The sequence below is a fragment of the Chelonia mydas genome, chromosome 8 (genome assembly GCF_015237465.2).
Source record: "Chelonia mydas isolate rCheMyd1 chromosome 8, rCheMyd1.pri.v2, whole genome shotgun sequence".
NCBI lineage: Eukaryota > Metazoa > Chordata > Testudines > Cheloniidae > Chelonia > Chelonia mydas.
Window position 1 is genome coordinate 13,043,181 of NC_057854.1, and position 144,179 is coordinate 13,187,359.

Sequence of the window (144,179 nt, forward strand, 5' to 3'; positions counted from 1 at the left end):
CCTCTGTCTGCCATGACCCCTTACCGCACAGCACACACCACCCGGTCAGGCCCGGCTCTGCAGCTGCACTGCTTGTAGCCCTGCTGTGCTGCCCGGAGCATTGCACCAGCAGTGCAGTGAGCTGTGGCAGCAGGGGAGGGGCCGGGGGGTGAGCCTCCTGGGCCAGGGGATCGGGGCTGGGCAGGAGGGTCCTGCAGGCTGGATGTGGCCCACGGGCCATAGTTTGCCCACCTCTGCTTTAGAGGGTTGCCAGTTAACACCTACAACACAGGGCTGCAGTATTATAAATTGTTTAGAAGAATGTTCAGATGAGACCTTTCAAGTTCATAGAATATCAGGGTTGGAAGGGGACCTCAGGAGGTCATCTAGTCCAACCCCCTGCTCAAAGCAGGACCAATCCCCAACTAAATCATCCCAGCCAGGGCTTTGTCAAGCCTAACCTTAAAAGCTTCTAAGGAAGGAGATTCCACCACCTCTCTGGGTAACACATTCCAGAGTTTCACCACCCTCCTAGTGAAAGTGTTTCCTAATATCCAACCTAAACCTCCCCCACTGCAACTTGAGACCATTTACTCCTTGTTCTGTCATCTGCTACCACTGAGAACAGTCTAGATCCATCCTCTTTGGAACCCCCTTTCAGGTAGCTGAAAGCCGCTATCAAATCCCCCCTCATTCTTTTCTTCCGCAGATTAAACAATCCCAGTTCCCTCAGCCTCTCCTCATAAGTCATGTGTTCCAGTCCCCTAATCATTTTTGTTGCCCTCTGCTGAACATTTTCCAATTTATCCACATCCTTCTTGTAGTGTGGGGCCCAAAACTGGACACAGTACTCCAGATGAGGCCTCAATGTCAAATAGAGGGGAACGATCACGTCCCTCGATCTGCTCGCTATGCCCCTACTTATACATCCCAAAATGCCGTTGGCCTTCTTGGCAACAACGGCACACTGACTCAATCCAGCTTCTCATCCACTGAAACCCCTAGGTCCTTTTCTGTAGAACTGCTGCCTAGCCACTCGGTCCCTAGTCTGTAGCGGTGCATGGGATTCTTCCATCCTACGTGCAGGACTCTGCCCTCGTCCTTGTTGAACCTCATCAGATTTCTTTTGGCCCAATCCTCCAATTTGTCTAGGGCCCTCTGTATCCTATCCCTACCCTCCAGCGTATCTACCTTTCCTCCCAGTTTAGTGTCCTCTGCAAACTTGCTGAGGGTGCAATCCACAGCATCCTCCAGATCATTTATGAAGATATTGAACAAAACCAGCCCCAGGACCGACCCTGGGGGCACTCCGCTTGATACTGGCTGCCAACTAGACATGGAGCCATTGATCACTACCCATTGAGCCTGACTATCTAGCCAACTTTCTATCCACCTTATAGTCCATTCATCCAGCCCATACTTCTTTAACTTGCTGGCAAGAATGCTGTGGGAGACAGTGTCAAAAGCTTTGCTAAAGTCGAGGAACAACACGTCCACTGCTTTCCCCTCATCCACAGAGCCAGTTATCTTGTCATAGAAGGCAATTAGATTAGTCAGGCATGACTTGCCCTTGGTGAATCCATGCTGATTATTCCTGATCACTTTCCTCTCAAGTGCTTCAGAATTGATTCCTTGAATTACCCTTCAATACTCAGCTCTTGGTGCATTGGTCCATAGTCTATCCTTTACTGTTTGAAGAAAGAGCCTATCTCATTTTATAGCTTGAGGGGTCGTGGCTGAATACATAAAGGGGGTTTTGAGAACAACAAGGCAGGTGAGGTAGTATCTTTTGTTGGACCAACTTCTGTTGGTGGAAGGGCCAAACTTTTGAGCTTCACAAAGCTTTTTCAGGACTGGGCAAAGAAACCAGACTGAGCTAAATACAAATTGGGACAGATTATTAAGCACAAGGAGTGCTGCAGGAGACAACCATTACTTGCCCACTTCATTTTAAGTTAACAGGCAGTAGGATGTGTTACAAATGCTAGTGCAAAACAGTGCTTACAACTCATTTTTAATCTTCCAGCCACTAGGAGATGTGACTGGTGCCAACTGATAAATACTTGAGCCCCAACCTATTCTATTGCACATTACAGCCTTTATTATGGAATCACTATATAAACTCAAATTACGTTCTGTGTCTTAGTATATGAATGTAATTTTATATTCTCTATATAAGAACAGAAACCTCTAGCCAAGGAAGTGACTACTGTAGACAGTACAGTTGGCATTTTAAAAACTCTAACTTAAAATGGATTGAAAACTTTTTTACACTGTAGAAATAGATGAGTCATCTGCCACTCTTTTAACAGACAAGGTGGATGAGGTAAGTATCTTTGATTGGCCCAACTTCTGTTCATGACAGATACAAAGATAATTATCTCACCCACCTTGTCTGTCTGTCTAATATCTTGGGACCGACCAGGGCTACAACTATGCATACAACTATTTTAGTCATGAAACATTCAAAATATTTGCTGCAAGCGAGTGACTGAACAGATGGACAAGGTAGCTAAATGCGACACTTACCTTTTTTTAATGTTTTTAGAAGAAAATGGAAAAACCAGAATAGAAAATTGTTTGCACTTGCTTTTCACAATGGTCTTTCAAAGTTCATTGAATCATGTACTAAATAATGGGCAATATTATCTGGCAGTTCTAGAATAACAGCACAAGATACCAAGTGGAGGTTGGGTAACAGTGGGGCCATAAGGCCATGGGTCCAGCCCTTTCCGCACTGGTCAGCGGAGCAGAGCTATGCAGGGGGGAAAACACGTGGTTCACAATTTCAAAGGGTGTGGCAGCCCTTGCTTTGTTATGCATGCTCCTGGAAGCATATCCAGCTGGCTGAGGTATGTCAAACTCCACTCATCAGTAGGGTCTGTATAATCTCATTCTTGCAAGTGGGTGGCAATTGTAAGGGGAAAGGAATAGTGTTTATATAAATTGCCTGGCCTACTGATGAGTGTTATCCTATGTGCAACAGAAAAGTTTGTATTTTAAGCCATGTCTATGGTGTCTACAGCATATGGATAGGAACTTTTATTTTCACATCTGAGTGTGTCAGAGTAAATAACCTTCATTTATTTACATTAATGATCACTTGTAAGGATCTGATTTTATTTAAAATGTGAAGTCAATGAGTTTTTCCCTGACTTCAGTGTGGCCATGGTTTTCATGCTTGGCATCTAATTCCTCTAAATCTGAATGGAAATGTCTCCATTGCATACATTACTTCAAATACTACAGCAATTGTGAACCTTACCAATTGTATAATCTATTATTTTTTTAATTAGTGCTGGGATAGTTACTGTACAGGAGGAATTCTTGAAATAAACCATTAAATATGGCAATAATGGAACGTGCACAATGAAATAGTTATCTAATTACTGACATGTCAAGTTTGTATCAACAATTTGTTTTGAAATAAAATATAATTAGATTCTTTAGCTCTAAATATTTCTCTCAGAGGAATAAATGTCAGACTGCAAATAATAGAACCAACAAAAGATACCTCCTGATAATTTAAAGAACATGTACATTGTGACTTGACTATTCTTGGCCTTAGTTCCTGGGCTCTATTATAAACAGTCAATGGCTGTGAAAATGAAGAATCTTGCCAATGGGGAAAAAAGATAAGGATAGTAACAGATGCTACATGCACCCAAATGCTTTATTGTTAGTTGTGGAGGGGATCTAAATTCTGAACTGAACAGTAATTGCTTTATTGGGTCATAGCTTTGGAAAGTAATGTAGCAAAAGAAACAGATGCATCTAATTTGGTATTCAAATCAAGAGTTCTGATAGATGCTTCCAAGAATGACAGCTCATTATTGCAATTTGTTGGTACAGAGCAAGGAATAGTCACATTAGTCAATGCACTAAATACCAATCAACGCTGAGTGGACACTTGGAGAACGTGTCTACTAACATGTAAGCTAAATCTGACTTGCCTCATTGTTTGAACATCTTTTTGGGCCAGTTTCCTGTTCGTTCTATTTGTTCATTTGAGGTTTACAGATGTCTTCGGGAGCAGGCCTTTATGCAGGCAAATACAGGTATCATGCATGGATGAGCAGCTTGATGTGCAGCCACTTCTGGTACAAGCACACAATCACACACTACCCCTATATCTCTGGCTTAGAGTATTTTGGAGCTGAGGGTCCTAGGGGGAGACTAGGAGATTGAGAAAGCTAGTGATTACTGTGACATTACACCCCCTATTCATAGAAATATTATAATATGCATATGGCATAACTAAGATGTGTTATGCAAGGTGGGTAATGAAGTATCATTGGAGAAGTTATGATTTACTGAATATATCCTATTTGTATGCATGATCATTTCTGTGTCTGAAGTTAGGAATATTGACTATGTAACCATTACAACCGTGTTTACGTTTGGGGAATGCCCACCAGTCAGTATGCAATCAGCTCGGATGAGCCATTAGGAAGGACACTAGGACTTTTGATGATGCTAATCTCCTGCCTTCCTGAGAAGCTTCCTGGGATGCTGCTTTGACACTGCAGGGTTAGGTGATCCTGTCACCTGGTACTGGACACTATTTTGGACTTCTAGTGTTTGACCCCACACCCTCTTAATGGAAAATCTGGGAAACAAAAGATTCCTGTCATAAACAAATCCTATTTGAGGATGGGAAATGAGTTGATCTTTGTTCTTCTCCACTGCCTCCCCACCCAAGAAGGAAGACTGCTGAAAACACCTTAAGAAACAAAGGAACTAAGCTGGGGGAGACGGACTGAGCCCAGGCGAGAGAGGTCTAATCTAGCCTGTGAAAGGAATACCTGGAGGTTTAAGCTGCAAGCAGTGCAGTTTACCTTCAAGAAACTCTGCACCCTGCATAAAATATTTAGGATGAGAATGTGCTACTATTAACCAGTTAATTTAGTGTATTAAGCTTAGTTTGCATGTTCTGTTTTATTTACTCAGTAATCTGCTTTGATCTGTTTGCTATCCCTTATAACTACAAAGAATACATTTTTAAGTGAATAAACTTGTTTTCTAAAACCCAGTTTGTGCCATTCATAACTGGTGGGGCAAAAGGCGTTGCATATCTTCCTCCACATTGAGGGATGGAGCGGATTTCATGAGTTTACGCTATAGTTTTCTGTGCAGTACCATTTTGGGTTTACCCTCCTAAGGGGGTGTGTACCTGAGTGCTGGGCAATTCCCTAGCTGCAAGCCTTGCCATGCAGCACTGATTTCAGTATTGGTGTCATTCTGCAGCTGGGTGTGTCCCTACCTGTGTGTGCAGCAGGACAGGGTGAGGGAGCCCAGGCTGGTGGAACAAATGGGCTCAGTGGAACCCCAGTTCATCAGGTGGCACTCCAAAGTGGGGGGGGGGCAGCAACCAGTCACAATTACAACACCAGCACTTAGGGTATGTCTGCCCTTCAAGCTGGGGATGTGATTCCCAACTGGTGGAGACATCCTTGTGCTAGCTCTGATGGAGTTAGTGTGCCCAAAAATATTACCATGGCAGCATGAGGGCTGGGTGGGGCTAACCCCCTCAAGTATGTACTCATTGTGGCTAGCCCCTCTGCTTGCACTACTGTGGCTACACTATTTTTTAGCTTGTGAGTGTCTCACCACATGCTGGGAATAGCACCCCCAGCTTGAAGTGTAGACATACCCTTAGTGATGACTGGCAGGAACAGCAATGAAAAGGAGACATGCTCTAGTAGCAGAAAGTCGGTCTTAGAGATACTTTTGTAGTAAGAAAAACACGCATGGGAAGGCTGGTAAGAGACTGAGCTTTGTTTTCTCAGTCTGTTGCATGACATTGGTCTGGGTTTAAAAAAAATTCTGTCTTCCCTGTAGAATTTTAAGGAATATGAGATAGAAAGCCTAAGGAAATGTGAAACCTTTCCAACCCTCTCCTGTTACAAGAACACTATATTTACCTGTGTACATTGACTTTGAGAATCACTTGACTCTATGTTAGAATAGAAAACCCTGGAAATGATTGGAGGAAGGAATGTCTGGCACATAATTCAAGTAAAGGTATCGAGAGAGCTATAAAACTAGGAGACAGGAAAGAAAAGAGGTAATGGTCAGCCAAAATTTATCTTCAGGATATGTTCTTCATAGCTTGCTAGTTACTCTGTCTCTTTAATAGGAAATTAGTGGCATATCTTTTTTTTAAAGGTTGCTTTTTTCTCTACCAGAAAGCAAATTTGAAAGCAATTATTGTTTTTGTGGTGGTTCTTTTACTTAGATTAGAAAACACATTCCAGCAGTTTAAAATATGAACATAGCCCACAATGTCATCTCTGGTGTACAGCAGTACATAATAAGTCAGAGCACACACTTTTATGACCATTTTATGTTTGGTGCACGTTCTTTATAAAGAGCTTTGAGTTTCAAATCTCTCCCTTGGCCCAAATCCATTCTTCATTTAACCCTATTGACTTCAGTAGACTTATACCAGGGATGAACCTGGCCCATTGCGTCTTTGGCAAAATGAGGTCTATCTTTTGCTAATCAAATAAAAATATGCATACACTTGGCCAGACAAATGCTAATGGTATCAACGTGGCAACAGAGAGCTTACAACCTCTCCCCCACTTTTTTACAATCTGCTTTCTTTAGCACCCATTAATTCTTATATTGATTTTGCTATAAACACAAACTGCATTTCTATCCCAGTCCAAGAAAAAAAGCACATTGATTATATTGGAACAAGGTATGTTGTAAAAATGAAATGCCTAAAACATTTAAATGTAGTAAGCTCTCTTAAAGTACATAAATCACATTGCTTAATGTTGTCAATGAGCAGTGCCTCCTTAAACACCGGAAAAATATGATGCCATAAAACAATTTTGACATGGAATAAAAATCTGTTCCTGCTATTTCAAAAGTGCTATCCATAATGGTTATGGTTGTTTGTAAGCAGAATGGGAAAGTGTTCTCAATATCTCCTTTTAAAAAGTTCCTTCAAAGTCACTTTGTAAAAATGATAACACTGGTGTTACCTAGCTATAAATAAATCCCGATTTTACTATTGTCACATTTGCTTTTATCGTTCACTCATCAAACTTTTTGCTGGGAAATTACTAATGATCCCTTTGATACAAATATACTGGTGGGTTTGACTATTACTGACAACTGGGGAAATTACAGCAACTTGTCAACACTGAGGGCCAAATTCTCTCTAGATGGAGCTGTCCATTTACATCACCTTACATGGGAATCTACTTGCTAACACCAGCTGAGAATTTGGCCCTAAGTATTGAAAACCTCTAGTGGCTCTAAATACATTCTCCTTTGAGGGCATGTCATGCTGATAAAGAAATAAAGTATAGAATTGCATGGTGTCTCTTTTTAAAAATGTTTTCATCACAAACATTAGAACTGCTTGCAGAATATTGATAGTAGATATATTTTAATCCTTAAATTAATCAGGGCAGGGACTACTTCATCTTCACCCAGTACAACACCATACTCACCAACGGTGGGGTATAAATAAATCTTCCCTTCCTCTGGCATTTTTTAAATGAGCTCAGGTGAGATTACCTGATCTTGCTTTATTTTGATCTTAAAGCTCTGAAACACTGAGGTATTGGCCTTGTCCTGATTACTAGAGGGGAATTAATACATTTCACTTTTAAAAACTAGGATGTTGTTAAAATCTATTTCTGGCACATGGGTATTTCTCTGTTGCTGTTACAGGTACTTGTTGCTTCTGACATCAGTGTACATACATTAATTTGAGTCTAATTCATAGTCTTCCTGAATAACAGTATTTAAGGCAGCATGACCTAGAGGAATAATCCAGGACTAGGAGTTAAGTTCTCTCTAAGTCTGACACCGACTCCGTGTAGTTATAGGCAAGTCATAACCTTTTTGGGTCAGTTTCCCTATCTGTAAAATGAAGATAATCCATACAAATTATGGACATATTGGGACAAAACTTTATTTTTTTCTCTGCTCTAATACATTGTTGCAAAATGCCCCCAAATTTAACTGGGTATAAAGGTGTCACTCTGGATTCACACCAGTGAACAGAATTTGGCCTATTAATTCTCAGAGTGAATAGGATCCAAGGAAGTTTGCTTGCTTTTTATTTCCAAAGAGTTTTATGAACTAAAAGCAATTCAGTAAAGCTACTACTGCTTTTCCAGCAGCTGGCCTCCATTCAGAATAATTTTGGCTGAAGCCAGTAAAAACTGGGCTAAGTAGCAGCCTTTTGGGCAGGTTGTGTGTGCCAGACAATCGCCAAAGGATTGCAGTGTATGCAGCATGCATGCTGTGTATTTATACTTCTGTAAATGTTCCCTTTGTTGGTGCCTTTTCCTCAAGTAGGTGAAGGATGTGAAAATTATCTCACCCTTGGGTAGTTTGAAGTCTGCAGCTGCAAATGGTTCATTACTTGGCACTTCCTTATTCTAATTTCCTAACATTAGCTTTTCCCATATGGCTATCAATCTGCCCCTTTAAACTTGCAAGTACTTGTCTAATGGGAGATGCCTATCATACCAATTTGGCCAGCACTGTAGTGTTTTTTTTTTTTTTTTCACACCTCGTGAAGCTGTACAATCAGAACAGCAGGCCTGTTATTTCTTGCCAGTTTGGTAGGATCAGCACCATTTCTTTTCCGCCCCCACCATCAGAGGCAGCTGCATAAAGCAATATCAGGAGGCTTGTCAGAAGATGAGGGGAGAGGGGGAAGAGGCTGAAATTTATAGAAAGCCATGGATGTTGCAAATCTTGTTTAAATGGATTTCTGCACTTGTAAAGTAGCGTTCTAAAAGGATGGTGCATGCTCAGGGAAGGGTGACAGCTCAACTTTTAAAGTCAATGGTGAAACTGTCTTCTCATCAATAAAAGTCTCTTTCTGCAGGATGCTCAAATCTTCATTTGCCAGTGTTGTGATCCTGCAAGGTCCTGAGCACTCTCATCCTGACATACAACACTGCCATGCTTTCATCTCAATGGGACTACTCATGTGCTTAATTATAACCTATTGTTCAATATGTTGCTGCCAGTGTAACATGGAAACAAGTGAATAATTGTACAGCTGCAGAGCCCAGTTCTGACACTGGTGCAGGTACCTATTTTAGGTAATAAGACCCCCATTACTGCAGCCGCGGAGACCTCACGATCTTTCATGTATTTATCCTCATAGCATCCCTTTGGAGTAGGGAGGTGCTAGTGTCCCCATTTTATAGGTAACCTCTCTGTGCTTCAGCTCCTACATGGCTTGCCCAAGGTCACACAGCAAGTCTGTGGTAGAGCAGAAGCTTGAACCTAGTTCTCCTACATTCTCAGCTGGTGTCCTAACACTGCACCATCCTCCCTCTGCTATCCATTAAAAGTAATGTTTCCAGATTTACACTGGTCTAACAGATGAAAATTTGGCTCTGCAACTGTATAGGCTATTTTTTTTGTTCTGAGACTCCATAAAGGTGTGAAGTGTATGATGGAAGATGTATATACAAAAAGAAAAGGAGGACTTGTGGCACCTTAGACTAACCAATTTATTTGAGCATAAGCTTTTGTGAGCTACAGCTCAAATAAATTGGTTAGTCTCTAAGGTGCCACAAGTACTCCTTTTCTTTTTGCAAATACAGACTAACACGGCTGCTACTCTGAAAGATGTATATACAGTGACTTCTCTTCCCATGCAGCAAACCCTAATTACAAACACTAAAGATTTACACTACTGGCACTGGAATGCTTCCCATTCATTGACACCTAATTTTACATCGGTGTGTTCTAGAAGACTTTTATAGCCACGCTTGTTTGGCTCTTCACCTACTTGATTTACCTCCTTGCTGAATTAGGGACTAGTCTTAAGTCTTTGCCCAGGTGAAATGCAGCAGGTGTTTTGTCCTTAAGGATTTCAGGAACAGGGCCTGAAGATCCCTACTGGATTAGACACATAGCAATATGAAGCTCAGATTATGTCCATGATGAAAGATAGTGACATGGGAGCATCTAATGGATTAGATTCTCACTATGAGCAAAGGCCTTGATTCACACTGCATTACTCCAGTTTTATGCCAATATAAAACCATTGATATTGGTGTAAAATTGGCACAGCAGAGTAGAGAATCTGGCCCAAAGTACAGATGGTGCAAGCAGCAGGATTGGTTTAAAGCTCCCCTTTGCTCTCCCATGATGCTAGTGCAGCATCTTGGTCCTTCTGAGGACCACTCTAATTTAAGACGGCTGCAAATGGCGCTATGGGTCAGTGCAACTGGCGGGGACTTAGATCAGCGTTCACGTTGAACTCTGTCAGTACCCGGCCTGAGCCGGGGAGGCTAATGATCCAACCAGTGGACCACATTTAGTGAGGAGTCCTGGTCATGTGCCACCCGAGGCACATTGCGCATACACAAGTGCAACAAGTACCCAAAAAAGGTACCCAATCTATGGTGGCAACAGCAAAGCAGCCACAGTGCAATGGCAAATCTGTCCCAATAAAATCAACTGCGAGAGTCAGTTTAATAATGTCAGATGAGACACATAAAAGGGCTTAACCCTCAAAAATAACTTTCCTTTAACTGCCTTATTTCCTGTGTGTGCAGCAGATCTAAGTGCTGTTATGATGGATAGAAGAGAAAGCTATTGTCCATTTAGAGCCCCTTCACTGAACATGATTAAAATTGCAAGATTTCTTAAAGCACAGCAAGTGTGAAGAATTCGAATATCTGGGAACTGCAGGACTTGACTGGGCTTTCCTAGCTGGTGCTAACAAGGTGAACACACCTGTTCATACAGTGGTGTGGTTCTCTTCTTCCCCCCCCGCCCCTCTTTAGGCCTCTGTATATTAGACCCTATGTACTGTGTGACAAGCTGGGCCTAAATTCTGTGGCAAAATGGAGATTCTAGCAGAGATGGTCAAGCAGCAGCCAGAGAAGAGTGAGTTAGGAGAATCACTTCAACCCTCTTTCAGTTTCATGGAGGATTTTGGACAAGAGGCTCCTGAAATTCCTGGTCCCTCTCAAAGCTCCCTCAGCATATCACTGGGAGAATACCTGGGGTCCCATGAGGGACATTCTTCCTTTTTCTCTTTAACCTGGATAAAACTTGCTCCCCTTTAAACCCAAAGGACTTTCAAGCCTGACTTCAGTATTTATCTGGGAGGATGATGCACCTCAAAAAAAGCTGACCTAAATACATACAGTGCTGCATACTCTGTACTCAGTTGAGTTGCTATGGTCTGTCCAGACAGCACAAAGCAGTCAGAAACCTGCCATAGAGGGGCAACTGGAAAATTCCCTGATGTAGGAGTGGTGAAAAGCTGCCATAGCAGTGTCTATGCCACCTGCTTTGCCAGACCCACATGGTGAGGATTCTAGCTCTGGGCTGAGGTGGAAGCATGTGGACGCTCTGGCAGTCCCCAGCCAGCAAAATGCTGCCTAGAATCACTTTTGCTGGCATAATTTATATCAGCCCTTAGGTTGCTTTTAAGTTATGTTTGGGTCCAGTCAGCCCTAGGATTGGGGGAAGAATGGCATAGAGATACTTCTCCTGCCAAACTGCCCTTCTGGAGTAAATGCAGCTTGGCTGGCCCATGGCGTTTAGTCAGTATAGTACAGATTCAAAAGTTGTCTCATTAGGCTGAAATAGTGAACATGTGTAAAATAATAAGCACCAGGGCCTATTATGTAGTGGTAATTACCCAGAAGACTGGCAGTGCTGTAGGGTTTGAGTCAGTTTTTAAGTAGACATGAGAACATCTCCACCATATTTTTTTAAAAAATGGAAGGGAAAATAAACTTGTTTTATGTAAATAATGCTGAGGTGAGGACACAGTGACAGACGGCAGGACATATGAGGTGAAGCCTGACACTCTGTTCTGTTCACTCGCTCTATCGTGCCCATGACTTCTACGCTGTTTTTTGTACCTTATGTGCCAACTGTGAAGGACAGCATCAACCCTCATGTTGCTTGCTGTAGGTGAGGGTCACAGCCTTAATGTTAAATAGCTTCTATTTAATAGCTGCTGAGGAGCAGATGAAGTCAGTTTTGATTTTTGACAGATGTTAGATGACTGGGGGGGTGAGGGGGGGAACATAATACTGTATCTTATAGAAATCTTTTTGTGATTGCCTGACTTAGAATTCTGAGGGGATGCATGGTCCGCTTTGTAATTATCTGTTTTAGATTAGGGTAATTTGTTATAAAAATTCTTGCCTTGTATTTAATATTTACAAAAATAATTTTTTGCAGGTCTCTTTGTCACTACAGGAAAAGAGATGCAAATTAACTGTAAAGGATGTAACATAATGAAATAGGACACACACTCTAAAGATCTAATGAATAAAGTGGCTCGAAGGCACAATGATTCCCTTCAAAAACAAACATGCAGATAAATGAGAAATAATTTTGAAGCATTAAACTGATAAAAGGAAAGAAATACCACCTTGTAGGATAAATTATTTAGTGTCAAAGTAGTAATTGCAGTCTCTTTTCTTAACAAAGAAATGAAGTTTTTCCCTAAAAGTTAACCAAGTGTGTAATTATTGTATGGTACATTTCCTCCAAACTTTCATAACAGTGCATCAAAATGTTTTGACCATCCTCATCAGGTTGTTAGCAAATGTACTGAACTAAAACAAACCACGTTGTACAGTATTTATCTCATGTGCCTTCTGTTTTCTGAAGCCAGGAAAGGATTCTACTAGTAATTAAAGTTCTTTGCAAACTGATAGGCCCTGACTCAGCAAAACCCTTTAGTACATGCTTAAGTCCAACTGAGGTACCATGGCCTGGGTTACACAGGAGGTCACACTTGATGATCTAATGACCCTTCTGGCTCCAGAATCTATGGAAATGTTCAGATGGCTTTCAGGTGTTTGTTTTTTTAAATTCTGTTCAGCATTTTCTACACTACTGCAAATTTTATTTTTCATACAAATCTCTAGCCCCTTGCTAATTGCAGAATCCATTGTGACTATTCATTTCTTTTCTGATGTTTTTTCCTCCTGAAGCTGCCCCCTTTCAGTGGGACACTGTAATTAGTGATTTCCCGCAAAAGAAAAAAAAAAGGACAAAAGGCCAGATATCCAAAGGTATTTAGGTACCTAAAGATGCCAAAAAGCACCTAGTGAGATTTTCAAGAGTGCTAGGTGCCTATTTTGTAGGCACCTAAATACCTTTGAAAATCTGGCCCAAATTGCTATTTCCATTCTTTACTTCAGAAAAAATGGCTGACCTATTTTGAAGACTTGAGAACTTTTCTAGGTCAAGACCCATTTGAGGCTACTGTATGCGTAAAGTTTGCGTATGTTTGAGTCAGGGCATCAAAGACCTGCTGATGGCTCATGTTTGAAACCTGTCCATATTCTATGCTGCTGCAATTCTGCTTTTATTGAGATTCTTTTCTTGTTTCTGGTTACAAGGGGCAATGTCACGAAAACAGGACCACTTGTTTTCAAGAGAATTTGTTGCTTGTTCTCAATCTGAAGTCAGAATAATTGTGTGCATTCATCATCATAGATCCAGATGTGGTAATGGCAAACAAAGGGCTTCACCTTGAGAGCAAACAGCAGGTTTGATTTTTTTAAATTAATCAATTCCCTTTAAAATGAAAAAAGTGAATAAAAGCAAAACAGGAAACTACCTTTCCTGTGCTCCTAATGCACTGCACACTCCCATTGATTTCAGTGGGAGCTGTTTCTCAATATAGTGGCTTTCAACCTGCAGTGGAAGCATCTTAAGCTCTTTAAAAGTCATGTTTTATGAGTAAATTTAATTCTGTATCCTGTCAGTTCTTCATGGCCCAGGCTTGCACCAGGATCTGCTCATGCATCCCAGCGAGGGATTGGAGCTATGATAAGTTACATCAGCTGGGAATCTGCCCTTGATTATGTGAAGAGCCCCTAAAGTTGCACCTATTTAAGGTCTCTTTACAGTACTGTGGTGTTGTAAAGGGCCTTGTAAATGAGAATCTGGCCCAATACATTTAATGCATACTGTTTGTACTTGAGAGGAGCCTGAATAATTTCACTTTTTCCCATGCACACGTTCAAGTTGAAAGGATTATATTTGCAAATGTTCATAATTAAGAATTTCACTTGATTCACCTGAAAACTGGGTGGAATGGCTTTTTATTTCTGCTAAAAGGAAAAAGTACTTCTAGGTAATTTGTATTACACAGTGTCACCAACCCCAAATGTTCAAAAATCATTATTATGTAAAAATAATAGGTTTGGTATCTTTAATTTGCCTCCTGCTTTTTGAGCCTTTAGGGTGCACTAGATCACATTTTAAAGCTGTCTCTGCAGCCAGGAGTGCTAGAAACTTTTTCTTTAAGAACAAAGGCTGAAATCATCACATTCACTCCAGGAGTTCAGGCTTTAACAAAAACAATCATGAGACTCATGACAAAATCATGGGTTGGCAATGCTGGTCACATTGAAAGGTGATAGCTTATAAAAAGAAAAATACAGGTTTATGCAAATGTGGATTTATTAAAGTCTATGTATTTTGTGTGTAGGTGTGTTTTATTTTATTTGGGCTCTTTTCAGCAGCAGGGGTAGGGTAGTTCACTTGATTTCATTTCGAGAGTGACCTTTATTTAACAGAGCCACTTTCAGCTAACCATATACAAGAAGAGCATTCTGCTTATTGAAACAAGGCCTAGTTGACTGCAAATCTGTCCTCATCCTTCAGAAACAACATAATTGTCTTATTTTATGGTGTCACCAGCCTTGAAAATATAATTTACTCAAACAGGTCAAGTAATTTCTGTGAATAGAGGGGAACTTAACAGTTATGGATATATTTGGGGACCAAACCTGTAGAAATACATGGCATTAATGCAGAAATATGACTGAGATTTTACATATAAAGAAGCCAGGACGTTGGAATTTAGGATCTCGGAAACTGTTGCAGAGGCTTACGTTGCATTCTGTATTATATTGTGTAAACTTTCATGCCATCTAATATTTACATCAAACTTCCCCAAAATCTACCTTAGGAAGACCTCACATGTAGACATATCACTCTGAAATGTGGAATTTTCTGAAAGTTCTGAGTGACTAGAATAGAGTTGTAACTAAAATGGTTCTGCATCTTTAACTCTAAAGGAAGTGGAAAGCTTCCCTTGAGCGTAGGTTTAGATGGCAATCTATATTGGTAGATTTCAGAGTAGCAGCCTTGTTAATCTGTATTTGCAAAAAGAAAAGGACTTGTGGCACCTTAGAGACTAACCAATTTATTTGAGCATAAGCTTTCGTGAGCTACAGCTCACTTCAGCAGATGCATCCGATGAAGTGAACTGTAGCTCACGAAAGCTTGTGCTCAAATAAATTGGTTAGTCTCTAAGGTGCCACAAGTCCTCCTTTTCTTTATATTGGTAGAGTTGGTGCTATTATGGTCTCAGGCCTGGTCTACTTCATGGGGTTAGGTCGATTTTAAAAATGACTGCGTCCACACAACCACCCCTGTTCCGTCAACTTAAAGGGCTCTTAAAATCGACTTCTGTATTCCTCCCCGACAAGGGGAGTAGCGCTAAAATCAACCTTCCTGGTTGACTTGGGATAGTGTGGATGCAAATCAATGGTATTGGCCTCCAGGAACAATCCTAGAGTGCTCTATTGTGACCGCTCTGTACAGCACTTTGAACTCAGACGCACTAGCCAGGTACACAGGAACTTTTGAATTTCATTTCCTGTTTGGTCAGCATGGCGAACTCAGCAGCACAGGTGACCATGCAGTCCCCCCCTATCATCTCTGCCCCTGAGGTTAGTGCAGAGGAGAAGGCAAATAAAATGCACTCATATGTTTTCCAAGCTCATGTAGTCCTCCCACACTGATAGGGGACAGCCTAATGCATGGAGGCATTCAGTGGCAGAGGCTAGGAAAGAATTGAGTGAGTGCCAAGAGTGGAGGCAGGACATGATGCTGAGGCTAATGGGGGAGCGAACGGACATGCTGTAGCATCTGCTGGAGCTGCAGGAAAGCCAACAAGAGCACAGACCCCTGCTGCATCCACTGTATAACCGCTTACCCTCCTCCCCATGTTCCATAGCCTCCTCACCCAGACATCCAAGAATGTGGTGGTGATGGGGGGTGGTGTGGAGGCTCTGGGCACCTAGCCACTCCACTCTAGAGGATGGCCCAAGCAACAGAAGGCTGTCATTAAAAATCAAACTATTTGAGTGTGGCTACAATAAGCAATGTCGCCTTGTCCTTCCCTCCTCCCCCACCCCACCTGGTCTACCTTGTCAGTTCTCACATTTTTAATTTTTTAAATAAAGAATGCTTGGTTTCAAAACAATAGTTATTTTGAAGTGGGGAGGGTGGTTGTCTTATAGGGAATTAAAAGCAACAAAGGGGATGGGTTTGCATCAAGGAGGAAAAACACACAACTGTCACACCAAAGCCTGGCCCGTCATGAAACTGGTTTTCAAAGCCTCTCTGATGTGCAGTGCACCTTGCTGTTCTCATCTAATTGCCCTGGTGTCTGGCTGCTCAAAATTGGACACCAGGCGATTTGCCTCAACCTCCCACCCCGCCATAAATGTCTCCCCCTTACTCTCACAGATATTATGGAGCACACAGCAAGCGGCAATAACAATGGGAATGGTGGTTGCGCTGAGGTCTGACCTAGTCAGCAAACAGCACCAACAAGCTTTTAAATGTGCAAAGGCACATTCTACCACCATTCTACTATAGTTGAACTGCTCCTTACTACTGTCCAGGCTTCATGAGCCATGGGAGGAAGGGGTAGGCTGGGGTAGGTGTGACCGTGCAGTGCTGCCAGCTGGGAGAGCACCCTGTGGCAGAAGCCTCCAGTTCGCATGATATTCCAGGCAGGACTGAATCTCCATGAGACAAAACTTTTAAAGAAGAGAATGACCTGGAGTCTCTGGCTCCCATTTGGTGCTCTAAGAGGAGGATACCCATGTCTAGGTCCAGGTGTCCCTGATCGACCTCACAGAGGTCTGCCAACAGCACCCAGGAGACGTATGGTGAGCTGAGCGGGCTCCATGCTTGCTGTGGTATGGCATCTGCCTGGGTAACCCAGGAAAAAAGGTGTGAAATGATTGTCTGCCATTGCTTTCACAGAGGGAGGGAGTGGGGCCTGATGGCATGTGCCCAAAACCACCCGCGATAATGTTTTTGCCCCATCAGGCATTGGGGACTTAACCCAGAATTCCAATGGGCAGCTGAGACCGCGGGAACTGTGGGATAGCTACCCACAGTGCACCGCTCTAAGTCGATGCTAGTCATGGTAGTGAGGACACACTCCGCCGACTTTATGCGCTTAGTGTGGACGTACACAATCAACTGTATAAAATCTGTTTCTAAAAATCGACTTCTATAAAATTGACCTAATTTCGTCATGTAGACATACCCTCAGTAGTGGGCCAAATCTGCAAACAAGCTCCGCATCCAGCAGCTCCTGTTCTCTGCAGTGGGAGCTGCTGGGTGCTGAATGCTTTGAAAACACCCAACCATGTCATGTAAGCTCCTAAATGGAAGTTAAGCTCTTTTGAAAAGGAGGCCCTACACCTTGTCCTTTTTCCACCCCCATCATCATGTTACCAGGGTAGAGACTTTATAATAATAGAGACAGAAGCTTCCACTTCTCTGTAGACTTTACTGAGGTCCCTGATTACGTGATTGATCTCTTATTCCAAATCAGTGCATCAACATGGGAGTTGGGGCAGCAAGGAATGCTGGGATGGACTTACCCAGGTCATTTCTAGCTTTCTTGGCCCTGTCTAGAGGGGACAATGGATGAGAACACCTGGTGTGGGGGTCTCCACCCAGGGAAGTAGTACAGAAGGGGCTGAGGGAAAAGGCCCTGGGAGAAGACTTTGAGTCAGGATATAGAAGGTGCCCAGGCAAAATACAATGTGGAACTGAGGCCTAAATGGGCACCTGAGGATTGTTTGGGACCTCTGGAGAGAGTGGAAGAGAGCCCCCCCCCCCCCCCCGTCATCATTCCTCGCAATAACAGAAGGGAAAGATCAGAGCAGACCTTTGTAAGAAAGGATTATCGAGCTTCTTAGCCCAAAGAGGCTAAATGACTCTTGGTGTTCACCCTGTGCAGATTCTCGTCAAATTTTCAGACCACAGCTGTATTTTATTTTTAAAGTAAGCACCAGGTGTTCCAGCCCGTAATTGCCATACTGCATCAGGGCAGTGTCCCCTCCAGTGTGTCTGACAGCAACTAGTACCAGGTACAAGTGAGAGGAAAGCAGAGGGTGGGGAAATCCCTGCAATGGAAAATTTTGTGGAATAACTGCTCATAGGGGAAGCCTCTTCCTAACCCCTGTCCGATAGTGACACTTGGAACCTGCTTAGCCTCTGAAAACAAAGGGCGTGAAGGTACTTCCTCCTCAATAGATATTGCAACCTTCTAGTAGTCATTGACACGCATGCCTGGTAGTCAAAGCAGTTTAGCAAGTATCTGAACTCCTCTTAGAATATAAAAGACCTGAGAGAGGTCTCAGTGCATTACAAAGACTTTCCCTGACCTCAATTTGTTTAATTTAAAAATGCAAATCTCCAGTAGATGGTTAAATGTGCTCATCTTTAATTACTGGGATTACTCCCAATCTTTTCTTAATCCAGTCTTTTGAGATCTAAACTCATGCTGTACGTTCTGGGGTCTGCCTGCCTATCACAGGAAAGTGTGGCTATGTCGAGTGTAACATTTAGAAATGTGTATAATCCTTCTGTACGGATACAGCAAGGAGGTTTGGAGAAGTGTAGAATGAGAAGGATAAAACAATCTCCTTTGGCACCTGCTTAGGATCAGATTTTCTGCAAGCCGAAGAGCTTCTAATTTTAATGTCTGTCTCCTGTTTTCCTTAGATACTGAGGGAGACTTTGAAAACCACAAAGGGCAGTTTTCAAACAGTTGGGCATATTGAAGGTCGATACTCTGTGAACCTGGTACAGAACCAAAGTGTGTCTTCTACCTGCAAACATAGGCCCTTCTATACTTGAGAAATTCTGCAGAACTTTTCCCACTGCTGCATGTGCTGATTGTAAGAAAGCTGGAAGCCCTGGTATGGTCAGGCTGCTGTTGGCTTTTTCAGCATCGTGTTCATTAGACTTCCTCTGAGCAGAATTAGGTGCCATGGCGCTGTAGACACTTGCAGCAGCTAATATCTTGTCTGTTTCCAGTGCTGCTGAAAAGGTGGTAGCAACGGTGGGAATTTTTAGCTAAGTGTAATGCTTTCGCCTCCCACAAAATGACAGTGTTTCGGGAAATAGCAGCTATGTCTGAATGAACAGATGGCCTAGCATGTAGTTTTGTCTGTCAGTGTCGTCGTACTTTCATAAAGGTTGAACAACATCATGCTATGCTGCAGTCAAGAGACTAGGGGGATGCAGCGAAGACAGGTGATCCTTTATGCTCCAAGGATATCAGACTCTGGCTGGTAGGGGCACTACTTAGCTCAAAGGGTCAGTGGTTTGGTGCCCCAGGGCACTAGATCTTGCAATAGGTAACTTGGAAATGCACTTGCGTTCCTTCTGTCCAAGGGAGCAGCAGCACAGAATCAGCAGAGATCAATGTGTTTCAGATAAAGTGTGAAATCCATTGAGACATTCTGTCAGTCACTGAGCTTGCTTGTTTGTTACAAAACAGAATCTTTGGGTCTGATTCTCCACTTCTTTGTACAGCCGTTTACACTGATGCAAAGCTGTTGTAAATGGCTAACCAGTCAGCGTGGTAGTATTAAATTACTTCTCCAGATGTAAGGCAGTGGGCAGTCAGGCCTGCTGTGTTCAAATCCGAATCTCAGCTCTCTCTCTGTTGCCAAAGATAATCACTATAATTGCTGGTTGCGCAGCTAATGATACTAGTAACTAGAGAGCTGCCACAGCTATGAAATTCAGATCCCAGGTTCTATTCTGGATTTTGAATCCTCGCACTTTCCGAGGGTGATTGGATCTGGGGTTCTAGTACAGGCTTCTCTCTCATAACAAGGAGATCTCTGTAATCCTTACTGCCTGTACTACAAAAGCAGCAGCTGGTCTGGTAAATCTCCCATCCAAGCAGTTCTGGAATGATAGTGTTTTGTGAAGGGTGTGTGTGTGTGTGTGTGTGTGTGTGTAATCTGAGCAAATGTTAGCTTCTCAGATAAACTGTGACATCTATGACATAAGCTAAATGGAAAAAGCATTTTCAGAGGGGTGGCTCCATCTCCTTGCATCTTCTCAAGATGGTGATGGTTGCACTGCTCTGTAGTTTGTGATTTTTTTTTTTTTTTGATTGGTCATTTCATTTGTCTTAATGCTTCAGGCTAATTCCTTCTGACTAGCAGGAACCGGTGGGCTTTAAGGAGCAGTACAACCCTGTGAAGTGTGGCATGGAAGGAAACGGAGCGAGCAAGAGAGGGCTTTCTTTTTGGGTTTGAGTGTGTGGCTTTATAATTATATACTACCATTAATCAGTAAATCAAATTTGCTTTAGCAACCTTAAGTATGCTTCACAACACATGGGTATTTATACCCATGTTAGATCCATTTCAGAGAGAAGGAAACTGAGGCATTCGGGCCTAATTCTGATTCAAACACTGACTTAGGTCAGGAATAACTCAACTGAGCTCTATGAAGTTATACTGTTGTAAAACAAGTGACTCTAGAATCAAATGTAAATACCCTTGAACATAGACTACACAAATACTTAGAATAGAAATGTTTTTGAATCTGTACCCAAATACAATCATACAGCTTTTAATTACTTTAGTAAAACATGAACAAACGTTTATAGTTGTAAATATACACAGTATATTCCTGATAATAAATGGATCTTTAAATTGAGAGAAACAATGCTGGGATTGTCAGGGTTTGTTTGTTTGTTTTTAAAAAAAAGTAAATGAATGAAAAAAGATACCTTTTTAGAATATTTACAGCAATTACATTTAGTCCTGACTTTGGTGACTGCATTTCCATGATGTATGGGCAAATACATCTATGAAGGATGAAACAAGGAAAGAAATATGTTTTTAGATCAAAATGGGACACAGTAATGTGGTGCTATTAAAATCAGGGGGGGGGGGAAAGCCATCAAATAACTTTTTAAACTGGCATCAAATCTATAACTGTAACATGAAAACAAAAGAAAATCTGAATTGTGTTGTAACACCTACTAGCCCCAAGTCATTGACCGGGTCCCCATGTTGCTAGGTACTGTTCAAACACAGAATTGCAAGATGGTCCCTTCCCCAAAGAGATTACAATCTAAGTATAAGACAAGAGACAACAGGTGGCCATAGAGCTACAGATGGGAGAGCAGAAGAAAACAATGACAAACTACGGGTTAGCATGAGAGGCAGTGTCCTCAGCATATCGCCTGCCTGTCCACTGTCCTGTATTCTCTGATCGAAACCATACAATCAAAAAGTATTCTTCTGATATCAGGGATGAGATGGGGTAGGCTTTTAAAAGCTTATGTTAACAGGTGTATTTATCAGTGGCTTCCGCAGAATGGATGTAGCATTGTTGGTAAGACTTTATTTCATAAGGATTCAAATAGTTGGGACCAAGATCTTTTATATATATTAAAAAAAAAAAAAAGCCCAAGGTTAGGCTCCTATGTCTATATTTAAATTCCTAAAGGCAGGTCTACACTACTGTTTAAGTTGATCTAACTTCGGTTGCCCAGGGGTGTGAAAAAGACACACCCCCCCGCGCCCCCACCGAGCGACAGAAGTTACAGCAACCTGAGTACTGTCCACGTGGGTGCTATGTCAGCGGGAGACGTTCTCCTGCCGAAATAGCTTCCGCCTCTCGTGGAGGTGGAGTAATTATGCCGACAGAGTGCTCTCCTGTGGGCATAGAGCAGCTGCGCAAGTGTAGCACATCTAGTGTAGAGCTGCCCTTTAATGAGGTCACAGTCTTGCACTGCGAGTTGCTCAGGGAAATAACCCCCCCACTCCCCCGTGCCTGCATGAAACCCCAATGGTTTCTGAGTGCAGAACTGGGGTCCAAGTGTCAAGCACTATGCAGTTCCCATTGAAGTCAGGGGGAGCTGCAGGTTGCTTCAGCCCTTATGAAATTCAGGTCACTTGTTTAGCAACCTACATATCAGGAGCCCAAAGTTAGGCTCATATTTTAAGTCTTGGTGTTCTGTTTAAAAAAAAAATTTTTTAAGTTACCCTTAACATGGGACTTGATTTTTTTTAATGGGAGTTTTAGAACTGTTGAAATTCCATGTTCTGGTAGATTACTTTACCCCTCCCTACCCCCCTCAAAAAACCCATCATGTAGCTGAATGGTGATTTCAATTTTTTGTATTCTAAACAGCAGGGGAGAGGTTAATTTCTTCAAGATATCTAGGCTACCTGGATTGATTGCTTCACCTCTTTACAACTCTCACTTTCACTTATCTTTTTTTTTAGGCACTGAAAACCTCTTTTATGCTCTGAGAAGAACTGAACCTTCTAGTCTGACTGGAATCTTGCCAAAGAGTTGTATGTTCCTTCAAACTTCTCTTCCCATTATGTATCGAAACAACTGAATTGAGACTGAAAGGAGAAATCAAACTGGTTAGAGGCTTGCAACTCAGGTATGTATACTTCAAATTGGTATCGTAGGTATCACCTCTTGTGCATTGCAGAAGTAACACTTGTGCTGTGGACCTAATTCTAATCTGAGCAGATTCTGACCCAAAATGTTCATGTCCCCAGTGTGCAAATCTAAAACAAGGGGCGGGGGGGAAGACCGGCATATTGTTCTAAGTCAGGTGACTGAAATTGCTATGTCATCAAGACCAGTTCAACCTATAATCTCTCTTATACAGTGAGTGGCCAATTGCCAAACTTTTCTTATTGACCTTGGGGGTGACATTTACATAAGGATTACTTGTCCTCGAAGTATTTTCTAAAATTATTATGCACCAAGGTTCAGATCTTTAAAGATATTTAGGCATTCCTACGCTTAGCATTGCAATGCCTAACTGATTTAGGAGACTGTATCTCATTTTCAAAAGTGATTTAGGTGCTTAGGACCCTAAATTCTATTGACTTTGAAAACAACTCCTTTTTTGAAAATGAGATCTAGGCTCCTAAATCAGTTAGGCATGGCAAGGCTTAGCACAGCAATGCCTAAATACCTTTAAAAATGTGGACCTGAGTGATATTGACTGTGTCAATGTCAGAGGTATATGGAATGTTTTCACCTTTTTGTGGGTCAGGAAAAATCTTTCATTTCAGTTCCCCCTTATGTCCTATGTGTGCTGCATGTGATCACAAAAAGGGGCTTAATTAGGCCTGGCCTAAACTTAAGTTAGGTCAACATAGCTAAGGTGGTCGGATACGAAAAGTTCACACCTCTCAGCTCCGTAGCTATGCCAGCCTAATCTCTAAGGCTTTGTCTACACTACAGACCTACAGCTGTGCTGTTGTAAGGTCTTCTGTGTAGCTGCTCTATGCTGGCGGGAGAGAGGTGTCCTGCCACCACAATGGGCAGCGTTATCTATGTTGGTAGGAGAATTGTCCTGCCAACATAGCGCTGTCCACACCAACACTTCTGTCGGTGAAACTTATGTTGGTCAGGGGTGTGTGTGTTTTTTTTTCACACCCCTGACTGACAAAAGTGGTGGTGTAGATGCAGCAAAGCTGACAAAATACCATTGCTTGGGGCAGTGGAATTCCTGCAGCAATGGGAAACTTCTTCCATTGCTGTAGAAAGCGTCCACATTGTGGTGCTACAACGGCATAGCTATGGTGCCACGTCTGCATGCCTGTAGTGTAGACATGTCCTTAGAAAAGATGTTTTTCTTAAGTCTCTAGAAAGAGGGGCGTGCCCTCATGTCAGGATTCCCTCTGAACTCTGGGGTACAGATGTGGAGACCCACATCAAAGACCCCCTAAGCTTATTTCTACCAGCTTAGGTTAAAACTTCCTCAGGCACAAATCCTTCCCCGTCCTTGGATGGGTACTGCTGCCACCACCAAGTGAGTTAGACAAAGATTCAAGAAAAGGACCACTTGGAGTTCCTGTTTCCTTAAAATATCCCCCCAATCCCCTTCACCACCTTTTCTGGGGAAGCTTGAAAAATAAACAAGGTGAGCACAAACCAGACTCTTGGGTTTTTAGGACAGTAAAAACCCAATCAGATTTTTAAAAACATAACTTTATTATAAAGAAAAAAAATAAAAGAAGCACCTCTGTAAAATCAGGATGGAAGGTAACTTTACAGGGTAATCGGATTTAAAACATAAAGATTTCCCCTCTAGGCAAAACTTGAAAGTTACAAAAAACAGGGATAAACCTCCCTCTTAGCACATGGAAAATTCACAAGCTAAAACAAAAGATACTCTAATGCATTTCCTTGCTATTACTTACTATTTCTGTAAGTTTAGATGTATCATTCAGTAGGAGCTGGATTACTTGCTTGGTCTCTCTCTTTTTGTCTCCGGAGAGAGAACACACAACCCAAAACAGAAACCTTCCCCCACAGATTTGAAAGCATCTTCTCCCCTTATTGGTCCTTTTGGTCAAGTGCCAACCAGGTTATCTGAGTTTACAGGTAAAGGAGAGATTTTATGCTATCCTTAGCTGTATGTTTATGACACTCAAGATATAATCAGCCCACTGAGTATCTATTTGGATTAAATGAAGCTTCTTGCATGGTGTTTCGTTGGTTGCATGTAATGTCCTTTGCTATCCTGCTGGAGAGCTTTAAGGATGGAATTCTGTGAAAGAAAACTGGCAACACTCTCTCCAGCTGATGCAACTTAGACTATGTCTACACTTAATGCTAAAATGGCACAACTGCAGTTGTGCACGTAGTGCTTCAGTGCAGACATTTACTACATGTGCAAAAGGGGATCTCCCATTGCTGTAAGTAATCCACTTCCCGGAGGGGCCTAGCTCTGTCTACACGGGGGGTTAAATTGGCTTAACTATGTGTCTCGGGTGTGGACTTTTCACAATGTTGAGACGTGTAGCTATACTGCTGTAACTTTTTGGTGTAAACCATCCCTTTAGATGAGTCATTTGAGAACTGTTTTCTATCTCTTTTCCAGACTCTTAATTACATTGAATCCCATAGGCCTGATCTTAGTCTCTCTTACATAAATGTAACCTCATAGATGTCAGTGGAGAGTTTATTCTTGTGAGAAACCAGAATCAGGCCCCATGAAGTTATGCTCAGGGTAAAGTTGAAAAGATAATGCAGGGAAAAAGATTCACAAGTGTGTGTTTTTTTTTTTATTTGGGAAATATATTGAAACTTGGACGTATGTCTGAATATTTGAAAATTATACCTGCTGAAGATCGAGTCGTGCATCTAATAGAAATTCATTCACAGTTTAGACAGGCCATAATATCATCCATATTTTGGGTCTGTGTTTGGGTCCAGACTTTGTCCCAAACCCAAAGTGGAGTGGTGTTTGCATTTTGGTGTCAATTCAGTCCATTACTGAGATTGTAAAAATCACATCCAGACTGTGGTCTGGATTTTGACCCCATCCATAAAGGATCAGAGCATTGGCTTGTATTCCAGGTTAAAGCTTTGAAGCTGGACACAGAAACTAGAAAACAAATGGAAACTAGAAATTTGTATCCCATATGACATCAACCACAACATTCTTCTCTGCAGACTAATATTAACACAGACATGATTTAAAAAAAATCTTACGGACTGCATAGTTTCAGCTGAAAGATAATTATTAGGATTGGTTATTTGTCATTGTTCAGGGGGTACTGTGGATAGCAGAGAAATCCTAATTGTGTGCCATTGAAGTAAAAAGATGACTAAGGGATTTATGGACCAGTTTGACTAATGATGCATCTCAAGACACAGGCTACTACTTGACAAACCAGTCTTTGGGGGCTGGGGAAGAGGGGAGGAATACAGTGCTCTAAAGAAGTAGTCCCAAATGCAATGTGTAAGCTGTAATAATACTTAGCTTTTACATAGCATTTTTCATCATTTAGGTCTCAAAGTGCTTTACAAAGGAGGTAAATATCACCATTTTACCAATGAGGAAATTGAGGCACAGAGAGGTGAAGTGACATGTCTAAGTTCACCCAACTGGCCTGTGGCAACTCATACATTTGGTCCCATCCTTGCAGATAGCGATCTTCATTTGGAATATTTCCTCAGGGAGGAACTTCTGTCTGCATAAAGCCTGATAACAAATGGTGTGATCCTGCTCCCATTAAAGTCAAGGGCAACAGGCTTCTGATACTGTCTTACATGACAACCTCATTAGCAAACTAGGGAAATATAGCCTAGATGAACCTACTATCAGGTGGAAAAAATCATACTCAGGGTATTATCAGTGGTTCAGTCAAGCTGGAAGGGCATATCGAGTGGGGTCCTGCAAAAGTCGGTTCTGGATTTGGTACCGTTCAATGTTTTAAGTGATTTGGATAAAGGCCTAGAGAGTACACTTATAAAGTTTGTGGACTATCCCAAACTGGGAGGATTTGTCGCATGCTTTTGAGGACAGGGTTAGAATTCAAACTGATATTAACAAACATTGGAGAAATGGTCTCAAACAGGATGAAATTCCATAAGAACAAATGCTAAGTACTACACTTAAGAAGGAATAATCAATTGCCCAAATCCCAAATGGGAAATGACTGCCTAGGAAGGAATACTGCAGAAAAGGATCTGGGGTTTATGGTGGATCATAAAGTAAATGAGTCAACAATGTAATAGTGTTGTGGGCGGGACCCCAAAAAACCCAAACATCATTCTGGGATGCATTAGCGAGAGTGTTTGTGAGCAGGAAATAAGTAATTCTTCCATGCTAGTTGGCACACTGATTGGACCTCAGCTGGAGTACTGTGTCTAGTTCTGGGCACCAGACTTTGGGAAAGATGTGAACAAACTGGAGAAAGTCCAGAGGAGACTGGACAAAAATGATTAAAGGTCTAGAAAACATGACCAATGAGGAAAGACTGGAAAATCTGTTTGCATAGTCTGGAGAAGAGACAACTGAGAGGGGGAATAAGTTTTCAAGTACATAAAAGATTGTTATAAAGAGAAGGGTCATAAATTGTTCTCTTAAACCACTGAGGACAGGGCAAGAAGTAATGGGCTTAAATTACAGCAAGGGAGATTAAGGATAGACATTAGGGAAAAACTTCGTAACTGTCAGGATAGTTAAGCACTGGAACAAATTACCTAGGGAGGTTGTGGAATTTACGTCATTGGCGGTTTTTAAGAACAGGTTAGACAAACCTGTCAGGGGGGGTCTAGATAGCCTTGCCTTCGTGCAGGGGATTGGATTAGATGACCTGCTGAGCTCTCTTCCAGTCCTAATTTCTATGATTTGATTATTTTATTCTCATCAGTTTCAGTGGCACAGGATTGGTCCCTTTGTTGTCTCCATATTTTGCTACTAACGCTAACTATACGTTGAGACTCCCCCACCCTGCCTTTCTTTCATTCTTTATTTTAGCTTCTGGATATCTTTATCTGGACTTGTATTCTTGTGTTTCTTTCTACAATACAATGAAGAATCTGATGTTCGTAAAGAACTTGTTCCCTGGCAAGCAGACTAATCTCATTCACTTGGTTGCCTGCCCGCCTCTTACTCTGTTACAGTGGCTCAGTACTCTTAACCGTTTCTATGAACTTTTTTTTTCTCTGTACTTCGTAGTTTGTCCTACATGGCATGTAACTGTAGCTGAAAAATAGCATGTACAAGTTACTCTTACTACCATTAGGCCACTCGTCCTGCTTTCCCCCCCTCTATTTGTGTTGGAGTTAGGACAAACTCCTCAGTCAACTTTTTGTAAAATTAGGAGATGGGTTTTTTCGCATATGCTCAATTATGCATGTAAAAAGCATTATGAATAATTTGCACACGCAATTACCTTGATTGATATAATCATGGTAGTGGGCTCATGCAAGTGACCAGGTGGACGTATCCAATCAGAATAGTTGGCAGGTACAAATAAGCACACATTTTTTTTTTACGTGCAACTGTAAATATGTAATTTTGATGATATGGGCTAAGAGATGCACTAAGGATATTGAGTTTGTTCCTTGTTCCAGTACTGGTGTATTTCTCTTTTTCCCCTGAGCTGATACCTTCATAGGTCACTCAGCTCAGGAATGCCACTGGAGAATTAGAAGAACTTGATTTTTCGGAGGCTGGAGGATTGTCACCAGCTATAAGCACTGTCATCAGACTGTACAGTTTGAAAAGGTGACAGGCTCACAAAGAGGTGCATCAATGGAAGCTTACGAACTAAGGACCAGACTATTAAGGAAATTCACAGGAACTTTATATGCACTGAGGTTAGCTGATATTTGAAGGGTTTGTTAAAGACGGCCATGGAAGCAGTGACCATTGATGTATTCACTGAAGAACTTAACCAGTGAAAAGCAGAAAAAAAACATAGGATGCAAATTTTAGAGTGATACAATAAACGAACAGACCTGGATGGGTCGTATGAGTTTCACATAAGAGTGGCTGCTCTGACTAGACTTGTGAGTTTTGGGTTTTCATCAACAAGCCTCTCTCTAGATTTCATCATTGCCACTGACCTTGGTCTTTTCAGTGCAGTTTACAGCCTTACATTTCTCTCCCTGCTCATGATTTTGCCATGACTCCACCCCCAATTTCTTTTTCAAGGGTCAGATTTTAACCAGCACTCAGCATTGTTCTACCTCTGCTCCCACAGAAGTCAGTAGGAGTTTGACCTTCGGCTTGAGTGGGCACAGAGTTGGGTTAACCACTAACCACTTTGGAAAAATCCCACCCACGATGTACAAAATGTTTGTTTTAGCTTTAGGAATAATGACTGCCGTAATGGTCCCGGAACTTCAGGGACTGGAGGAGCTTGTTACGCTATTTGGAATGGTTCTGCATGTGCTCTCCTTTGTCCCTGCTCTGGGACAGGCAGTGGCTCAGAGTGCAAAGTTTGTGATTGCTGCTGTTACAGGTATGCAGGTGGGGGGGAGGAACCTCTTAATCTCCATCCTGCACACCCATGTGTGTAACACACACCTCCTGGGTGTGGTGCTCTGTTGCATCTAGTGGCACCGAGACCACTTAGAGATATTAATGAGTTTGTTCTACAGTCTTAACTAACAGTCATATGGCTGTTCGCTCATGCAGTAGAGGCTCATGCACTAAGCTCCAGAGGTCCCAGGTTCGATCCCCCCCCGCCGATGACCGGGGTCTGTCAGCATTACACATGCAGAACTGGTCACAATCTTTCCCGCAATATATGGGCCTAATTTTCCAATTGCTAAATATCTTCTTATAGCACTTTCTGATCCTTAGATGAAAGGAATTACTTAAATATTGTGTTCCTGTCCTCTTTATTTTGAGTGTCAGCCGTCACTGTTCTCATTAGTATCGTGGAATTCCAAGTATTTACCCTGACATGGACAAAGGCTGGGAATGGGGTATGGTGGCACCTCAAGGGAAGGCCCAGGCTCAGCACCATCTTGTTACTATCCTGGTCCAGCATTCTAGGGCTTATTGTTAACAGAGGGACTGATGTGAACTGTAGGCTGACAGCAAGGCATGCTGGGAAAAAAGATGCAGGTTATAAATAGGCTCCCTTCCTTTACAAGTGGAAGAGAGCTGGTGAGAGAGAGAGAGAGCAGCAGCTGCTGGTAGAAGGGAGACAGACCTTTGGAGAATGCCTTGGGAGGGGTTGGGGAGAGAGGTCTGCAGAATGATGGGGAAGGAAAGGAGGCCTAAGAGGCAGGCGAGCATGGAAGCAAACCTGTGGGGAAAAGTGAAGCAGGAGATGGTTTAAGTTTTTGATGGACAAATGCTTCCTTGTATAGGCCCTCTGTGCTGGAGCCTAAGGCAAAGCATGGGGAAGGAGGTTGCACAGACCCTTGAAAGAGGGCTGCAGGCCAGGGAGGCTCAGTACTTTATGAACACTGGAAATCTAGGGTGGATGGTCTCTCAGACCTTCGAGAAGGAGCTATGGCTTGCAAAGGGCTGGGTTCTTTTTATTTGGTGTCACTGTGGTATGGGTGGACATTTCAGCTATAACTTTCCACAGTGAGAAGCGGAGGTAAACTACCTACCAGTGGGTAAACTGAGGCTTGGTCAGATCCTTCCTTGGAGAAGTAAAGCATCAATCTAGAGCAGGGGTGGGCAAATTTTTTGGGCCGAGGGCCACATCTGGGTGGGGAAATTGTATGCAGGGCTGGGGCAGGGGGTTGGGGTGTGGGAGGGAGTGGGTGCGGTGTGCAGGAACGGGCTCAGGGCAAGGGACTGGGGCAGAGGAGGGGTGCAGGGTGCAGGAGGGGGCTCGGGGCAGGGAGTTGGGGTGCAGGAGTGGTGCAGACTGTGGGAGAGGGCTTGGGGCAGGGAGTTGGGGTGCAGGGGGCTGGGGCAGGGAGTTGGGGTGCAGGAGGGCTGCAGGGTGCAGGAGGGGGCTTGTAGCAGGGGGTTGGGGTGCAGGGGGCAGCAGGGAGTTGTGGGGCAGGGTGCAGGAGGGGTTTGGGCTCCGGCCCAATGCCACTTAGTGACTCTGGGGCAGCAGTGGCACGCACCAGGGCCAGGGCAGGCTCCCTGCCCGCCCGTCTGGGCCCTGTGGTGCTGCGGAAAGCAGCCAGCATCATGTCCCTGCATGGCCCCTGGGGGCACAGGGCTCCGCGCGCTGTCCTTGCCTTGCCTCCAGGTACCTCCCCCGAAGCTCCCATTGGCCATGGTTCCCCGTTCCCGGCCAATGGGAGCTGCGGGGGGTGGTGCCTGGAAGCAAGAGCAATGCAAGGAGCACTCTGCCCTCCCCCCCCCGGGGCCCCAGGGATGTAGTGCCGACCGCTCCTGAGAGCGGTGCGGGGCCTGCGGCACCACGGGGGGCAATCCCGCGGGCCAGATCCAAATCCCTGAGGGGCCGGATCCAGCCTGTGGGCCATGGTTTGCCCACCCCTGATCTAGAGGCTCTTAAGGGCATATTGTGTTCCGAATTCTTTGGCTGCATTCCCTAATGAACTCCTTCCTTGCTTTAAGCTATACACTGTCTTGAATAATGACACAGTCTCCATAGTCACCCTTCGCTGAGTGTAGTTCTTGCTTGCTGCTACATTAGGGTCATGAGCCTGTTTAACATCAGGGCACCAGCTGTGCAGAGAGGCATGTGTGCAAAGGCGTTAAATGGCCTATTGAACTAGTTAAGCACGCCCGACGGCCATTTGTGCACCCTAGTTAGTTGCAGCAACTGAGGTTAATTGACTTAAAACAAAACAAAAACAAAAACAGTCACTTTTTTAAAGATTTGTAAGTGGAGTAAATTCCATTGCATTTGTCCACGCACAGCACATACTGCAATCAGGCTAGCGCCCCAAAAAAAAGCCAGCTCTAACTAGGCTCAGTAAAGAAGAAATTAAATAGACCATTTTGGTTGAGAAACCATCCTCAGGAATAGCTCATTCTATTCTTCAGACTGTGCTTGTGAAGACATCTCATACCCTAACGATCAGATGGTTTTGGGACATCAGAATATTTCAGACTTGGGTGGGCAATTATAAGTGTTCCCATTCTGTCCTGCTGATGTGGGGGACACCTGTTAGAACACAAGTGTTTCTCCTGAGGGTGGGTGTTCAGGTATGACCAATACAGAAATGGATCAAAACAACACCATTTCTGATGCATTGAAACAAATACAGGCCAATAAAATCTACATGTGGGAAACAAAGCATGAGAAGATAAAAAGGGCTAATCCCAGCATAGTCCACAAACGAACACCACTGTTCAAACTGGAAAGCGATAAAACAAACCACACGAAAGCACTCTGTAGAGTGTCTAATGGGTTCCAGTCATGTGACAAATCCAGTATCTTACTATGTGACTTGCAATTAGACTTGCTGCCATATAACTGTTTCTGATGACACTATATTTAAAGTTGTGTTAACACTTCCATTTATAAACGCTGCTTTGCAGACGTTTGAGTTCCCAGCTGAAATCTGGCTCACAGGAACTCATCCCAGAATTGATTTTTATTTCAGTTGAATAACCACAAAACCCACTGAGTTGTTGTTACACTGGTGTTTAAAAAAACACAACAAAACAATAGATCTTTTCATGATGCTGCTGCTTCCAAGTTGCCAGCTAAAATAAATGCTGTGGGTACCTGTTTTATTACATATGAATATATAGGTGTGTGTAAATATATATAGTTCTGTGCATGCACAGAATTCAGTCTTGAAACCTCTGCACTCTAACCATGTTTTATACTTTTCATAATGCCCTGAAAGACATTAGTCTACAGTGTAGCTTTTTTTGTAAATCAATGTTGTACTGGTGGATGGGTGGGTCTGTGCCTGCCTGCCTGCAAGATAAGCAAAGAAATATTCCCTCCCCTCCCTTATTCAAATAGTCTGTGGAACTCATTGTCACAAGATGTCATTGACATTGAAAAACTTAACAAGATTCAAAAAAGGTTGGATAATTTCTAATAATGAGAACATCTAACATTACAATAAGGTTTTAAAACCAACCCAAGAATTCAGGAAGGGTTATAAACAATCATGCTTTCATGGCCTACCCAACCTTTATGTAATGGGAGTTGGGAAGAAACTTCCCATTGGATAGGTTATTTTCTAACGGCCTACTGCAGTGTTTGTTTTTGCCTTCCTCTGAAGCATTTGGTACTGACAAGATACTGGCCTAGGACAGCTAAGCTAATCTGATCCAGTGTGGCCATTCCTATGGTCCTATTTTAACCAAACTTTGAAAATACTTTAGGGTTGGGCTGATCTTATTTCCAGTAGATGGATTAATATGAAAGCTTGTCAAGGCAAAAATTCCAGGTCCATTTGCCTCCATGGTGGGTGTACATAGTTAATCCTTTCAAGATACTATGTGAACCAGGGACACCTCCAGTGCTGAAAGCATGAGTCTCTACAGGTTGAGCTAAAGATCTAGGATCTTGAGTGGGGCCCCAACAGACTCTCATCCTCTGTTGATCAGGCACAAAGGGGATACATGTAAAACCCACTGACTAGTGGGTTACAGTTGGGAACCAGCATATGCCTATGTGTCTGTAACATTGGTGCACACCCCCTTTTGCAAAGATTATCAGTTGCCTGTATAAAAATGGGGATGTAAAATTGTTTGTCTGAGGATGAAAATTTAGCCCTGAAGAGCACTGAAATTAGCACGGTCCCTGAACTGCTTGATTTGTACAATCAAGGAAATCAGTATGCTAGAATGAGAACTTGAGCACATGCCTTGGTTCTGGGGGACGAAATGACGGGGTGCGGCAGCATGCTGCTCAGTCGTGAGCCTATGCACATTTTGGAGGCCTGGAAGGAATTTACCTGATATGGAAGAAATATCAAAGTTGGTTTTTAACAATATTGCTCAAAATTTCACCAAATTTTTAGTGTGATAACTGGTCTACTCTTTTTAAAAAAAAGAAAAAAAATTAGATCAACCTAGCTACGGTGCTTAAAGCTGTGAAATTTTGCACCCTGAGCCTGTAGTTTGATCAACCTAATCTCTGGTGTAGCTACAGCTAATGGAGAGGTGGATTTAACTACCGGGGGCGGGGGGGAACCCCTAGGAAGTATTTACGCTGTGGCACGACTTTAGGGCCAGGCTCCACCTCCACACCACCAATCCTCTTGAGTAGTTTTTGTTTCTTGAAATCATTGGGGCTGCTTGCAGAATAAGGTTTTTACTTGAAGTGAGTAGTGGTATCTGTGATTTATCAAAGGAAATGACAGTGGACTCTCTGTAAGCCTTATTCCAAAGGACATTTGTTTTATAAAACTGAACAGACGTAAATAATTACATCCAAAGAGCTGTAAAATTGTGATTGCTTTCTGAGGACTAAAGCATTTGATTTGGTCCTGCTGAAGGTCTGAAGTTTTCGAATGGATAACTAAATTCCAAAGTCCATTAAGCAAGGTAATTTACAATGTTCTCAAGCTTTGCCCATGGAAATACATTAACACGTTTTCCCATTTGGTTTGTAGAAAAGCCATTATTCTAAGCATATGCGCACGCACAAAAAAAAATTAATGATGTTTGTGACAATAAAGAAATTGGCTTCCACTGACAAGGTTATTCATAGCACTTGACCAGTGCATTAATTTTAGAAGAAAGCTGTGGAGGTAGACAAGGTTCACAAAATTTAAAATGTACCAACGGCAGGTGGGTGGGAGCTGTTTTCTTCTTTGCTCAAGACATGTGCTTGAGCAGATCTGTCTCAAAAGGCTGCTACTAGGCAGGTGACTACTGGGGAATGTGACTAGTAGAATTCTTTCTTTTGTTAGACCGTGTACATAATTAGAAGTGTGAATATTTTTCCCGCACTCCAAGTATTGTTTGTTTTCAACAGCTAGTGAATTTTTATTTGACTTTGGAGATGTGGGGAATTTACCCAACTGCTCTTTTGCTGAGAAAGATGGACTGTTCTGCACAATTAAGTTACATAAGCTATCCCTATTTGCCTCCCTGTCACTGTTCTGCTGGAGGACATGAGGAGCAGAGGTAGAATGGTGGTACCAGAACACTTGCATATTTTATCTAAAGGCAATAGATATGGTAACTGCAATGCTTGCACTAGTCCCTAGTATGCTTCCTGACAGGAAATACCTTGGTCACCATAAATACTGATTAACTAGCGAATCTTACTTAGCCAACTGATCACAGATAACTAAATAGCACCACTGCATAGTCTAAGGGAGCTCTTAAAATCCTCTAGGTTAAACATACTCAACGCTAGGAGCACTTATCAGTGACGACAGCCACAGGAAGATTCACATTGAATCCATGTTGGATAAAAATAGACAAACGAAATAGGAAAATGTTGAATACTTGATGACGTTAATTATAGTTGACTTTGTAGTTCACAGTACTGGTCTTCACCAGATACATTTTTAATATTTATTTCAATCAAGTTTTTTATATCCTATATATTTTTTTACGTCAGTAGGCGGTAGACTGAGTTTTACTGGGTAGCTCTGTCCTAGCTGTGGAGGACAATGTCAAGTTCTGAGTTGGGCAGAACTTTAAAAATAATATTGCAACCTGCAACTTCCCATTAATGTCAATGGGAAACTTCAGTGAGGCAAAGATTTTGCTGCTGGTCTTTTTCAGTCTGGCTGTTGCCATCTGCCTGCAGGTTTTGCCCTACTTGATAGTCCCAGAAGATTTTCAGTGTTTCGTGAAGGGTCTCTCACCCAGAAGCTTGATAGGAGGGCATTGTGTTGACTCCCCACATTTGGTTTATAAGAGGATATTGTAAGGGACAACGGCATAGGCATTCAGACCTGAGCTTACTGCTGGGCTGGTGCTATGGACTCAAGGTATGGCCATGATGTGGTGGTCAGAAGAGTTGAGAGCCAAAATCAGTAGGCAGGAGTCAGGGTTGAAGTCAGGCTGGCGTTGAGGCTTGGTGAGGCTTGAGGCTTGGTGAGGTGAGGTCTGAAGTTGCAGCAAGCTGAAAGTCTTGTGCGGTTGCCCAACAACTTCTTGGAGCACCCTCCAGGCTTAGATGGTAAGTGTGATCTAATCAGAGGGATGCAGGGTGCTGTCACTCTGGCCCTTTAGGTCAGTGCTTTCTGAGCTCCTAATCTCCACAGTGCTCCTTGTACATGGCACTGCATGGCTTCCCAGTGGCAACATGGGAACATTAGCTGCCCCGGGCTCCACAGTCCTGGGTTCTAATCCCATGGATCCTTACAGATATATAAAGCAGGATGATGAGTTCTGTGTTTGGCATGGGGATCGGACAATTGTCAGTATATATTGTTTTTTATTTTCTAATTTCTCATTTACTGTTGAAAGTTGGTCTTGGAGTATCTGAAGAGGCTTATTAGAACATTAAGAAATGCAGGGGGAAAATAAGACTATACCAGATTATCTCTAGGGTTATTGTTACAAGTAGAGACCTAGAAATCTCAGGTAAGAGCTTGATTTAGGACTATTTAGAGAGGAGGACCCAGATACACAAAGATATTTAGGTATCAACTCCCACTGAAATCAATGGGACTGAAAGGGGAAGTGATAAAGTAGGTATCATAATGAATGGTATTGAGACAGTAAATTGCGCACTCTTTTATCCTCTCAATAACCTAGAAAGGGGAGTCAGTGAAGATGAAAGGTAATCATTTAAAACTGATAAGGAAACCTACACAGTGCACAATTCACCTGTAGAATTCTCTGCCACAAGATATCATTGTCTCTGTGCTTAACAAGATTCACGAGAAGAGGAAAGAAGAATATAGACCATGAGAGCATACATAGTTATATTAGTCAAGATAAAAATATATACAAAGTATGTAAAGCTTAATGTTTCAAGGCAAAAACCAACCACTAAGTACTTGAGTCTAAAAGGAAACTTCCCCTGCACCCAGGTTATTCCATAATTGTCTGTCTATTATCTAGATTGTAGCACCTTCCTCTGTAGCTTTTGATCAGGGTCAGAAACAGGGTGCCAGACCAGATAGACAACTAGTCTGATCTGCTACTGATTCCTCCATCAAAGAATTCAATATTAAAAAACAAAAGAGAACTTCAGGAGATGTGAAGTCAGTAAAAGTTCTTACAGCTATTAGACGTGAACAGTCGGGAGGGTTATGCTAGGCTCTTTGAGTCAGTGAGGAGAACCTGGTGGTAGCTTGAGGGAGGGAAACCTATGAGAAACGGGTGTTGGTAGCAGACAGAAAATGGGGGTGGGGAAATATTAAGTGAAGGCTATAAGGCTATATAGGCTGTGACCAGAGTCCCGGGGGAGCCGCACTGAGGTCACTCAAGTAGGGTGAACTGCAAAGAATGGGGCAGACAATCCACAAAGCTGGTGGATATTCCAATACTTAGATTTACCAGGCCATCACAAAACAGCTTCTGTAATACCTTACTGGTTACGCAGAAGCTAACAACACAGTTCTCTTAAAGTAACCTAGCCTCAGGCCTCCACCCAAACACCCAAGTCAAATATGATGAGGATTGCTGAAAATCTTATCATGTAAGAAAGTTCTACCAATCCGAAAGGATCAGACACATTACCTCCCAGGTTAATGAATATTCCAGATCTTACCCAAATACACGCTTCCAGCCAATTCTTTAACTAAACTACAAATTTTTAAAAAAGGAAAGAGTATTGGTTAAAGGATCAACATACATACAGGCATGGGTACAGTTCTGAGATCAGATTCATAGTAGAGCTGGTGAGCTTTGTAGCTGCAAAGAAGTCTTTCAGAATTAGCCCATATGCTATAGTCCACTGTTCATATTCAGGGTGATCCAGATCAGGAATGGAGATCTCAGCCTTATGGCTTAAGCTTCCCCTGCATGAAGCATTAAGCAGATCTGAGATAAAAAGGATCAGGACCCAAGGGGTTTTTATACAGTTCCAGGCCTTCTCTTGACAAATTGGAGTCCTAGGTGAACAATAGGCGATCATGGAGACTTTGAAGTAGACCTATTTCCTCAGCGTCGCTGGTAATTAGCTACATAGATTAACATAAGACACTTGACTGTTTTTTCCATCATTCACAGGTGATTTGCTATACATTTCAAAGAGAGATGAATATAGTGATATTACTATGTTTACAGTTCATTTAAATGTTAACATGTCCTTTTGATCTCTGAAGTAACAGAATACAGCATAGACAGGGACTGTTTGACTACACTGTAAACCTCTAACAAGACATGAGTACACACACATAATTAGTATTGCCTCCAATTTCTAACCATGTAGGTTTGCATTTCAAAGTTCTAGCCTATCTACCATGAATGGCCCTAATTATGATTCACATACTTTTCTAACATGTCTCTAAAGGTTGGCTCTGCGCCATTTAGCCTGTGAGCCACTTAAGCCTTTCTATTGATACACTTTGTATAAGATTTATTGCAATTATATAACAGTGGTAGCAACAAGGACAGAAAATGGGGATGGGGGAATATTAAGTGAATAACTCATATAAGCATGCCCAGCTCCCCCTCTTTCATATGCTTAAAAAGCACATAAGTATATGTTGCTCACATTTTTTCTTATGCCTTTCTTCTCTTCCCCCCGTCCCCCACCCCTTTCTAAATATTCCTGGAAATAGAAAGTACATGCCAGAGCAATTTGGAGGTTCACTCCATGGTCCACCATTTTCTCTTCCTCACTTTAGATTCACTCTCAAAAGTCAATTAACTGGTGCTTCAGGGCTTAATCTGTACTTCAGTGCACTCAAAGTCTGGGGCCATCAGATCATCCCTTTCCCACAACAACCATAGAGCAGAAATTATGGAGCACGCAGGGACCTCGTTCCAAAGTTACTTTACAGATCAGTGGCTTTATTGGATCCCTCACTAGAAGCAGTTTGAATTTTCACTGGCTTTGTGGCGAGATTTAGTGTGTATGTGTGTGAGTGTGTGTATGTGTCTTTAGTAAGTCTTGCAATACATCACAAGCTTAATGATGCTTTCAGGCTTACAAAGCAAGGTGAGGGCTGTAAGCTCACCTTCTTTGGAGGTCAAAGTTTGAAGGTCTGGCTGACTCTTCATTGCAGCTACACTGGTTTTATTTAAAGCACAGTAGATTGTTTTACAGATTATCTTGCAGTACTAGATAGCAGAGTTTGTACATTCCTAAATCACTGCAGCGTGATAGAACTAGTGTGATATGAAGGCTTTACATTTCCAGCTGATGATTCACAGCAGAACATTTGATATTTAGGACTCTGTTCATTAATAAGTTATGCTCCATTTACCTGGTTTTCTGTGGAATTTATGATTCAAAAGTGCAGAGTGCACCAAAAATGATCCATTAATCAATTTATTTTTCCTTCTGAGTAATTGGCTAGCCCATCATTGTAACCCCAAAGGGCACATTACACCAAAAGGTGTATCCTGCATGAAAGAGTAAAGCAGCTTTATTTGAGGAGACAAATTCATCTTTTGTTTAAACAGTTGGCTACTTCTGTTGGTCTCTTTGAGCTGCCTCTCTTCCAGACTAGAAACTTCCAAATGTATGTATACAACAGCAGTAGTGATGGGGAAGGGGATTTGGGTCCGAATCCTTCTGACTTTGCACATGCAAATGGTCCTATTGAAGTCCCTACTTTGAAGCTAAGAGTTGTAAGTGAAACTGGAAGAATACCATTATGAAAATCTGGATGACACTTGCAGCATTGTTTGTTTCATCTAATTTTCATTAATCAACACTAGTATAACTATATCAGTGGTACAGAATGTGCTTACGTACAAAAGATGAAACAATTGGAGGTAAAACAGGTCATGTCAATCCAGTGCTGAGCATTCCCACAACTTACAGAAGGCGCATAGACCGCAAAACTGACAGATACAAATCTCTCTTTATTTTTTGTTCAATCAACTGAGAAAACGTCTGCAAGGCATAGATTCTCTAGCATATAATCCTAAAATTTAGAGGTAGTTGTTTTGCTGTGTTTAGTGACATTACACTCCATATTCTTCATAAAAATATTGTTATGATATGAATATGGCATAACTAAGATGTTTTTATGCAAGATGGGTCATGTGAGATCCTTGGGAGGGTTATGATTTACTGAATATGATTTTTTCCAATTTGTATGCATGTTTTATTTCTGTATCTAAAGTTAGGAGTATTGACTATGTAACAATTACAATTGTGTGTATACATGGGAAACACCCACCAGACCTAGCAGGCCATCAGTCTTGTTGGGCCATTAGGAAGAAACCATAAGACTTTGAATATACTAGTTTCTCTCCTTCCTGAGAAGCTGGGATGTTGCTTTGACACTACAAGTTCAGGTGGTCATGTCACCTGGTATTAAACACCATCTTGGACTTCTAGTGATTTTCCACCAAAAGGAGGGGGGAGGTAAAGACTGGAGGAAAAAAAAAGTTCCCACCTGATGTAAATTCTATTTAAGGCTGGGGAGTAAGTTGATCTACATTCACTCTTCACTGAATCCCCACCCTTCTTGAAACCAGTCTCTTTAAGATCTTAAGCTTAGTATGCATGTTTTATTTTATTAGTGATCTGCTTTGTTCTATTTGCTGTCCCTTATCACTTAAAATCTGCCTTTGTAGTTACTTATTTTTGTTTATTATAAAACCCAGTTTGTGCAATTTATAACTGGGGCGGGGAGCAAGAAGTTGTGCATATCTTCCTCCACATTGAGGGATGGGGAGAATTTGAGCTTCCATTGTAAGATTTCTCTACCGTGGAAGACAATATTATTTTGGGTGTATTTTCCAGAGGGGAGCTGCACTTGAGTGCTGGGCAATTTCCTCGCTGAATCTTCCCATAGAGAGCTGCTTGCAGACTCCAATTTTACTGCTGGTGTGTCCCTATCTGCGTGTGTGCTGCCAGAGAGCCTGATTCAGCAAAACAGGGAGAGGGCACCCAGGTTAGTGGAGGAGGCAGGCTCAGTGAAACCCCAATACATCAGGTGGCACCCTGAAAGGTCGGGGGGGGGGAGGGTCAACTGGTCCCATTTAGATTCTAGTTTTATTTTATTTTTTTTCTACCAGCAAAAATTCTTGGGAAATTTGAGGTTGAAAAAATGTTTGTCTAATGCCATTTGTGTTCTGGCATGGCCATTCATGGGAGTTTTACATCTTATTTACAGTGTAGCAGCAATAAAAGAAACTTAACAAATGCTTTAGTTAGTTGGCTTTAGTTACTTGCCTCCTGCTGTTGGGTAAGTAGATTTAGCCCACTGAATAAAAGATTTTTCTAAAACTTTGTTAAATTTCTATTTTAAGGGCTCAGATCTGCAAGGTGCTGAGCACTCTGGCTCTGATCCATCAACCACTTAAGCGTACGCCTATTTTAAGTGTGTGCATCATCCCATTGAATACCGTGGAATTGCACATTGCTTAAATGCTTTGGATTGGGTTCAGAGTGCTCAGCACTTTGTAGGATTGAACCATAAAGTCTCTCCTGGATTGAACATAGAAAAGTTGTCAATTGGGAGAATCCTAGCATGTGTATTGAAACTGAGAGTATTTGGCTGAATTCTATGGATTGTGTCATGCTGGAGGTCAGATAAGGTTCTCATGCTGCTCCCATTTGGCCTTAAAAACTATGAATCTAATACAGTGGTTCATAGAATATCAGGGTTGGAAGGGATCTCAGGAGGTCATCTAGTCCAACCCCCTGCTCAAAGCAGGACCAATCCCCAACTAAATCATCCCAGCCAGGGCTTTGTCAAGCCTGACCTTAAAAATATCTAAGGAAGGAGATTCCACTACCTCCCTAGGTAACGCATTCCACCACCCTCCTAGTGAAAAAGTTTTTCCTAATATCCAACCTAAACCTCCCCCACTGCAGCTTGAGACCATTACTCCTGAATGTGTGGTTCTCAATGTGTGGCCCGCGGGTTGCTTGTGGCCCAATCAGCACATAGCTGTGGCCCATGTGACATCCGCAGGGCTGTACAGGTAGTGTATACGTTGCGTCGATGTGGCCCACATAACACACAGACAGCTGCATATGTGTCCCGCAAAGGTAAATAAGTTGAAAACCACTGAAATCTATTTTCATGAGCTTGCTAATGTCAGATGTAACGTCTATGGGCATGGGAAATGGTGTATCCGAAGAACCCATGTTGGTTAAAATAACCTAGCTGGTAATTAGGTGGTATTAAATTAATTTATGTTATACTTTGGTACCATGCACTTAAGCACATGCTTAAATGCCTTTCCTGACCCAGCAACTGAGTCCTGTTGATTTAAAATTAAGCATGTGCTTAAGTGCTTTCTTGAATAGGGGACTTAGGTTGCATCTTTATTCTTCCACTGGCATTAACAAGAGTTACGTGGCAAAATCCCTATGTACTGGTGTGGAATATATGCTCCTGGTCATCTGATTCATCAGGATTAAGATCTGTAGATGCTAAACTCTGAAAGAACAGTTGATTCTTTAACAGTGTTCTACTTTGATCAGACTTCAGGTGTGTTAACACTGAAAGAGGCGAGAGTAGTCTGAATAATTTGTCTTAATTAACTGAATCCTTAATGTTAGCAAAAACTGTGTGTTTCATAGTGAAAGCAAGAATGAAATATTTAGAAGCATCTTGGAAACTATGTCTCTTGGAAGGGATTTTTGTATGAAATTATCTTATTTGGGCACCAAATCTAATAGTAATGTTACTTACATGAAATCTGCAGTCGGTAGTTAGTTTTTCATTTAAAGGCCAAATCATGGCTCAGCTGAAGTTAATGGTAAAACTCCATTGTCTTCAGTGGGACTGGGATTTGACCCCTAGAGAAATATGTCTTTATTACAAAAAATTTATGAAGCCCTCACACACAAGGGCTATTTTAGCATCCCATGTGGCTTCCTCAGTGTTTACATAGCAGCAGAAGAAATAAACAAAAGAACGCGCCAGATCTTGATTACAATTTGCAAATCTTGGCACTAGGGTGTATTTAAAGAATTTACTGAAAGCACTTGGCAAATAGATAAAGTATGTTTCCTTTAGACAAAATTCCCAAGATATTGCACACAGAAAAGATGTGATCGAATTTTTTTGTATAATTCATACAGAATAACACCAGATAACAAACCATATTGTTTATAGTTTACCTTGGTCAACTTTATAGGCTACTAACACTGTTCCCAAAAAGAAAAGGAGTACTTGTGGCACCTTAGAGACTAACCAATTTATTTGAGCATGAGCTTTCGTGAGCTACAGCTCACTTCATCGGATGCGATGAAGTGAGCTGTAGCTCACGAAAGCTCATGCTCAAATAAATTGGTTAGTCTCTAAGGTGCCACAAGTACTCCTTTTCTTTTTGCAAATACAGACTAACACGGCTGTTACTCTGAAACCTGTTCCCAAAAAGAGAACCATTTATATCATCATGCTTAATGACCTTGCAGTCCTATCAAACCTGTATATTTCATTTATGGGTACTGCTTCGTCATGTCACTTTAGGGGACTGTTAATCTTATAATTAAGTATAATCTCAATTAAATATCCAGACAACTTAGTTTTACATAGACAAGAGTACAAAACTATCAGTTTCTATTATTAAACACTGATTGAAATTGCATTGCCTACATATGGAACTGTAGGGTGCTTTTTTAACCTTGAAAAGGTGCCTTAAAGAATAAAGATATTGGTAAAAACTACATTTTTTTTTCCTGATTTTAAAATCACCCTTTTTGTCTGTCTTTACTGGTGATCCATGGCTTTATATTAGTTCTAGGGTCAGATTTGGAAAAGTCCCTAGGTATTTGCATGTGTAGGCACCTGTCTGACAGTGGGGATTACATGCCTCACTCACTTAGTGTAGGTCTACACTTATATTGGCGTGTAGAGTACAGACCCCAGTGGTATTTACACACCTGCTAGCTGGGCATGCGAAGATGAGGGCACTGCTTAGGCAAGTAGAGTACAGACACAGTAGCATCTTAAAATATTCTTGTGTTGCTCTCTCTACATGCCAAAGCAGTGCCTCCCACATCCACTCTGCTGTTTTTAGCAGTGTAGCATCCCTCTGCAAGCGTTTTTCCCTGTTGCAATGAGAGGCTCTGGGGTATGTGTGTGTGTGGGGGGGGAGCTGACAGGGGAGAGGCAGCAGGGAAAGGATCTGTCAGCTCCCTGGTGCTGGAGTCTTTCTGCGCTGCCTCCCCCGCGCTGCCTCCCCCTTGCCAGAGCCTTTCACCGCCACATGTTGCAGCACACCTTGCTGTGGGTGCAACCTGCCTTTCACTCAGCCTGTAGCTACGTGTCGCTGCAACTATAGACAAAGCCTTAGATGCTTTAGTAAACTCTACTAGATGCCTATCTGTATCTTTAAGCACCAGCAGGAGAGTGGGGTGGGGGGAGAGAAAACCTTTTGTAGTGGTAAACACCCATTTTTTCATGGTTTGTGTGTATAAAAAGATCTTATGTACTTTGCACGGTATGCATCCGATGAAGTGAGCTGTAACTCATGAAAGCTTATGCTCAAATAAATTGGTTAGTCTCTAAGGTGCCACAAGTCCTCCTTTTCTTTTTAAGCACCTAAATATCTTTATAAATCTGACCCCTCATTTGTGAGACTAATTGCTGGCTGATTAAAAACACAATGCTAAAGGGTGCTGCAGTATGTCAACATTTTCTAGAGGCTAGATGAAGTGGTAATTATGTGTTTGGATTTGGAAGTTTGTCTCTAGGCCATCGGTTCAAAGCAGGCCTACATCAGAAATGACTGAACACTCTGTTTAGTAGCGACGTGAAATTACTAGTTGTCTGACACAAGTAGGAGGCAGTTTTCCACATCACAGAAGCTAAACTGGTACTAAATATTAGTTAGGCAAAAATTGATACTAAGCAGTAGACTGTTGAAAAACAGCAAAATGATTTTAAAAATAGTTCTGAAGTAGTTTCTATTTCACAAGGTTCTAAAGGGACCCATTTTTTGCAAAAAATTTTTTGCAATTTGTCTCAATTTTTGAAATTACTGAAGTTTTTCTTTTACTGAAAACTGGGTTTGTGGTAAATGAGACACTTTAAAAAAAAAATTCAATCCTGGAAAAAACTCTCAAATGGAAAATGTTGATGTCAGCAACTTCTCATGAAATGTTTCGTTGCCAAACAGGTTGACTCACTCCAGTATTTGTACATGTGCTGAGGCTGCCAAAAAAGGTTGAAGGGGCATTGTCCCAGGGCCGGGGGCAGAATGATGGGGGAGGGGGAGGAAGGGGAGTTTGAGTTTGAGCACTGTTACCCTTTCTTGGTAGGGTTTTAGTGCAGGATTCTGGGTTACTCCAAATGGTCACTGTGGTATTATGCCCCATATTCTTCAGAGACATTGTTCTAATATGATTGTGGCATAATTAAGATGTAAGATGGGTCATGTGAGATCATTGGAAAGGTTATGATTTGTGGAATAGGATTATCCTATTTGTATGCATGTATCATATTTGTATCTCAAGTTAGAAATATTTTCAACTATTACAAATGTGTTTACACCTGGGGAACACCCACTAGACAGAATGCAATTGGTCTAGATTGCTGGTAGGAAGGGCCATTAGGGAAAACAATAGGTCTTTGAAGATGCTAGTCTCTCACCTTCCTGGAAAGTCTTCCTGGGGATGCTGCAAACAGCCTTTGAGTTATGGCTGCAAGATCACGTGAGCAAGTCACCTGATACTGGACTCCATGAATCATAGTAGTACTTTTTTCCACTCACCGGGGGATGGGAATCTAAGTTCCCTGTAAGCCACATGGTCACGCAGCTGCCTATTTAGTGCTGCGCAGGCGCTCAGGGAATCTGCCCGCCCGGGACCTGCCATGGCTGGGGACCGGCTGGAGGAGGGGGCCCCCCTACCCCAGCTCCAATCTGCTGCCCTCATACCCCTGCACCCAACCCTCTGCCCCAGCCTGAGCCCCCTCTCACTCACCAAACCTCTCGCCCCCTCCAACATGAATTTTATGTGCACTAATATAGAGGTGGTGTGACACATCACCTTCATATTGGTGCACATAAAATTCATGTGTGTCATACCACCTCCATATTGGTGGATATAACAAAATTCATTCCACACATGGGTGGGAAAAATTAGAAGGGACACTGGAAGACACAGGATTCCTGTCATATGTAAAACCTATTTAAGGCAGGAGAGTGACATAATCCTGGTTCGTTCTTCACTGAATCCCTATCCAAGATGACTGCTGTGAACATCTAAGAGACAAAGATTGAACAAGGGGGAAGGACTGAGCCCAGGCTAGAAGGTGGTTTAGTCTGAATGGAAATCTCAAGTTTTAAGCTGTAGGCTAATGTAGATAGTCTTCAAAAAATCTGATATGCCTAAAACAACATTTAGGGTGAGAATTTGCTCCTTGTAACCAGTTTCTTTAGTAGATTAAGCTTAGATAGCATTTTTTTAAAATTTACTAGGTAATCGGCTTTGATCTGTTTGCTAAACCTTATAATCACGTAACTACAAAAGTTAGATTTTAAACTTTTGTCTTGTCTAAACCAGTGTGTGTGGAAATTATAACCTGGTGCAGAAAGCTGTGCATATCCCTCTCCACATTGAGGGAGGGGGCGAATTTCAATGAGCTTATGCTGTATAGTTCTCTGTGCAGCGTAAGACACTACAATTTTGGGTTTATCCTCTAGAGGGGGGTGTGCACTTGAATATTGGGCAATTCCTTAGCTAAGCCTTCCCATACAGAGCTGATCACCACATCTGTGTATATAGCTGCAGCTGGGTGTGTTCCTACCTGTATGTGTGATGGTAAAGTGCAATGAAGCCTGAGGGAGGACTTGGCTGGCTTGCCTCAGCAGTACAGTGTTAAGGGAACCCAGGCTAGTAGGTCAGGTGAACTCCGTGGTAACCCAGTTCCAAGTGGCACCTCAGGGGAACCCATCACAGTTACCAATCCATTCTGACAAGTCTCTAGCTGAACATTTCTTCCAGAGAGTTATGTAAGCAGTAAACTCAACTCCCATCCTCAACCCCCTAGAATGTTCAAACCATATGGGAAGCTTCTGTTTCTGCAGTGCTCCCAGCCCTGACTTTGGGATGACATAACCCCTTGTTGTTCTTCCTTAAACCTAATCTCCACTAAAGAATTTCAGGAGAAAATCCCCACCCGCACTAATGCTAACTTGCTTGACTCAGGTTATCACTTTTGGAAGCCTTCTTGCAGAGAAAATTCAGCAGCATCTGAAGGTTTTGCCAAACCATTAATTAAACATGCTCTTCCTTTGAATTTACTGCTTAAAAATTTTTAATCTTGAATGACTTTGGTGGTGGTTAAATGTATTGGAATGTCTGCCCTACAAAACTAAGACCTAAATTTACAGGATCAGTAGCCACAGTGCAAGCTTCGTCCATACTACCTATCAACATGCCTGAACCATGACTTTTTAGGTAGAATGTCTCGGTAGGCAAAGGTGCCAGGCCCTTGTCTATGTAAGAGCTTCCACTGGTGCTAACGCTCATTCACTTGCACCAAGCAGAAGTCTTAATTTACTCCTAGAACGTATATTTTCCCCCTCAAGATCATGACTAAAGAGGAAGCATCTCCACAGTGAACCTTAGACTTCTTTGACCTGAGGTCCAAGATTACTGCCACTTCAGTATGTAGGCATCTGCTGGTTATGACACACATACCATCAGCAACAAAGTTTAAAAATAAAGAGAAATTTGCAGAGAGAGAGATATTGTAATTATAATGGTTTTAAAATTTTGGTGTTCCTGCAAAGACATGCATCAAAGCTTAACTTTATGCACTGTTAGTAGTGCTGCTGATTTGAATGGTGCTACTCAGTGTGTAAAGTTAAGCATGCGTGTAAGACTTTGCTGCAGTAGGGCCTTAAGACCCATTCCTGTAAATTCTTACTGTGGAGCATAGTGCTGATGATTGTGAGAAGTGTCTAAAGGCACTAATCCAGTGTTGCTACTGTTGATGTTCTTTAAATCCCAGATGTAGGAATTAAGAGATTATATCGGAATATCAGTTTTCATTTTAAAAAGTAAGTTACTAGCTCTCATGGTTGCAAACAAGCAGCTTGAAAATGTGGTGAGTCTGACCTAAAGGACCTAGAAAGGAAATAAAAAGAACCTAAAGTTGGCAAAGAGACCATGATGTTTTTTTAATAGTTTCATAATTTTTGGAGCCCTGACTCATGTTCTGGGAAGGGTTGGCAGAAGTGCTACTCTGTTTGCATGGTTGAGGCTTTTGTTATAGAATGCTGTTATGCCTTTCTACAAAGCCATATGCTGAAAAGCCTCAAAACCAGAAAAGAACCTGAGAAGTTACTATATGGATTGGCAGCTGTTACAGGCTGAAGAGAGAGAATAAATTTGCTATCATCTTCCAAGATTTTGTTAATAGTACTTCATCAAACAAGTTCCTAAAAGGCTGGCAAGGAGCTTTACATTAATATCAGGTATTAGTGATCCACATATCCATAACTGTGGTCAAATCTAGCCTATTATGCACATGGCTGGGATCAGTCTTCTCAGCTCATCTAAGTCATAACAGCTTCTGCTTCCAGAATGGAGTGGAATGTGTGTGTGTGTGTGGGGGGGGGGGGTGCAGCTATATAGGGCTGTCCAGGCAATATTGGCTTTTCCTTCATCTAAATCCCAGAATGTAAACTTGTGAGTTGCCATAAACACTTATAACTGTGTTGCCATAAACACTTATAACTGTGAGAGAGAGAACTTTTCTTAGTGATGAAACCATCTTTTATTTGATGGCTGATTTGAAGCAGGTCAGATTCTTCATGGAATTCTTAGCAAAGCAAGGAAGGTGAAACCCCTGTCTAACAGAAATGTGTTTTTCTTGGCTTGCAGAGCTGCTTTTTTTCCCCTTCTGGCAACTTTCCTAAATTTCCATTTGCTGTATCATCAACCTCACTTTCCCCTTTAACACCAAAACCATGTTTTCTCCTTTTTGTAGATATTTCTTATTCTGTGTTCCATTCAATTTCTAGTATCACCTTATCACCCCAACCAACCGAGTTGTATTCAACGAAAATTGTGTCCACACTACATCAATTGACTTGGTATGGTGCAGCTTGTAGGATCTGGGCCAGGGAGGAAGTTTCAACTTCTTGAGCTTTGTAGACTATTAAAAGCATGAAGTCATGGAGCAAAGCTAGGCTGATTTGTAGGGCTGCTGGCCTGTCCCCACAGCCCAGGAAAGATTAATGCAGCTCCCAAGGTCTGACAGGCCCTTCCTCCTAGCACAGTTTATTCTTCAAACACAATAAAACAGTTAATAGAATCATAGAAATATAGGACTGGAAGGGACCTCAATAAGTTGTCCAGTCCCCTGCACTGAAGCAGGGCTAAGCATAATGTTTGTCTAAATTGCTCTCCATATAAATCCTGCCTCTCTTCTGACCTGTTTTCTTCTTTAGGGGCTGGAGATCTTTCCTCCAGCTCAGGGGCCTGCCACAGGAGCCAGTCTCCCTCCTGCAGCTTTCCCCTCAGATGAGCCTCTTTGGCTCTTCTAAACACTTGATCCATGTTAGCTGGGAGGTAGATGATCAGTCACAGGTGAGGCAGAGCCAGCTGCACAGTGACAAGGACACATCTGTGAACCGATTGCAGTGTTGGCAATGCTGTTTCTAGCCAAGAGAGAATGTGGTTTTTTCCTCCTCCCCCAACCCCCCCCCCCAAAAGAAAAAAAAGTGGTAAACCAATGAACCACATGAAATTTGAGGAAAAAGGGACCTGGAGAGAGAACATACAAAGCAGAGGAAAACATTTGAGGTCTGTCTCATCCATAGCAAAATGTCTTGGATGTTTGCATTTGAAAAAGCAGTCACTCTAGGTGAGGCCTTTGGTCACAATTTGTTTCGTTTTTTTTTTTTTTTAAAACGGGTTTGGTGTCTAATTCATATATTTTACTTTTTTATCGGTTGCTTTTTGAGGTCCCAGAAACAAATATCATGCATGCGGTTTCATTTTAATTCAGAATAGTCCAGAAGCCTTCATGCTTCAGTTACTACAAGCTGGGTGAGTTATTTGGCTTGTGGAAATAATAATAAAAAAACATCAGAACTTTAAAAAGAAACTGTTTGGAGACTGATTCCAGGTGCTGATGGCCTTTATGTTGATGCAAGTTATTGTAGATATGCTTTTGTGTGGACTGAGTTGCAGACCTCTCTATCGTGTTATTAATTTGCTGTTGCTTTGTAAGAAACCTGTGAAATGAATGTGTCCAGCAAAGATTTTCAAGTCAGAAGATTGTCCACATGAGCACATTAAGATTTTGTACCCAATTCGAGTATTAAATAGGGCCTATAAACTTTACAGCTTTGCACAACATTTAATTAGCTTGGCTATATCCAACTTTTGCTTATGGGATAACGTGAAATAAACCTGTTTTACTTATTTTTGATCCTTTGTCACCCCATGCAACTCTTTTAAAGAGAGCATTACTCACCATGAGAGAGAATTGCGTGTAAATTGTGAAATTTAAAGTAGCTGCACTAGATAGCTATTTATTAATAAAGCATTCGTTATGGTAGTTAAGCATTTAGGAATAATAAAATGTAAGTGTTTTCAGTACAAGCTGTTTCTTGAAAATGAATATACTTTTGAAGAAAAATTGTTGCAATAAGATTATGGGGAATATTAATTGTGTGAATTTACATACCCTACAGATGGGTATGCAGATGCTTGTTTTAACAAACAACAACTTCAGACAATCTCTTAAATTCCTTATCTCTAAAAACTAAGGTACAAAGTCTCTTCTGGAAGTTTTTTTTTTTCCAGATTTTAGAACTATTGATTGTAAAGCTGTCTTAAGAGGTAATAACATAGACCAGAAGTCAAAAAGCTTTCTATCCTTCATCTAGAACATTTATAAAGCCCACTATTTACAGAAGAAATACTTAGTTGGCATCTAAAGATTTCTCTCCTGTGTAATGGGTGGTCAGAAGAAAAATTGGCCCTGCAAGTAGGGTTTGGTGTGCATCTGTCAATGGGAAAGTATGTACAATGCGTTAAATTAGTAAGGTTTTTTTTCCTGGTTGAATGATTTAAAACCATGGAACAATGAATCTTCACCCATACTTCTTTATTACTTACATATCATCATTCTGGCACTGAAGAAAGAATTGAACATATATAATTTATATCTGTATAATTTATGTCAAAAGTGTTTGTTCAGATGTGCAGAGAACCATGCAAAGTATTCCAACATACACAGATATACTGTGCGCATAGAGTATATGTGAGATAATTCCAGCTCTGCCTATTTGTCATTTCCCAGATGTGCAAGTACATTGCTCACACATTAAAAATGTGGGAGAGATTACCATTAGTGACACCTCCCTATTGTAAATATAGCTAGTCTTGTTCATACATAGCTTGATTCTGTCCTATCCTGTAGAGCTGATTGAAAATTTTTCAGCCAAGCAGTTTTCTGTCAAAAAATGCAATTTAATTAAAATGTCTAATGGAAACTAGTCAGTTTTTCATGGGGGGAAGATTAGTTTTGACTACATTGCAACTTATTGTTTTGACTTTATCCCTTTGTTTCATTTTCTTTTTTTATTAAAATGCTCAATATAATATGGAGATATATTGAACATTTTAATATATAATATAAAACTTGAAATTAGATAAAACAAAGTTGAAATGAAATTTTTCAGCGATCCAGAAACACTTCTTTGTGGAATTTTTGTCTCTTTGAAATTTTGGCTTTTTGTTCCAAATCAGAACAAACTTGTTTTCCCTGCAAAATGTCAGCCTTGTTCCTGGAATGGAAATTTGTTTCCCAGCTCGCTCTAATATTCTGGAAAGTTCCTGGGAACATTACCAATTCAAAATGCAAAGGAAAGGCCAGACTCTGCACTGTGCCTGGTGGCAAGAGAGTTGATTGCAGCTCTCTGATTCTGGGACCAGATCTGTGCCTCACCTGGCCTCTGTATAGTTTACAGCAGGCTGCTTTAAACTACACTAGCTGGATTTGGCTCCCAAGGGCCTTTTACTAGTCAGGAATAGCTTAAGTATAAGGCATTCTAGCCATACTTTCTCCCTCAACATCTATGTCGGGGAGAACAGGGTTGTGGTGGAGGAATCAGCTATGTTCTCTATGCCCCTTGGTTATTTGCTCACAGAGGGAGACATGACTAGCTTTCTGTTCCTTCTTTTCTTCCAGAATGGTGCAAAAAGAGCATAGCAGGCCATAGGGACAGTATATTCTTTAAAGCTGTCTGTCCACACTATCTGCTGGTGTGTTCTCTTGTGGTATGCTCAGTGTAATTGATGCTTGATTATTCTGCCATTATGAAAAGCATTTGAAAATGTTTTAGCATTAAGTAATCTGAAAATACAAAATGTGTTAAGAATACATTTTTTATTATGAGGAATTATCACACAAAGTTTCTGTGATGATGTAAATTGTGACAGCAAAGCTTGAAGATGCAGTCAGTGAAACTCCAAATCACAATAGTGTGAACACATCAGTTTGTTGATTGTTGCTCTTTCTATATATTTGAGAATATTGGATACGTTAAAGAGTTTATGGACTAATCCATAAATGTGACTAGTTTTAATGGCTTGTGCTATCTATTATTTATATGCCACATTAAAGATCAAGCTTTCGAGTGCATTATGTCATGAATGCATGCACTTTATAAATTTTGTTAGTTTCAGCTGCTCAGCTCACAAGTTTTGGACGATCCCTGGGAGGGTGAGTCTGGAGCCTTGATGAATCTGTCTTTATATAAAACAAAATAAATAAAAAGAAATTGAAAAATTTAAAAGGGTTCTTGTAGGGAGCCAGGGTGGCTCCCCTCCGAACCAGAGGGTAAAGAGCCACCCTTTCAGCCTGAGTGGGCGGGGCCAGGCCAAGCTTCCGCCAATCCCCGGAAGGGGAAGGGTGGGACAGGAAGTACAAAGGGCGGCGCCCTCTGCCCAGTGAAGAGAGCACCAGGGAGGGAGACAGACACAGGCGGCTGGCTGCTCCCTCGCGATCCTGCTGCTGACCCAGGCGAAGCCCTGGGCAAGGAGGAGCCTGACCGGGAGGAAGGCCTGTGGCAACCAGGGCTGCCAGCCGCTGAATACCCAGAGGACCTGGAGGGACCTGACTGCAGCCTGGGCCAGCGTGAGTCTGATACCGAGGGGGAGCGGGAGTGGCCCGCAGCTGAATACCCGGAGGAAATGGAGGGACCAGAGCGACCCGTCTGAGACCAGGTAGGAAGTAGCCCAGGGGCCCAACTACACCATGGGGTGGGTGTGTTTGGTCAGCGGGTGCGGACGGCCCCGCTGACCCAACGGCAGGACTTTTGCCTCCCGCCACTGTCAGGGCCCTGGGCTGGAACGCAGTGGAGTTGGGTGGGCCTGCGTTCCCCTACCCCGGCGCTCCCCTGCCTGAGGGGCGCGCTACGGACTCTTGCCGGCGCTCCCCTGCCTGAGGGGCGCGCTACGGATTCCGGCCGGCACACCTTCCCCGCTAATTCCCCAACGCCCGGAAGGTGTGGCTGAGGCCTGCCACGGAGACCATAGCTCTCCATCGCCCCTAGGGGCTCGGAGGACCGACCGACACCTGTCACAGTTCTGTAAGTAAGGAACATACACTCTCTTCTTAGAACTTTTCAGTACCGGACTGTTCAGTTTCCGTCAAGCCAGAGTGAAATCTTTATTAGCTAGTTGCTGTACATGCTCAGTAGACTTAGCATGGGTGGTTAAGAAATGTTTCTGAAAGCTAATTTTTCCTTCCTTCTGCCTCATAATTTAAAACCCCCTCACAAAGGTGGTTCAGATTGAGATCTGGTTTTATATATTTAATTTTTAGCTTGGCTTTTACCAGAACTAGGGGAAAAGCCCAACATACACTATTCCTTTTACGAGTCACCAAATCCTGCCTGCTGCCCTTGCCATGGCACAGAATCCCCAGGACTCCTGCAGTCTGGTGCCTCTTGGAGGCTAGAGAGGGAAAATGAAATCCTGAGCACCTGTGTTGCTCCTGTACAGACTCAAAGGGCTCGTCTTCACCATGGGGAGATAGACACTGCTGCAATTGATGGAGCAAGGGTCGATTTAGTGGGTCTAGCGAAGACCTGCTAAATTGCCAGCAGAGCGCTTTCCGGTTGACCCCCAGTACTTTACCTCTCGGAGAAGAATAAGGGAAATAAACCAGAGAGCATCTCCTGTCGATGCAGCGCAGCGAAGACACCGGGGTAAGTCGACCTAAGCTACATAGCTGGAGTAGTGTAACTTTGGACCTGTCTTCACTATCTGGGTAAGTAGACCTAAATCTCGCTTCCTCCTCAGGAGTCCACCCTTCACTATCACTCCCACTCCCCTTCTTCCTGTAAATAGTACCACGTGGTTGGGGTTTGACATCTTATTAACAAAAAGGTCTAGTGAAAGATGCCTCCATGATATTAAAATTTGTAGATTTCCTTTTTGTGACAGTAAGACCCAAAGTCTCCAGCACTGGCTTGCCCTACTGCGAAACATTACCACACATCAAAGTTTAACAAAATCTGACACAACCCCAACTCCTTACTAATCACTAATTCAGAAGCTTGAGTAGAAAGCATTTCAACTGCAAAATGTTTTAGTAAACCAGAGGAACTCTATAAAGTTGAGGGGTTTTTTTTGTGTTAGTAATGGAAAAGTACATGAATGATATGCAGTTGTGCTACACACTGGCTCACAGTCTGTATGAAACCATAGAAAGGCTTGGTCCTAATACAAGATTTCTGGGTCAAGGGTATTTATTCAGATTGGGTTTAATTTGTGATTTATTGATTTAGATTAGGGCAGTTTCTTGGTGTTATGGTCATAGCATACACACAGAAAAGTTAGATTAAAAACATAGATGCTCTTGCTGGAAGGATGAAATGTAAAACTATCTTTTCTTAGAATTTAGAACAATAACACACAAGAACTCAAACAGAGACAAAGCAGGCTTCTCCTTAAAACATAGAGCTGCAACTCACCTGACCGTGCTATAGACTGTGTAGAACTGATTCAGATCGCATGCTTCTTTACAGAGCCCCTTAGCCTGCAAGCAGGACCAGGAAAAACCCTGAGAATTTAAAGTGATAATTTTTTAACACAATTATGCCACACATGGCCCACCGACTTGGGTTAGTATTGAGGCCGCTTTGGACCAAGAGTAAGGTTAGGTTTTTGACAGAGACCAATTCGTTGCTGATGTAAGTCTGCTGACTTAAGTGGAGTTAAGCTGGCTATGAGAGCTCTGGTTTCTATTCCTGGCTTTCCACAGACTGCCTGTCCATTACCATAGAAGTCATGTAAGGCTTGATTTTTTCAGAAGGATGGAGCATCCAGAACTCCAGCTGAGTCAATGGGAGCTGCTTCAGTGCTAAGTATTTCTCAAAACCAAGCCTTTAAGCGCGCGCGCGTGCGCTCGCTCTCTCTCTCTCTCTCTCTCTCTCTCTCTCTGCCTCAACTTCTCCATGTGCAAAATGGGGCTGACCATACTTACTTGATTCCTCTGCAATGCTGTAAAGCTTAATTGCCAAATGTTTATGAATTCCTCAAAGATGCCAAATGAATGCAAAGCATCATTAATGACTGTTTCTTTCTGTTTCCTAATTACTTCATTATGAATTACGAGTAGAGGCCTTTCCTATGAGGGAGTAGAGCTGTTGGAACTTCTGGTTTCCATTCTGTGGCCAATTCCAACATCCTGAAGCTTGTTTTCATTCCAAATGAAATGAAAAAGTCGAGATTTCCAGAAGCATGAAGAGGCCAAAAAATTTCCATGTCGAATTGTCTCTTTTCCATAATGTCAATGTCTAGTTTTGATAAGTAAAATGTTTAGTTTTTGAAATGCTTCAATACTATATCAAACATTAAAATTAATATAATGGTTGAAACAAAATGATTTGAAATAGTCTAAATAAACCTGATCAAAATGAAACAAAGTTAAAATGAAAAGGAGGACTTGTGGCATCTTAGAGACTAACAAATTGATTTGAGCATAAGCTTTCGTGAGCTGCAGCTCACTTCATCGGATGCATTCAGTGGAAAATACAGTGGGGAGATTTATATACACAGAGAACATGAAACAATGTATGTTTCTATACACACTAACGAGAGTGATCAGGTAAGGTGAGCTATTACCAGCAGGAGAGCGGGGGGGTGGGAATAAACATAATCCAGGTGGGCTGTTTCCAGCAGTTGACAAGAACGTCTGAGGAACAGTGGGGGGGGGGGGAATATAAACATGGGGAAATAGTTTACTTTGTGTAATGACCCATCCACTCCCAGTCTTTATTCAAGCCTAAGTTATTGTATCCAGTTTGTAAATTAATTCCAATTCATCAGTCTCTCGTTGGAGTGTGTTTTTGAAGTTTTTTTGTTGAAGAATTGTCACTTTTAGGTCTGTAATCAAGTGACCAAAGAGATTGAAGTGTTCTCCGACTGGTTTTTGAATGTTATAATTCTTGACATCTGATTTATGTCCATTTATTCTTTTACGTAGAGACTGTCCAGTTTGACCAACGTACATGGCAGAGGGGCATTGCTGGCACATGATGGCATATATCACATTGTAGATGTGCAGGTGAACGAGCCTCTGATAGTGTGGCTGATGTGATTAGGCCCTATGATGGTGTCCCCTGAATAGATATGTGGATACAGTTGGTAACGGGCTTTGTTGCAAGGATAGGTTCCTGGGTTAGTAGTTCTGTTGTGTGGTGTGTGGTTGCTGGTGAGTATTTGCTTCAGGTTGGGGGGCTGTCTGTAAGCAAGGACTGGCCTGTCTCCCAAGATCTGTGAGAGTGATGGGTTGTCCTTCAGGATAGGTTGTAGATCCTTGATGATGCGTTGGAGAGGCTTTAGTTGGGGGCTGAAGGTGACGGCTAGTGGCATTCTGTTATTTTTCTTTGTTGGGCCTGTCCTGTAGTAGGTGACTTCTGGGTACTCTTCTGGCTTTGTCAATCTGTTTCTTCACTTCAGCAGGTGGGTATTGTAGTTGTAAGAATGCTTGATAGAGATCTTGTAGGTGTTTGTCTCTGTCTGAGGGGTTGGAGCAAATGTGGTTGTATTGTAGAACTTGGCTGTAGACGATGGATCGTGTGGTGTGGTCTGGATGAAAGCTGGAGGCATGTAGGTAGGAATAGCGGTCAGTAGGTTTCTGGTATAGGGTGGTGTTTGTGACCATCGCTTATTAGCACCGTAGTGTCCAGGAAGTGGATCTCTTGTGTGGACTGGTCCAGGCTGAGGTTGATGGTGGTTTGGAAATTGTTGAAATCATGGTGGAATTCCTCAAGGGCTTCTTTTCCATGGGTCCAGATGATTAAATTAAAACGAATAACTGACTTTCTCCTGTCATACTTAATCAGCCACAGTCCTGCAAAATGTTTAGATTTTAACAACTTAATTTTCTGATGGGGAAAACTGTTCTGTCAAAAACTCTATAAGGGCGCCTACCAATATCTACAAATGCAACCTCTCCCTGCATCCCTCCCTACTCATCAGACAAGAGTGAGACTAGAGACACATATCTGAACAAAATGCTGCAACCGGCAGAATGAAATAATGGCTGAACCGTAAGGCCCTCTGGGTGCATATCGCATTGCTTTTTGAAAGAGTATGGTCAGTTAATGCACAAGATATCGACATGTACATTCATCTCCTAAACTGTCCACTTCAGTAGATGTTTTGCTTATTGGAAATATTGTAGCCTAATGTGTGTATAAATGTCAGTTAGCATTTATCTGCAGTTTAGAGATGGCCAGGATGCTTTTAGATGTATTTTACTGTATTTGAACTATCTGCTGTTCTGTTGAGAGTCAAAAAACCTAATGGAAATTTAAAGGAAAGCATGGCAGCATTGTATGTTGCGCCAATGCTCTGTTCCATTACGTACTATGTTTATTTTTAAAGTGCATGATAATAATTTACAATATCTATGGAATGTATGGCTCTAATGTGGATAGAATTTCACATTGTTGCCATTATTTTTATCTTCTACAATAGTGCAAAAAATGATGGGATTAAGCAAAATGCTAACCATCCATACTAATGTGTATATTGTAATTGCATTGACTAATACAACAATCGTTGTGTGAGGCAGTACGATGGGGTCAATCAGCAATGCTACAGGTAGAAAAGATTTATTAGAGTAGCTACCTAGTAGAGCTACCCTGTAAATGCAATGGGGCTTCTACAAATTCCCTTTGGTCTAATAGCTCTCCCCAATAAGAAGTTTCCCTAATATTTAGCCTAATGGTTCCTTTTCTACATCCCACTGGTGCTAGCCCTAAAAAATTTTCTCCTTGTTGCTGTGCAAAGCTACGAATTTAGTGGGATGAGTTGTGTGAGGTAAGTGGTTCTCAGTCTGACAGTTATGGTTTCCCTGATAGCATTTGATGGAGCTACGCATATCAAATAGCAATTATTAAACAATTTCATGACTAGGGCCCTTTGTTTATATTTAATTTATTCCTCGTTCAAGCAAGGAATATTGATCCCTTTAGCATACACAGGCACAATGAAAAACAATGAGACCTTTTCAAGCTGAGTGATTCCGGTTTGGCTCAGAGTTAGCGAGGGCAAGTCAGGGCCAAGCCAGTTAGACAATTTTGACATTTCTTCCTCCACTCTGAGTCCTATGAAAAAGGATCTGTAATATGGTGCATGAGTAGGGTCATCTTAAGTGACTTGGCAGCCTCTTGCTTTCTGGATTCATTGCTCTGGACTGGCCCTCCATGGTGCTGGCTTGCTCAGATTAACGAGTGTCACTGTGACGAGCCTCCTTGAAACTGGTAACACACAGCTGAGAGCAGGGAAATGTATTTTTGTAATGCCTGACAATAGGATATGCAAATAGTAAGCTTCCATTAGCGTTTGAGGGAAGCAAAATAGGTACCATTAGTAGAAGTAAGGTGTTTGCTGGAGGGTGGGGGGCAATGGAAGCGAGAGAAGAGCACCGAATTGAGCAAGTGAAGCAGCCGCCATAATGGTTGTATTGCAATGACTGTTTATCCGCGAAGAACCAGCCCACCAGTAATCGGTAATTGCTACAGGTCAAAGCACTTCCACCCTTCCGAGAATGTAACCTGAATATGCTTCAAGCTCAGTGTAATTCCCAAATGGACTACTTTTATTAAATAAATTGCAGTAAGTAATCAAGTGCTGTATTTCTTAAGTACTAAATGTCTATCAGTTTCTTATGGTCATACAGAAAAAAATGAAGAGGTGGCTTATGTGCTTTTGAATGTAAACCAGTGAATAAGGTCTTACAAATCAGTATATAGCCACCTTAACGCTTGCATCTGTGCATGATGGAAGGTGGTGCCAGGGTTCAGGCTTTGGCTTCAGCCCTGGGTAGCGGAGCTCAGGTTACAGGTCACCTAGGGATGAAGCCCTTGGGCTTTGGCTTTTGCCCCATCTGTCTGGGGTGGCGAGGCTTGGGTGTGATCAGGCTTTGGTCCCTCCCGTCCTGGGGTCATGTAGTAATTTTTGTTGTCAGAAGGTGGTCACAGTGCAATGAAGTCTGAGAACCCCTGGTGTATAGTATATAGAGCAGTATAAACAAGTCACTATCTGTATGAAATTTTAGTCTGTACTGACTTCGCTAGTGCTTTTTATGGAGCCTGTTGTAAAAACTAGGCAAATATCTAGATGTGTTGATGTACCCCCGGAAGATCTCTGCATAACTCCAGGGCTACACATACCCCTTGTTGAGAACCACTGTTCAAGATGGTTGAGCACAGGGCTGGGAGCCCAGGATGTGTTCTGTTTTCTTCTCAGCTATTTGGTCTTAATACTTCTCAAATATTAGTTAGACTTTGCAACACCCCAATGAGGTAGGTAAATTACATTTGTCCCTGTCACAAGACATGGCTTCTCCCTGGCTTGCTGGGGACTTATGGCCCCACCCCCACAGTCTCTTGGAGGCAAGCTTATTGTCCAAACTTAAATAAAGAAAGCAGTTCCTCTGCTCACTCTGGGCTGTGGTTCCTTGGTCCATTTTCCTTTCAGGTGCCCACTGCCTCACCTCATAGGGAATCTGGCAGCCCTAGCTGTCAGTCTCCCTATTATCAGTGTGCAGGCAGTGAGAGCTCAACATTTGCTCCCTCTGCCCCTTAGCTGGCCCTTAGCTTCAATTCATGACTTTAAGGGATAGAAGAGATCTAGTCTGACCTCCTGCACATTGCAGGCCACAGGCTTCCCATCATCGGGTCTCTTCCCTTCTTTAGGCCCAGGTACCCTTTTTAAGGCCAATTAGGATCAACTGACTGGCACAGGTTGCAATGGGTTAGTGTCCTCCTCTGACCATAGTGATTTTATAGATGGGGAAAACGTAAGCTAAGAGATTTCAGGCCAACATTTTTATAGGTGTCTGTTAATCTGAGGCCTGGTTTGAGATGCCTAATTTCTACAGTTGCCAAGCTGAGTACCCATAAATGGAGGAATCAACTTATGGACGTTTTGGGAAAATTTTCGTGCAAGTAATTTGCCAAAAGTTACACAGCATGTGAGTTTTAGAACCAAGAGTGGAACCCAGGTTTCATGACTCTGTCCCACTTCTTAATCCCTGGACATTAGGGTGCTCTGAACAAATGGGTTAAAAGGTGAAATAACCAAATAACTACAGGTTTGGGGCTAGGGAAGGTAAATGGGCAGGGGTTAAGCCCTCCCTTCCCCCGAGCCCCCGCTCCCAGAACTGAATATAAATGAAGGTTAAGGAACTGAAAAGGTGTTAAACAGAAAAACCCAAGGATTTAAAAAATACACAAAAGAATATTTTATTTTTGTTACGTTAGTGTCCAGAAGCCACATTTATGATTGGGGCGCCACTGTGCTAGACACTATAGAAACACAGAGTACAAGACAATCCTTGTAACAAATTCCCTTGTGCTTTCTCTTTCCTAATCCATCCTTTCTTTGTCATCTGTCTTGTATACACCAGTACTGTGGTTCTGAATATCTTCTATACTGTGACTCTGCTAAAACAGAAAACATTTTTGGTACCCCCTTCCCATCTAGCCATAAAGAAAGATGGAGAGGCTGCAACCCCTCTGGATCTGTTCTAACCCTTTTTGATGACTGTGACCCACAGTTTGAGATTCCCCTGGTCTACCTACATTCTTAGGTCTTGTGGACAGGGACCTGTCTGCAAAAGACTGAGCATGCCTCTGGGTGCCTTCAGTTCTGGTCACCCATCTCAGAAAAGAGATTAGAATTTGAGAAGGTGCAGAGAAGGGCAACGAAATGATTAGGGTGTGGAATAGCTTCCATGTGAGGAGAGAGTTCAAAAACTGGGTCTCCCTGAACCTCCAGCTGCCAGAAGCTGGGACTGGACAGCATAGGATGGATCACTCTCTCTCTTCTGTTTGTTCCATTTGACACATCTGGCCATGTCCGCTGTCAGAAGACAGGATACTGGCCTAGATGGACCCTTGGTCCAGTATAGCTGTTACGTGCATCTGCTGCTCTTACTGGGAGAAAATGAAATGATTTCTGCGACTGTATTCATTGTGTGCTAAATGGTGACGTCTGATCCACTTTATCCCACCTGTATAGATTACATTAATTTTAAATTACGTTAATGTTTTACCCTTGTCAAATCAAAATGTAGCCTTCAAAAACTGTGTGTGGTTGCTAAATCACAGTATTATTTAGTAGTGAATGTATAAATTACATTACTGAGAGTAACAGGCTTTGCAGGTTATTGGATAGTGTAACATGTAATTAATGGGGCTGGAAATCCTGGGACACAAACGTTGGGAAGGAGGACATTCTCAAAACTTTGAAAAGGCATTAAGACTTGAATGATACACTGAAGTTACTAGAGGACAGAACTGTTTTGGGATGAGACTCCAGTATATATTCAGTAAAGGCCATATGTCCTAGCCATAAGGAAAAGGAGTGTAATCAAAAATGTAAACCTAGTTCCATCACCCTTGAGAGTTCAGAGTACCATTTGTTTTCATTGCAGAACTATTGAACATTTGGCTAATAGGTCTCCTGGCCTTGCTAAGAATGTAAAATGACAGTTATATGGATATTTTGGTAGAATTAGCTATTCAGCTGCGCTTTGAATGTATGGAGACTTTGTGCCTCAGTGGAGTATTTTGGTGTCTTGTTGTCCATTAGCTGTGTTTGTCAGCAGCTGTACAGCATTATGTTCTTCATCTGATTTGAGCCTATATCTGTTTACTACAGTCTCTTTTGCGAATGGGCTTGAGAATTGGGGCAGCGGGATGAAGACAAAAGTAAGCTTTCTTCATCCTCATTCATTGTTTACCTGGATCTTAGGCAGACATAAGTTGGATAAATGGGCCTCCTAAAGGTTGGCATTCTGATGAAATTTTGGAGTACGTCAGTGGTTCTAGTGGCTGGGAAATATTGAGCGATATCGGCTCTTCTTGAAGTAGTTTTAGTATATCAAACTAAAAGTGCTGGAAGCCAGAAAGTGCACATCGGCCCGTAACTATTGACAAGAAAAGTGTTAATGTGTAACGTGTGTGTGTGTGTGTGTGTGTGTGTGTGTGTGTGTTACCAGTCCCCTTCTGTGTCTGATCCGCCAAGGATGTGAGTCTGTTACAGCACCATATAGAGAACTTTAGGTCAAGTTGTAGCAGACTCTGTTCTAGCTCTGGAGGTCCCTGGTGCATCCGTCAAGGTGGCTGCCCATCACAAATGCAAATGTATTAACTTTTGTAAATAGAGCTCTGGTAACTTTCCTCTCTGTGATCCTTGAGTAGAGTTGGGTACATAGAAAAGGGATTGCAAGAGTGTAAGATGATCTCTCACTATGGCCAGATGCCTTCTATGTAGATGTATTGCTGATTTGTTTCCCAAGTTAAGAGTGGCTAAGTAGTCTAGTGGGGGAGAAATGGCAGCCAGGTATCCTAGGCTGAGATTCTGTGCTCCTCCTCTGGGAGCATAGCACAGAAGATGCGTCCTGGGGAGAAGGGGGGCAAAGATGGCTTTAAGCCACCCTTGTGATTCTGCGCTCCCAGCACAGCTTAAATGGCCCTGGTGTAATTTAGACAGGATGGGTGGCTGCTCCTAGTCACATCAGCCTTGCCTGTGGGTTGCAGAGCAAGCCAGAATGTCTGTAGTGGCATGTCCTATTAGCCTGCCCCTGCTGTCTCCCACCACTGCCCCACTTCCAGCATGGTCCCAGTGCAAGGTGCCAGCATAAGGTTGCCACCTGCAGCCCAATACATGGTTTGTGCTTATGTAACTCTCACACCTCCTGGGTGTGGTGTTATATATGAGAGAGAGCGCATGCTAAGGCTGTAGCAGACTCATTAATCTCTCTGTCTCCTTCCCCCGCCTCACCCACCTGTGGCTTTTAGCTCCTGCAGTGGAGGCTCATGCACGTAGTTCCAGAGGTCCCAGGTTTGATCCCGCCCGCCGCTGATCGGGGTCTGTCAGCGTTACACTAAGGGAATTCTTCCCCAGCCCTTTCAGGTTGTTTATGGCCCCTATACATCACCAGCTTGGAACGTGGGGGTGTGTTCTCAGCCTTGACACAGATTTCCTCTTGGGCTACTTGCTTAACTCTTTGGGCCAAACAAATACAGAGTAAATAGTGATATAAGTAATATATCTGTTAGTCTGAGTATAAGCAAGCCTAACTTATAAGTGGAAGGGGTGGAAGGTCAGGCAATGCAGCAGGAAGGTGTAGGGATGCTTTCTCTTACTTTGTCGTGTTCTCTTTTGACCACTGGGTGTGTAAATTTATACCATGTCACACCTAACATTGATTCACATTGACTTGCCAGCATGTAATTTGGCCTCTAGGTCACCTCTGCGTTTGGCCTTCTGACTCAATTCCCCATCTCTGAAATGGGGATGATGTATTTATCTTACAGGTGTGTTGTGCAAGTATTTACTATTTTTATTTTATTTTCCATACATTTCTGTATGCAACTGTAGGTTTCTATATATTCCATAGAGTGCATACGTTTCACTTCAGTTGTAAATGATGTGGGTTTTGGCTATCCCATGGGGCTTTCTCCCTCTCCCTATGCCATTGCAACTGTAGATAAATGTGAGAGTGTAGGACAGCTGAGGTGCTTTTGCTAACACTCCTATTTTGTCTGCAGACTGGAAGCAAGGCAGTCTTGGTGAAGAGCTGCTGGACGTGGAATTTGCTGTGCTGATCTATATTTTATTGTCTGTCAAGACCAAGGTGAAGTATCTTCCTCAGGAATTGAAATTAAAGGGGGGTAAGAACTGAGGGATGAGACCATGAGGGCAAAGGTGGGCTGTACCTTTTTGTACGTTTGCCTTGCCAACAAAATTTGGCACTAACTCTTGGCCCCACATTTTAAACATCATAAAACACCAATAAATATCAGCATTTGAATTTGATTCGTTTATAAATCATAATTTGAAATTATTAGGTCTGCCAACATTCCCAAAATGAATGCGCTGACATAGTCATAACAAGCATAGCTCTGTGAGGAAGCTAGTCTTTATTCATACTTTTCAAACCTATTATGCTTTTTTCAAGTACAAGTATTTTATCATACATATGCTTTTAAAGTTGTTTGTTAACGTTTCGATTTCAATTCAGATTTCCAGCCGACAACTAAACGGAATCTTTTTCCAACTAAAAATTTTTTAAAACTAGATCTAGTTGGAAAATGACTAAATTGTCAACACTATATGTAACAAGTTGACTGCTGGGGTAGCTCGGGAGGCGAGGGGAGGAGGTTTGTAGGGAAATGCCATGGTGTAAGGCGAATCTATTCATTCTGGCTTTTGTCTGAGGGGGGAGGATTGTGGGAAATATATTGAGCTTAATTCTGAGGTGGGTCTTTTTGGATTGATATGTAATAACTTCATAGTGGGCCAGATTCATCCCTTGGGTAAAAGCATAAGTAAATTGTTACACCATGGTTGAATCTGGACAACTATGTTAAAATTTCTGTGTATGTGCCCACAGATAGTTTTGACGGTGTCCTTCAAATCTCTAAATAAATAAATATGGGCAAACTGTAAAAACAAAAATGATGAAGCTTCCTCTGTTAGTTACTGACAGCTATTCTGTGTGTTTGTACAGTCAGAAACCAAAGGTATATTTTTATCACTTCAGAACTGAGCTGCAGAATGGATTTGTCAATAAACTTAAATTGTGCAGTGACATAAATGTCATGAAACAAAAATGAAAGTATTTGCCTTTGGCACTTGGGGCAGCAATGTCTGAAGTACTAAAGTACCTGGAAACTACTGGAATAGTTGAGAGGACTGATACATTTGGTTGTGTCCTGCTTATATCATGGAGATTAAACATGAATCCAAGTTTCATTTCTTGTTTGCCTGTTTAAGATGTTATGACATGTCTCGCCTTCGCAGAGGATTTGCTGCTGGCATTGTGTTACTCCTCACCAGTTTAAAATAAACATCCTTACATTCTTCATAAGGTAACTGGACATATTTATTATGCAAGAAAGTTGGTTTGTTTTTTGTTTTGCCAAATGCCACAAAATTTTACCTGCAGTCTCTCGAATGATGACATCAATAATATTGTGCAAATTACTTAATGTACAAGTGTCAGGGATATAATTGCTAGAGAAGTGCAGATACCGGTTGAACATGAGAACAACATATGTGCTTTCTTGTTTTGCATCTGTGAATTAGGCCTGAAACAGAATTTTAAAAAATGTAGGTCCTGAGACTAGAACTTGGCTATTCTGTGTTCAGAGCCACATAAAAGAAGGGATGGAGAAAGCAGCCATGGATTATTTGCTTAGGGGGGGTGGCAAGAGCCACACTACTCTCATTAGCCTGTAAAGGCTGGGAAAATATTTGTGTTCTCCTTTGAGTAGATGCACATGTGTCTCCTATGTAGCTTTGCCAGAGAACTTTGCCTAACAGGACCATACAAGAAGTGACCATATTTTGTGACCATAACCTCTCCAGTTGTATAAGGGCGACCCCGCCCAGACCTCCTCAGTTCCTTCTCACCATTTGTGGCTAGAGTTGGAGTTGTGTGTGGTCTTCGCTTTACACTCTTCTCCCCCGCGGGGAACTCTTTTTTTGTCTATGGTAGTAGCAGTACCTTAGGTTTTGGGTTAGTTTAGTGTTGATAGAGTAGTTGGCTGCCTGTATGATGCCCTCACCAGGGTTCAAGCGTTCTGTCACGTAGGGTGGCTATCCCCCAACAGTGTCCCCCACATGAGGTGCTTGGAGGGTTTTAGAAAGGGACACATTCAAGAGAGGTGCTCTATCTGCAAGTCATTCACCAAGAAGACTCCAGTGGTGGGAGACTTGTGATTGAAGTAGCACTTTCTGGAGTAGACCATGAGGCCCACTTTGGTAACAAGGCCCTTGGCTGATCACCAGTTGCCTTTGGATCCGGTAAGTGGTGCCGGTCTGTGCTCAGGAGCTGGTGTTTTCCCCAAGAAGCAAAGGAGTGGTTTGCCTTCTTTTGGTGTGGCAAGGAAGAGGTCCCATAAAACCAACTGGAACCATTCCAGGGCTCAGGGAGATGGCTACTCTTCTAGGAGGAGTGCTGACCAGCACCGCTTCCTCCAGGACAAGTCCATCCAGCTATTTTCTGGTATTGTGCCAAGAGCTTTCCCCTTTGGTTGGGCTCTCTGGCCAGACTACCTTTCCCATGATGCAGCACGGCACTTAATGAGAAGGGACAGCATTGCATCGTGGGAAATGTGGTCTGACCAGAAATCCTGGCCCATAAAGGAGAATGGAGGCAACATGCCTTTCCCAAAAGGCAATGTGTCAGAATGGGGAAATACACTTTAAAGTTGACCTGCCTCAAAATGAAATGTTTCAGGTCAGTTCAAATAAAAATATTTCAGTTCAGGTCAAACCAACCTGTTTTTGTTTTCCTCATAGAAAAATAAAAAAAGTCGTCAACGTTGGAATTTTCCCAAGGAAAAATTCAATTAGGCAGAAACTGCATTTTCCATTGAAAAATTATTCTGAGAGAGAACTTCTGAAAAGCTCCAGTGCTCAGCAATAGCTTTGGTCTCTTTTGTTATTGAGAGAGGCATATTGGCCAAATTATCATTTTCTCTTCTTGCAAAGTTTGTAATAGAGAAGATGTAATTCGTGTCCTTCTGAAAAAGAGTGTGTGTCTCCCCACCCCAACTTAACGATTCAGTTCTGTATTACTTCCAGATTTCCTTGCTTTAATGCACATAAGACATGAATAAGGTAGTCTGTAGCCAAGAATGCATAGACTTGTATAAGGAAACAGTCTTAAGTTGTGGAAGCAGCCCAGAGTCCTTGTACTCTCAGTCCATATTTACTCTTGTGTGTCAGTCACATTGTTGCAGCTCGGGGAAAAGATCCCTTACTGGCCGCCAACAACCAAACTGTGTGCTACTTTAAATTCTTCCAAGTTAATTTTCTCAGTGTTAAGATGACAGACCTCTGGCAATAGAACTGATGTGGAAGACAATAAACAAGGAAATAGCTTATTCCATTGCCAATATATTAATTTCATAACTTGAAACATGAACTCATTTTCTAGAATAGCCTTGGGTGGTATGTATGGATATGCAGCTACCTGACAATCAAGAAGATCCATTTCCTATCATCTTGCAACTTACTGCAGGCTCAGCTCCCAGAATGGGCTGAATAGAGGGGGGAACTAAACAAACTGCTCATTTGAATTTTGGCCAAGGGACATTGTCAGATTACTGCCAGCTGATGAGATCATGTGTCATTTAGAAGATACAAATGGAGCTCTACAGTGAGTGGAGGATCATGAGGGAGCATTGTCACTTCCCGTACTGGCTAGAAGGATGAAGGTGATTGGAAGGGTGAATGTTGGAAGTGGTTTGTCTGAGATTAAATGGCAATGTATATACATGTATATTACATATAAGGTCCAATCCAAAGTCTCTTGGGAAGCTTCCCTTTGATTTCATTAGGCTTTGAATCAGGCCCCTAGCAGTTTTATTGCAGTGCATTGTTGAGTTGATCCTGTTCAGGGTGAAATAACTCATGTACATGTAACCCACACACCTCCTGGGTGTGGTGAGCTGTAGCTCACGAAAGCTTATGCTCAAATAAATTGGTTAGTCTCTAAGGTGCCACAAGTACTCCTTTTTCTTTTTGCGAATACAGACTAACATGGCTGTTACTCTGAAACCTGTCCCATCTAGTGGCACTTGAGATCACTTACAGTATGTCTACACTACCCGCTGAATCAGCGGGCAGCCATCGATCCAGCAGGGATTGATTTATTGCATCTAGTCTAGATGCAATATATTGACCCCTGAGCGCTCTCCTGTCGATTCCTGTACTCCACCACTACGAGAGGCGCAGGTAGAGTCAACGGGGGAGCAGCAGCAGTTGACTCACTGTAGTGAAGACACTGCGGTGAGTAGATCTAAGTACGTCGACTTCAGCTACGTTATTCACGTGTTGGGACATAGTGATACTAAATACGGTGTTGTACAAAGTACCTTCAGCAATTTCAAGTGCTCCAGAATCTAATGCTACTCAAAGTTGCCTTTAAAACAGATTAAGCTTCCTTTAACTTTTTAATCTTGAACTGATTTTGAGAAGCCTTTAAAAAAGGTGTTAGAGTAAAATGGACTTTCTAATCAATCATATAAAATTATAATATATTGGAAACTTATTATTAATAATGGACTCTTTATGTATCATGTCTCACTATCTAATCTATCTCTATTAGTTACTTTTTAAAGGAATAGATTGATGAATTACTCTAATAGGGCAAAATCACACAGGAGTTTTTATGGTGATTTACAATTTTGCAAAATACTTTGCACTGCTTTTGTCTTTCTGGACATTGTATTATTTAGAGGGAAGAATTTAAGCCAGAGAGGTGTAGAGGATTTGCATCCTAATGCAGTGATTTGGGTGCATATCTCCTGATAATTCTAACGAACACTAAGTCCCAGTTCAAGGAAGCAATTAAGCATGTGCTAAAGGCCATTCCTATTCAGGAAAGCACTTAAGCATTGCTCAAAATTAAATGTGCAAAAGTGCTGTCCTGAATAGGGATGGTTTTCTGAACTGCAGCCATATCCCTTAATAGGTTTCTATATTTTTCAGTATTAATAATCTTTTGGGAATGTGATTTAATATTTTTAACTATTGTCCAAGCACTAATCAAATAAACGCCGTATACCCTGGTAGGGTTGGCTTTTTTCAGAGCTCAGTCATCCTGAGAACAAACTCACAAGATGCTGCTCACAGGTTTATTTCAAGGAACTTAAGGGTCACATATAGAATGTTACATGTTACCAGGTATACATTTGGGTTATATTAGAGGAAACTGGCCTTTGTTTGGGGGAGAAAAATGCATACAATATTCCAAGGATATTCATGAATTTTATTAACTTAAGTCAGTGCCAAAATATAACACATTTCATCCAGATCTGTTTGATTCCAGTTTAAGCCTCAACACTCATGAAATTTTAAGTACAGAACATGTTGAGTTTTCGCTCAAGTAAGGACCTATCCAATGCCTGAAGTCAATCGGAGTCTATCCAATGGGTGTTGGATTGGAAGTAGAACTAAAGATCCTACTTGTGGTGATCCATACGGGTGCTGGTAAAAGGAGAGCAAGCTGTAGCCTCCCCTAAAGGCAAAAACAGTAATTCAAAGGGAGGGAATGAGGACTAGTAGAGCAGAAATTGCATGTCAGGGCCTCTGACATTTTTGCCACGAACTGGTCTGTGTAGACCCTGGTGGCATGCACTGAAAGTTCCCAAGAGCTCTTTAATGTAGTGCTGTTTGAATCAGTACTATGTCAGCAGACGCTAGGGAACTTTTTAGTGTGTGCCAGCAGGGTCTGCATGGGCCAGGTAGTGCACAGCATGTTGGGGTGCTTTAGAAATCACACCCCTCTACTGCACATTGCTGTGCCATCTAGACAAGCCCTTAGATCTTACTGTAGGGAATGGTAATTAATAAACTGTTCAAAAGAGGCAGTGCGGTCCTGAAATAGGAGTACAGGACAGGCAGCCAGGAGCTCCCAAGCCCTAATACTGGCTCTGTTATGTGTGGCAAGTCACCCTCTCTGTCCCTCTGTGTACTTATTTATTTCTATTACAGTAGTGCCTAGAGGTCCAGGATCAGGCCCTGATCGGACTAGGCCCTGTACAAACATCTGTAATATGAGGGGTGTTGTGAAAGAGTCTCTGAAAGTATAGGGAGAATTTGGAAACTCAAACCAATAGATGAGGTTAATCTATATTAATATTTCTGGCTGTGAACTCTCCATATAGGGGAAAAATCAATTTACCAAAACTCTCTAAACTGATAAAAATACATTTTTCCCCCCTCAAATTGAAAACAAAAATGGGAATGGAAAATAAATGGTTGTATGAATGAGCAAAAGTGTCAAAAGCACCCGCAGCAAAGTTGGTAGGCTAAAGGGACTTTAATTTTCATTTAAAGCAAAATCTAAAAGCGGCATAAATTTGAGGGTAAAGGTTCAGTAGTAAGAGGTCTTTGTTTGTTTACTAATGCTCTAAATAGCTCATTTCCCCCTCATTTTGACTTAAAATAATCTAAAACGATGAGGAGGGATTTGTTGGAAAGAAGCACAGCATGCAGCCTAATCTTCCATGGCACAGACTTACCAACATTATCATAAAAAAGCTGGAGGTTTTCTTTTTGATCTCGCTTTTGTGAAAGTCTTGACAAATGAAACAGAAGTGCATTAATAATGGAACTAGAGTGGTTTTTCATGTACATGGGGGAAAAAAATCCAAATAATGCATATTTTGTTGTCTTTCACAGTCTTAGTGCTCCATTGGCATCTACAACCCATTCGTTCGGGATACAATTTGTTTGGGAGTTTTTTGTATTCCTCTACATTGCATTACTCCAGTTGCAAATTGACGCTAATCTAAACTTCAGAACAGATGACTGAAAACTTTGACTCTGTGAGAAATACACAGGATGAATGGCAAGGGACCTGTTACTCATGTCATCTCTCTCTCTAAGAAAAGGATCCTATCTGATCTGATTCCTAAATATGGTAGCATTACACCAAAAATTGGATTTTGGGACGCTGCTATAATCTGCCTCTTGCCCCCTAAGTTGTTCTTCCTGAGGTAAAATTTTCTGGGTTTGTTAAGGAAAACGCTAAAGGAGATGGATATAACCTTCCGATTAAAGTAATTGACATAGGGAGTATTCTTTCCAAAACAAAGTATCTTTTATTAATGTGTAACTAATAATCCCTAATACTGTAGATCCTAAAAATTCTGAACCAAACATGCAATCCCTGAGAGACACATCCCTTATTGCAAGTTAAAGAGCATTCAAACCGCAATAGCATATAGTTTAAATGATTTTAAGCAAAACGATTTGGGACAAGTGGCCAGTTTGCAACAAATCGCAGACAGCGGTTCTTAAATTATATTTTGTTTTACATAAGTGAAATACATTTAAAACACACAAACATTTCAAGCCTACACATATTAAATGGCAAACGTACTTCATAAATCCGTTGGCATCCCTTTAAAATCGCTGCTGCTTTATACATCTTTTAGTATTCTTCTTTAATCGCTGTTTCTATTCAGCTCCTGGTCAGTCAGTTTTGCTCCACTTCAGTTTTCTTTCTCTTTCTTTCTGCAGCAGCTTTTCTTTGGCTCCCCTTGCTGGTTTTTGTCTTCTCCCGACTGCGTCTCTGTCACAGGCCTGGTCTGCACTACAGAGTTAGGTTGAAGGAAGCTGCCTTAGGTCGACCTCTTAATGTGTGTGTCTACACTACTGGGTTCTTTACGCTGACCTAAGTCGCCTCTAATGTTGACTTCTATAATCCACCTCTGCAAGAGACGCAGTGATTAATTCGATTTTCATGGGCTCACTGTGAGGTGATGCAGCATTGTGTAATTAAATGTAATTGGCCTTCAGGTGGTGTTCCATAATGCTCATCTGTGACCACTCTGGAGATCATTTGCAACTCTGCTGCACTGCAGCCAGGTACACAGGAAACGGCCCCTCCCCTGCTAAAGCCCCTGGAATTTTTGATTTCCCATTTCCTGTTTGATCAGCATTGGGAGCGCGCCAGCTTGAGCACAGCTAATCGTGGAGATTACATGCCCCAAATGTGCGCCAGACTGGTCTGCACAGGAGGTGGTGGATCTCATTGTTGTGTGGGGAGAAGAGTCTGTGCAGGCAGAGCTCTGATCCAGCAGAAGAAACGCTGACATCTATGCCAAGATCGCTTGTGGAATGGGCGAGAAGGGCTACACAAGGGACACACAGCAGTGTTGTGTGAAAATAAAAACTTTGCCAGGTGTACCTGGCGAACAGCCGTTCTGGTGGTGAGCCCCACACATACTGGTTCTACAACAAGCTGCGTGTGATTCTCGGGGGTGACCCTACCAGTACCCCCCCACAAGCAATGTGGACACCTCATAGGTTTGAGAGTCTAGGGACAAAAGGGAGGACTATATGGTGGTTCAGAATGGGAGACAGGCGAGCAGTGGATCCATTCTCCTCAGGAGCCAGGAAATATTTTTAACCCTGGAGCCCTGTAGATTGCAGGACATCATGGTGGCTGACAGTGATGCTGGGGAAGGCACCTCTCGTGAGTGTATTGTTACAATCAAAGTCCAGTTAAACTTTAGCAGGCACGCATATTCGATGGTATTGCATGTCTAGTATGAAGAAAAAAGCGAGATGCTGTAGCTCTGTGGTTATAAGAGGCCGCTCCAGCTACGCAGGGGGTGGCCCCTGGACAAGACTGTTTATATGGACTGGGATAGCCCGGGAATCCTCCATGGAGATCTCTAGTAAACTTTCATGGAGGTATTCTGCAATCCTTTACGGAAGGTTTCTGGGCAGGGTAGAATTAATTCAACTCCTGAATTAATTCTGCTGGCATCATTGTGGTACACAGGATAGCAACATAAGGGCCAGGTTTATGCACAGACGCTTGCAGCATCTACTTCCTTTTTGCCTCTGTTACCCTCAGGAAACTGATATCACATAAGGTCGCCTAGCGGATATGGGGGAAGTTCTCATTAAAAGTGCTCTTAGAGCATGTAGGATCCCCGCCCCCACCCACATTTCGGATCGCCAAACCATGCGGCCTCTAATATACCTTTACTGTGCTCGGCATGGGTCAGCAAGTATTTTAAGTGGCTGATAGGGGACTGGGGCCCCAGACATGAGATTCCACAATTTGGGAGTGAAAAACGTCCCCCCACCGTCCCGTTCGTAAACAGCTTCCTGTGGTGCTATGGGGAGGGGTGATTGTTCACCTAGCTACTTCTGCTCCCAACGTGAGCCTGCCCTAAACTCATTAAAAGTGTGGTCACCCATGACTCGGGAGAGGGCCTACTCACCATGGCTAGAACAGCAAAATGGCACAGTGAATGGTTATGGATTCTGATTGTTATGGCTTGCACCTAGTGTAATAAGGTGTTTTTTTTATGAAAACAGCCTTCCTATGGAAATATTTTATGCATGTACAATGGTCCCTTTCTTTTTTCCCATGACTGACCACTGGAAATATGTCCTTTGGTGTGTCAACACCTGAAAGCAGACTTTCGCTGATTACAAGGAAGAGAAAAAAGAACGCAGGAGGACTTGTTCATTGAGATAATGAACGCGTCCGGGACAGCAGACACAGAGCTGAGAGGGTGGAGGATTTCACTGTCTGAGAAGTTAGACATGGACATGAAGAGCAGAAAAGCTTCCCATGAGCATGAGTGTGCGGTGTATTATGAGGGACCAATCAGACATGTTGAGGCGTCTGGTTGAACTGCAGGAACAGAATCAGGAGGGTAGAGTCCCTCTGCAGACCCTGGTGGACAGCCAGCCAGCATTGCCTGGCGCAGAATCACCCTCCCCAAAGCGTTCCATGAGTTAAAATGGTACCATTTTCTAATGCCGACAAGGCCTTAAAAGTAGCTACTCTGGAATTACATCTATATAACGCAGGTTTGGTCTGCACTGAAAGCTTATATCGGCATAACTGTGTTGGTCAGGAGAGTGGGGAGTGGTTCTGTCAAAACAGCTACCGCTGTTTGGGGAAGTGGTGTTCCTATGCTTGTGGACAAACGCCTTCTTTCAGTCTATGCTGTGTCTACACAAGGGGGTTTTCCAGCACAGCTATACTGACACAGGCAGGGTAGTGTAGACCTAGCCTGATATATAATCGAGCCCAGTATGTCTGTCTTAAGTACTACAGCATGTTGAAAAAGTGTGCAAAAATCCACTAATTTTTTTTATTCCCAGTAAAATGTATTGTTTTTATAGCTAGAGTTGATTAATTGTTGATCGTGTCATTGCTGCAAGAGGGAAGGAAAGCAAATAATATCAAACCTTTAAAGTTCTCAAAGTGGATTAGCTGGACTAAGTGGGACTTACTGTTTTAGGGTGAAGCAGAAACTGAAGTGGAACCTGCACTTGTCAGTGTGTTTGTAATAGCAGCAGTAGTAGTATCTGTGCTTGAAGAAAATTAATCCAATGAGCATAACCGACTCTAACCGTGCAGATAAAGAAATGGTATCTGTCTGGCTTTCCTCTTACCGAGGAGGGTGACGTTAATTAGTATTTTTAATTATGTATTTTTCTTATACGGCACTTTAGCTGTGCATAGCACTTTATGGACAATTTAAAAAATTATAGTCCGCTTGTCTTGATTTTATAATCTAAATTAGACATAAATCTGCAAGGAAAGCCAATAAACAAGGAATGGATAGGAGTGGGGGAAAAGGAAGGATGACTTACAAAAGTGTAGATAATGAGAGAAGCTTATTACATGCTGTGTGGTTCATGTTACTTCCAGTGCTGCTGCTTACTGAAGTGGTGTCAAGGGAAAACTTTGCGGGATTTAGGGAAGAGTGGGGGTGAAAATCTGTTTGGAAAGCAAGCTGATTAAAGCCCTCCTCATAATTCCCCTTTTAGGAAACAAATGGGGGTGCACAGGGTCAGGGAGGATGTTGCAGACATGGTGTGAGGTTGCAGAGTCTGGGGTCAAAGCTGTTTGCAGGAGGAGATCAAAATAGCATCAAGTCAGTCTTCACTGGAAGAGTGCCCGTTCGGGGTGGGGTGAGGGACACCAGGAGATGATATTGACTGTAGACGGAAGCAGAGAGATAAAGGGCTTTGTGCAGTCTGGGGAGGGAGATTAGCCTTGTGGTCAAGGAATGGCAGCAGAATTGTGTTTAACAAAAGAACTACATTAGTTGTCTGGGTCTGGCACCCCCCCCCTCCCCCAATGAAATAAAGCAGATATGTTTGAAGTCAATGGACAGTGTTCATGGAAAATTTAGTTTTTTCTATTGAGGTGCCAAAATAGTCTTAGGTCCCTAACATTAGGTACCCACTTCTGAAAATATTGGTTTTAGTCTCTTTTCCGAAGAGCGCAGTCTAATTTTTCGGCATAATCTGATGAGTTACATATAGGACAATAGGATTTGCCATACTGGATCAAACCAATGGTCTTTCTAGTGTAATATGGCCAGTACCAGTGTTTTCAGAGGGATGTTCTAGAAACTACATACTATACTGTTGTGGAATAGCCTGCCACGAAGTGGTGTTTGGTTTCTGCCTTGAACCATGAGGGTTTATATCCTTGTAAAATATGTGTGTGTTGTCTAATATAGCTGTGGATGTCATCATGTTTAATCTTTCACTAATCCTACTAAGCTTTTGGCCACAGTGGTATCTTGTGGCAATGAGTTCTACAAATTGATTGTGAACAGTATAAAGGTAGAGATGCATTTCCTTTTATCATCTTTAAATTGATTCCTGTCCAGTTTCATTTAATGTCCCCTTGTTCTGGTATTATGAGAGGGTGTATCATTCAATAATGTCTGTTATGTTCCTATTTACTCAGCTCACTTCTCTAAACTAAAGAGTTTCTTTCAGTCTCTCCTCATGTACATACCTCTAATCATTTTTGTTGGCAGTCTCTGAAACCCATTTTATTCTGCTAATCATCTCTGAGATAAGCTAACCAGAACTGAAGACAGTATTCCAGATGAGGGTACATCACTGGGTTACGCAATGACATCAAATGTTTTTCAGTATATAGTTTGATATTTCTTATTCCCTCTAACCATTTTTTCTCTTTTTGACCACCGCTGTACATTTTGCAGAGGTTTTTGTTGAGCTGTCCAGAATGATGCCCAAATATGTTTGTTGGGTGGTGTGGTGGGGCAGGTTCCCACCTCAGTCAGGAAGGGGTTAAAGAGATCCTCTGGGCACAATTTGTCCCAATCCAGTGCACCTGTGAGACCTGGAAAGTCTGGAGTGGGGTAGGTTTCTTTAATAATAATAATTAATAATAAAGGGGAGGGGGAATCCAAGTCCAGTGCAGGGGTCACACTCAGAGGGAAGCAGAGCAAGAACACAGAGCCTCCTTAGCCCCACAGAGCAGGGCCTGCTTATCAGGAAAGCGCTGAGAACCCTCTATTGCCTGGACCCCCTGCAGAGGTAGAGGGATTATCTTTTTTTTTTCTCCTTCTCGAAGCTCAGGGCGCTCAGCCTGTGCGCCCCTCAGACACATGGGTCAGGAGCCCAGAGCCCTTCCATAAAGACTATTTTGCCATTTTGCCTTGCGGATTACAGCAGGGTGAGCCCTGGAGTGTTTTGTGGGCTTCAGAATTATTTTTTGTCCGTCTTATTCTGGACAGTTGTTCCGCCCACAAGGAGAAGGAACTGCCTCCCTAAGACTTACAGCTGGAGGACTGTGAGGTTTTTTGCAGGAGTGGTGGGTGAAATTCTGTGGCCTGCGTTGTGCAGGAGGTCGGACTAGATGATCATAATGGTCCCTTCTGACCTAAATATCTATGAATCTGACTGCACCCCCCCACTCTAGACCGGCTCTACAAAGATGTCCATGTCCAGGGAAGGAGGCATGGGACAGGAGAGGTGACGGTTGTCTATCATTAAATTGGAACCTGGAATTAGTATATGACTAATTCAGAGAAGGGCGGGGGGGTGGGGGAGCTAGAACAATAACATCCCGTGCTTACTTTGCTTTGTTAGGCACTCGGGTTGACTTAAGGCATGACCTTTTTAAATTCTGCCCATTGGTGGCTGTGAAAAGGACATACCACTAATTTGCAACAATCTCAGTAAAAAGGATCAGTTCAGAGGTAGCTGTCAGAATAGCCAGGCTTGTCTCAAAGACCTAAAACTCTTCCCCAGCAATCTCTCTCAGGCAAATGTTTGGGAAAACAAAGCTGTGTTGTGTCCTATCAGAAGACGCAAAACATGGGAATTTGTGTTGGGGTGGGGCAGATGGGATATGCAGCGAATCATGCTGTTTGTAATACACTGTGTTCAGTAACTACAGCTGTTAAATAGGTTAAATGATCCTTTTTGGCATATTCCAGTGAATTCGGTCATAATTCTTAAATTCCTAGCTTTTGAAATATGTTTCCTAGTTCAGTTTTAAAAGTATTGTGCTTTTTTGGACAGTCACAAAATCTGGAGGTCTGGAATGGTATTTTATATTTTGCTGTTAAAATGTGGGAGGAATTTACCAATGGTGGTATTATCTACCTGTCTGGTGAGGAAAAAGGAGCAATTTTTTTTCCATTTTACAGGAACTGTGCTATGCAGTGGAGTTCACCCTGCCAGGCAATACAGATCCTGCAGGACACGTGGAATTTTAAAACTCTGGCTGCTGCTGCAGCATGTGCAAAACTCCTATTGAAATTGATGGGAACTGGGCTCATGGTGTTAGGACAAGAACCTCTAAATGTAGGTGGTATTGTGCAGTAGCTAGCTTCCTTTTGGTGGTGAAGAGCAAACAGGGCTGCTCTTCATGCTAGCCATCACTCATTCATTTCCCCCCGCCCCCCGTTCTTATAGTGCACCCCCCAGGTCTTTATCTTATTAGCCATGGTGTCCTTTGTAATTTACAGAAGTCAAGTTAGACTGAGAAGTCCTAAGAGATTTCTTGAATTTTCTCTAACTTGCCTGTTTGTTTTTAGAGACAATGTTTTCAGTAGTACACCTGGGCAAATTTCTTGTAGTTCTAGCACATGCCTACAAGTATCCTTGAGTAGCTAGCTTAGATATCAATCTATTTGCACTAGCTGTTTTATTTTTCCCTCTTCCCCCAACCCCTGCCCCCTTGCATGCAAACCTGATCTTGTTGTTGTAATTGGCCAAACAAGAAGTGGTGGGTGGAAGAGGAATTATTTACAGACTTATATAATTTACCTCTAACTCTTGCTCTTCTTTTCACTCTGCTACCTCTTCAGCAGTTGTATATCAGAATATACCTCACTGCTCTGTTTGACCTATGCATTATTTTCAGTGTGACTAGCAAGCACCCAGACATTAGTGATAGAAGGCGCAATGCTTCTTATTAAACAAGTGCACTATGCTCAGTCTGCTTAGGCATCTGAAAGCATTTAGTTCAGGACTTCTCTACTTCTGGGACATGGCTGGGAGGGAAAGCCGAATGGGTCAGAACTGCTAGGGTGAAGGGATAAGAATGGCAGAAAAATCCCACAAGTTTTAGGACCCATTGGGAGTTTAGAATTTGTGTAAGTGGAGACTATATTAGTTGTCTGGTAATGTGCGTATCATTGAAATAACTCACGCTGTCGCTCGCTATGGGACTCAACCAGAGCTGGTCAGGAAATGTTTTGGTTTTTGACTGTAAAAAATGTGACTCTTTTTTTCGTTTTCATTTAAAAAATTATCTGCAGGAACTTTTGAGTTTAACCAGAATGGTTTGGTTTCTGGCAATGAAAATGTTAGAAAAATATTTGGATTTTCAATGAGAGCCTATTTTTTTTGTTGCTGGAAAATTTTCCATCAAAAGGTAGGGTTTTTTTTGTTTTTTTTAGTGGAAAATGGCTACTTTATATCAGGAAATGTCCATTTTCAAACAGTTCTAACCTAAAGTCGTAAGAGGTTGAAGATGGTAATGTCTTCCTCATTGCCTCTCAAGACACAAGTTGTAAGGGAGGAATCATCTGAATAAAGGCACCCGTGGAAACCAATAGCTGCCACTGTGTGAAAAGAATTATTTGAAAAAGTATTTACACTAGGGAATAATGGACTTACTCGTGTGTTCATGTGGAGTGTCTTTCCAGGAGGAAAGGGCAACCAAGAAGCTGGTTGTAGAAGAGGGAGATGAGAGGAATTTACTTCAAAATTTCAGCTACAAAATGTCCTTAAGAATTGTATGAATCTCTCTACAGTGCTGCTGTCAATTACCAGAAAGTTTGTAATGGATTTTTCTGGCTGCTGGCTGTCTTTGACTCATAAACCAGCACACATGTTTAAAAGGTTAGTTTAAATTAGTAAGAGATTTGAGTTTCTCAGTTTACTCATTGGGGAATAAATGAGGCATGTGAGACCGGGCCCATTGATCTGAAGCCTGTGAATGAGAGGATTAAAACAGCTACAGTGTTTAGGCACATGAAAGTGCTTTGTGGATTGCAGTCATATCCCTTTAGGCTGTGATCCTGTTGAATCTTCGCGAAGCATGTTAGCACCTAAACCACAATCCTGCACATGGGTGACCAGAAGCTCCTGCCCAGAGCCCAGCTGACAACAGTGGAGTTCTGTTCTGCAGGTACAGTACTCTGCCTGCCTTTGTCAATGGCAGGATCAGGACCCTAGTAAATATTTAAAAAAACAAAGCCTAGGCTGTTGCAGGAATTAGAGATTGGGGTATCACTGGCTAAACCAAAATATCTTGCAGGCTGAAGCTTTGAACATTCATACAGCTTTTTTTTGTACATGAAGGTGGTGGTGATTGTGTGTAATTTCTGGACATTTTTTAGAATTAATTCAGATTTTTCAGCTTTTGTTGATTTAAACTAGATACTTTAGAGGCATAGGGTGGGATTTTTAAGTGACTAGGAGCACAAGGCCCACAAAGCCAGTAAGACTTGTGCTGCTAAGTCACTTAAGCACTTTTGGAAAGCTGTGACTTTCCAGAATATATGCACATAATGTCTCCTAATGCCCATGGATATTGAGGCACTACTGAAGTTAATGGACGTTTGCTATTAATTTGAATGGGACTAGGATTATGTTCAGGGGGGAGACTAGAACCCTGAATGCGTTTCTTTAGAACACATCTATCCATGGGCTAATTACCAGCAAACATTACCTGTAATATTTTTTTTGAAGTTGTAAGAGTTCAATATGCAGTTTGATGAGCTTATGTCTAACTTTCTCATATTAAAATAAAATCAGACTTGAGAATTTTTTTTGTTAAAAGAATTGTATGTATGAAGCATCTTTCCTGTGATGAAATCCAAGCATTTTATCTCCACAGTGCTGTGAAGCCACTATCGCTATTAGAGCTGTGTGAATGATGAGATTTTTGGTTCGCTTCGCAATTCTGAAAAGTGTAAAAAAGAAAAATTGTTTCAGGTTCAACAATTTTAGAATAGGTTTAGATTTCAAGTATTTGTTTTTTTTTTTTTAATTTTTAAATAAAATTGAAAGAAATTTTGAAACCAAGTAATTTCAGACTGAAAAATCAAAACAAAACCTCTTAATTGTCTTCAGATTTTTTCCTGCTGAAACCATTTGGTGAAATTGCCACATTCACAAAATGTTTTGGTGTAGCCAAATCCGCATTTTTTTTCTGAAAAATGTGATCCAGATCTAATTACCACCCCAATTCTACACATGGAAAAATGAAGTATGGAGAGGCTAGGGGACCTGACGCAGATCACACAGAGTGAGCATCTGAACTGAAATTAGAACATTTGTTTCCCATTCCCTGCTTTAGCAACTAGATGATAATCCTAAAGGAGAAGAAAATCAGTCAACGTTTTTACATCTAAGAATGAAGCCATTTGAGAAAAAAGGGATTTGAATGGAAATGCTGATTAGCCCTCAACTGCTGTGGAGTGACAGATTATATTGCTTGAGTAGCATTGCTCATTTCTGCTACAGAGAGGGATTGTTGAATCTTGCTAGAACACTAATTACCAAAAATGTCTCGGTGTCCTTTATCTGAATCTTCAAAGGGTGAAGTCATTATTACAGGGAAATATCACATGAAATATCGCAATTGGGTGCGCAAGGCCATGGATCAGGAAGATTGCCTGAATTAACTTGACTTTGTAATGAATGAGCAGGGCAATTGCTTTCAAAAGAGCCACAGGAGGCTGGGTGTGGCTTGATCAGCAATGATACATCACCTGTAAAGATCTAGTGAGAAACAATTCTTTCAAAAAATGACACAACTTGAGTGTCTCAGGGCAATGCTTTGGGAAAATGACTAGCAGTGCAACGGTGAATGTGGTGAAGTAACTTCACAAGGAAGATGAGTGCATCAGTTGACAGAAGCCAAGGTCAGCAGCAAACTAGTGTTCTGGAGTCCTGTTCAGATTGAAAGAGGAAATAAGGGAAGGTTCCCAGTGTCTCTGGATCATGCTAAACTATCCTTGCTGGGAATGACTTATCTCTGTCTCATAATTCATAATGCTCCTTCTGAAGAGCAAGAGCTTGATTCTCCTCTTACTTACCCTGAGTAAAACTAGTGTAATCCCACTGATATCTATGAAGTTTACTCCTAATTGACACCAGATAAAGGGTAAGGAGAATTGTGCCCAAAGGGTCACATCTGAACTCGGTGCACTCTGCTGAATTAAGTGAGGTGACACTGGTATATACCCATTGTTAGGGGGCTTATTCCTTCACCCACTTACTGCCCTGGTCCTTCTCGCATGAACAGGCAGCAACAATACTCGAAGTCCAAAGGTGCAAACAATTTGATGTTTATTGGGGTGAACTTCCAGCAAGCATGATTCCAGTTTCCTTCCTTAGTGTCCCCCTTCCCAGCTCTGACACCACAGAGCCTTACACCTGTGTCCCTGTTCCCAGTCCTGCCCTTAACAAAACATGATTCCAATTTCCTTGTCCCCATTCCCACACACACACCTACCCACTCACTTCCTGATTGACTGCGGACTATATAGTAAAACTTGAGTTCTGCTTAGCTATACCTTAACCAATCATTTTCCTGAAATTTAACTAACCAATCCTAACATATTGTAACATGATTATGTAACCAATTATATCCCACCACCTTAATTAGTTTACACCCAGCAAAATTAATTATACAGCAGACAGGAACAATCACAGAACCAGACAGAGATTATACAGACAAACAATAGCAAAGTGGGAACTATAATGACAAGACAATACAGAAGTGAGGATTTCACATCCCAGCTATTGATAAGTGAGTTCTTGCCAGACAGGATGCTGTCAAACTAAGATTCCTTTTACATTTTCTAGGCACTTCCCTTTCTCTGGAGGTGATAGGCACTATCAGGACAGGACTGTATTCCTAACAGCCCAATAGCACCTTATTTCAATGTGACTAGTTTGGAATGGGAGGATGTGACTGTTCACTTCCCAGCTTATGGCTTCCTCTGCTGCTTAGCCAAAGGCCTTAGCCTAAGAACAGGGCCTCTGACTGTCACAGTGAGAGAAGGCCCTTACACCGGCAGACAGTGATTTTGATTCTTTCTTTTATACCTCTATAACTAGCCAAGTGATAAGAATACACCTAAATTCTTCGAGTATAGGCCTTTACCGACAGACCTGAATATCTATATCCTAACACCCATTGAGAATCTGGCCCCTTATGATTTGCCTCTAGAATGCTCCAGTTTTCAAGTGGACGCAGTTGCAAAATATTTTCAAGGGGAAGGATATTCCAAGGTTCTACTCCAAAGGATCTATTCTCCCCCCCTTCCCCTCCATTCTATGTACTTGATTCCAAAATAGTTCAGGAGTAAACTATATACGTTATAGCTGTTGTCTGTAGTTTTTTTTAAACCAGCTGTTAGATCCATTCATGACATAACATCAACCAGCTGGGACTCTGGAGATGCTGTGATGGGACTCAGTGTTTTATGATTTGATCATGATCAGTAATAGGCTGTTTTTAATCTTGCTGTTTCTAATGTGTGGTTTTCCTTTTGTGTGGCCCTTTTAAGGTTGCATTTTAATCCAGTTAAATTGTAAATGCTTTAGGACATCGTTTCCATGTTTGTATAGTGTACTTAGGTTCTGATCTAAAGCTGACTGAAGTCAATGGGAAGCTTTCTACCAATTTCAGTGTGCATTGGATCAGGCCGTTAGGTTCAGTGTGTGCTTTGAAGTCAATGGGATTACTCACAATTTTAAAAGTATGCACAGGAGTAAGAGTTTTGGATGGGAAGGTTAGGGTGCTCTGAAAATCTATTCAGGAACATTCTAGAAGGTTCAATGTAGGCTTCAAAAGGTCACCACATCTTTAATATCATTGAATAAATACAATACATTAATTCAATAAAATACAATAAAGTCCCCCTTCCCCCTCAGAGTTTAGAAGTTCTTAGGCTGTATCCACTTTGAACGAGTTAGGAAAAAACACTAGAAACCTTGAAATAATCCTGTGGAGGCAGTAATCAGGATCAGATAAACAAAATAAGCCTTTGGTATCTCTAATTTCTATGATTCTTTTTTTAATTGGTTGCAATGAAACAGAAGTCTCATAGGGTGCAGTCCTGCAAACACTTAAACGTCTACTTCATTGATTTCAATGGGCCTACTCAGGGTTGCCAACTTTCTACTCACACAAAACCGAACACCCTGGTTCCAACCCCCACTCACTCCATCTCCCTGCTCTGTCGCTCGCTCTCCCCACCCTCACTCACTTGATCATTTTAATCAGGCTAGCTTAGGGGTTGGGGGTGGGGGTGAGGGCTTCAGCGGAGGGTGCAGCCAGAAATGAGGAGTTCAAAGTGCAGGAGGGGGTTCTGGGCTATGGTGGTGGCTTGGGATGCGGGAGGGGGTGAGGGCTCTGGCTTGGGGTATGGGCTCTAGTGTAGGGCCAGGGATGAAGGCTTTGGGGTACAGGAAGGGTCTCTGGGCTGGAGCTGAGGGGTTCGGAGTATGGGAGGGGGCTCCAGGCTGAGGCAGGGGGTTGGGGTTTGGAAGGGGGTATGGACTCTGGGCCGGGGGTGCGGGTTCCAGGGTGGGGCCAGAAATCAAGGGCTCAGGGTGTGGGAGAGGGCTCTGGGCTGGGGCATGGGGTTAGGGCATGGGGGTGTGGGAGGGGGCTCTGGGCTGGGGATTAGGGGTGTGGGAGGGTGTTCTGGGCTGGGGCTGAGGGGTGGGGGAGGGGGCTCTAGGGTGGGGTTGGGGATGAGAGGGTTGGGGTGGAGGAGGGTGCCTCTGGGCTGGGACTGAGGGTTTTGGAGGGCGGGAGGAGGATCAGGCCTGAGGCCAGGGGTTGGGGCATGGGAGGGAGTCAGGGGTGCAGGTTCCAGGTGGCGCTTACCTTAGGCAGCTTCTGGAAGCAGCGGCAAGTCCCTCTTCCACCTCCTACATGGAAGTGTGGTCAGGTGGTTCTGCATGCTGCCCCACCTGCAGGTGCTGCCCCCAAAGCTCCCACTGGCCACGGTTGCTGGCCAATGGGAGATGCAAAGCCAGTACTTTGGGGTGGGGCCAGCATGCGGAGCCCCATGGCTTCCCCTACGTGTAGGAGCCAGAGGGGGGACATGCCATTGCTTCCGGGAGCCACACGGAGCCATGGCAGGCAAGGGAGCCTGCCTTAGCCCTGCTGTGCTGCCAACGGTTCTAACGGTTGGGTCAGTGGTGTTGACCAGAGCCGCCAGGGGACCTTTTCGACCAGGCGTTCCGGTCGAAAACCGGATACCTAGCAACCCTAGCCTACTCTCATGCTTTAAGATAGGTACGTGCATAAGAATTTTGCTGAGTCCAGACTTCACTAATGAATGTAGCGTTTACTCTGATGAATACACCCATTGTCTTTACACGTTGCACTCCAGTGAGTTTCCAGATCAGGTCACTGGAGAAAAGTTGGAAAAAAATCCTATGATTATACGAATTTAAAACTACAGAAAAAATTGGAAAAGTGCACTTCTGGTAACGTGCCCCTAAGTGCATCTGAAGCTTAGTGTAATTACATAAGGTCAGTGGGTCCCTCATGTAGGAGCACTCGATTTTCTCTTTTATATCATTTAGAGCATCTCCATTGATGTGCTCAGTTGATTCAACACAGGTGGAACTGAGAGCACTTTATTTTTTTTTTTTTACCTTCAGTGCAGATGAGTGGAGCTTGCTGCTTCCATCCATATACCTATAGAGTGAGTGTGTGTGTGTCTGTGTGTGTTTTTATATAGCTTTAAAAGTCAGGCCTAGTTAATTTGCATCAGGTTGCAAACTCACATTTACTTGGATTTTTTTAAAAAACCCACATTAACTAGTTCAGTGATACAAGATTATTGCTGAAACGCAGACAATTTAGATTTTCTCCATGATTGTGAAATTGCCATATTAATCCAAATCCCACTTGGTCTTTACGTGAAAGTGTTCACATTATACAAAACCACTTTACTACAACAATTTTATTAAAGTAGCCCTGCAATTTACCCATAATGGTTTTTCTATTGATGAGGCGTTTATACCACCTAATGCGCACACACATGCATTGCCTTTAAAGATATCACTAAATGCTTTGGGATTAAATTACTCAACAATAGGTTGGTATAAAAGACTTTGTTTAAATCTAAAACTACTGTACATGCTGCAGGATGGATGAGTAAATGAAATCTTTCAGATACACCGGCATATGGAGAAATCAAGCATGAATGCACCACAGCTGAGTGCATGGATTTTATATGTCCCTGGGTTTCAGTAAAGTACAACGCAGAAAGAATCAGAGTAATATAAACAGTGCCATCTGCTAGGAGGAGTTGTGATGGATCTGTGGCACAAGGGGTAGCCAGGGGATATTCCTATTGCAAAACTCTATAGTAATCATTTTTGTGAACCATGGTCCCTTTTCGAAATGGGCCTGAAACATAAAATCTGGATTTTGCAATATCACTTTTCTTTTACTCCCTCCAACTGTACCTCAGTCTGCTCTGGCAGGGTTTCTGATTTGGTTTAGACTTCAGATTGCTCCTGTGTGTGTGCGTATGTGTGCTTTAGGGGTGGGGTTTGTCCCTTTATTCAAGGTTTTGGTTTGGGCTCATTTCCATCCCGTTTGACCACTTTGAGTGCTGGCAAGCAGATGACGTTGTGAGTGGCGTGCAGAGCCTCCCTGGCTTCTGCACCTAAGAGTCAGACATGCCCACAGTTTTGGAGAGCCACGCAAAGCCAGGGCAGGCAGAGAGCCTGCCTTAGCCCCACTGTACTGCTGACTGGACTCGTAAAGGCTCAGTCAGCGGTGCTGACTGGAGCCCCTAAGGTCCTTTTTTGACCCAGGGTGACCAGATGCCTGGTTTTCGACCAGAGCACCAGGTTGAAAAGGGATCTTGGTGGCTCCATTCAGCACTGCTGACCAGGCCATTGACTGTCTGGTTGGTGGTGCCGCAGAGCGGGGCTAAGGCAGGCTCCCTGCTAGCTTCCGCATTGTGCGGCTCCCAGGAAGCAGCTGGCATGTCCCTTCTCTGGCTCCTATGCATAGGGGTAGCCAGGGGGCTCTGCATGCTGCCCCTGTTCCAAGTACCACCCCAGCAGCTCCCATTGGCCAGGAACCACAACCACAGGAACCCATTGGTCAGGAACCACAGGAACTGCAAGGGGTGGTGCCAGTGGATGGGACAGCTTGCAGAGCCACCTAGCCGTGCCTGCGCATAGGAGCCGGCGTGGGGAAATGCCGCTGCTTCCGGGAGCTGCTTGAGGTAAGCACCGCCCAGAGCCTGCACCCCTGACTCCCTCCCAGGCCCCAACTCCCAGCCCCAGCCCTCTGAACCCCTCAGTCCCAGCCCGGAGCACTCTCCTGCACCCCAAACCCCTCATCCCCAGCCAGAGCCCTTACTCCCCCCTCGTACCCCAATTCCCTGATCCCTGTCCCATCCCAGAGCCCCCTCCCAACACCTCCAATCCCTCATCCCTGGCCCCACCCTGGAGCCCTCACCCCCTCCCACACCCAGCCCCCTGAGCTAGCCCAGTGAAAATGAGCGAGTGAGTGAGGGTGGGGAGAGCAAGCGACAGGGGGAGGTGGGGTGGAGTGGGCGGGGCCTCGAAGGCGTGGGATATAGGTGGGCCCTCAAAGGAGGAGCATGGCAGGGAGCGGGGCAGGGGTGTTCAGTTTTGTGCAAGTAGAAAGTTGGCAACCCTATTTTGACTGAGATTCTGGTCCAAAACAGAATACCTGGCAACCCTACCTTTTTTGGTCTCTTTTATCTGGCATAAAGAGGCTGGACGGAAGGTATTTATTTTTATTTTTTTTGTAAAGGCCGTGCTGCTGGAGTCAAGCAATTATGTGAGAATCTTGGCTTCATTTATGCCCCCCCCCCCAAAAAAAAAAAAAAAAAAAAAAAAAAGCTTCTAGCCTTTCTGGTTGGGGAGAGAAGCTTGAACACATGTTCCAAGAAGTACCGTAAATGCTCACAAACCAGAAGGCAAATTAACTTTTTTTTTTTAAAAAAAAAAAGCTCATGATTTTAAAACTAATATGGTTTCTTAGAGGCCTGACGCATGATATTTCTCTTCAGATCGAGCACTCCCACTGATCGCAACTTTGGCAATGTGGCATGACAAGGGAGTCACTTTGTATAGTGCCATTCACATCCCTGGGTATCTCAAAACACTCCAGCATAGTCAGTTGTACACTGGGACTGCAGTGGCTTCAGTAATAGATCCCGCTTACGTAGCAACTTTTATATGGGACTGACAGAGGTGTGTAAATATAATCTCTGTCCTACAGATGGAGAAATTAAAGTGCAGAGATTAAATAATCTGCCCAGCAAGATCCCTAGTCTACACTGTTTACCATTGTCCTCTGAGAGGACAGGCAATGATTCAGCTGGCTTCCTGCTTGGAAATAAGCACTGGACTTGTACGGGCAGATAGTCAGTTGGGTTGGGATAACCATAAGGAATAGTTTATTCACACGGTAGCCCTCTTAGAAAATTGTCCGTCTTCAGACTCGCATGTGATATTCATGACACACACTGGAATTTCAGCTCCATAAGTTGATAAGGGGTCTGGTTGTGTATATTAGCATTTTTGACGATCTTCTTAAAGGAGCAGTACATCCAAGAAATGCCAGGAGGAGTTGATTACTCTGGTAGAATTTATGTGCTATGCGGTACTCTGTGTGGATGTTAGTAGCTGCTTTCCTAAAAGAGGGAATGTTGGGCAGGTCTGTTATCCACTTAAAAAAAGCACTACACTGTGCTGAAATTCCAAGCAGCATAAGGTTTGGGCTCAAGTGTTGTATGGTACCCGAAACACTCACCCCTTGATCCCAAAGTGACAGTGCCACAAATTGAGGCCTTCTGTCAATTGAAGTGGTCCCTGGCAGCCTTAGACAGTCATGGAGAAACTACACCATTGAGGCAATCTCAAGCCAAAGCAAGAGAAAACCTTTACCTGCAGCACACAAGTGTTGCCAGCTCCAGTGATTCTTTTTTTTGACATGCATTCGACGAAGTGGGTATTCACCCATGCAAGCTTATGGTCCGATACATCTGTTAGTCTATAAGGTGCCACAGGACTCTTTGCTGCTTTTACAGACCCAGACTAACACGGCTACCCCTCTGATTTTTTTATCATGAGTCTATGTACTGCCTTTTTTTTAAAAAAGAAAAGAACGTGCAGCCGGAGTGGAGAGTGACAGTGGGATCCGTCTGTGTCAAATTATAGACTCCTTTTCGTATTGTGTTGAACACGTCTCAGCTTGCCTGAGGGCAAACTATTGTACTACATTCTCATTGACTTTAAGGTCAGCAGGGGCTATCATGATGATCTAGTTTGACCTCCTGCATGTTGCAGGCCACAGAACCTCATCCACCTACTCCTGTAATAGGCCTACAACCTCTGGCTGAGTTACTGAAATCCTCAAATCATGGTTTAAAGACTTCAGGTTACCGAGAATTCGCCATTTACACTAGTATAAACCTACTAGTGACTCGTGCCACATGCTGCAGAGGAAGGCAGACAACTGCCTCTCTCTCAGAAAAGGCACCTTTTATCTCCTTGAAGGATAGTCATCGGGAAGCCACAAAGATGGAATTTTGGGGGCAGTTGCCCACAGAAGACTCAACTGCCTGCCCACCCTCCTTGAACAATGGTTTTTCTAGCATGGTGGGCAAGCGTGACATGAGGAGGGGACTGGATCATCACAGTGAAGCACACGGCAGAGAGACAGGTCTTACAAAAAGAACAGGAGTACTTGTGGCACTTTAGAGACTAACAAATTTGTTAGTCTCTAAGGTGTCACAAGTACTCCTGTTCTTTTTGCGGATACAGACTAACACGGCTGCTACTCTGAAAGTGGTCTTACAGCAGAGCAGAATGCTGCTCTTTTCAGGGGGGCTGACCATAACACGTGTTAGAGGACAGGAGGGACTCTGCCCAGCCTGAAATGCTCACAAACCTCAGACTTGCAGGAGTGAGATCAGACATGGGGAAGGTGGGTCTTAGGGCTCCTGTTTTCAAAGATCTCTAACGCTTGAATGCCTTAAGAGTAAAATGTCTCTGGTTAAGAAACTCTTTCGCTAAGTCTGTGTTCCTTGCTTTCCTGCAGTGTAGTCCCCAACAGGGTTAAACTAGGAGCCCAGAGAGCTCACAGAGTAGGTGGAGCTCTGGGGAGGGAGAGGGGGGAGTGCGTGTAAGTTACAGAGGTCTGATTTGGGAAGACTCCGATCTGTTTTTGGCATCTAGGGTGTCCGGGTTGCATTGTCCCAAGGGAGGGGATCAAATAAGAAGTCTGAGCCCGGGAGCATGCCCTATAGACCCAGAGTTAGAAACAGTGAGTAGACTCCAATTGACTTGGAAGCACCGTGTGCAGTGCTGTCCTTAGGCATAGGCAGCTGTGTAGGGCACCTGAAAATTTGGGGCACCCCTGGGTCTTAGTGTCCACCCGCCGCTCTTCCTATCCCTGTTCTGTCCCTTTCTGCAGGCTCCCACAGCTGGCTGCTGCAGCCTGGTGTGTCTTCCTTCAGGGGGGATCTAGTATTTAAAAGTGAAAAAGCCTCCAGCCTGCCAGACCTACTAGCACAACACTGAAAGGGTTAAAGAGCCATTCAAATGGTAAAGAAGCCATTTAACAGGCATTTGCCAACCCCCAGGTATATACTGTCAGTTTCTGAATTTACTGACTAAAACCGTTGAGCATTACTGTAATATTTACTCAGAACATGTTAGTCTGCAGTTGAAAATTTGCTTAAAAATATTTCATTAGTATGTTGCTGGAGCTTAGATAATCACATCTCTTAAAAAAAATCCTTGCACAGATTTTTAGATGCACAATCTGAGTATTCATCTTTAGCCTTAAATGCTTGGATCTTCAGACATACCGTTTTTTAAATAACTCCTTCAGAAGACCACCCTTCTCTAAAATACATTTTAATTTTAATTACTATAGTACAAAAAACTTGCTTCCAAAGTCTTCCTGTCCTTTCTGCCCTTTCTTCCTTCACCTCCCTGTTGAAGAGAGTCCTTAAATGGACAAACACCCCTTTCCTTCCAGATAGCTGGACAAATAAGTTTCCTTTTCTTTACTTCTATTTGATGAACTAGTTTTAAGAGAACCCTCCAGCAAAATCAGTACCTTAGTAAGATTATAAAATCCTTTGTTATGCCTAAAATCTTTGGAAACATATTTTTTAAAGTTGGTGAAATTTCATAAACATGTGTCTTGTTATGGAGATTACACAAAGTAAATTAGCGTTCCCTTTTTCTAAAACCAATGAACATTGTTATGAACACACTAAACCTCTGTGACTGATTTAATTTAAAATGTCTTTGTTTCAGTGAGTTAAATATGTAGTAATCTAGAATGATTACTTTATGAAGGCTTGAGAGTACATTTAAAATATAAAATTGGTTTAGAAATACTGATTAAGAAAATGTAAAACAGAGAAGAGCTGCATCATGTGTTCCATAATATTTAATTTTGTATTCAGCAGGAGAGCTGATTTGCCCTTACAACAAAGTTTTTGCAAATAAATCTCTGACAAACTTCAGGGCATATCAAAAAACCCGTGACTAACATTTTTTTATTCCCAAATTTAGTGCTTTTAATTGGGTACCTTCTGCATGTCCAGTCTTCACCTTCTGGCATGCAGTGGAAAACATGCTCCATTTTCTTTAGAAAGAAATTGCAGAAGAGTGGTTTTTTCAAACGTTTGCTTCATTTGGGTTCAGGGATTTGGCTGGAAGGGGGTGAGCGAGGAGGGAGACAGTGGGGAGAGGGCGGGGCCTGGGCAGAGTGGGGCAGGGCCTGGGGCAGAGCAGGGGTGGAATATGTGCGGAGCCACAGGCAGAAGAGGTGGGCTGGGGAGCTAGCCTCCCCACGTGGCAGCTTCACCCACCGCCCATGACAACAGGTAAGAACGGGTCTGCTCCTGCACACCCAGTGCGTGCTGCAGTCTCCTTAGGCAGAGGTCATATTCACAGAGCTGGATGCCCGCGTAGTCTGCGTGAGGGAGAGGGTACAAGGGTCTCTGCGGAGAACTGTGACTCTCCACCGCTGTGAGGCAGGCCAGGCGGCTTGGTATCCTTTTCTGCCTCGTCCCTCCCCCCCCCACAGGGCTGCGAGCCTGGGCTGCCGTCGGGCATAGGGGCACCAGTTTAATAATACTGCGTAGGGCCCCATAAATCCCAAGGACGGCCCTGCGTGTGTGACCCAGCACTTGGGTCCACTTGCAACAGACTGGTGACCATACAGTGGTCTATTTGGGCCAGGTTGTAACACTGTGAATCTCAGCTTTTAGTAAATTTCTAGCTCTCATGGCTGTGGAGAAAAGCCTGAAAATGTGAATTGAGGGCACCCTAAAGGCTCAGAAACCAAGAAGTCAGATAGAAAGAACCAAAAATTTATTTGTTTTTTAAAATCTGGTGATTTTTAAACTGATCTCATAATTTGTGAGGTCCTGACCCATGATATTTGAATGCTTGGGGGCTGGCAACATTGATTAATCTAAACAGCCCTAATGCTAGTCCAAATAGAAATTAATTCACAAGGGACATGTCATTGTTAGCCTGGAGCTATTGAAATGCTTGCCTGATGCTCTGGCAAATAAACATGTCCATAGGTGAAGTTATCCCATTGTATGTCCCCACTGATGTACACAGCAATTGCAGCTAGAGTATCAAATCAGCTGTGATAGTGATCAGCCTCCTGTGAAGTAACAGTGTGACAGAGGCTATCTTTTTTGCATTTTAAATGTGACACAAGAGAAAAACAGTAATCTCGGGTTTCAATTACATGTAGAATGTAGAAGTTGATATAAAAATTCAATAAACCTTGAAAACAGCATCAGGCCTGATAGCCATTATTTTAAATTACAGATATCAAGAAATTTTCTCATTTATCTTTACTGTGGAGTTTCAGAGGCTCCAAAGAGACTTCATTAGGTGGTTTTTTTTTTAAATAGCTTCATCTATCTCAATCAATGATGAGTTCTAGAGGGCTGACTGTTGCGTATAATAATACACAGTATAGAAAAACCTCCATCTTTTCACAGGTTTTGACAGATCTCAAAAGGATGTACAAAATCACTTTGCAGTGGGAGACAAAGATTTTTTTTTTTTTAAATTTTGTTATATAAATGTGTTTTTGTGTACAATGCGATGCTATGGGTAGAATGAACGAGGAGTACTTGTGGCATCTTAGACTAAAAAATTTATTTGGGCATAAGCTTTTGTGGGCTAAAACCCACTTCATCAGATGTAGGGAGTGGAAAATACAGTAGGGAGACACACACAACATGAAAAGATGGGGATTGCCTTACTAACTAGTGAGACAAATCAATTAAAGTGGGCTATTATCAGTAGGAGGAAAACTCACTTTTATAGTCATTTCCAACAGCTGACAAGAAGGTGTGAGTAACAGTAGGGGGAAAAATTAGCATGGGGAAATAGTTTTTAGTTTGCGTAATGACCCATTCACTCCCAGTCTTTATTCAGGCCTAATTTGATGATGTCCAGTTGGCAAATTAATTCCAGCCCTCAACCTATCCTGAAGGACAATCCCTTACTCTCACAAACCTTGGGAGACAGCCCAGTCCTCACTTACAGACAGCACCCCCCCACAACCTGAAGAAAATACTCACCAGCAACCACACAACAAAAACACTAACCCAGGAGCCTATCCTTGTAGCAAACCCTGTTGCCAGCTCTGTCCACATATCTATTCAAGGGACACCATCATAGGACCTAATCCCATCAGCCACACCATCAGGGGCTCATTCACCTGAACATCTACCAATCTGATATATGCCATCATGTGCCAGCAATGCCCCTCTGCCATGTACATTGGTCAAACTGGACAGTCTCTACATAAAAGAATAAATGGACACAAATCAGACGTCAAGAATTATAACATTCAAAAACCAGTCAGAGAACACTTCAATCTCCCTAGTCACTCAATTATAGACCTAAAAGTTGCAATTCAACAAAAAACTTCAAAAACAGACTCCAACGAGAAACTGCAGAACTGGAATTAATAATAATATTTCCTACACATGACATAATAGAATCCTACAGATACAGGCACTGCTGTTAAGAATCCATCTCCAGAGAACCGAATTTAGCCTGTACTTTTCAATCAGAGTTGAGTCATTTATGGAAAATTAAAAGTTGTAGGCAGCTATTGTTTGTCTTTATTTCTTCAAAAGCATCAACTACCCCAATCATTAATCGTTTCAAGGAGGATGGATTTAACCCCATACTGATCCTGAGATTTGAGTAACTGAATAACCTTGAAGCTGTTCCAGTCTCTGAAAACAAACAAAATGCAGTGAGCCTACATCTTTCTATCCAAAATGATGCTGTTATCTGCACAGAGGAACACTTCCGTTCCTGACAAGGAAACGTTTATTGTACAAACTTAGATGCTGATCCTGCAACTGGATTTGTTAGGGAGCAGAAGGGTCTCCCTCCACACAGGGATAAAACTTCGTGCCAGTGGATCCCATTGCCTTTACATCACTAGATGTATTTAGTACATATGATTCTATCTGTACAGCCCGTGAATTAGCTGTCTAAGTGCATGCACAGACAAAATCATATTGCTTCCAACCTTATTGGCGTATGTCATACTTCTGTCTATTAATAAATATTTTACACATCTTTATTGTGGGCCAGATCCCTGGCCCATGATGACTCTCCTTTGTGCCATTCTTCCAGTGGAAAGGGGCCTTAGAGCTGCCCTAAAGGGGAAACTGGGGAATCTCTGATGGTATAAAACTGGCTTTATGCCACCCTCTGCTCCTCACTCTGTGTAAGAGAGGCTTTCTGGGTTGAGGAGGGGGCATGATGGTATGGTGAGGGGCAGAGACCAAGTGCACTTAACACCAGACAGTCGGAGCTGGTGAATGGTCCCCAACAGCCTGTTCCAGTTGGCATAACTTAGAGCAGACTTGTGGCTACTCTAAGTTATACTGGGGGTGAGTGCAGTCTAGACCCAGGATTGCAGGAGGTGGAAAACCTAGCCTAGAGCCACCATCTTCAGTTTTCCCTGAACTACAGTGTGCATGAGCTTTGCACCCCATAGGAATTAAGTCCTAGGAGTTCGACTGAATTCTCTATTCCTCACACCTTTCACTAAACATGGTGCAAATTGAGGGGGCACCACAGCAGGGATTTGATGTGTCTGATAGCTAGCAAAAGTATCTTATCTATACGAAGAGGCCTTGTATTTGGGAACAATATAACACACAAACAGTTCATCCAGCCAATGGGACAAAGAAAAATGGCATCCACAAAATGAAGACTAATTGATCTTGCTGCTTTGGGCTCTTAGCCAGTGTTAAAATGTGGAGCGCTGCTCTCTGGGTTTAGGAGAATTGAAGGAGATCAGATAAGAAAGGAGATGTGGATTCTCAAGCAAAAGCAATCAACCAGAAATCCGACGAAGGGAGCAAGCCACTGGTCACATCCATAATATTAAATGTGGTGATTCAAAGTGGAAAGGTCCTCTGATCATGTGAGGATTTTTATTCTATATAAACTGCCTGGCTGCCCTTCTGTTTTATAACAGAGGACTCCTACCATTTAATAATGGTGTGTTGTGAATGATTCTAATTACTAGGTCAAGCATAGATGGCAATACCTTAGTGTCCCTAATATAGTGGGATAATAAAGTAAAATACAAGTGTATGAGCCCATTGACCATGAAGAATTATCACAGCATTGTCTCAAAGGCTTTGTCCTTTACATTTGTTCTAAAGAACTTTTTACTTGACAGATGTGAACACATTGTAGTGTCAGATCATACTACCAGCTGCAATATGAAAAGAGAGCAGTTCTACCACATACATTAATATGTCCCTATCCAATCTCAAGAAATACTAGGGCTGGCTGGAAAAACAAAAATTCCAGTTAATGAAATGTTGGGGTTTCAGAATTTGTTTTTGTATTGGAACAAAATTGAGACCTTTTTGCAAAGAAATATGAGAGACTCTACCCCTGAATAACCCAGTGGTTAGGACACTTTTCTGGGATGTGGGGGACCTAGGTTGAAGTCTAGCTGTCGTCATCTAGAATTTGAAGGTTAAAATCTGTGTCTAATTTAAAAAAAAAAAAAAACACCAAAAATAATTAAATACATCCCCCAGTAATCTCATGTTCAAATTATGTCGAAGAACTCGCCACAATTGGTGAATCAGAAATTATTTTTCTTTCCAAGCGACTCTGGGTTTAAAAAAAACCAAAACCCAATGCATCTATTTTAAAGTGAGCTCAGATTCAGTGTGTCCCATCACTATTTATTTATTTATTTATTTATTTATGTTCACTATGAGAAAAATGCTATTCTTTAGTTATGTACTTTTCTTTCACCTCTTTAGAGCAGCAGGAACATGGATGCATACTGACGATATTTTCAGTAGATTATCTGTAATGTCACATACAGCTAGAGAATTTGCTAGTGTATATTGTGGTATCTTTCAGTTTAACTTTTTGTGGGGTTTGGGATAAAACATTTCCTATATTCTCGTGGTGGTGGTAGGATTTTTATTAAGATTATATTCAGTGGGGCATTTTAGGGAGCTCTCGGAATAGCAAAGAGCAAAGACCAGCTCCTGTTCCCTGTGGAAATGATGGCAAAAACTCCCATGGATTTCGATGAGCGCATGGTTGGGTTCTAGTCTAATGCAAGCAATGCATTATACATTTTAAATCTGACCCTTGATTCACATGGGGCCTCTAAGGACTGGAGTTCCAGGGATTATCCTAACTGAGATCCTAGTCAATCCATGTGCTGAATACTATTGCAAAATGCAGTAGTATCCAAAGGTTAGAATCACTGCTGGAATAATTCCTTCCCAATAGTTCTGGTAGCATCAGTGTCCAGAGCTTAAGCATGTTAAAATATCAGTAACTGTGGTGCTTCTCTGTGTTGGAGGGATGTGGTGGGTTTTTGGATTTGGTGGGGGTGGTATTGCTCTCCACACAAGGTTATTCTGAAGTGACTTATTTATGTAGAACTTAATTTTGAACTCCTAGAAATGAGTGTGGGAACGTAAGCTCCCTGTAGTGGGCACTTCAGCCCTGATGCTTCAGTTGAAGGAATCATTTATCAGATAGGCTGCCTGTAGTGAAGTGGGCAGAAAATCTTGAAGGAAAAATCATTTGAGTGACCTTGTAGTGCTGTTTTCACACAGGTTGCTGGTTACCAGTGAAAGTTGCTAGACTCTGGTGAGATGAGGCCCTACTTGTGATGATGCTCTTAAGTGATGCACTCTGGAAGGCACAGGGATGAAACGGGAAGGAAAAAATAGAGGAAAAGTATAAAAGTAATAAAAATATCTCCAGTAATGAAACCTTTTGGATTTCCTGAATTGAGCTTGTTCTTTTCAGGATAGTTACTGTGAAACTGATTTGGTCTTTGTATTCGTGGTGGAAGTCAGAACTGATTTGGAGCCAGCATCGTGACCTAGGGTCTTATCGCATTGGTGGTAGTTTTTATATCCAGTAGAACAACTGCAGATCACACATTCTTACCTGTGTATGCGCTTATTTTTTTTTAAAAAAAAAAGTGTGTAAGCACAATGAGAGAGACCTTAGACCTAGTGTTCCGCACACCGGACTGGAAGCCAGAAACTTCTGAGTAAAGCTGGGCATATATTGTTTTTTCAATTAATAGTAAGCTTGTCCTAAATAAATAAATAATAGTGCAGTTCTGGGGGCACTGAAACTATTTGCAAATAGTTTCATCTGAAAAAAGATAAATTTTTGAAAAAGTAAAATGGTTCCATTTTGAAGTGGTCAAAACAAAAACATTTTGGCTTTTCATTTTGAAACAATACTTTGTTTTGGATTTTAGATTGTTTGTTTTTTTTAAAAAAAGGGGTACCAAAACACATGAAAACAATGAAATAAAAAAAAAATTTGGGTCAAATGAAACATTGTGTTTGTTGACAATGTGATGCAGTTGCAAAAAAGGCTAATATCATTTTGGCTGTATTAACAGGAGGGCTGTATGTAAGACACAGGAGATAACTGACCCACTCTACTCAGCACTGGTGAGGCCTCAGCTAGGATAGTGTGTCCAGTTCTGGGCACTATTCTTCAGGAAAGATATAGACAAACTGGAGAGTGTAGGTAGAGAAGAGCAAAAAAAAAAAAAATGCAGAAAACCTGACCTATGAGAAAAGATTAACAAAACTTGGGCTTATAAAGTCTTGAGAAAAGAAGATGTGGGAGGGGCGGACCTGATAACACCATCTTATAGGGCAAGGGTAAAAAGTATAAACATTTTATTTCCTCTGAAAAAGAAAAGCTAATTGCTTTGGTGCTGTTCACATTGGCCTTGTTTTTGTCTTTTTACATCTGGAACCATTAAAGATTGGTTAGCTAAAGTGTGCCATAAAAACAGGGGAATTCAATTTCACCAGCTTATGGAGGCATAGCCCAAATATGTTGAGGGGCATTATAAAGAGGTCTATGATCAACTAAAGGTAGGACAAGAAGAAATTGGGTTAATCTGCAGTAAATGAGATTTTAGGTTAGATATTAGGAATAATTTTTGAATGATAAGGGTAGTTAAACTCTGAAATAGGCTTTTAAGGAAAGTCCTGGAATGCCCATCATTAGAGGTTTTTAAGAACAGGTTAGACAAACACACAGGGATAGTTTAGGTTTACTTGTCTTGCCTCAGCGCGGGAGCTGGACTTGACTTCTCAAGGTCCCTTCTAGCCCTATATTTCTGTGATTCTGTTAAACAATTTTTTTTACTTTTGGTCACCGAACCAAAAATTCAGCTATTCGCTCATCTCTACTTCTGAGTTCTAGTAACAGCTCTCTGAGTGTGTCATTTTATCCTGGCTGCTTCATATTAGTTTGCATGTCTGTGAAATGAGGATAAAAATTTACTTACCTCATGTGAGTGCAGTGTTTAAAAAGTGCTTTGAAGATCTTAAGTCTCATGGTGTATTATTACAAAGACAAGTGGCCACAAAAGCACAATTTTCTGTCAGATTTTCCTTTAAAAAAAAAAAAAGTCTCTCTCCCTGTTATGTTGGTATGGACTAAAGCCCTACTTGAATTGCGGGATGATTATCAAATATTTGCGACTGAGTTGCAGACAAGACATGGAAAATCATGCAAAATTAATAATAGACCTTTATTAATTGTGGTAATTTAGAAAACCCAGAGAGAACATATTTAAGAAGAAATTGCTGCAGCAATATAAACACTCAAGTATATGTTAGGCCTGCTAATATTTTTGATAACCAGACATTTTGCTGCAACTATAATACAATCATTAATGCAGCCTGAGCATGCTGTCAGCTCAGATAAATGGGGTTGTTCTGAACCAATGGGGGAAATAAGTGTGTGTTGCAAACCTTAAAATGTAAGCAAAATTGTGGACTGTGCAAAGTAAGCTAATTAAAATCAAAATTGCGGTGGAAGCCTAATATTGCATGATATGCAATATCGCAAAGTAAGTAGGGGGTTAGTGGGGCTTAGGATAAGGTATTGTCTGAATGCCTCCATAAGCTGGTGAAGTTGAATTCCCCTGTTTTTATGGCACACTTTAGCTAACCAATCTTTAATAGTTCCAGATGTAAAAAGACATAAAAACAAGGCCAATGTGAACAGCACCAAAGCAATTAGCTTTTCTTTTTCAGAGGAAATAAAATGTTTATACTTTTTTCACCCTTGCCCTATAAGATGGTGTTTTCTATAGCTCAGTGGTTCTCAAACTTATTTTTTTCCGCAGACCACCTGAAAATTGCTGAGGGTCTTGGCAGATCACTTAGTGATCTTTCCAAATGTTGTTTGTACCATTAGCTAACTATATAAAGCGCTTTGGATAAAAGCACTATATAAAAAATACCTTAATAATAGTTTTTTTGTTCTACAAATAAAAGCACACAACTCATATTTTAATATCAGTAGTCTTACATTTCTAATGCGATGGATGTGCCCTCTCTCCCCCGCCGCAGCAGTGCCCGAGGTGGGGCTGGGAAAGCGAGGTGGGATCGCTCTCCGGCAGTCGCAGCCCTGGAACTGGGGAAAGTCACCTCTTTCTCTGGCCACCACAGCCCTGCATGTCCCAAATTCTTCCCACCCCTCTTTTCACCCCACTGCCCCTTCCCACCTACCCACTATTCCCCCCAAGGCCACCACCTTACCTTACATGTGCATCTTCTCCAGGGTCCAGGCACCTCATGGAGCCACACCTGCATGGCTCCACTAATTAGGTGGGCGGCTTTTCTTTCTCTCGTTTGCGGCCACCCAGGTGCACACCTTAGAGGGAACTATCTGTGGACCACCTGAATGGAGCTCGTGGAACACTGTTTGGGAACGTCTGCTATAGCTGATTCGGAATTTCCTGTGGAAATGCCTTTTGGATTTAAAATGCAATCGCTACAAAACTAAACATTTTCCTTGGGGGAAAAAATGTTGATTTTTGCCAAACTTTTGTTTCATGTTATGTTGACCCACATCAAAACATTTTTTTGGAAACAAATTGAAATATTTTGATTTGGGTCAGTTTGGTATTGAATTGTCTGCCTGAGTGGCCACAGTACCTTATGGGAGTTGTAGTTTGGGTGCCTCGTGCTTGCGTTTTCTTTTGTGGGCCAGACTGCCTGGGTAGACTACATCTCCTATGATGTACCGCAGTATTCCTGCCAGTTGAACTGTTATAGGGCATCATGGGACATGTATTCCAGATCCAGAACCCAACCCATAGAGGAGAATGGGGACATGAGACACCTGAACTACAAATACCATGAAGCACTCCAGCAGCTCAGGGGGACACAGATTAATCTCAAAACAAGTAGAAATGAAATATTTAGATTAGGGAATGTTGAAACTGTAATTTTGGTCAAAGATGTCAAAACAAAACAATTCTATATTTCGGAGTTGAAATTTTTTGGAACTTTCTGTTCCCATGAAACTGCCTGTGGCCAGAGGAAGAACATGTCTGTTCTGGCTTTTCTATCAACTCCTCTTGAGCAGTGGGTCGATTCAAACTTGAAGTTTTTTTAAAGTGTCAAAGTCAGAAGGTGACCTTCCCCCACTCCCCTTTGTTGGACACACTTCTCCATCAATTGATGTTAAGTTTACAAAGAGATGTTCTCTGTATGTATCAGGGTTTGTTCTTCTTGTTCAGACCATTTATAATGCTATGCATCAGTTACAGGTTGTTTTGTTTTTTTTTAAATTAGTAAACTTTTTCAAACTTCAGAGAAGTTTTGGGCAGGGTTGGGCTCAAGGATGGGGCAAAGATTTGTTAATTTTCGTTTTATCTGAACGAAACAGTTCATTCCTCCAGACTCTCATCTCTCTTTCAAAGACACACATATATAAGACATAGTTAGGCTTGGCAGAATTAGATTTTTATTTTTTATAAATTTGCTAGATAGTATTGATTTTTTTTTTAAAGGATTTTTTCCATTTTTCATTTAAATTTTCACAGTGGTGGGATATTATCAGGGGATCAGACAACAGGGTTGGGTGGGGATGGACAATTATTTAATGACAGTAGACATAGAGTTAAAAAGTTAAAGCTTTATAACTGTTTAACTATAAATTGTCAACGTCACATGTCAAAATATACAAAGTAAGTATCCTTAAATTAAACTCTAAGTTCTCAAGCAGCATTTTTCGTACTTTTGCCTATCTGTAAATTTTGATGATTATAGATGGAAATATTTTTTATGGGTTTGTGAGTTCAGTGAAATCGGCATTTCCTGACTCAAATTGAATCCTTCCAAGCCTAGACGTTCTGTATATCCTATGCTACTGTCTCTCGGGACAACTGACATGGTCTTCGTTACCCGCCAAATCCAGGAAATGTCTTGGGAACAAAATCAGGACCTGTACATGGCTTTCATTGATTTGACAAAGGCCTTTGACAAAGGCTTCTCCATGATCAGATGACTGCCACGGTTGTCTGTAGTGGCCTTGAGATGGAATCTTTCATCATCAAAACTGGGGTTAAGCAAGGATCTGTTGTTGCCCTAACCCTGTTTTCCATCTATTTAGCAGTCATTTTGGTCCTTATTAAAGGTCACCTTCCTAGTGGAGTTGACATTCAGTATTGAATGGATGTTTGGCTCTTTAATCTTCGATGTCTCCGTTCGAAGTCTAAAGTCTTCAGGGCATCCATTACTGATCTTCAGTATGCTGATGATTGTGTCATCCTTGTGCACACTGAGAATAACCTTCAGTCCATACTGGATTTTCTTGCACAAGTTTACTGAAGCCTGGGACTCTCTCATTCAATATTGGTATAGGTGGCAGCCAACTTTCTCAAAATGCAAAAATCAACAGTAAGATCCAGCACAGGATCTAGTGCGCAAGCGCTCCCTTTGGGAAATTGATCCAACGCAATTTTCATGGACGGTGACCTATGGCAGGACACCAAGATTCAGGTCTATAAGACAATTGTTGTTCCTACACCGCTCTATGGATGCAAAACCTTGGTGATCTATCGACAGCACCTGAAGAGTTTGGAGAGGTATCACCAACAATGTCTCCAGAAGATCCTGTGCATCAAGTGGCAAGATGGCTGCACTAATGCCAGCATCCTCACTGAAGCCAATGTCACCAGCATTGAAGCAATGATCCTCATGCACCAACTTCGCTGGGCTGGACGTTGTGCGTGGATGCCAGACTCTTGCCTCCCAAAACAAGTCCTCTACTCTCAGCTCACCCATGGTAAGAGGAAACGCCAGAAAGACACACTGAAAGCATATAAGAAAACTGATGTGGACATCACAAGATGGGAAGAGCAAACCACTAACTGACCCCAAAGGTACCATATTCTCCATCAGGCAGTGGCCTGCTTCGAGGAGAAGTGCTTTGCCCTCTAAGCTGAAAAGAGAGAGGAGAAAGGAAATAACTGTCTCCCAGCAGGCCACTGACCTGCCACAAAATATCTGTACCTACTGCGGCGGATTGCAGTTCCAGGATCGGACTCCTAAGTCATCTCAGGACCCATACGTAAATCCGTGGTAGAGATCATCCTCTAATTGAGGGATCGCCAATGAATCATCACTACTGTCTCAATAAGGTGTATTTTAAGCAAGATATTACACAGAGTGACCAGACAGCAGATGTGAAAAATTTGGGACAGGGGGTGGAGGGTAATAGGTATCTATATAAGAAAAAGCCCCAAATATTGGGACTGTCCCTATAAAATTGGGACATCTGGTCACCCTAATTACACATGGCATGTACAATGCCTGAAATCCGCTGATGAAGTCTGAGTAACAGATTTACTCTGACATGAATAATTCTTCCTATTCATACAAAATATTTCTTTTGAACCATTTTTATGATTCTGAAAATGAAATTCAGAGGAATCAGGCTTTCACTGAGGTGATTCTGAGTGCCACTGGATATGTGTAGAGACAATCTATTACAAGAAAGTTGGCCATATGTTATGACCTATTGTAGCTCATCTGAAACTCTGTCAGTCCATTCATCTCTACTGAATGTCCTGGTCTATCTGAATTATCTAGGGAAGTTCAACTAAAATAAAAGACCTGAAAGCGCTCTAATGTGAATGTGATCAGTAGGAACTTTCTTCTTTCTTCCCCAGAGAGTGAGTTTCTTAAATGTTTTCTGTTCACATTCTTTCTGCTAATCTGTATATTTGATATCTTCCCCACCCAGTTCTTTTTGACATCACTTCTATATGAATAATACCACCGCCACCTGATGTGACTGTAAACCCTGAGGAAGCGAAAGTGAAAGGAAATATATTTTTGCCATGATGCACCCTATTGTGCTTCATTTTCCCTTGTTATATTTTAAAGTCACATGTCCAGTCGTTGCCATTACTGCTGTATGTGTAGTACCTTTGGTATCCTAATATAGTTAGAGTAGAAAACACTGCAGTGCCACAGTTATTAGGGAGTTTTTTATGGCACTCCATGTACACATGATGGAAAGCATGACTTAACATCCAACAACTGTCTGAGTCTGAGCCAGCTCCCATTGAAGCCAGTGGAGTTGTATGTTGACTTCAGTGACAGCAGGATCCAGCTTATCGGGGCCGTCCTTTGTGGGGCACTATGCAGTATTATTAAACTGGTGCCCCGTGCCCGACGGCAGCCCGGGCTAGCATGTGTATTTTAGATAGGGTGGTCTTTTGAAGGATTTATTTAAAAAACTGTGTCTGAAGATCCAAGCATCTAAGGCTAAAGAGGAATACTCGGATTGTGCATCTAAAAATCTATGCAAGGATTTTTTTAGAGATGTGATTTTATAATCTCCAGCAACACACTAATGAAATATTTTTAAAGCAAATTTTAAACTAAGGTCCTGTAGACTAACATGTTCTGAGTAAATATTACAGTAATGCACAACTGTTCTTGTCAGTAAATTCAGAAACTGAAAGTATATGCCTGGAGGTTAGCAAATGCCTATTAATTGGCTTCATTACCACTTGAATGGCTCTTTAACAGTTTCAGTGTTGTGCTAATAGGCCTGGCAGGCTGGAAGTCTTTTTCACTTTTAAATACTAGATCTCCTCTGAGGAAGACTCACCAGTCTGCAGCAGCCAGCTGTGGTGGAAGCCTACAGGAAGGGTCAGAACAGGGATAGGAAGAGGCGGGAGGGCAGACACTAAGACCTGGGGGTGCCCAAAATTTTGGGGTGCCCTATGCAGCTGTATATGCTGCATATGCCTAAGGATGGCCCTGACGCTCATTTTGAGACCGAATTTAAAATCATTCAATTTCTGTTCAATATATTGGTTCCAAAGCTTTCTTTTCAGGAAGCTAGCCTGGACCAGACTTTGTGGCTATGCCTATAGGGGGTGGCCACGCATATTAATATTCTGCAAATGCAAGCACAGTGCAAATTCGCCTTTGCTTTATTGTTAAAACATCGCCCAGAGAGTATGGGCCACACATCAGGAGAACGCTATACACAAGACAATATGGCGTTATTTCTACAAGCAATATGGCTTTATTTCTACAACTGAAAATTGCCTCTGCTGGAGGTTAGAATTAAACTTCATCTATGGGCAGTTTCATTCATTGTTATCCACTGCGTTGTATCTTTCTTTCTTTTATGTTTGATTCTGGCACTGTCAGAGACAATATACTAAATTAGATGGACAACTGGGTCTGATCCAGTATGGTAATTTTAAAGGTGCTTTAAAAATGATCTTTCAACTAGAGACCTCCAGTCTTTCATCCCATGGTGGGTACTGCAGTGCCCTCTATAGAATGGTTCAGTTTCACTCATTGGTTTAATGCACACCTAATGGTTAGATTGTAAGCTTCTGGGGACAGGTACCAGCTTGTGTGTGTGTGTGCGTGTGCAGTGCCTAGCACAGTAGGCTTTGATCCATGACCAGGGCTTGCAGGCACTACCACCGTAGAAATAATAATTATAATAAATGACAATTACATAAAGAAAAGTAACTCCAAAGCACACCTTGCTAGGTTAGCTACAGATCCTCTTCCGCACCTCCCTTCCCCCATGCAGCTGGGGAGCTGCACCATCACTTCCCACCTTGAACTGTGACCTTTTTGTTCGGCTCTTCATTCCACGTCTTTTATTCTAACATAGTAGTTTTCAGGTTATCCGATGAAGTGGGCCGTAGCTCACGAAAGCTTAGGCTCCAATAAATTTGTTCGTCTCTAAGGTGACACAAGTACTCCTGTTCTTTTTATAGTAGTTTTCAGTTACCTTGATGGCATTAGGCCATTTTTGGGTGGGAGAGGGGGAAGTGTACCACCAATCACTTATTAATACGTAATTCAAATGTTTGTCAACAATTCGTCATGATCCCACTAACAAAAATTAAATCAAAGGTGGTAATAAGGATGCATTTAGATGTTGAAATACAGTAGCTACTTAATGTGATCAATTTGCTGTAAGAGGTAATTGATTATAACTTGTAGTATCTTCAGCTGCATTGCTGTATAGTGCCAGAATTCTTCAGAACAGCTGGTACTATTTTTAAGAAGGAGAGAGGGAAAGAAGCAGAAAGAGATTAGCAACTTGGGGCAGGTCTGCGCATTCCTTTTCTTTCCCCTCTTGTGAAAATGGGTTGGCCTTAGAGCGGGTTGGGATTTTTTGGAAAATGCCGGATATATGTATGAAGCTGTGAGTTTTTAATCTTTAAAGGAGCCACACTTCTAAACTGGGACTTGGAAGATTTTAGATGAGCTGAAGAGGGAGAGGAAGTGTGGGGTAAAATTTTGAAAAGGGCCTAAGTTCCACTTTCAAAAGTGACTTAAGCCTGTAGGCCCAGAAATGCAAAGGTATTTAGGTGCTTAACTCCCATAGAAATCAGTGGCAGTTAGGCACCGAGGTGCTTTTGAAAATTCAACTAGGTGCCTACCTGAATCTGAAGGCACCTAAGTATCTTCAAAATCTGGAAATCAGGCTCCTAAAATCATGTAGGTGCTTTTGAAAATTGTACCGGTGGTCTAGCGATTAAAGCACAGGACTGGTAAGAAGACTGAAATTGTGTTCCCAGCTCTGTGATATCTCGATTCACCTACTTCATGGCAGTGTGAGGCCAGATTCAAGTAAGTATTTAAATGCTTTGAGAGCCTTGAATGGAAGGCACTAGTGAGGGACAAAGTACTGGTATTAAAAGTATCTAAAATGGATGCTTTCAGTGCAGGAACTTCCAAGTGCTACATGGAAGTGGAGTGTAACAAAGAGAAAACAAGAAAGGCAAAGCGATTACACATTTGCTGTTGTTTTTTCAATGACGGGGGTCTAGTCTGTGTCCTCCTTTTGTAATCTTCCCAGTATCTGCTCAAATTTTGATTGGATATCTCTAATTGTTTTCTTTTCCCACTTCACCTTCAGGCTTCCTGGGAAACCTTGCTCTGGTATCCCCCACAGGTCTTAAGGCTTTACATCTCACTAAGACTGATTTTGTTACATAGACTCCTGCTCCATTAACACAATCTATAGGTTACTTCTAATCCTTGGAATTGATTTATTTAATCCTTGTAGATGCCATTTATTACACGTTATTCTCAGCATTTATTCACAGCACAAACAGATGGTCAATGAAACCAATTAACCTTTCCCGATCTCCCTTTCAGACTTTTCACGTCTTCTGAGTCTATGGACAAATGAACAGAAGCTATCAAGAGACTTCATGCCAGACTGTGATGAATAGGAAGGCTGGTTGGTGTACATGCAGCTTGCTCAAATAGACCCCATGACCACTAGACTGGAGCACCTGAGGAGGGCTTATTTGACAAAACAGGTAGGGAGGGAAGAATTATAAAAGATGAAATGACCCATGTTTGTTTTCTGCTGTTGACTGTGAAAGAGAGGACAGCATAACCTTTTTGCTTCTTTTATAGGACATGCAAGATGTGAAGAATATGTATTTTGAGTATGACAGATGAGTGTTTACTGTAAAAGCTAATCCTCTGGATAATCAAAGCCTTCAGTATATACCATGTGAATATAAAAAATCCATTTTATTAGCCATATACATACTATCTTTTGCCCCTCTCTTTCGTTAACATACAGTAAAACAAGCACTGTACATTTAGAGGAGCTTAGTTACTGCGGAGACTTAGGCTAAGACTATTTGTTTCTGAGAAAATAGTATTGGGGTGAATCCGCTTTTTGATCAATACATGGAATGATGTGGGCGAGTAGCATTTATGTAGCAACTGTTTGTCTTTCAAGTGTTATACAGGCAGTTAATTCATCCTCACTGCGTGCCTGTGGTGGGTGGTGGTCTTTTTTTACAAGTGAGGAAAATAAGATAAAGCAGTTAGTTATTTGCCCAGCTCCACAGAAAGAGTCTATATCAAAGTCCAGAATTAGAAATTTTGACGTTTCTTTTGTAAGAATACCCAGGTTTACCTGCTCGACCTTGGAGGTGCTATGTTGCTGAAAGGTGAGCCAGATGTTTCTACTAAAGTAGAGTTATTTCTGGCTGGGCACCTGCTTGCAGAAAATACTGATGTTTTCTTACCAACCCACAGTTATCTGTGTATCCCAAATGCTTTTCTTGTCTGGGGACAAGAAAAAACCCAGACCTGAATACTCTTGATCTTGAATGAAGATGATGTGGCTTCTCTTAATCGCAATAATGGCTCAAAGCAACCCTCTACCTCTGAATAGCCTTGAACTTCCGGAGAGGATCTGGATCTGAGATTTGAGGCTAGGGTCCATCTTTAGTCCCTGCATTTTACTATCTCCTGTGCTATCTCTTGACCAGGGACTTGATTTGTATCCAGAGGGTCCTCAGGATATTAGGGCTATTCAGGTCTGGTCTACACTTAAAAAGTATTAGCAGTGTAACTGTCAGGGGTGTGATTTTTTTTTTTAAACTGACATAGTTATGTAGATGCAGTTATCCTGATATAAGAAGCTTTATATCAGTATAGCTTATTTTGTTTTGCCTAATCCAAGTAAGTTTTATACCAAGATAAACACCTGTATAGTGGCATAACTGTGTCCATAACTAGGATGTTTTGCCCTTTAAACTATGCTAGCATAGTTAAAATGGCAAAACCTTTAAGCGTAGATGAGGCCTCAGTAGTGATCATAGAGGTTTTGGTGGGAGTGGAAATTATAATCACACAGGATACTTTGTTCACGTGAGCTTTTTCAAGTTTTTAATGTGATTCATGAGATTGCAGTCCTTCAAAGTGCATATGCAGGCAAATATTGAGAAAACACAGATCAGAGAATTTGTCTGTTGTATGATTTTTCTAAGCATGCCAAATAAAGTGGAATCTGCTCAGAGAGCAAAGAATTCCTCCCTCTCCTCTCCCAAATGATGGGTCCGTGGGGTACAATTTAGTTGTTTTAAACCATGGAACATTGGATCACCAGGGACCTTCAGCCAGCGGATTCCTTTAAGAATCCCTGTTCACCTGGGTTTATATCGAAACAAATCCACAAGCATCTCGGTGTTCACAGACTTCAGTGGACTGCACACCGTGGATATTCAGAACCCTGTAAGTGATAGTAAACATTAACTTTGGATCCTTCTCCATTGTAAAAACAGGCTCCTATCACAAGAGATGAAGGAGATGCTCTACAGTAACTCCTAGGGTATGCTTACACTGCGCACTCCTTAGTGGGTGTGCATAGAGTACATACAATACATGCCCCCCCAGCATGGGTATAAACAGCAGTGTGGAGGGTGATGCTCTGTTCAGGGAAGTAAAGACATGCTGAACTCTGTGGGTATGTACCCTACACAGCTCTCTACATGCCCAAGCAGTGCGTGGAAGGGACTCCTGTCCAGGAGAATGGAAGCCACTTGCATATACAAGCGTAATCAGGGACTGCTGACAGTGAGCCAGGTGCCCGCCCCAGTCGGCAGAGCTGGGGGTGGTACAGCTGCGTCAGATGAACTGCCTGGGCTGGGCGCTGACCTCTGCGAGCAGCAGCTTGACATGCTGCTGCTTTCACCACTCTGGTTCCTGGCCCGGTCACTGGCCATGGCCCTGCGGGTCTTGCTCGTTGTCGCTAGAACCCTACAACTCCATGGATATCCACTTTATATTCATGGATATTCACAGCCGTGGATATAAATTGTGTGTCCGTGCAGGGCTATACCTGTCTACTCCAAGTCAGAGCATGCCTGGAGCATGTAGCTGACGTGCTGAGCTCGTCAGTAGCACACAGCAGTAGAGAGCTGGTAGGTGTGCTCACCTAGCTGGACAACCAGGAGAAGGCATTTCAAAAATTCATGATGCTTTAAACAGGAGGGGGCCTCCGATATCCATGACTCCTAGGCAGTGGAGTTCACAGCTGTGACCACAGCAGTCCGTGACAGGCATTGTAGGACAGCTGCTGGAGAGTACTGTTATGGCTGACATCAGTAACGCAGTGTGTACGCTTGTGCTGCATCGGCCTCAGGACAGTGACTGCGGCTCAACACCATTCAGTGAGGCGATGTGACTGTTGCTGTGATGGGGCACTTGCATCAGTGGGAGACAGATTTAAGCATAGACGTGCGCACCACTAGGTCAACATGAGACGGATTACGCTAAACATTGTAACGTAGACCAGGCTCCAGTGATAGAGGAGGATCTAATCAGAGGCATCACAGAAATCAAAGGGTAAGGAGTTGTGTGAAATGTGAGGCAACAAAAGCCCAGCACTCTCCTAGAAGACTCGGATTAGGGCGGTGTTAACCGCTCGTTGTTCTTGTACAATATGAACGTGATTGACTCTTTACAGTACAGATCTGGTAACAGGAATCAGATGAACGTTGGAGACTCCTTTTTAAAAACTTTTTTATTTAAAGAATGTATACATTTCCATTTTGAAAGATGTTGTCTGGTTGGCCTGCATGTTCTGTTTTTCTGATCTAAAATTAACAACGTTTTTAGGGGGAAGCAGAGAAAATACTACTTTTATTTAACCAAACCTCCTCCCCCCAATAAAAGGGCATCTATGGATGAAGACTTATTTCATGCGCTAAAGTTAAGTCATGGACTTGAGTCTAATTTTGCAGCTGACATTCTCTGATGAAAATTTAATGCAACTATGTTCATGTCCAGCGGTATGTTACGTAGAAAAATAAATCTAACTTCTAGCTGGTGGCTGCATCTGTTCAAACTTTTCTGTTCAGATTGGAGGTAAAATGTTTTAATAGCTTTTAGACAATATAAAAGAACCTGGATTTTGAGGCTGGGTTAATTCATTGGACAAGAGGGACACTGAGGCCTCGTCTACATCTAAAAATTAGGTCTATCTACCTGTATTTCTCGGGGTTGTGAAATGTTTTGTCTCCTGTGCAACAGCTGTTGAGATTTGTTGCTGAAAATATGCATGCAGCATGTATGGCAGTAAAACTTTACATATAGTACTCTGCCCCTTACCACTGTTGGGGCAAATCATGATAGTCCCAAACAGTTCTCCGAAGGCCAAACTCTGCCCTCCTGTTACTCGTGTTAAGTAGTACACAATAAGTCCTGTTGATTTCAGAGGACTACTTAATGTGCTGCTAGAATTGTGGTGGATGAATACTGAGAGGACAACAGAAGCCATCCAGCAAGCCTTTACACCCCTGAGCAATCCCTGTTCATCAGAATAATCCCATTGAGTTTGATGGAGCTTCAACTGTGAGAAAAGATTGTTTCCTTGAGTAATAGTTTGCAGAATCAGATGCCTAAAGGACTGCTCTTGCAGCCACTGAAGTAAATGGCAAAACTCTCCTTTCGTTTAATAACGTAGGATTGGGTTCTAATGTCACTTATTGGAAGGCTGCACAGAGTTAGTGGCCAAGACAGGCTCTTCTACAACCTAAGAGTCCTGGCATCTAGTCCTCTACACTAAACAGTACATAACCTTGTTACACTGTTAGCTTTGCCCCCTGCCATTCAGAAGTGTGTTGGATACATTTGTTCTTTAGACTGTAAGCTCTTCAGAGCTGGGATCTTTTCTTCATGCCAGTCATCACACTCCTGGTCCTGAAGAACATTTCTCTTATTCAGAGACAGCTGGCTAGACTTGGGCTAATACTAAGATGAGCTGGAGAACTTTTCTTTCTCTTTCTCTCTCTCTCTCTCTTTCTCTGTCTCTTTCATTTTGTACCTTACGTCTTTTTTTATATGAGCAAAAACAAGCACAAAATACTTTAGAAAGGCTTTGGTTACTCTGCTTTATTTTCTAGAGCTGTGTTTGATGGCATTATAAGGCTAGCATTTGTATTACTCTTTTTCACTATCTGTTTTCTGTTTGAATAACTACAAAGTGGGGCGGGGAGAAGGCAAACTGTAAATGCCATGGTACAGGCTTCTGTGTAATAATCCTCATTCTAAATGTACAGCATGTGTGTTTTTAAGATAACGCTAATAAAGTCAAATGATTGTGATGGACATTTATTATTAACCTTCCATTTGAATCATATGTCAGAGCATAATGGAAGCTGGCAAGGATGTTAAGCTGTATTAGGGGAAAAACCTCTTCTTCTGATTTATGTGCTTTCCAGTTTTTAAAAAAGTGGTTTGATGTTTTTAGCCAGGTTTAGAGCGCTGACTATGCCATTATTAAAAACAAGGATAACATGCCTTTCTTTCACATTAGAAAACTAATAGAAAGCACACATCAAAGCCCCAATCTGAAATGAAACTTGTTATTGACCTCACTTGGGGGAGAGGGGAAAGAATTAAACCTCAAGTGAGGTCCAGATGTTCTGATACCAAAACTCCTTCATGTGTTCTTCTTAGCTTTTCCCTGGTCTTTCTGTTTTGCTTTTTTTTTTTTGTTTAAATCTAATAGTAGCTCCCAAAAATACTCTGACAATTTATGCCTTGCTTTCTGAATGGGACAGATTTTCAAAAATTCTTGGGTCCTCTGTAAGCACCTAATTGAAAGCGTAGATTTTCAAACTGCTCAGCACACAGCATCTACAATTGAGAACAATGGGTGATACTGGAAGCTGAGTGCTTTTAGAAATCTGTCCAACAGAATTCAGGCTGGTTACTGTGTGATCAGGGGTTACGAGAAGGGCCATAAGAAAATCCAGCCCTGTTGAGACCTAGCGGAATTTCAAGTTTAGTGCTTAAGGGCTTTGCTCAATTGGCACATCAGCATCTTGAAGCACCCATCTGGAAAACAAGACACATCAGGTCCCTAACTGGTTGCAAAGACTAAATTTCCACAATGAATAGGTTTTCCAGATGTCTGCTTTTGCCAGTGGTAAATATGATCCCTTTGTATTTTCATATCTTTGCAACGACAATGGAGAAATTATCATATATCATAAAAGTGGTGACTTTTGTATCAAAGCCTAGAAATGCTTAATTTGTCTACCATCACTTACTGGTTTACTTGTAAATGGCTTGCTTACTATTTCTTTAAAATAAAATGTATTATACAGTGTTTTAGCTCACTGGGATGTAATATTTCACTTTAGATGTGTTTTGTAAATAGCTATTGTGTGCAAGATACTCTTGCTTTCCGTAGAAATGGTCTGCAGGCTATGCATACATATACATTTGGCAGCTAATTTCATTTTGTTTTTCCATTAAAATTGTCTTGGGAGTTGACTTTACAACCAAATAGTCTGTATTCCTTGACAAGTGTTTTCCAAATAATGCTCTTCAAGTTTGAATTAAAAACCTATAAACATGTAATACAGTCTTGACAGATAGTACTACCAATCAAAAATAAACTCTCACCATGTTTGACATGAATAATGTTGGTTTTGGCCTCCTTGTTGCATATAAATAGTGTTTCTACTAAGTAATTTAAAGGAGCAGAATCTTTAATCTAATATCGTTGTTGACCCTAGTTGTTGAAGGATTCTATTAAACTTGTTTAAAAGCATATATAACTGTGAATTCCATTTGATGAACTATTTTGGATGAGAAGCATCATAGGAACTATTCTGCAGTCAGGCAATGCTTAAAGAGGTGGTATTTCTCAGAAGCAGGTCAGCAGGTAAAGCAGTGAGTAGAAAATGGCAGATACCTTGTCATCTATGGATCTCAACAACCTGATTCTGAACGCAGTTTGGCAAATAATTTTGCCGGTATAGAGTCCCATTGGTCTCCCGGACCACCATGTGGTGGGGTTGGGGAGAACGCTTTCTAGGATTAGGTCAGGAATGTAGTGAGTAATGGGACTCCTCACATGCTAAAATTTAAGCATGTGCTTAAGTTGTATCAGGGCCAGAGTGCTCAGTACATTGCAGATTTTGACCCTAATGTGCTCTTGCGTGAAATATTTGGGGGAAAAATGGAATCTAGTTCTGTATAAGCAACCTATTTTCATTGTAGAGTAGAAAACATAATTTCGTTTTTCCCCACTCCTTTTAACAAGAAAATCCCCATCCAATGTACATAATTATTAGAGGTGGGTCAGAAATGGTATTTTCATCTGAGAGAGTTTTCAAGATTTCAAAATTTTTCCCATTCCAAGTCAAAATCTCAAATTTTCATGATTCTGGAAAAAGTTCAGATTGGGTTAGTTGAAACCTCTTGTTTCAATTTTGACCTTTTTCAATTTTTAAAACTTTTTAAAATGTAAAATGGCTGAAATTTTGAAATAAAGTTTAGAGCAAAAAATGAAACTTTTCATTTTGAAAATGTCACAACAGAATGTTTCAACAATTTCTAAACTTTTTCTAAAAATTCTCAAATTGAGAGATTTGTCGAAACCGACCCTTTTCCACAGTTTGCTTTGACGAATCAACATTTTCCAACAAAAAATGCTTACACAGAAAATTCTGGACTAGTTCTCATCGCTATCATTGTAAATGTCATAAACCTCCTGCCCCCAAAAACGTACAGTTAATCTGGCTTCAGGAATATTTCTGGTCTGTCTTTGGTCTTTTATGTTTTAAAGAAAAAGGGTTGCAGAATTGGAATTTCAATGGTAGGAACATGTGTAGACTTTGCTATGGCAGAAATCCATAACAATCTGAGTCGTGATAATAACATTATTAATCCAAACACTCAAAACAAAAATGTTTAGCCACTTCAAAATTTGTTAGACATAATCTATAGGGAGACTTACTGTTTTGTTTCTTTTTGTATTGGTAATTAGCAAGTCCGTTAACTTGACAGAAGCAGGTAAAGTTTTAGTCTTTGAAAGTTGTAGCAGTTGGTAACTGTGGGGTATTTCCGTATTGATACTGATGATAATTACACCTAATCTCTTTGAATTAAGTCTGAGCTGCAGAACCTTTTGATTGTAATGGGCCCAAAAGTTAGCCATAGTAAAACCAGGGTTTTGCTCTATAGCTTCATCTGTTTAGATTTGTGGAAAACCAGCTGATTTCGGGTGCGGGGTGAAGGTATGTAATCCAGGAGGTAGTTGCTCAGATCAAAGACCTTAGTCTGTCATTGGTTTTGTACACTTTTACTCTAGAGTGACTCTGGTGAACAGTCCTGCTCATTCTTATATGGGTTATGTCTGTGGGATAACTATTATGCCTACACTGCATTCATAGCTCGAGGTATAATTCAAATGTGGCTTCTAACCTGACTCCCACCAACACCTAAAAATCTCTAACTCGAGGTAAATGGGGCTTTAAATCTGAGGTAGCTGGCCCACCAGTTCTTGAGCCTATAAAATCATTTAAACACTTTAAATTGGCCCTTTTATGTTATGAGGATCAGTTTGTAAACAAACATTGAATGATTTTGAAAGCTAAAAGTACACACATTGGCTGATGTAAACTGGCATAGCTTCCTTTGACTTCAGTGGAACTTGACCAGATTACACTAGTTGAGAATATGGGCCCAGTACGTTCAATAAAACCTTTCAGAGGCAGAGGCAGAGAGAGAGAGTGTGTGTGTGTGACAGTGTCACCAGGGACCTCACATTCTTTTATTGCCATTTATTCAGATTTGCCAACTGTCTTGCCTAATGGAGTTTTGTAGGATCTGGAAAAGTGTTCTAATTTCCTGCTCCATATATTTTTCAGACTCAAAAACATTCATTAGTTTCATGTACTGTATAGACGGTGAATTAATTTCCTATTTTTCTCATGTCCTTGTGTTCACTGCATATTTAATTAACGATATATAATCTGAGTGTTCTTGCTGCCAGTTATTTCTCATTTGTACTCACATGGCACCCCACTCGTAAATCCTTCACCGGGTCCCAGATTGACCTTTGGGAGTGACAGCCTTTCAGTCTGCCCCTCTGTCTCACTTGAGAAAAGATTGTAAATACAACACTGCAGTCAAATCAATAGTCATCGCACCTACTACTGACTTCAGAATCTAAAAGCCACTGTGCCAAACTTGTGCATCGGTTAGTTAACAGCTGCTCCCATAAGCACCACCTAGCAATAAAACTATATAACTGCCAAGAAGATTTATGGTTTTCTGTTGCTAAGCTCCCAGTCAGATAATTTTTCAGTGTCCACTTTTCTGCGGTATTGCATAAAATGGAATTATTTAGAATTTGGTTAGATCCTTTTCATTTGGAAAATGGCTTCTTTTGGCAAGTGGATAGCAAGGACTTGGAGGGACTCCAGTCATTGGCTGGGACTGAGACATGTAGTGTTTTGTCCATTATTTTGATATTAGTTCTGACATCTTTTAGGAATCCCATTCCCCATGTCCCTTTCCATTGCTGGAAAATAAGTTTGACCAGAGTTGTAGAGGTAGGAACCTGCATTACATGGTTAAACACAAAAGCTGTCCAGTGACCAAACAAGGGGTGGCACAATAAGAAAGAGAGAGGTTCTCTGGAGGCTCTGGTCTGAATGCAGCATTACTCAGAGTTTAGGGTTTTATTGAAGAAATTCTGTTTTAATCCCAGTCTGGTAACAGTCACTGGCTGCAAACCCCCCAGGCAGTTTACAAGCAGTAAACTTAAACAATATACACAAACAATACAAGGTAGCTTTTCAGCTCCTTTACCCTAACTTTTGGCCAAACACAAACTCCTTATACACAACACTTGTGTCTCTCTGTTCCTGTATCCCGATTATCCCCCAGCTACCCCAAAGCCTATAGAGCACCTTTAACAGTGTGAAAGGCTAAACCAGTCCCCGCAACCCTAGAATTAAAAGGGAGCAAGGTGTTGAGGTAAATAGCTGCTAATTAAGGCTCTGAGGCTGTCTGGCACTGCAGAGCTACCAAGTGTCAGATGTCTTGCATGACACGACCTATTTGGCAGCCCTGTCAGATTCTGCCAGCCCAGTTGGATTCTCGTAGATTCAAATGGGCTGTGGGCAAGCACTCCAGACAGTGGTGGGTGGTTTTAGGGAGTCAGGCCACCTTGCCCCTTTTTGATCTCACGTAGTCACCAGGCTAGTGTGGAGCTGGGAGGAGTTGGGGGAGGGAGAGGTGGAGATTGAGATGGGGGCAGGGAGAGAAGTGGCAGAATGGGGGATGGTCTAAAAAGAGGGATGGGGAAAGAAGGGGGTAGCTGCCACTGGCTCACTAAGCCCATTCTGGTCCTACTTCACACAAGGCTGAGGCCTAGTTATTCTTTTCATAGAATCAGAGACTTTAAGGTCAGAAGGGACCATCATGATTGTCTAGTCTGATCCCCTGCATAACGCAGGCCAGAGAATTTCACCCACCCGCTCCTGTAACAAACCCCTGACCTATGTTTGAGCTATTGAAGTCCTCAAATCGTGATTTAAGGACTTCAAGGTGCAGAGAATCCTACAGCAAGTGACCCGTGCCCCATGTTGCAGAGGAAGGCGAAAACCCCCAGGGCCTCTGCCAATCTGCCCTGAAGGAAAATTCCTTCCCGACCCCAAATATGGTGATCGGCTGAACCCTGAGCATGTGGACAAGACTCACCAGCCAGACACCCAGGAAAAAATTCTCTGTAGTAACTCAGATTCCACCCTATCTAGTGTCCCATCACAGGCCATTGGGCATATTTACTGCTAATAGTCAAAGATCAATTAATTGCCAAAATTAGGCTATCCCACCATATCATCCCTTCCATAAACTTATCAAACTTAGTCTTAAAGCCAGATATGTCTTTTGCCTCCACTGCTCCCCTGGGAAGGCTATTCCAGAACTTCACTCCTCTGATGGTTAGAAACCTTCGTCTAATTTCAAGTCTAAACTTCCTGATGGCCAGTTTTATATCCATTTTTTCTTGTGTCCACATTGATACTGAGCTTAAATAATTCCTCTCCCTCCCAGGTATTTATCCCTCCGATATATTTATAGAGAGCAATCATATCTCCCCTCAGCCTTTTTTTGGTTAGGCTAAACAAGCCAAGCTCTTTGAGTCTCCTTTCATAAGACATGTTTTCCATTCCTCGGATCATCCTAGTAGCCCTTCTCTGTACCTGTTCCCGTTTGAATTCATCCTTCTTAAACATGGGAGACCAGAACGTGTCACAATATTCCAGATGAGGTCTCACCAGTGCCTTGTATAACGGTACTAACACCTCCTTATCTCGACTAGAAATACCTCACCTGATGCATTCCAAGACCGCATTAGCTTTTTTCACAGCCATATCACATTGGCAGCTCATAGTCATCCTGTCATCAACCAATACTCTGAGGTCCTTCTCCTCCTCTGTTCCATCCAAGTGATGCGTCCCCAGTTTGTAAAAGTACTTTGGGGGTCTTTGAAAGGCAGGGACAATAAGAATTTATTAGACAGGTGGAGGTATCCCTTAACATGTAACCTCATTTGGAATACAAGGGGTGAGACAGGGAGCATCCACAGGGCTGCTCAGAGATGTCTGTTATGCGGTGAAGCCCTGGGGTTTACATGTTGTCACATGTCAACACTTTATCTTGTGCTTTTTTAGCTGAGGCTTTGATTTCTGTGTGGTTTTATTGTAAGGAAAAGCCTGACTTTTCTGAATATTTGATTAATGAAAATTGGCCTTCCACATGGATGCACAGTGCAGTACTTTCTACAGAGCATTAGAAGCTTTAAATGAACCCAGCCGTTCTTTCTGAGAGAGAGAGACATATCACCATTATGCAGCACAGTGATAAAGTATCTAAGGTGATGTGAAGTTCAAATGGGGGAAAAAAGAAACCGTAGACAAGTGTCCCTAGTTTTCAGTGCTTGCTTGTGATATAGAATCATAGAACCGGAAGGGACCTCGAGAGGTCATCTAGTCCAGTCCCCTGCACTCGTGGCAAAACTAATTATCTAGACCATTCCTGACAGGTGTTTGTCTAACCTGCTCTTAAAAATTTCCAATGATGGAGATTCCACAATCTCCGTAGGCAATTTATTCCAGTGTTTACAGACCCTGACAGTTAGGAAGTTTTTCCTAATGTCCAACCTAAACCTCCCTTGCTGCAATTAAACCCATTGCTTTGTGTCCTACCTCAGAGGTTAAGAAAAACCATTTTTCTTCCCCCCTCCTTGTAACATACTTGAAAACGGTTATCTTGTCCCCTCTCGGCCTTCTCTTTTCCAGACTAAACAAACCCAGGTTTTTCAATTTTCCCTCATAGGTCATGTTTTCTAGACCTTTAATTATTTTTGTTGCTCTTTTCTGGACTCTCTCCAATTTGTCCACATCCTTCCTGAAATGTGGTACCCAGAATGGACACAATACTCCAGTTGAGGCCTAATCAGTGTGGAGTAGAACGGAAGAATTACTTCTCGTGTCTTGCTTACAACACTCCTGCTAATACATTCCAGAATGATGTTGGCTTTTTTTGCAACAGCGTTACACTGTTGACTCATATTTAGCTTGTGGTCCACTATGACCCCCAGAGCCCTTTCCGCAGTACTCCTTCCTAGGCAGTCATTTCCCAGTTTCTATGTGTGCAATTGATTGTTCCTTCCTAAATGGAGTACTTATTGAATTTCATCATAATTACTTCAGACCATTTCTTCAGATCATTTTGAATTTTAATCCTATCCTCCAAAGCACTTGCAACCCCCTCCCAGCTTGGTATCATCCGCAAACTTTAAGTGTACTCTATATGCCATTATCTAAATCATTGATGAAGATATTGAACAGAACTGGACCCAGAATTGATCCCTGCGGGACCCCACTCGTTATGCCCTTCCAGCATGACTGTGAACCACTGATAATTACTCTCTGGGAACGGTTTTCCAACTAGTTTTGCACCCACCTTATCGTAGCTCCATCTAGGTTGCATTTCCCTAGTTTGTTTATGAGAAGGTCATGTGAGACAGCATCAAAAGCTTTATTAAAGTCAAGATATACCACATCTACAACTTCACCCCGATCCACAAGGCGTGTTACCTTGTCAAAAGAAAGCTATCAGATTAGTTTGACATGATTTGTTTTTGACAAATTCATGCTGACTGTAAATTATCATCTTATTATCTTCTAGATGTCGCAAATTGATTGCTTAATTATTTGCTCCGTTATCTTTCTGGGTACAGAAGTTAAGCTGATGGGTCTGTAATTCCTTGGGTTGTCCTTATTTCCCTTTTTATAGATGCGTACTATATTTGCCATTTTCCAGTCTTCTGGAATCTCTCCCGTCTTCCATGACTTCTCAAAGATAATCACTAATGGCTCAGATATCTCCTCAGTCAGCTCCTTGAGTTTTCTAGGATGCATATCATCAGGCCCTGGTGACTTGGACAAATCAGATGCCCTCAAGTAATTTTTAACTTGTTCTTTCCCTATTTTAGCCTCTTCTGGTCCTACCTAATTTTCACTGGCATTCACTACATTAGATGTCCAATCACCACCAACCTTCTTGGTGAAAACTGAAACACAGAAGTCATTAAGCACCTCTGCCATTCCCACATTTTCTGTTATTTCCCACCCCGACCCCCCACTAAGTAACGGGCCTACCCTGTCCTTGGTCTTCCTCTTGCTTCTAATGTATTTGTAGAATGTTTTCTTGTTACCCTTTATATCTCTAGCTAGTTTGATCTCATTTTGTGCCTTGGCCTTTCTAATTTTGTCCCTACATACTTGTGTTGTTTGTTTCTATGGGGACTGCTCATACACAGTTGCTGTATAAATACCAGAGTGCGTGAGCCAAATTTACTTCAGGATAAGACTGCGGCTTACCCAACTTTGTAAAGAATTGGGAGAGCTATAGGTAAAAAACCCCCATAAAACTGCAAGGTATTACTGCAACAGGTTAGTGAAAACTCCTGTTATGCACAATACCTGAAGCAGCATTCTTTCTCTAAGTATGAGAATGCCCGGTTTAGATAACATGTCTATATACAGCATTTGTTGGATATTTATGGTGCTAATTTGTCATGCAAGGTTTATCTACAGCCCAGTGACAGGAAGCAAAATTTTTGACTTCCTCCGTGACGACATTGGTGTCAGTACGCTGTCATTTCTATATCATTTTAAGGGCTATGTGTGAAAATGGAATTGGTATCAACCTGTTATAATGCAGTTAAAAATAACTTAAGTTGCTGTCCTGACTGTACATGCTCTGTGAAAAAAGGCCTTTTTTCCTAAGGGCTGTTGAATTGGAAATCTGTCACAAGAAACAAGTTCACTTGAAAATGAAAAAAGAAAAGGAGTACTTGTGGCACTTTAGAGACTAACCAATTTATTTGAGCATAAGCTTTCATGAGCTACAGCTCACTTCATCGTGAATGCATCCGATGAAGTGAGCTACAGCTCACGAAAGCTTATGCTCAAATAAATTGGTTAGTCTCTAAGGGGCCACAAGTACTCCTTTTCTTTTTGCGAATACAGACTAACACGGCTACTACTCTACAACTTGAAAATGAAAGTGAATTTGTGAATGGACTCTGTTTGGGGGCTTATTCCTTCACCCACTTACTTCCCTGGTCCTCCTCGCATGAACAGAGAGCAACAATACCCGAAGTCCAAAGGTGCAAACAATTTGATGTTTATTGGGGTGAACTTCCAGCAAGCATGATTCCAGTTTCCTTCCTTAGTGTCCCCCTTCCCAGCTCTGACACCACAGAGCCTTACCTGGGTCCCTGTTCCCATTCCTCCCTTAGCAGAACATGATGCCAATTTCCCCACCCCCATTCCCTGTTCTCATTCCCCCCCTCACTTCCTGATTGACTGCAGACTATATAGTAAAACTTGAGTTCTGCTTAGCTATACCTTAACCAATCACTTTCCTGAAATTTAACTAACCAATCCTAACATATTGTAACATGATTATTTAACCAATTATATCCCACCACCTTAATTAGTTTACACCCAGAAAAATTAATTATACAGCTGACAGAAACAATCACAGAACCAGACAGAGACCATGCAAATAAACAATAGCAAAGTGGGAACTATAATGACAAAACAATACAGAAGTGAGGATTTCACATCCCAGCTATTGATAAGTGAGTTCTTGCCAGACAGGATGCTATCAAATTAAGTTTCCTTTTACATTTTCTAGGCACTTCCCTTTCTCTGGAGGGGATAGGCATTATCAGGACCGGTTTGTATTCCTAACAGCCCAATAGCACCTTATTTCAATGTGACTAGTTTGGAATGGGAGGATGTGACTGTTCGCTTCCCAGCTTATGGCTGCCTCTGCTGCTTAGCCAAAGGCCTTAGCCTAAGAACAGGGCCTCAGACTGTTACAGTAAGAGAAGGCCCTTACACCGGCAGACAGTGATTTTGATTCTTTCTTTTATACCTCTATAACTAGCTAAGTGATAAGAGTACACCTAAATTAGAGTAGAGGCCTTTACAGACAGGCCTGAATATCTATATCCTAACAGACTCAACAACAGAGAATGTTATACGATGCAGTAAGCTGTAGCTCACGAAAGCTTATGCTCAAATAAATTTGTTAGTCTCTAAGGTGCCACAAGTATTCCTTTTCTTTTTGCGAATACATATTCTGCTGCTACTCTGAAAACTGTAACAATGTAATTCTAATTTTCTGACCTACTTGGGTTGTTTTTATAAAGAGCTGGGTGAAATAAACAACCTGGAAACTGCCAGATGAGGTCTCAAATACATATATACACAGACATGTCAGTTCAAGCCAATTCATCCACAACAGGGTACAAAATTCAGTAATTATTCCAACACAACAGATTGTACCAAAACGATAAAAACATGGTGCAGTATGATTTGCACCACTCATTCGACAACCTGGAGAAGAAAGAATACCAACAATAACAGACCAAATTTCTTGTAATAGTTCCATAAGGCTAAGATTATTCCCACAAATCTCCAGTAGTACAGTGAGTTTTGGCTTTGTGTATAAGGAGTTCCTAAATTTCTAGGTAAAAGGGCAGCTTGAAATTAAGAATAACAGCAAAATAAAACATTTACGTGTTCAAAGAAGTGGGGGAGAAGGGTGGAGGATTGGAGGGAGGCCAGCAAGTTTATATTGCTTGTGTTGTACTCTTAAAACGCCCATGAGATTGTGCTTTGATTGGAATGCCCCCAAACAAATTAACATCTGAAACCCATGCTGTGTTTAGATCTTGTTCCTTGAGTTAGACTTCCTTAGGCCTGCAAGATGCCACAACAAGTTAGATATTATCAGGTTAAATTATTTTACCTTGAATCACACATGAATAATTCAAACCTTTCACATTATCATTTATCCACATAACCTCAGTTGTCACTCCTCAGAGGTTATATTTTCCATCTCTGGCCAATTGTACTTGTTCCTGACCTCGCCCCCCCACACCCTTGTCTGTTACTGGTCACTGAATGAACAGGGGAACAGCTTGATGTTGCTTGCTCTCATATCCAGTTTTTTTTCAGAGATGGGAACTATTTCTTTACCTATGCACACCAAACCAGTGGCAGCTCCAGCTCTTGTGAGAAATAAAAATCCATTTAAAAATATGAGCTAGGTCCTTTAATCCTTGTATGGTTGTACAATAGACACCACCCCAGCCCCCCAATTCTCTTGATTAGAGAGTTTCATCCTTCAAACATTTTAGTTTTCAAGGCTCTTGAGGATCCTGGCACATCTGAGACTACAGACTTGCTTTCCTTACAAAGACATGAACACACAGAAGGATGGCAGTTGTGTTTTGTTGTTTGTTTGTTTGTTTTTTTTAATTGGGGAGGGAGCGTCGGCCTTTCTGCTTTGTACTTCTACTATCGCCTCAATGATCTTTTGGTCCAGAGTAGCTCAGCCGCTGCACTTTCTTAGGTGGTGCCTCTTGGAAGACCAATGATATTCAGAAGAAACCCGTGCTGTTATACTCCTCCAGCATTAGAAACATTTAATAGTCTTTTGGCCTGTTTACATCACTGTTGACCTGAACATATACACTAAGGCCCCTTTACACCACTCTGGCACGTATATGTAAATGCGAATTGTGCTCTATAGCAGGGTGTATTGATTTAAGTAGCCAATTTTAATTATGATTTAAATTAGCAAGCAGGAAATCCTGATTTTAAATAGTTGATTTTAATCATACTTTGCGTTTGTACTTTTTAGTTATTTTCCTAAGTAACTAGTAGGCTGGTCAACATAAAAACATGTTGATTTGCAACTAAATATAGCCTTTGCACTAAATTTGGTGCTTCTTTTTACTAGCCGGGAGCATACACTATATATCTATACACATTTAAGCAATGATATAGCTTAACTTACATTTATGCAGATTCTTAATTTTTAGATTTTCTGTTATGTTAGAAAGTATTGATGTATTTTTTTTTTTTTGGTTTGATTTTTTGTCAAGCTCTATTTGGGTGGAAATTCAATTAAAAAAAACAAAAACAGCATTTATTTTTTTTCTTATTAAATAAAACTCCCTTAAATGTGCTGGATACAGTAGAAAAAACAAAGTTTATCAAAGCATGTTTTGCATTTCAAACTAACTGATTTATTTAACAAAGGAAGTATGATCTCTAATTAATGAATTGAACAGATTTTTTTTTTCTGGTCACCATGTCCTTCAAGATTTTTAGAAGTAGTAGATCTCATTTTCTCATACTGAGTTTTTATTCATAGATTGGAAGAAGAAAACAAGCTTTCCTGCTTTTTTCAACTCCCGCTGACTTCTTAACTTTGAATTAACTAATCACCGAACTGAGCTAGTTGAATAAAACAAAATGAAGAAAACATTCTTTCTGCACCACCCTGCCCCTGACCCCCTCAAAGAAAAACAACAAACTATTGCTTTCAAACGCTGATTTAGCACTTCAACAAAATCTGGTTCCAAAAAATTAGCTGGTGACTATGTTTTACTTTCTTTAAATTTACTGTTTAATATCTTTGTATTTAATATAAATTAATGTAATAGTTTTTAGTAAGTCTAGGCCTTAACATAAGCTAATTTCAAATTTAATGTCATAGGTTTATTTAAACGCTGTATTTAATTTAAATAAAATTATTTTTTTTTAATAATTAATAATTAAGAATAATATTTTTATTCTTTGATAGATAAAAATCATTTTTTCTTTTAAAATCTAAATAGTGCATTGTAAATCTTCAATATAAAGGGATCCTGTAACTGGAGCTTTCTCAACTATACTACCAAGTCAAGTAGTCTGTTTTTTTTCCCCCTCATTATAGGATCCTGGAATTGAGAGAGAACTCATGCTGATATTATGTCTGATGGTCATTCCTTTAGAGCAGCTGGCATCATGGCTCATCACAGGGAAATGTTGTTTTGCCATGGTTAGGCTGAGCTCTGGCTTTCTCAGAGACATAGGAGCAGCAGACACCGGAAAGCTTTTGGCAGCTGCGTGAACCTGAAAGTACCACTGTCAGGGTAAGCAAAACAATTATTGCCATCAGCACAATGACTTGCTGTAAAGTTAAAATGGCATCTTTTATTCTGAACCAAAATTGTATGCAAATAAAACAATCAATTATACAAGCTATAAAACATTTTAAAGTATGAATTTGCAAGTAATAACTACAGCTTGTTTAAAGGTCAGTGGTTAAAAATGGATTTAAAAAAATTAGTTTTAATATTTTCTAATCGTACACGGCCAAGTTCTTCTCTCACTCTGTAGCAGGTGTCATTGTGGTTACTCCAGATTTACAGTAGTGTAAGTGGGGGCAGAAGTGATGTACTTATTTTTAATTACTTGTACTTTGAACAGCTTTTAACATTTCAGTTCACCTTTAAGGTAATCTGTAACCTGTCAGTTCAACCTTGAGTGCTATTACAGACTTGCTCTTATAAACGGATTTTTTTTTTTTTTTTTTTTTTACATTAGCATTATGGAACCTTTATAAACAATCTGGTCTGTTACTATTTATCTTTTTTTCTTTCCACTAGGGTGTTGAATGAATGATGCAAATCATATTGCATCATGTTATTGATTGCTTTGGTACAATCTGTTCTGTTGTAGTAATTGTTGAATTTTGTACCATTTTGTGGATGAATTGGCTTGAATGGACATATTTGTGTGTATATGTATTTGTGACCTCAGCTGGCAGGCTTGCTTAGAGATGTCATTCTTTCTGCCATCAGGCCTCTCTCTTCCCTGATACTTTTTCTGTCTGGAATCAAACGATGTCCCTGTCTCCATTCAGACCTCTGGTAAAACTTCCATTGATTTCGATGAGATCAGGAATGGCAGCTGTTCATAGGTACCAATTAGAGATTGGTAGCCCTATACATCCTGAAGTGAGTTGTAGCTCACGAAAGCTTATGTTCAAATAAATTTGTTAGTCTCTAAGGTGCCACAAGTACTCCTTTTCTTTATACATCCTATACAACAGCTCAGCTGCATTCGCTCCCAGCATTTTTGGTGCCAGTGTCACTGCCTCTGCAGCCTGCACGCGCTCTGTTCCATGGTCCACCCGAATGGCTGCGGAGAGGGGGAGGAAATGAACTTCAACCTGAAAAATGGCTGATTCCATTAAGAAAACTTCAAGCCCATGATGTTTGAGTGACTTAGAATTTTTTCAGAATCCATTGCTATTATCCTTGCCTCTCTGGCTGAATGAACCTAAACACTTTTATTAAATTAGCCAGTTGTTGTGTCTCTTCTTATACCACAGAAAGCAATTTCAGAGACTAATGACTGCAAGGCCCCTCACAATAGTAGGAATAACCTTTTATTGTTACAGCAAGTCTGGCTCAGGATGGTGTCATCCGCAGTGACATCTATTGGACAAAGTTGTTAAAGCAACGTCAATATATAGCTTGGCTTTCATTTAGCATAAATTAATTCACTTAGAACCTCAGCCAAAGTCTATTGAAATCAGTGGAAAGCCTTCCATTTACTTCAATGGACTTAGAATCAAACCACAAAAGAGGGGGAAAAAAACCCCAATGTGGTCTCTCTCTCACATTCTGTATTTTAGTATAGTGGACTCCAGCCACTTGTCATTGGGAGAAAAGATCTGGTTGGTATTTAAGCAGATAAATTAATCGCAGCTGATAGCCTCTCTAAAACAAAATCTACTGATAGGGTAGAACGAATGCTGGTTTAGAGGAACATATTTTATTTTTGTTTTCTGCTTCCCACTCTGAAATGATGCTGTCAAAAGGGAAAAAGGATTGGGAATTAAAATGGGAAAATTCATTTTAAAACAGGGGGGAGGGGGAGGGGAATGACAAATCCTGTAATAAATATCAGGGAATTTTTAACTCCATACAAAAATGCAGGGATTTGTTTTGGTTTTTTGTTTCTGTATGTGTTTGGGAAGAGAGGACAGGGCAGGGAAGGGCATGTTTTTTGTGCTTCTAATTCTTATTTGTTTTAATGTTGTTGTGCCTGGTATAAATCGCCCCTTTCCAGTGTGCCAATAGCACCCTTATTTATTATGTTCTTCAGAAGCTGGAGATATGAAGATGTGCCATAGCCACATGCCCACCAACCACTCCTCATACCGCTGTTCTATTGCTGTGGAACTAGGGATTGTCGTCATTCTTTTGTAGAACCGGAGTGTCAGCTTTTTTTACCCCCAAAAGTCTCCACAGGCTGTAGTTCTAGAAATGATGCCTTACTCTGGCCATTACCTCTGTGGGTAGGTACAAATATCCACACACGCAGCCATTTTACATGGTCAGCGGGTTCCTCATGCACAGGGGCATTAGGATATTTATGGGGCTTCTCACCGCCTTTCTGTCAGAATCTGTTTTCCTAATATTTGTGTTAGTTTTTGAGTCCAGAGTACATGAAATATTATAAAGAATGCACAATAAATCTGCTCATATTAATTCAATGGCTCTGCCTTGCAAAGCATTTTTACTGCTACAGATATTGAGTAAACACAAAGAAAAGTCAAAGCACAGTGATACTCTGTAACAACTCATGATGATGTATACAGCACAGTGATCCACATCGGGAGCAGATTTCATGTGACTTTAGGATCCAGAATGACAGGTTTCTTCCCAGCGAGGGAAAAGGAGCCAACGGAGAAAATTATTCAACACGTAGCTGGTCTGATAAATTCTTTCCATTCAGGACAGTGTTGCCTAGACGCACTACCACTTCTATTACCTAATGAGCCTGTGTGTAATAAAAATTAACTTGTTTAAAAATTCTGGGCCAGATCCTCAACTGATGTACATTGGCATAGCTCCCTTGATTTCAAAACCCCACTTTATTGTTTTGGCTTTTGGCTTAGAATCCCTAACACTGTGGAATTCAAACTATATGTGAAGATTTTGGGCATTGCTGCCTGCTGCGAATACTTTGTCCTTATGATAGAGTTGCATCCAGTTTCTCAACCTGAGCAGGATCAGGCCAAATTGCTAGGGAAGAGCAGCAGTGAAGAAAGTGCTGCAGAAATTGGTGTTGGTGATTCAGTAAGTGATGCTGTTGCATCTTAGGCTATATCTACGCTAAGATCAGAACTATGGGTGCAGCATGTGTAAATCTATCTGATATAGCTAGCTTGAATAGCAATAGCATTGAAGCCATGGCAGCAAGGATAGCAGCTTGAGTACACACATGTAGTACCAGGTGGGTTTGAACAACTTGTTTTGCCACTCACACTGCCATGGCCGCATTGCTGTTGTTCAAGCTAGCAGACTCCGGTATGTCTACTTGTGTTGCAGTCATACCTCTGATTGCAGTGTAGACAAACCCTGAGTGTTGAACCTGTTCCTGAGCATCATGCTATGGATCACTGGGCACCTGGAGGTGTCTTTTGAATGGAACACACAAATCAAGGTTCCAGGACACCTGTGGCAATTAAAGGTTGCATGGCGTTTTTGCATATCTTTGCATAGGGCTGGATCTCTCTGCTGCTGGATATAAATAACTACTTCTAGCTCCAAAGAGAATTATTTGTAGCCTGTGGGAGAGAACTGAGCCCTGGTGTCCAAATTCAAATTTAGTCATTACATTCTTTCTGCCTGCAAATCCTCCCACAGTTTCGATTGGATAGGATCTTTACTTTCTATTATAATCTGTGGTATAATGTTGCTTTGCTGTTTACTGATAAATAGATGCAGTGGCTCAGTTACTGTAATGAATGAAGTGACCTATGTAATAAATAAAATGATGATCCACGCTTTCCAGCAGGGCTAGATTTTGAAAGTACATTATAGAACCAGAAGTGATGTGATATAAATTGGGACCCACATGGGCTGGCTGACTCCAGATGTTTGGAGGTCCTGACAATTTTGTTGGGAAAGAGGGTACTTTTTCCCCTCAAGAGGGACAAAATACCAGAGATTCTGCCTAAAAGCCTGATTTTATTATTTATCTTTAGTGCACTGTGGTTACATCTGTGTCTAATAGTAAAGTAGTGCAGGACTGTCATAAATATAAAGGGAAGGATAAACACCTTTAAATCCCTCCTGGCCAGAGGAAAAACCCTTTCACCTGTAAAGGGTTAAGAAGCTAAGATAACATCGCTGGCACCTGACCAAAATGACTAATGAGGAGACAAGATGCTTTCAAAGCTGGAGTGGGGGAAAAACAAAGGGTCCTCTCTGTCTGTGTGATGCTTTTGTCGGGACCAGACCAGGAATGCAGGTCAGAACTCCTGTAAAAAGTCAGTAAGTAATCTAGCTAGATATGCGTTAGATTCTGTTTTGTTTAAATGGCTGATAAAATAAGTTGTGCTGAATGGAAAGTATATTCCTGTTTTTGTGTCTTTTTGTAACTTAAGGTTTGGCCTACAGGGATTCTCTGTTTTGAATCTGATTACCCTGTAAGGTATTTACCATCCTGATTTTACAGAGGTGATTCTTTTACTTTTTCTTTAATTAAAATTCTTCTTTTAAGAACCTGATTGCGTTTCATTGTTCTTAAGATCCAAGGGTTTGGGTCTGTTCACCTATGCAAATTGGTGAGGATTTTTATCAAGCCTTCCCCAGGAAAGGGGGTGTAGTGATTGGGGGGATATTTTGGGAGGGAGACGTTTCCAAGTGGGCACTTCCCCTGTTCTTTGTGTAACACTTTGGTGGTGGCAGTGTTTAACCTAAGCTGGTAAGAATAAGCTTAGGGGGTCTTTCATGCAGGTCCCCACATGTGTACCCTAGAGTTCAGAGTGGGGAAGGAACCTTGACAAGGACCTTCAAACTTCTTGTCGCTATCTGTGTCTTTAATACGGTATTATTTGGGTTCTGTATCTCTTGACATATAAACCTCAGACCAAGGCCATTTCTCCTGCTGCAGGGCAGTTTGCTTCTCTGGATAGACTGTTATGAGTTGCTCTTTCTTTCTGTCTTTCTTTCTATCATATCAGGCAGGCTTTCACTTTAAAGAGAAAGAAACTTTAAAAAGCTGTACCATCAATCATTATGAAATTTCTGGGGGCATTCTGGTAACTTCTGTAACATGATCAGATGCTTATTTTTAAATCACATTTATACCCACCCACAATATAAAATATTTAATGATAATATGCAGAGGGAAACTTGGAAAACTTTTTGGTCAGATCAGTAAAACAAGTGACAAAACCCTTCTTATTGCACCATGAGACCATGTTTTATTGGTGAATTAATAGGAATAACTGAACTATTTTAGTTGCTAACTGGGAGCAGTATATTAGCAACGGTTTTAATAAGTGTAGAGTGACAGGAGACTGCTGAGAATCAGAAAATGAGACACTGTATTTATCCCTTGTGGAGAATTTCTTTTATTAAAGACTTTGGGTTAACTGGGGATAGATTTAATGGCTCAGCTATGTTTTTATTGGATACTCAGTGGTGAGCAATCCCAAAGGTGGTATGAGGACAGAAACGACCCTGCGAAGATGAAGGAAGGCATGAAAAGAACAGAAAGAAACCAAAAGGACAAAAGTTGAATGCTTCCTTGTTGCCACCAGGGAGCAGGTTTATTTTTTTCCCTTCTGTCTTTTTAATAGTCACCTGCAGTTTGGAACAATGCTCTTCTGGGAGCCAGCATTTTAGATTTAAAGCGCCAGATCCTTAACTGCTCTAAGTTGGTATAGGTTGATGGGCGGTGGGTATAATAGGCTAGGGGAGGCTAAACCTCACCAGCGGCCTCAGACCCGCCCCCTTTGAGAGCGCAGGCACCTGGGCTGTGGTCTGCCTGCACTGTGCCCTGAGGCCCTGCTGCCGCTCTTCCCCTGTGGCCTTGCCAGTGCTGCTCCAGCTTCCCCAAATGCCGGAGCCATGTGACGCCCATGTTTAGGGGAATGGAACTCAGCAACATAGATGTGTTGACTTCCCTCAGTGAGAATCTAGCCCTTAACCGCTTTCTATCAACTTGACGGTCAACTTGTTACACACTGAATTCTCTTCTATACCCAAGCATCATTTATACACAGTTCTCTTTTAATCTAGATTTTGCGTTTCTGCAGTTGTCAAATGCTATTGACACTTGTGTTTTTGGTGACTCAGTTCATGTATTTCTGTCTCTGTTTTCCTGGGGCTAATTTTAGCTCTTTGCTATTTTAAATGTGGATAGGGCTGCTGTGAATACTAAGTACCTGAGTTCTAGTTTTCTGTCTTATTTACATTTAGGCTACAGATACGTGGCTCTGCAGTTTGGACTCAGATTATGGAGGTGTGAATTGGTGTGCTGCACTATAACTGTCCCGTGTGGATGCGATGTGTATAAATGAAAAGGTACGTAATTGTATTAATGTAGTCCTCGGGACTAAGTTAATGTGAACTAGGTACCTTTCAGTTTCCACTGGGATTTATACCACAGCAGTGTGTGCTGCAATTCACAGCCCTGTAGTCTGAATTGCAGGGCTGTGTAGAAAAACCCTTAGAAAGAAGATTTTAATAATTTTGTTCATTGTGATTTTTTTTTAAACCTCTTAGCAAAATATGTTCCCAAATTTGGTATAGATCTGTTCATTTGCTGGTTGGATTGTATGCTTCTCAGGGCAGGGGCCCTGTCCGTCATGTTCTTTGTAAAGAGCTATCTAAACTTTCAGCACTCCATGAATACTAAATAAGGAGCTGGGTGAACACTGAAAAATGAATCCAATGCACCTGGCCCTGTTTTTTTGTTTTGAAAACTGTTGTGTGAACAGACATGGTTCTGAATAAACACCAATAAAAGGTGGTGGTGTTGATGAAAAAGATCTGGGGATTATAGTGGATCAGAAACTGAATGAGAATCAACACTGTGATGCAGTTGCAAAAAAAAAAAAAGACTTCTTATTATGTTGTGGTGAATTAACAGGAGTGTCATACTTAAGATGCGGGAGGTAATTGTCCTGCTTTTCTCAGCACTAGTAAGGCTTCAGCTGGAGTATTTTATCCAATTCTGGGTGCCACACTTCAAGACACTTCAACCTGACCTATGAGGAAAGGTTTAAAAAACTGGACATGTTTATCTTGAGGGGGGAAAAGAACCTGAAGGGGGGAACCTGATAAGTCTTCAAATATGTTGAGGGCTATTATAAAGATGACTGCGATCAATTGTTCTCCATGTCCACTGAATGTAGGACAAGAAGTAATTGGCTTAATTTGCAACAAGGGAAATTTAGGTTAGATATTAGGAAAAAACTTTCTAACTGTAATGATAGTTAAGCTCTGTAATAGGCTTCCCAGAGAGGTGGAGGAATCCCCACCATTGGAAATTTATAAGAACAGGTTAGACAAACGCTCCTGTCAGGGATGGGTTAAGTTTACTTAGTTCTGCCTAAGCACATTGGGCTGGATTTGATGACTTCTTGAGGTCCCTTCCAGCCCAGCATTTTAATGGTTCTGTGGCCCTTAATTGAATGAAGAGGATCTCAAAAAAGGAGTCCGTAGAAATGACTGACTTTATCAGGCTGGATCACTCGTAGATCAACTGGAAAGATGAATACACTATGCTCCAGCAGTGTGGTTTCATGGGTAAGCTAAATGACTGAAGCCAATGGCAAAAACTCCCACTGACTTTAATGGGGCCCAGATTTCATTCTGGCTGCTAGTCCCACCTCTGCCAATAACAAATGGAAGAAAAGGGAAATAGATAGTAATGAATATAAATCAGAAGTTAAGAATTGTAGAAAAATAAGGGAAGCCAAAGGGGACACAGAGAAATATATGGCCAGCAGCCTTAAGCACAACAAAAAGGCGGTTTTTAAATATTATATTATATATTTTATATTCAGAACAAAGAATCCTGGCAATGGTATTGATCTATTACTAGATCAAAATGGTAGAATTATCGGTTATAATGCAAGAAAGGCAGAAGTGTCCAATAAATATTTCTGTTCTGTATTTGGGGGAAAAATAGGTGATACTGTCTCATTGTATGGTGATAGTACTCTTTCCATTCTACTAGCAGCTCTGGAGGATGTTAAACAGAAGCTATATAAGTTAGACATTTTTAAACAGCAGGTCCAGATCACTTGCATCCAAGAGTTTTAGAAGAGCTGCTTGAGGAGCTCACTAGAACATTATTGATAATTTTCAATAAATCTTGGAGCACTAGGGAACTTCCAAAGACAGGAAGAAAGCTAATGTTATGCTAATTTTTAAAAGGATAAACCCAATGACCTGGATCATTATAGGCCTGTCAGCCTGATATCAATCCTGGGCAAGGTAAGAGTGTCTGTTATGGTACTTGATTAATAAATAACTAAGGCAAGGTAATGTATTTAATGCTAATCCACATGGGTTTATGGAAAATAGATCCTGTCTAACTTGATATATTTTTTTTGAGATGACAAGTTTGGTTGATATAGGTAATTGTGTTGATGTAGTATACGTAGACTTCTATTATCTAGACTAGGTCTAGATAATACTTAGTCCTGCCATGAGTGCAGGGGACTGGACTAGATGACCTCTCGAGATCCCTTCCAGTCCTATGATTCTGTAAGGAGTTTGAGTTGGTACTGCATGACTTTTTGATTAAAAACCAAGAATGATATAAAATTAACATGGCATACATTAAATGGATTAAAAATGATGGATTGGTCCCAAAATTAGAACTGTAAATGGGGAATTGTCATTGAGCAGGTCTGCATCTAGTGAGATCCCTCTGGGTTAGGTTCTTGGCCCCAGGCTATTTAACATTTATATCCATGACGTGGAAGAAAAAACATCACTGATAAAGTTTGCAGATGACACAAAAATTGGAGTGGTAAATAAGGAAGAGAACAATTCACTGATCTACTGTGGATCACTTGGTACAATGAGTGTTTTAATACAGCTAAATGTATACATGTAGGAACAAAGAATGTAGGCCATACTTACAGGATTAGGGACTCTATCTTGGGAAGCAGATACTCTTAAAAAAAAACAAAACAAAAAACTTTTGGGTCATGGTGGATAATCAGTTGAACATGAGTGCTCAGTGGCCAAAAAATCTAATGTGATCTTGCAATGCATAGACGGGACTCTCGAGTAAGAGTAGTGGTTATTTTACCTCTATATTTGGCACTGGTGTAACAGCTACTGGAATACACTCTCCAGTTCTGGTGCCCACAATTCAAGAAGGCGGTGGATAAATTGGAGAGGGCTCAGAGAAGAGCCACAAGAATGATTAAAGGATGAGAAAACTTGCCTTATAGTGATAAATTCTGGGAGCTCCTACTCTTTGTTAAACTAAAGAGATTATTAGGGGATGACTGGATAAGTCTATAAATGCCTATATGGAGAACAAATATTTAATAATAGGCTCCTCAGTCTAGGAGAGAAAAGTATAACATGGTTCAATGGCTGGAAGTTGAAGCTAGACAAATTCAGAATGGAAATAAGGTGTAAAATTTTAATAGTGAGAATAATTAACCATTGGAACAATTTACCAAGGCTCCTGGTGGATTCTCCATCAGTGACCATTTTAAAATCAAGATTGGATGCTTTTCTAAAAGAATGAGGAGTCTGGTGGAACTTTAAGGACTAACAGATTTATTTGGGCATAAGCTTTCATGGGTAAAAAACCCCACTTCTTCAGATGCATGGAGTGAAAATTACAGGTACAGACATAAATATACTGGCACATGACGAGAAGGGAGTTAATTTACAAGTGGAGAATGAGTGTTGACAAGGCCAATTCAGTCAGGGTGGATGTGGTCCACTCCCAATAATTGATGAGGAGGTGTCAATACCAAGAGAGGGAAAACTGCTTTTCTAGTGAGCCAGCCACTCCCAGTCCCTATTCAAGCCCAAATTAATGGTGTTAAGCTTGCAAATGAATTGTAGCTCTGCAGTCTCTCTTTGAAGTCTGTTTTTGAAGTTTTTTTTTGTTGAAGGATGGCTACTTTTAAATCTGTTGTTGAATGTCCAGGGAGATTGAAGTATTCTCTTACTGGCTTTTGTATGTTACCATGCCTGATGTCTGATTTGTGTCCATTTATTCTTTTACATAGAGACAGTCTGGCTTGGCCAATGTACATGGCAGAGGGGCATTGCTGGCACATGATGGCATATATCACATTAGATGTGCAGGTGAATGAGCCGCTGATGGTGTGGCTGATGTGGTTGGGGTTTGTTACAGGGATTGGTTCCTGGGTTAGTGTTTCTGTGGTGTGTAGTTGCTGGTGAGTATTTGCTTCAGATTGGGGGTCTCTCTGTAAGCGAGGACTGGCCTGCCTCCCAACGTCTGTGAGAGTGAGAGATCATTTTCCAGGATAGGTTGTAGATGGTTGGTGATGTGCTGGAGAGGTTTGAGCTGGGAGCTGTACATGATGGCTAGTGGTGTTCTGTTGTTTTCCTTCTTGGGCCTGTCCTGTAGCAGGTACCTGTTCTGGGTACCTGTCTCACTCTGCCAGTCTGTTTCCTCACTTCCCCAGGTGGGTATTGTAGTTTTAAGAATGCTTGATAAATATCTTGTAAAAATACTCCAAATAGTACAGGATTGTGCCTACGGCCCAGTCTACTTTTAAAGGTCACCCAGGGCTTTGACCATTTTCCTTAAAAGCTTGTTTCATAAAAAAAGTCTTGGTCACCACTAAAACATGTCTGACGCTCGCTGGATATCTGAGGACACTGATCTGGTTGCAGTGATTATTTCGCCCTTTCTTTGTCAACCCTCCGCCACCGTTTTATTAACTTCTCTTGCTAGCCAGTTGCTTTACTGTAGAAAGTGTTCGGTGAACAGTGAGGTAGCAAAATATGCAGATGAGAGAGTTATTTAGGTAAGTCAAATTCATAGAGGACTGTGAGGACTTTAGAGGGATTTAACCAAGCTAGATGAATGGGCTATATGATGGCAAATGATGTTTAATGTTGATAAATGCAAAGTAATATAGGTGTCCCTCTCAAGCCATTTATTATGGTTGCCTGCCAGGCAAACCCTTGCAAGATGGTTCACTGACTTTTGATTAAGGTAACTTGCTAACTGCTAGCTTTTACATTGGGCATCCATCTTAAAAGCAAAAATACAAAGTGTACCAGTTATATATTTCTGACCATCCAAAGCTAGTTTGTGTATGTGATTTTATCTTTAAAAATCATGTGGTATAGTTATTTACTTTTTACTAATGTTTAAGATTTAAAAGATTAAGACTCTTAAGTGCTTGAAGGATGGAGATGTTTAAGCATTTTCAAAGTGCATGCAGGGTGCTAGCATTTTTGGGTGCTATATGTGAGCTATGCTTCCTTAGGCTAATTGTGCAGAAAAAGAGCACCGTGCTGCAGTTTCATCTGCAGAATGGTGTGATTGTGCAGAAGTGCTAACACTTACGGACCATGGAGTCTGCTTATTTCCTTCATTTTTTATTATCAGCAAACTTTAATTACAGCTTACCTACCACCTTTTGCCTACATTTACAATGCAATAAATTTCCTTTCTCTCCATGCAGTCGGCATCCCGAACAGGGCAGTGCATATGCAGTGGAAGATATTGATTCCCTGAAGAAATTATAAGAGCATTTCTTCCCAAGTAAACACACACACAAAGGCTATTACAAAGGCCCCCCAAACAGTCAATTGTCTGTGCTTTATTGAACAACACAATACAAGATTGAAAACACAACAAAATTATCATAAAGTGATTGCTGGAACTTAAAGGGAACAAATGCAGGTATTGGGGCAGGAATTCTGACAGGACTTGATTGTTCTCTCTAAAGACAGACATTTTCTGTTCAGAAGTTTTAGACTTGTTTTTTAAAAAAGAGAAAGTTGGCCTTAGGAATTTAAAATGAATCTTGAAATGATTGTGTAATGTTTAAACTAATCTTTCGATTTGAGGACATCAATAAGATATAGCTATGATTGTGAACTGTGTCCTTTAAAAATGTAGTCGGTGAGCTTTTAGATGATAGAAATAAGATTAGAAGGAAAAGCTCAAGGTTACTAGTAGCTGCACATGGGGTAAATAAAATCTCATAAAAATCCTGTCTGTCATATTGCTGCTGATTGGAAAATATATATACAGTGAATTAATTAAATTGAAAAATATTTGTTCTTATTCAAAGGTTGTGTTAATTTGCTGTTAATATTCAATGGCTTAATTAATACAGTAACCAATGCACTATCTGGCTGACCTCAGACAAAGCTTTGTCAGGTGCCTTTATGCTTTATGAAGAAGGCATTCCAAAATAACTTAGCTTTTAAACTCTATGGGCCAGATTCTCAGCTGACGTAAACTGGCAGAAATTTAAATCAATGCAACTATGTTGATTAACACCTGTTGATGGTCTGGCATGCTTTCTCTCCGTAGAAGTTACACAACCATAGTATTTACTTTTAAAGTCTTATTTATGGGTGTGGTGTGCTACGATAGCTCACTGTTAAAATCAAGAGAGAGACTAGCTGGAATTTGCAGACATCAGAAAAGCTGAAAATTGCAAGTGGAAAAATTAGTGAAATCTAAAGTTAGTGACACTTATATTTTTACCGTTGACAGAAAGAAATCGGCTAAAAGTGTGATATGATTCATGCAGCCACAGGGGAAGGACGCTGTAAAGGAAATACCACGGATGTCTAGCATTTTTGCAGCAATCTCTAATTCACCAAAAATGATTTTGGATGAGATGTGAAACAGAGATGAGCCCCCATTTTTGTTTACACGATGATGCTTGCAAAGGGAGAGTAGGACCTAGACTAGAAAGAGGTCCCTGTTCTTTCAACTAAATATCAACAAATTTTGATTTATCTCTAATCTTCTTTTGTCTTAAAGCTAAACTGTTGTAATGGGAAGAAGCAAAAAACTAAACTTAGTTCTAAAAATGTTTCCAGGACTATAGTGAAAGAAAGTGTCTGTGGTACAATATATGTCCTATCCCAAAGCAATGGCCTGAAACAGCACGAGGCCAGACATCTGCAAGAAATCTACAAAAATCACAAGTTAGGCTATGGAGGGAGTTGAGGGGGCACACGTATTCCATACATTATAGTAGTAATGGAAATTTGGGCTGCCATAGGTCATGCACCAACATCCATTGAAGTCAATGGACCTCTTTTAAACTCTACATATCACAGTACGTGTCTGAGATGAGACTGGTTTTTGCTCTGGCCATAGGAATTGCTGTAAGGGCGCTCATGCTGATGTTCTATATTTCTGCCCCATTTGTGTATGCTTATGTACCTTTTGCTGGCTATTCCCACGGTTCCCTATAAAGCGCTGTTCAGCTGAATGAGAGCATATTCTGTGATGCAAATTGCTTTGCTGCATTGCTGTGTACTTATCCGAGCTATTGGGTTCCTTCCACCTGCTTTTTGGCTGAAGGTAATTAGAGTCAATTTTCTGAAGGCATTAAGTGCATATCATATTTTCTTCTTTTAGGATGGTCACATGGTTAAGGTACTAGTCTAGGACTTGAGAAATGGGATAAATTCCCTGCTGTGTGGTACACACATCCTGTGTTACTTTTGGCAAGTCACTTAATCTCTCTGTGCCTCAGTTCCTAACCTCCTAATGATGATGTAAAGATAAATTCAACATTTGTAAGGTGCTCAGATGCTGCAGGGATGGTCGCTTCATGAGTGAGGTATAGACATTCATAATTTAAAAAAAAACTGGTGCAGTTCTTGGGTACAACAGTAGGTGGCAGTTAACTGAACTGAGCGGAAAGTTAAACTGCAGGAATTTTAGAGAGAAAAGTCTGGGATGTTGAAATAAAGAACAATTAGTTAAATATAGGGTTAAAACAATACTACCACATTCTTCAATCCCAAATTTGTTTGGGAAATTCATCTTCCATTCTGTTTTCTATCTGCACCCTCTTTATTTTTAAAATCAATTCCACTGGCAAGTAACGAGGCAAGCAAGTACACACTAAAAAAGTGTAGATTCCAACCCAGGTTAGTGTTCAACTCAAATATAACCAATAGTAAAGGAATAAACTAAACAATAAAGTTTGCAGATTATGGGGAAAATGAGAAATATCAGAGGTGGGTCCCATAAGAAATTGCACTTTACATTAACCTTTTAAAAAATAAGAGGAAGAATTTTCTAAAGGAATTATGCTGTTCTTGTCAAAAAGGCTTCCCGTTGCTTACATGGTATATATCAAAAATCTTGATACCAAAAATAACCAGTTGTAGTTGCCTTACTCGAATAACTGTGGTTTAAAGACCTGATTCTGATCATACTTATAGTGGTTTTGTACCAGTGTAACTCCATTCACTTCAACAGTTACTCCCAAATTTACATCAGTATAGGTGAGATCAGAATCAGGCCCTATACCGCTATAAAAATAACTAAAGGAATATAGTAGCAACCATATGAACAAGCTTTTTTAAAAACCACTTTGTGCACCAGGATACTTAGGCAAATTGACTGAGCTAAGCCTAACAGAGAACAGTTTGTATATACTCACTGACATAGAATCTAACAACAATGGCTGCAAGTTCTTATCTGGGAAAAAAATTTACAAAATCGTACAAGGAAGTGTTTAACTTGGCAAGCCAAGAGTTTTCCCATGTGTTGATGCTGTGTAATGCCTTGTGTTGCAATGTAAATCCCAGAAAACACTGGACTTTGTCAACCATAAATTAAGTTCGTAAGCACCAGTAAATAAATAAATAAAAAACCATAATATTAATAAAAACTTAAAAGCATGTAAGCTTAGTTCAGATGGGCTTCAAACCTAACAGATTTATAATGAAGCTGCACTCAGATTTCCAATAGGGAGCCCTGAAGTCTACAGGACCAGTTAATTTTCAACAACGATACATTAGCTAGGGACTACATTTTACATGTATCACATGCTCTGCTCCAAATTGAAGCTTCTGGAAATCTGGCACCCATTTTAAAATTAAAAACCTTGAAGACACAGAAAGATAGGGTATAAAACAAACCTTAGTTAAGCAACTGCTTAACTGACTACCCATACCTGCTTTCTTATGGTAATTTTAATTTTGATTGCTTAACTAAAGAAAAGGACTTGAGAGTTGAATTTAATGTTAAGTTTTATTAACTATTCTTAAAAGCAGCAAATAATCGTATACAATATGAGAAGACAAATACTATTGGACTATGATTTGGCTAACAAACTAGAACATTTGTTGCTATAATCATTCAGGTTTTCAGACTCCGATCACATAACTACAATAGAAAATATGTTCAATCGCTATCCAGGGAAGGTGACTTTGTTTAAATTTTTGACTGGATCTCTTCGAATGGAGTCTAACTTGTGCCAATTGGTTATCAGCTCTGGTGCTGCTTACACAACAGAGGAAAAACAATCCAAAGCTGGATCACAAAACAATTGGGTCAGTCACCTACATGCCAGTTTACCAAGGTCTTCTTGCCAATGGCTCTATAATAATCAATCCTTGTTACCTATTTCATAATGAACATTAGCCCCAGAATCTGACTACTACACCTACCTATCTAACATAAACTACAGTTATGACTGACAGACCATACAGACTGAGTGCAGTTCAAAAAACTTGGTCTCATTTTGTATTTATAAACACCTAGAATTTGAAAGCAGTGTGGAATCATTAACTGTGGTAGACGCATGTAGTGTTCTACATCTTAGTTAACAGTAACTTGTTCGGTTTTAAAGCTACTGTACAACAATCTTGTTTGGAACTTGTTACAAAAGTAAAACACACACTGTAACAGTGACTCTTTAAAACAGATACATAAGCAGGTACACTTCTGCATTAATTAGGTACTTAGTTTCAGAAAGTGGTCATGTGACAGATGTTGGTCATCACCCAAGAGAAAGTTTGTGTGTTATTTATTACCAGATGTTTGTTCAGCCATCAGCTTTCAGTTCAATTGTTGTTCAAAGCAAGAGTTGACACTCAGAACAGGTGGAGCGAAAGATAGACATGACAAAAGACTGTTCCTAGTGTGGTAGTGGGCAACCCGAATTGCTGAAAAATAAAGGTGCCTATCCCGGATACATACTTGGTGTCATGAGGAGGACTCCCAGGTAGCTGGCCCAGGACCCCAGTCTTCGCCTTTCCAGGTCTCTTTGGCTTTCACAAAGTGATGTGCTGAAGAAGACAAGCTGTTTTAGCCTATTTCTGCTGGGTGGTCCAACTTGGTTCCTCACCTTGGAGATGCTGCAGTGGACCAATCAAATGGTGACCCATAGTACTTCTGAAGATTCAAAATATCCAACCAAAATGACACCATCCAATCAGGGAATGAGACATCAATTTGAGTTCTTACAATTGAGACTGGAATTTTGGTCCAGTGTGACACATTTTGTCTCACACGCTTGGGTAAAACAAGTTAGGCCATAACTGTTGGTACAGCCATTTTCGGACATACCTTGTACACCAGCTGGTTTGCTCCATTAGTGACTTATTCCATAAGTAACTTTTGTTAGGTCCCTTTGTGGTGCATGCCTTGACCGTCTTTGCAAGTATGTTTGCTCAAATTACAGTTTTTCCATTAACATTCAGTTAGTTAATGAAATGCCCAGTTTAAAATTCATATAATTTATACAAAGTCCTTCCACATTCTTTTGATGCTCTTTAAACTGGTTTTAACAGTACAATTATACAATGCAAAGTCACTCAGGAGCTGTTATACAGAGGCCGGAACAGCCGTATGCATCTTCCATTTCTGGTCTCCTCATTAGAACAACAATGGTGGGATCTTGCTATGTATGGCTGAGCTGGGTCTGTGCATTGTTAATCAAAGAGTTACATTTCTGATTATTTCACTCCATGGTCAAGTGTCCTTCTAAAAACGGTATATGGTTTCGGTTCCCCTCTCAGCTCAGGTGCGTTTTGCTAACTTGATATCACAAGCCTTCTTGATGGCAAACATTATCCTCCTTCATACCACTTAAACTAAAAGACATCACTATGAACGCAACCCCTCTTTCCTAACCAGATTGACCCTGAGGGAGACACGCAATAAAGTTTGCAATATTCTGCCCCAGGATGCCTCCTTTATAGTTGACTTTCCTACACATTTTAATTGTTAGATTTCCTCAGGTTCCCCATTTTCCTGCTGTGTTTGCAATGTGATCCACCATCAATATTTTATATTAATGTAATATGATTTTAAATTCATTTATTTATTCACAGATGGGAGGGGTGGGGGGGGGGAGAAGGAAGTTGCTTTAGCTACACCAGCAGTACACTCTTGTGAAAGCCTGCAGCGACTGTTTCCTCAGTCTATTGAAAAAAATTAGCCATTAGGCCTTGGGTTTTTATTCTGAGTCATGTATTCTATCTTTTCTTAAAGGCCTTGGTACGTGGGCAGTTATTAAATAGTAATAACTCATAATTTTGTGGCCTTAGTTACTACAAAGGACAAGTTTAATCTTGAAGACCAGATTTGCTTAAAAATAAACGTTTTTATTGCAGGTGTCTATAGTAGTGGTTCCTCCTACAGATACTGTTGACATTTAAAAAATGTTATTTTTATTCTTTAGTTAGTGTATATTTCCTGACAACAAGTATTTGGAATATCTCTCCTCCATAAGGAATGTTTGCATGAGATTTTCTGTACTTCATTATGGTTCTTGCAACTAAGTAGCCTATAGACAAGGTGTATAAGGATACTTACTGATAAGATTTAACATAATTGAAAGTATCAATATTGTGATGCTGCTTCCCATATTTTTCATAGTAATATTATGATATGATTGACGTAATCAGAGCTTTGGAGCGGAGTCTGGAGCTGGAGCGTGGAGCAACTCCGGAGCAGTGGAGCTGCAGGTTTTTGCCTGCAGCTGGAGCAGAGCCAGAGCACAGCTCCAAAGCCCTGGACATTAATATCATAATGTATTTTATGCAAGGTAGGCATGTGGAAAGGTTATGATTTACTAAATATGATTATCCTATTTGTATGCATGTATAATTTCTGTATCTGAAGTTAGGAATATTGACTATGTATCTGTACTGCAAATTGTGTTTACACATGGGGAATGCCCACTAGACAGAATGCAATCAGTCTAGGGCTAGCTGGGAACAAGTCAATAGACCATTAGGGAGAACAATAGGTCTTAGAAGATGCTAATCTCCCACGTTCCTGGGAAGTCTTCCTGAGGATGTTATAACCAGGCTTTGAGTTATGGCTTCAGGGTCATGTGATCAAATCACCTGGTACTGGAATCCGTCTTGGAATACCAGTGTTTTTCCACTGACTGCCGTGAGAACTAAGTTTAGAAACAAAGGGTTCCTGCCATATGCAAAAGCTATTTAAGGCAGGGGAGTGACCTCAACATGGTTGGTTCTTCACTGTCTCCCCACCCAAGATGACTGCTGTAAACACCTAAGACTGAACTGGGGAAGAAAGGACTGAACCCAGGCTAGAGAGGGGTCTGGCGTGTGAAAGAAATACCTGGAGTTTTAAGCTGCAAGCAAGAGTAGCTTGCCTTCAAGAACCTCTGCAGTCTACCTAAAACAACATTCAGGGTGAGAATTTGCTAGTTATAACCAGTTTCTTTAGTATATTAAGCTTAGCTTGCGTGTTTGTTTCATTTGCTAGGTAATCCGCTTTGATCTGTTTGCTATCCCTTATAATCACTTTAAATCTACCTTTTGTTGTTAAACTTGTTTTTGTTTTGTCTGAAACCCAGTGTCTGCAATTCATAACTGGGCGGTGGTGGGGCAGAAAGCTGTTGCATATCTTTCTCCAAGTTGAGGGAGGGGGCGATTTTCATGAGCTTACATTGTACAGTTTTCTGTGCAGTGCAAGGTGGTATAATTTTGGATTTGCACTCCAGAGGGGTGTGTGCACTTGAGTACAGGGCAGTTCCTTAGCTGATCTCAGTGTCTGTGTGTAAAGCTGCAGCGGGGTGTGTCGCTACCTGTGTGTGTGTACTGGTAAAGTACAGTCTGAAGCCTGGGAGAAGGCTTGGCTAGCTTGCCTCAGCAGTACAGTGAGAAGGGAACCCCGGCTAGTGAGTCAGGCAGGCTCAGTGGTACCCCAGTTCCAAGTGGCACTCTGGGGGGAACCCATCACAAATATTTCCCAATAGTTAGTGTTATAGAGTGATGTAATAGATGTATTCCTTTTCCTTTGTGAGGTGGTGAGAGAGTATTAAAAACTCTTAAAAAGCAACAAAGATTTTGTGAAAAAACAACAAGAAAACCCTGCTACTCAGGACTGGATGGTTTGTGGATTAGAAAAATTTAATGCAGTTTTTGAATTCAGCCTAGGTTGGTAGTGATGGAAAGTTGTTACAATCTGATGGTTCTTTGGTCTGAGTGAAATAAGTTTGTGTCTCACACCTGGACACCCAGTCTCCCTCCTCCTCAGCACCAACTCATTGTGCCGATTCCTCTGTCTATGGGGGCTGGGAACTTCTCTCTTTCCCCCACAGGCTGGGTGAGGAGCTGGCAGGTCTTCTCCTGGGTTCCTCCTGTGGGCCAGGGCTGCTTCACCTCCTGTGGTGTGTGTTTCCACCTGCCCTTCCTCTCCACGCCAGGCAGAGCGGGGTGCTCCATTAACACTCTGTATGGATTGGGGAGGAGTAGCATGAGCAAGCACACAACTCTGCCTTCCTGTGGTGGCCTGTCCTTTCCTGGGGCCTCTTGCAAATGCAGGCTCTGCAGTCCTTTACAATCTGCCCTGCCAACAACATTTGTGCCCTAGTTTAGGGTAGCTAGGGGACAAGACTAGCCTTGTTCCTTTGAGACGAGAGCGGCATACATTGCCACCTATGCTAATTTATACAGCTTGATTGAGTGGGTAAATGTCACCACCTCATGAACACACAAACGTTGCCTGCCTGCCTGCCTGTGTTCCATTGCTAAGCAACACGGATCTTGCATTTAGCCTTTTCTGGTTTTGCGTAACAAAATTTTTGCGTTCAAGTTCCCATCCTGTTTTCCCCTAAAATGTGACTACTTCTGTGTGCACAGTGAATGCATTATGGATGGGAGAATCACAATCTATTAATCAATTTGATCTGTGAAAATTAATATAATTATGAATGCATTGCATTTACATTGTACATTTTGAGATCTTCAGACAAAAGGTGCATGTGCGTGATCCCATGGCATCCTACACATGTTGATTAAGCCTCAAAACATCCCTGTGAGATGAATCAGTGACAAAGCTGGGACTTTCCCAAATTCTAGCTGCAGACTGACAAATGTTTTAACGCACCAGAGATTATTAGAATATGCTTGAATTATAGGTTGTGTCAAACAGTCTGTAAGTGCTGCGTGCTCTGTAGTCCCCGGGATTGAAATAAACCATATAATATTAATGAGGAAAAACAAAGGGATTGCCATATGGATCAGCATTGGTCCATCTTGTCCAGTATCTCTGCTTTTTGCCACACTTAATCAGACAATTGCTCTAACAAGACCACTATCCTAAATCTTACCTACAACCATATTCGGAGGCATTTGGTAAACACAGACGATGTGCTTCTTTTATACCTGTTCTGATCCTACTTTGTCAAGATAAATTGAGTCTCAACTTCAAAAGGCTCTTTGTTTAATTAACTAAGCACATTTACAATTTACATATTTGGGTTGTTTTTTTATTTTATCAAGCCAGCAATTTTTCTCTGCAGTCAAGTGATGTATAGAATATCTAATATACTTGGATTAATAGCAAATGTGGTAAACAAATGTATTTGGAACCTCATGTTTATCTTGAGGTAGAATCAGTTG

General features: G+C 41.6%; 1 long non-coding RNA gene across 1 annotated transcript; it reads left to right on the forward strand.

The window, feature by feature from the left end:
* The first annotated feature begins 22,270 nt into the window (after positions 1-22,270).
* On the forward strand, positions 22,271-105,819 carry LOC122461366. Its single transcript, XR_006283212.1, has 4 exons — positions 22,271-22,489; positions 63,332-63,417; positions 64,560-64,654; positions 105,659-105,819. It is a non-coding gene; the product is annotated as an uncharacterized LOC122461366 (long non-coding RNA).
* The last annotated feature ends 38,360 nt before the right edge of the window (positions 105,820-144,179 follow it).